We start from the raw sequence: 144179 nt of genomic DNA, 5'->3' as shown, positions 1-144179 counted from the left end.
CCTGGGAAGATGTGATGCTATGGGAATTTCTGTTAGTCCCTCAGGCCCCACAAGTGTATCTCTCTGACTTGCACCCAGACCAGTCAGTCACATGGAAAAGTCTCCCTGTGTTGTGCCCAGGATATTCAGGTTATGCTGGCAAGCCACCTAGTTTTCAGCTAGGGACATTAGACTGCTTCATCAAGGAGGAATAGAGGCACTGTGCCTACCACCACCTGGACCCATCCTTTGCTTGCCCCCTCCACTCTCAGTACAGTACTGGCTTTATTGTTTTGCAATAAAAATGCCTTTTGCAATAACACTGCCTTTTGGGCAGTGGGCAGGAAAGAACAGTGTAAGAAGTCTGGCAAGGAAAGAGGGCAATGAGGCTCGTGAATAAAATTTAGGCAAACCTCATGTCCATATAATCATGTGAGGGGAGAAAGCTGGAAGGGAGTTAGAAGGATTAAGCAAAGGGGAGCTGAACTGAATCTAAAGCCTCATCACTTTTCTCCTAAAAGCAGAGAACAGCACCCAGCAGCATTTTCCCTCACTAGGCTCAGGATGCAGCACTTCATCTTCTCCTTTGGGCATAGCCATGACAACTCCCAGCCCAGTTCCCTGCTCCCAGAGCAGGAGCACGATGACGCACAGAGCACAAAGTCCCTATTAGCGCCATCTTCTTTTTACCTGTCCAGATAACTGGGAAACACAGGGAAGTTAGAGTTTTGCAGACTCATGTTTTCATTTCAATATGAGAATAATCACTTCTTTCCTCAAATCTCTACCTTCTGGGTCATAATATCCAGCCCGGTTTCACTCCTGGCTTCATAGAAAAGTTCAAATATATGGTCAAAAGGCTTGGGAAACAGAAGGCAAGTAAAATTACCAAATTCATTCTTTTACTAAGCCATTTTGAAATAGTCAAGCTACACATCAAGAGTGTTGCTGTTTGAGAATTGTACTTTTCTGCCTCTCTTTCTTATTACGGGATTTTCTGGTTTCTCCTGAAATAGGTTGCAGGAAGAAACAGCAGTGTTAAGATAACACACCTTTCTGAGGTATAAGGCTGCCACGTACTGCATGAAATATAATGGAAAATGTAATGGACTGAAATTATAGAAAAGAAAATATATACTGGGTCTGGAATCATAGATCAAATGCATGGTCTGTTGATATATGAAAATTTTTCTCAAAGAAAATCCCAGAGGAAATCCCAGTTCTTGAACCATTTTGAGTGCAGTGGCACTTTGAAAAGTAGCCTGGTACCACTGATATGTTGAAGGTTGCTGTGACTCTATTAATAATTTCCACATCACAGTCCTAAATTCTCAAGTAAGATGTTCTCCATAGCTGTCACCCTGAACACTCAACCTGAGAGCTAAGGTTCAGGCTAGATTATTTCCACTTCACACATTGTTACCAGCAATAATGATTATCCCATGGGAATTATGCCCACAGAGATACCTATGTCCCCTATGTGGCTTTGCACATGTGCAGTTGATGGAGGCTTTGAAAATATTTCTTGTGCTCATCCATGAGGATTAGTGAATCCTGCAGCTCAACCTCCCTGCATTCAGACACTCAGGACTACGAGAAGTTAAAAGCAGGAAACACGGGGTTGATTTTTGGTTTGGGTTTTTTTAATTATTTTTTGTTTATTTCAGTTAGCCACGTAAGCACTTATCTTTTCATTAAAATCAGTCAAGGGTATGAACTGCAGTTCTGTGTGGTAAAATGAAGCTATTTTTAAAGAGCCACCAAAAATTACTCTAAATTAAATATCCTGAAGTACAGCACAGGAAACAGTCATCTGTTCACAGAGGACTGACAAAAAGACTGAATACACATTTCCAGATCTAATTACTACTGTTCTGTGAAGTTCTCTACCTGTTTAGGTTGCATTTCAGATGATGTTTTTAAAGAAATTGCCCATTTGGGTCACTATGTGAAATAAAAATGTCGTTACTGTGGAAATGCCTTTGTCCAAATGCAGAAATATGCTTCAGCCTGGAGCCAGCTTTCTGTAGGTCAAGACATCAGCTGATGTTAGTTTGAAGCAAGTTATTTTATTTTGCAGTAAAATGGACAGAGGAGATGTCAGTCCTCTTAACAGACTGAATCTCTTCTTGCTTGAGTAAAGGCCTCGCTACTGGCAATGCATTTCACTAGTAATATTTAGCATTTTCTTCAGTTTTGTTTAGCACCGTGATACCAAGTGGTTTCAAAAACTGCCCTCAATAAATCACAGGATTAACTTCAATGGAAGAAGTTAATCTATAGTTTTGATTCTCAATACATATTTAGACTACTTTCAGGTTAACAGCAAGAAGATAAAGACAGATTTAGATGCATCTCTGTGCAAGATTATAGAACAATTCAGAAGAGAAATCTCTTGTTTAGTATTGACCAAGATCAATCCTAGAAATATCTGCAGTAGCTTGTGTGTATATATTTTGGACTAGCTATTAACCAGACCTACGTATGAGTGCTCTATTAAATCTCGCATTCCAACCCAGTAGAGGGCAATAGAAGTATATGATCAAAAGCCAATATATTATCTAAAGCCAGACTTTTCCTACAGCATCATTTGAGTTGCTAATTACGTAGAAAGAACAAGTAATGTTCTCCCTTCCATGTGAAAACAGGTGGGCTACAGAGAGGAAGGGAATGCACTGTTCTCCCTGTGCACTTGAGTTAGAACAATAAGCAACGGGTGGGAATCAGAGCAAAGGAAATCATTCTTAAGCATAAGAGAAAGTCTTCTAATTGCAAGGACAGTTCAGCATCAGAGTAGATTTCCTGGTTGTGAGATCTCTGTCACTGAAGGTCTCTAAGAACAGGCTAGGCAGATGTCTGTAAGGAATAAGTTAGGGATCCCCCTTCGGGACAGTGTGGAATAAGCAAGCTCTTGAGATCCCTCCCAGCCATGTTTCCTGTGACTGATTCCAGGACTAAGTGGTTTCTCAGACATACCATAAACAGTGCTTAAATAAAAAATAAGTTCTCAAAATTGAGGTACAAAAAGCCCTTTTTAAAATAACCTCTACCCCTGGTTTTGGAAGATGAATGCTGTTACTTGATAGCTGTATGAATACTACATTTACAGAGACATCCCTATACAGGTGAAGAATAGTACCAGTATCGGGAATGGCTGTTTATCTAGGTTTTGACTTAGGTCAACAGGGTTAGATGTAAGTTTACGGTTACTTGTGGCATTTAAGCAACGATCTCTAATGAAACAGAAAAGTACAGTACTAGAAGATATATTAAAATTACTTTGATTAAAGGTCATCTTCTTGTCCAATCCTTTTTCTGTAAAGTTAAAATTACAGCTGATTGCTTGATAAAAATTTTCAAAAGAAGGAGAGAAGAAAGATAATCTCTTATTATTACTCTTTCTTTCAATAAAGCCATTGTGAATATGGCATCCAGAATAATGTGTGGGCTATTGCTGATCTCATAAAAGTTTTTAAGTTGGCTAATATACATCTAGAATAAAACTCTACTTTCAGAACTGTAGCGCATCAGTTATTACTGCATATTACAATCCCCTCCACAGTCACAAAGTTATAAGTCAGAGTCCTTCCTCAACAGGCTCCAAATCTCACTAAATCTCTGGAGAAATGAGAATGTACATATTTTAAGAAATAATAAACTAGGGGGGAAAAAAGGAAATAATATAATGCCGCCATTCACAATAACATCAAGTAGCAGATTAATCTGAAAAAAGCTATACCATGCAGACAGGATGGATCTTAAAGATCTTCTGGAAGCCTCACCATCTAACATCCAAAGCCAAAACCTAGCGAGGTGGAATGGTAATACAAATATAAATATCAAATACATATAAAACTGTATATGCTGTACTTTAATCATAAAGCAAGTCTACACTCTTACAGAAGAATTAGAAGGAAGAGATGTAAAATATATTTTGCATTTACACTTGGGTAAAGTCCGTTCTTTTATTTTGTGTTCTTTTTGATTGTTGTTCATATTCAGAGGCCACAAATACAGGCACAGTGGCAAAAAGGGTGAAGAAGACCTGAGCTCCACAGAAAGAGAAGCTGAACAAGTGAATAGGATAAAGCAAAGGGAAAACAAAGAAAGAGAAAAAAGCAGGACATTGAGAGAGCAGGAAAGTATTTGGTCTCCCTTTAATTCACACCATTCTAGAAGGTGTTCAAGCCCCTGAGGAACAGTAAAAGGGATTCATTATAACAGGTATAGCTTGTTAATCTACCCTTGGAAGAAAAATTGATTTTTCTTAAAGAGGAAGGAAAAAGTGGTTTACAGAAACATATCTCCATGGAATACAATTTACTCATGGAAATTACTGCTGCAGGCTATTCTGTCGGAAAATTGTGCATGATAGAAAACAATGTTCTGTAAAAAAATGTTAGCTCTGCAGCTTATTCTGACATACACAACACTGCAATGGTTACCTGTGTCAGTCTTCATAATGCGAAGTATATAATAATCATCAGCTACATTTTTGAAGACAATTCTTCTGTGACATCATGCAACACAATTGTACGCAAAATATATGCTTTGCACTTGTCTGAAGCATTCCTCCACCAAGGGAACAGAATACCAGGCTTAGAGGAACCTAGGACAGGAATAATAGTGTCTTTGGATTTTTTTTCTTTGTTTATGGGGATGTATGTTGCAGAAAGTGGTGGTGTTCACATATGAAAGGCTTAATTATTTGGGTGATGAGCCTCCACTGTTCAGGTCATTCAGGGGAGTTCATCTCCCCTGATTTTAGACACATATATATAGACATCTAGTGTGAATTAGTTCTGACTCTCACACTAGTCAATAGAAAGAGATAGGCCGAGATGCTCATTTGGTCCTAAAATTGGTGGCTAAAACACAAGCAATGCCTTTCAGGAGATGCCCTAGTTTCTGCACTGATTATAGGGAGAGTTATAAGTATTTTAGATCAGATAATGAACTTTTAGGCAATTAAACGGAGATTAATCATACCCATAAGCTCACATTCTTCTCAGTCACTAAATTCACTTCAAGGCATTACACAATGCCAGAATGTTTTGTTGTAAAAGAGCTCCAACAATTTTCCCCAATATCTGATCAGAAAACTTCTTTTGAAGTTTGAATGAGACTCATTTTAAAATTGGAAGCCTTTTGATTTCCAGCTTAAATATATTTGAGGCCAGTTGATATCCATGTTTTCCTATACTGAAAGTTACATTCCCAAAGTTATTTGGATGCAAAAAGAATCAGCTAAACATCCGGTTGGATTTTCTAGGCATACGTGACTTATCCACTGAGGATAATATGAGTTATACCAACTGTTTCGCAGACACCACTTGGAAAACCTTTTTTTTTTTTTTAAATTCAGGAACATGCTAGACTTTAAGTAATAACGTGGTTATGGTAATACGGAAGCATATTACTGTTTGTACACTGAGTCCAAATTACCATTGATGCCATTGTGCTGATTATTGTCGAAACACATAACAGTAAACAGATCTGCCAAAAGAAAACTCCTCAGTCTGGATAAACAAGTCAAAGAAAAGGCAAGATAAGAAACAGGCATTAGGGCTCAGGTGGGAGGTGGTTTGTATGGGGTCGTGCAGTAGCCTTTCTTGAGAGCCAGATTTACATGCTAGATCTTGTGAGTCACAGGCCGACTATAGACACCTATGACTATGCCTGCATTCATGTACTCTAGACACTTGTTTTGTTTTCTTTACTTTCTATATTTCTGTTCATCTTCATATTCGTGTATGTTGTTTACTTTAGGAGGTTAGGCATGCCTCCTTGTAAAACAGGCAGTACTTTTTGTGACAAAGTGTGCGCGTTGTACATCAAACAGCTCCTCTGAGAGACAGCTCCAGTGCTAGCGCAGTGACATTTCACTTAGTGTATAAAATTCAGCACAGGGAGATTCAGGAATATGAGATTGGAGAAGCTGCTCGAGGCATGTGCGCACACACATGCATGTGTACCAACACCGGCTCAAGTTGTATGCAGAAAACAAAGTAAGAATCATTTATAGCTGTGTTCTGATCACTCTGGTTGCCAATGGGAACTTGAATTTACTGTTTTCCTTGCAAGGATACTTAGTCTTAGATGGCTGTTCCTTGATTTTCACCTTGACTCTAACGGCATGGTAATCCCAATTAGTATGGGGAAAGGAATATTGTGACAGCTGCAATTCATACATTCTCTTAGTTTCCCAAAGCACCACTCTAAGTATAGTATTTACTCAATAAACATGTATTAAAGAAATATTTATGTACGTGCAATATTCTCCTGACATTTATTCAACAGAAAAAGTTTTAAAATATAAGCTATAGGGAAAACAGACATGGAAATGAAGAGGAATATACAACTACCTGTAACCAGGCAATGGTCACTAAGGATAGTCCCTCTCTCAACAACAATAATTTTCTGCCTATGACAATAAGGACTCAACATCTGTCATTAAAAGTGAAAGAAAAGAAATGCACAACCCCAAAGTTGCAGTCTGTGTGCAAAAAGATCTCTTACAGTAGAGCTTCTAAAGACTAACTAGCTATTGATATTTTCCGTTATTATTTAAGTAAGTACAGTAAACCTGACTTTACTCGTCTATCTGACATAACTGGCGTTCATGTTAGTTCTCATGCTGCTTACATGTGTAAACCTTATGATCTAATCTAGGCTCTTGTACTTGGACTTTAGTTAGATCATTTTTTTGACAGCTTTGTCATTTTCCCAGTTAACACTAGCCAAACGCCCTAACTCATGTTGTCACGGTCTCATTTTTTGTTTTTGTGTGAGGCCTAACATTCCTATTTCCTCTGATACAAGGCAGTATAAACAATGGATCCTGCCCCTATTCCCAGGATCTTCTGGATCCCCCCAGGCAGTGAAGGCAGCTGCCTACAGCAGCAACATTCAAGGAGTAGCAGGACAACAGAGTAATAACGACGGTGGTTAAAGGACAGCACGATCCAAGCAATGGCAACTGTCGAAGAGGGCAGAAATACATAAGCTGTTGTGGAGAGGCAGGAAAAATCCACCTGTGCACACAGGACTTGTTTTTTTCTTGTACTAGTTTTCCTAGCTCTGTTATTGCCTTGCTTCCCTAGTCACTCTGTCAGAGGGAGGGAAGGGGAGGGATTCACAAGAAGCAAGTGACAACATCTCATTCTTCCCCATATTTGATGCCTTTTCATTTAACAAACTCCTTTTTAATAACACACTCTATTAATTAGACCTGTAAAAAGTGTCCATGAAATGGGTTTCTATAGCTACCTATTTTTAACACTTTAATTTGGCTGCCATCAGCACATACGTGGCTCAGAAAAAATGAAGATCAAACTGTTCATCATCATCTGAACAGAGCTCGACTGGGACAAAAGTCATGTTTTGAAACAGTTAAAGCAATGTGCGCTCTGGTCCAAACCTTCAATTGAAAACCTGAACCAGCTGCTGAAGCCAGTTCTTTAAAGGTCAAAATAATTGTGAAAGGGACATGCAATAGTGAACTTTTCAGATAATGTCTCTCCAAACGGATAGTGAGGAATGACAGACAAATGGATGGCTTGTCCATGATGCTATGCCCTAATGCAGGTAGCAGCTGAGGCATTCCGTAGCTGTGGTACTTTCAGGAGTTGACCCCCCTTCTGCCTAATCCTGAGTGCCTAAATGGGATCATGGCAACATTTTGTTGCATCTGTGTGCACAACTATCTAAAGATAACAGTAATCAAGCCTACTGCCCATTCCACAGATCCAAATCCTGCTTGTCAAAGCACTTATCTAGTCCACCAAAGATAAAGTCGATTAATGCTTCTGAAAAGCGGATCCCTGATATTCTAGGCCCTTTAGATGACCCTTATTCCATCCACCTTTGAACACAATGTTCAATGTGATTAATTAATCAGAAAAGGGAGTGAGAAGTAGAAAAGGGATAGAGGAAAAATTTCTAATTTCTGTTCCTTCACAATTTGTATGTAGATCTACCCATAGGTCAAAACTAGTCATTTCTTAAAAAAAAAATATAAAAATAATCGAAAACTTTATTGAGCAGGATAACCATTGTAACCATTCCTCTCAGGAGAACCAGAAATGCTGTATTGACTCAAATATTTCACTCTTTCTCAAGGATATCATGGACAGGAACCTTCCCTGCTTTTTAGTTAAGTAACCAAAGCCCATCAAGGACCACAACCCAAAAAAATGTCCTTTGAAATCTTTTAGGAATTCAGTCTTGCTGTATGAAAGACAACAAAGCATGATGAGAACAGCAGCACCTGAGTACATTGCACCATCAGGAAAGGGGTTAATGCATGTGCAGAACGAGATCTAAAGTGTCTTCAGCTGAGTCTACTTACCACTCCACTCAAAGGATTGGTTTTTAATGCTTTTTGAAGATAACTCTTGCTCAGCTTTAGTTATAGCATTGCTCAGCTTTGCAAGACACTTAAGCAATTAGAGATAAATTTTACAAGAAATGTGCTTGCCTTCTTTGGAAATATGCTGCTGTTGGTATTTGCAAGAGTCTCTATGCACTTAACTCCTATTCTCTTGAAAATCCCAGTGGGTACATATCTGCATATTTTCATGCTTAAATAATTGTGTGAACCTGCATCATAACTGAATTCTCCTAAGCTGAAGGAACTGCCTTAAACGGGCAGAATATGAGTATCGAGTGCTCAGTTTGAATCATTAATTATTTTTATTAGTTATCCAGACAGGATTCTCCTATTCTTTTCTGTCTTCTAACTTAAGATTTAAAAATTCCTAAGCGAGTATTACTGATTTAGAGGAAATCAGACTAGTATGTTACTCATGATCCTTAGGAAGATTTCATTGTGGATTACCAGGAAAGCTTTGCTGCTGCATGTATATGTTTATACAAGCAACGGTTACACAGAGGTAAATTGTAAGTCCCTACAATAGTTTTTCGTCTGACTGAAAAGACCTTTGCAAGTTCTGGTCATTACAGGGTCAGGAGCCAAGTAAGCATCTAGTACTTGTTGAATTAAGCTATTTTTCATGGTCTAGCATCTAAGAGTCTCTTCTGTGTGACTCAGCAAAAAACTTTTCCAATATTTAAGAGTAACAGCAGACCGCGTAAAGAGCAGTTAATGATCTTGATGCACCACTGCAGGGTAACCCAGGCTGGATTTCAAGAGCATCTTCATTGTGTTTATAGCTAAATGACTTGCTGAGATCTTCAGAGCATTATAAATGATAAACACTCTATGAAATAGTTTTAATTGACGTATTCTGTTACTTAAACACACTCAGAAGTGAACAGGACATCGTTTCTAAGGAATATTTTCTAACTGGACCGCTCTTTTCAGTGTTGTTAAAATGTGATGTACAGTTGATTCTGTCTCTCTCAACTTTGGCTAAGAAACTGTAGCTTTAGCCTTAAATATTTTGGTTTTAGGTGATGACAAACTAGGCAGCCTTATCTTTTGTGGCAATTGTTAATGCCTGTGAACATGTTGTGTTACACATTTTAGTGTTAACTCTGCATGAGTTCTGTTAAATACTCGAGTTAATGTCTTAGTTTTGATTTTCTTTTCCAAATAAAATCCAGTGTCTTTGCTTTTAACAGATAAATTTCCATTAATTTCTGTGACTAAATGTTTCAGTTATAGAAATATGCTATTATTTTCATATTTCTTTAACATCCTTTCTTGTGAGAATTAATTTCAGAAAGCAAATTCAAAGAGATGACTTTTCTCTAAACAATTATTTTTCCAGAATTTATTTATTCCATTTATTTGTGAAATAAACTTATTGCAGGAATTTCTTCAGTTGCAATTAAGTCAATCTGAGTCACATGAGGAAAAAAAAATAGTTTCTCATTCTCTGTGGCCTGAATGGCCTGAAATTCTGGAAAGAGGTTTTTTCCCACTTAGTATGTAGCTATATTTATAACAGTTTTGGATCAGTAGGCTTAAAAAGTTTTTAAAGAGCTGGCCCGAACCCTGATAATTATACATGCTGATTTTTCAGTAAGTCTTAGAAGAAAAGCAAATTCTAAAGATTTGGAAGAAAAAAAATGCTGTGCCAATACTTAGAAAGTGTAAGTAGAAATTATCCACCAAAAGATAGGTCTGTAAGTCTGATTTTGTTCCCAAAAATGTAACGGAACCATTCAAGCCGGACTCAGTTGGTGAAGAAGGTCAGCGATGTGGTTCATCAAAAAAAAAAAAAAAGTTTTGATCATGGCAATGTAATATGTTTCATTTTCTGGAAGACATTCTATTAAACTAAATTAGACTACAAAATAGACAATGCAAAATTAAATTAATTAAACTTGATGGACTTACTGTTATATCTTGAGATATATCAATAGGTATATTGATATATCTTCCACACCTCTGGAAGGGTGTGTTTCTAAAAATCTTCTGCAGGGACTGGATCTTTGTCTTAATGAAATTAACACTTTTATCTGTGAATTGGTAGGAAACATATAACCATTACTAATAAATTATGCAAGTGAACTCTATGGTGTAGTGAATCGCTAACAAAGAGTGAGCTAGACTGTCTCCAAAAGCAAGCTAAAAATATGCATTTAATGTGGCTAAATCAGAATTCATCTATCTGACAATGAAGCAAATACTTGCAGATGTGGCAATTCTAAGAAATGATCTGGGGTTTATGAAGGATAATCAAATATACATGACCTTTCAGGACAGCAATGTCACCAGCAGGGCTAACATGCTGTGTTAGAGTAATTGGGGTCTATAAGCTTACCCTTACTGTCAGCACAGCTGTGAGAAACAGCTCAGTTGATACTAAGATAACCTATAACAATAAATAATGAGAAAAGGAGTGTGGAAAGGAGATGGATGAATTGCATCTGAAAAAAAGTCCAAACTGAATCATGGGTGATATGCTGGTACGCTAAAACCCACTGCTCACGGACCAGCGAGGACTCCAACATCGAAGTCTGTGTAACTTCTCAGCCACCTCCTGTCCCCTCCCCAGTATTGGAGATGCCCTTCCTGGCCCTGCCAGGAGGGGGTGGTCTCCCTGGAGGGCTCTGCCACCCAATGTGTCAGCCTGGAGGGTGAGCCAGTACCAGGGGAACAGCTGGCACAGCTGGCTGGCTGGCCTCTGGCATTGCATGGACAAAAGCTGCACTGCTTTCTCCTTGCTAAACTTTCTCCTTCTTCTTCTGTGCATTTGTTCATTTCCAAGAAAAGTCAAGGGCACTTTCTGAAGCTGTGCTTTACAGAAGTCATGTCTGAAACTATTTCAGTTGTACTTTTCATACCTTAAGGATACCACTTTTTGTTTAATTTTCAAGAAAAGGGGATAGAACTAGAAATGTTATAATACTCTGTATTTAGCAGTGATGTGGTTGCAATACGGTTGCTGCGCTCAGTTCCTGGCAGTTGCAGTGCAAGGAGAGAACATTGCTACATTAGTGAAAACTTACGGAAGACCCACAAGGATGATTAAAGGACTGGGAAACGAGCCTTTCCTATGAAGGATTAAGAAGAAATGGAGTTAGGACATGTCATATCATCACAGAGTAAAATTACCTGTAGTCATTTGGTAATAATGTCTTATACATATTTTTGGCAATAAGCATTTGTAACAGCAGAATGAGGTATAGCAAAGCTTGGTGACTGGGTGAAGAAGAAGCTAGAGAAATTCACAAATGTGCAAAAAAGAAAGAATCAAAAATCTCTGAGCAGTAGTAGTCTATTACTCATCACTGAAAATGTTCAAATGGAGATCATTTTTCCATACAAGATACGTGTTCTGGTTCAAACTATCTTAGTTACAGTATATACATTGAATTTCATCTTATGGAAGGTAACATTACACTGTGGTTTTCTCAACTAATTCAACATGACTTTCAAAGTATCCTAACTAGAATTTGTTAGGGTCTATTTAGAAAATAGACTGTGTTACATAAGGAAGGATGGAACCAAAAAAAAATGTGTTTCATCTTCTAATTTATGTACTACACATTTGTAGCCTGGCTTCTGTCTTCATATCTGCATCTGCATGGTAGCACCTTGTGCTTGCAACAGAATTCAACATTGGAAGCACTGATATTTGCCCCGTTTAGACCCACTAAACACTCCTCTGAAGGTAGCAGGTGACTCAGTCTAATCTATTGAACGATTCATTTGGCACAATAGATTAGTATAAACCGCATCGATAAACCATCCACTTACACAACAGTCATCATTATTCTGAAGTCATACAAGCCAATTCGCTAATTTATATCTTATAAATGTATAATAAATATATATTTTTTTTAAATATACTTGAGCGTTATTCTTATCATTGCAGGTCACACGAATTTAGAAGGCTAAATCCTATTTTCAATAGTTCTTTACACTCTAATCCTCAAAGGAATTTATGTCTCTAATAGTGATTAATATGACAGGGATGTAATGGCGTAATTATCACTAGTTAGTAAATGAATTACCATACATCACTGTTGAAAACAGGACTTGGCCATCTGAATCACTCAGGCAACACCGAGTATATAGCACTTAGTATATAGAAACTGTGATATTAAACTCTGTTCTGTAGTAGTTCGAATCCAGTGAATTGTACCAGGTGCCGAACTGTACAGGGTTGGATTCCTTTGTGAAGATGAGTGGACTGAGGGTTCTTTGCTTAATCACCTGTACCACACCCACCTCTTTCCATTCCACCTTAGGAGGATGCCAGCCTTCTCAGACCAAGCCAGTCTTCACTTTCTTATTTGTGTGTGACACTACAAAATCCTCCATAAAATTGTTATTTCTGCTAAGCTTTATTTTTGTTTCAAAGACAAGCATACAAATTCTCTTTGTAAAGGCATCAGTATTTCCCGATCAAACCCTCTTTAGCCCAAACACTGATAAATATAAATGGAAGATTAACCTGAATAAAATGGTCAGGTGAGTTATTTAGTATCAATAACTCGTGTTTTATCTTTAATCCTTAGGTTAGATCATGAGTGATTTATTTTGCTGAAATCATGGTAAAACGCACAATCATACTATAAGGAAAATATAATCAATCACAGCAGAAAATACCATGTCACTTAGGAATTAATATCCAACCCTACATTCTAAGATTGATGCAAAAAGCAATGCCAAATGGCGTGTAAGGAAAAAAGAAACTATTTTTGCTAGTATTTTCTGTCAAGAATGTTCAGCTAAGCAGAAAAGTCTTGTAGGGGTGCGTGTCAGGAAAAATCTATAATGCAGATAACTGGATAATCTTGGTTTGAATTTCCTTTGCTTTGAGAATTCTATGCCAGAAATACTCGGCAAAGTGAGTGAAATTTTTCTACAATATTTTTTCAACAGAAAATTCAGATTGAAGACAGTTACAGAATTTTTGTGCATTAGTGTTAGTTTCAGTAAGTTTATTTCTAGGGTAAAAAAGTAGCTGAAAATTTAGTAATCTTGATGCCGTGGTTCTTTTCTAAGCAAACAATTTAAAACATATTACATAAAGGATATTTTATTTATAATTTATTTTCGTTGTTAATAAATGTTTACTAAAGCTTGAGATGTTAGTAATGAAACTTTTTGTACTGTGTTTTTTAGCTGTCTATAAAATAAATCATTTTATATTGATATGAAGTTCTTTTTTTTTCACTGTTCAGATCTAAACTAGAGTCAGAAATATTTTCTATTCTTCTTTTTTTTTACCTTTTAAATTCCTCTAGTTTGAAGACTTATTTTTAAGAAAGAAGATAAAAAGCTTTTTGTCTAAAAAAAGACAGGGAATTTGCCTATTCTCTCTTCCAGAAGCTAACTTCTTTCTTTTTCATTAACTATAAATATGAAATTCATTCCTCTGTGTTTACCCAGGTAGATGATTCAATTAAGAATCCAGTTACCTGTAGTTATTCCTGTACCTTTAACTAGTATTTCCTGATTATATTAATTTTAATATTTTTCACCATGAATCCAATAGTAGGGTTTTCAGCATAATAACAACTGTTTACATATGCATTGTTTAATTCTTCAGTAACAGTAGCTTGTCATTAATCTATTTCTCAAACTGTAGAAAAGTTTAGGACTCTATAGAGCTTGTGAACTTTATTTAATAAAACTTTATGGTATGGGTCAGGTCAACATTGCAAAGAAATGTCTGTCTGATGTGATGCAGAACCATATTTTTTACTTATCTGTAAGAAACCAGTGTTCATAACTATCAAAGCTCCTATTGGACAGATGTACACTGCAATTTTCCTATTTCTTCCATCTGGAAATTAAAACCACTTCTAAATAACTTGTCGGTCTTCTCAGTCTGGCTTCTGAATAGCAAAACAACAAAGGCCGCACTCTGAAGTCCTTCTTCGCTAGATTTGCATTTTGAGTATACTTGATAGCATTGCAGAAAAAAGTGACAGAAGATCATAGAAGAGTCCATGGCATTGATATCCTCATTACATCTAGCATTAAAAGACATATTAATTAACTGTTAGGAAAATAAAGAAAGGGAACTAATAAAAAAGTGTTATTACCATCAATTGGATTACTATAGTTATTAGAAATACTTTCAGAGAGAGAATAACATTGCCAAAAGAGAAATAGCTTCACTGGTGATTTTAAAACTTGTGGGTTTAAGCTGTTACCATCAACTTACAGAGGGTATTGTGGGTCTATATCACCCATATCCCTTCACCAGAGGACTCTCTGGTAAAGCAGCTATCCAGAGAAAGGAGACCGTTATTCATGTGAGGTTGTGCATGGCTCATCATGCTCAGGTAACCTGATAGTGTTTCTGTCTTTGATTCCACAAACATCCATACAGGTCTTTGGAGTCAGAATCCGTCAGGAGGCCATTCAGTCGGATAACGCTGTGTTGACAGGATGGGGTTAGTGATTAATGGTGTCCTGAGACTGACAGCTCCCTCACTGCAAAATTTTTGACATTTCTAAAGCTTTGTGCATTCTACATTGCCATGAAAGTAAAGCCTTCAGAAGATTTACAAGATTTACAAAAAAGGAATCATAGTGGTGACTCCATTTATGATCAAAAAGCTCTTCTTTTTCATGCAAGTTTTATTCTTTCCCCTGGGAACGGACTAGAGACTGTATGCTGAACTGCAAAGAAGTTTTCCATTGAATGTGTTGCCAAAACTAGTTATCTCTAAAGACATTTTGATTTCAATAGAACAGTATTTTATGATAAAAATAAAAAATTCTGAAAGTATTTTGCCTGTCCAATTGATGAATCAGGCAATAGTCCAAGGTGCTTTGACAGCACAGAGCCCTAGATATGGCGTGAGTGTAATTAGCTAAAACATAGTAACATTTGTGAAGTTTGGCTCCAAGATTATGTTTGTAATGACTTCATAGGTAAAACTGCATCAAATACGTCTCTCTTTTTGGACTACCAGCAGTATTCAGGCCTGACTGTTATACAGTTCATTTTCAAAATGCTCAGAGGTAACAACCTCAAATGGGATCCCCCAAACTCTCAGTTTGGAGATAACTCTTATTCTCCTGAAAAGACTTTATTACAGTCATTAGATTTGCCATGTGTTTCTTCTTCCTCATCTCCTTCCTCACCATGAATAGCCTGCTTTGGTTGGAAGTGACTGACAAATATGCGTGAACTGGGTTTGTAGTTAGGCAGAGAGCCAGGTTATTCTCCCATTGCTCCTAGGAGAGCACCTATGAACAAAGCAGCCTTTGCAAGAAGTCCTATAAATTTACTGTTTCGGATTATACTGCTGTACTTCATACTCCAAGTTGAATTCCTATCAAGATAAAAGGTGGTGAAGACTTCAGCAGACACGTTTTCAACTGCGTGACATTTTATAAGCACGTTAACCCAGGCTTCAAGGTCTCCGCTCTTTGCTTTTTGTTTTGCACATTGATATTTTGTATGTGCATTTAACAAATAAAGCACAGGGTTTGCTTGTGTAAAGTGTATCTCTCTGGCACTAGTTTATCTTTGATACTGCCACAACTGAGATCGCTTCTATCTCTTTCAGATTAGGAAGGGCTCCTGGGAGTTGATCTCTGCCGGGATCCTGTTTTTGGAAGATGCTTTCCAGTTAGGTGCCTAAACTACTTGATGTATTAAGTCTCAAGATACAGTGCTGGGTCTAACTTTTCTCCGGTGCCAAAAGGACACTAGTGTGAAACGCTAAAGTTACCAACATGGAGGGGATTTACTGTTACATTTTTGGTTTACTGCTGGGGTCTGCTGAGTTTATGTTATACAAGTTGCAAGACTTGGTCAGAGGTGTCCAAACTCTGGAACACAGTGTTTTATCTGGTGGTTTTGGTGGTGGTCGGGTTTTTTTTGTTTTGTTTTTTTTTTAGGACTTAATAAATAAATTCAAAATCATGTTTTACAAATGCATTTTACAAATAAAACCTGTTCACGCTGTTGGGTCATTTTTTTTTTTTTGGTTTGTTTTAGCTAGTGAATGCCCATTGAGTTTAGTGGGACTATGAAAGAACAGAACAAGATTATCACCCAAATAGAGATATTAGGATTTGGCCCTTTATAGTCCCTATCATTCCACTACCATCCACATATTGTTTTGAAAATATTTTAAAAATGAAATGGTGAACTGGGAATGGAAGTTTAATACCCAATAAGAAACCTGACTCTGTGATGAAACAGAGAAAGCTAACAGTGAAGAGGATGTAAGTATGACTTAAAGTCTTTTCCAATGCAAAAAATAGCAGCCAGATCCAGATAAGCTGTACCTCATTTATCCCCATCACTGATTTTTTAAGTAATGTGAGTGGGTAATCAACCTTAGAGCATATACGCACTCAAAATTAATAGATATATTCTTAGATTGTTGAATATATCTGGCAATAAAGGCTGGTAAATGTCTAACTGGTAAAATTACATTTAAAAGAAAGAAATTTGCAAATGTCTTTAGATTGCTTTTGTCAGAAAAAGTGAACCTTCAGAGAAGCTCGATCTTTCAACAAGTGAAAAGTAAATTTGTTCTGAAGTTTCTGCTTTCACAGAAAAAAAATTAATGCCTGCTGACCAAAATTTTTTGTTTCAGATAAATTTCATTTCTTTTTCCCATCCTATGTAATGTCATTACCACAATCTTTTCTATTGAATTGGTAAAATCTTAATAATAAATTGATAATTTTCCATGCTATTCTGAACAACTATAAAAGAATGTGTGATCAACCTTTGTACTGAATTGATCAAAAATTCATAATGTAAATAATTAGATTTTAATTAGTTCTTTCAATAGCCTGTTTCTGAAATTTGTTACAGATAATCAGTCGCTATACTAATGTAGCCCAGCAATAATTAACATTCAGCTTTCTGGCACTAATCAGCGGAACCATGGCTCGCTTCCTAGCATTTAGGGCAACCCTTGGAAATAATGTGATAAAGCACTCAAGAGCGTTCAGCCAATTAGCACGCTTGGATGAGTGAGCTTTCCAAGCCATCTGATTTTAAAAGTGGGTGCCTCACGCTGTGGAATATTGTCTCTGCTGAATTTCCGAAAGGCTGTTCCATTAAATGTTGGGGATGCAGAAGAAAACCGTAATCAGAATGTATTAACCTGAAATGAAATTATGCTGGTCAGTCAAAGAAAACAGATGCTAGTTAAAAAAAAAGAAAAAGTCTGGGAGAAAAGGGTCTAGTTGTAGTTGCGAATATTTTTCTTTCCATTCTGAATGCCAGATTTACGTTATGTTAACAAGCATATAATGGGTAGGTTAACTATGATTATGTTAAAATCAGTATTAACCTTTCAGAATGTTTTGTGGAATTAAGGTTTAGAGGGTTTTTTGGTTATTAATTTCTACAGTAACACAGCATTACCTTTGAGCAGTGGATAGAATGAGGGTTATACTTTCTATCTTGTTTTGCTTACGATTTAAGAGGTTCAGAAGTCTCTGGATTTCATGTTCTTATGAAAACATGTTATTAAAGATTCACTTTTAATTGAAAAAAACATCCTATAAGTTTTAGGAAAAACTTTCAACACGTTCACAAGATCTAAACACAGCTGAAGATTCCTATTGGTTAATACATGTTATTAAATAACTAAATAAAACTGCATTTTCAGTGTGAGTTAAATTTGCATACAGCACTTTTCAAAAAATATCTATTATTCAAAGTCTTGCTGTTAAGCAGAACTTGCAAATGATGACCTGTTTATTCTTAGGCAGTTTTTATCTAATGTGACTAAGTAAGTGTTTCATTTATACATTTGCTTATTTTTAAACAGTGACGGTGTTGGCACAAAATTGATACAGTAAGATACTTCACTATTGCACCAGTTTATTATTAGATTTAGTAATAACGTAGTACTTACAGTAAGTTTAGATTTTTTTCTAAAGTACTTGAAAATCATTAATCTATGCTCTAACAGAGGACAGTTAGGTCTATACTATATTATTAGAAACAGTTGGGTAATTTTAATCTAGATGATGAAACAAATTTATTTGTCTATTATTTCTATTTTACATCTTAGTAAGATGTATGCAACTGTGAACAGCTTGGGTTTGTTTTTTTCATCAATAAAATGAAACTACGAAAATGCCTTGTGAAATACCTTATGCAATGAAACGTTTTATGTGTGTAAAAAACGTTGACTTCCTAATTTGTTCTAATAGTTCCCAATCTTTCCTGCTAATTTATAAGATTTATGAGACTCTTCCACACTTCCTTTAAGAATGATTAAAGAATGTTAGTTTATATGACTTTGCTTTACATTTACATGGCTCTGTGCTTCTAAACTGCAACTCAGTGTCCTGGTTTGAGGTAAAAGAGAGCATATGTCGTTCATTTTAGTGGCCAGACCGGCCCAAACCACAACACCCAGGTAGATATCATAAATTTCTAGATCTCTATGGCTACTTTCACCTTCCTGCATACAGAATTGCCTCCTATTTCCCAGATCCAGATATATTTCTTGGCTTCATCCTGTACTGGAGGCAGATCTGGGCATCATTCAGGCCCACCCATACTCACACACCTTCATTTTTCATGCAAAGACAATGTGAGTACACATTGGGGACAGGAGTCACTGCAGAACATCTTGAAAATCACATCCAATTGTCATTGGATGCACTCCAGAGGTCATTGTGCGCTCTCAGCACAAGCTGAGTGAAAAGTGTCATGTTCTCTCTAATACTACTGTGGCTAAAAAGCCGCAGTATCATAGAATCATAGAATGTGTTGGGTTGGAAGGGACCTCTAAAGGTCATCTAGTCTAACCCCGCTGCAGTAAGGAGGGACATCTTAACTAGATCAGGTTGCTCAGAGCCTCATAAAGCCTGGCTTTGAACGTCTCCAGGGATGGGGACTCCACCACTTCTCTGGGCAACCTGTTCCAGTGCCTCACCACCCTCATTTTAAAGAACTTCTTCCCAATGTCTAATCTAAACCTACCCTGCTCTAGTTTAAAACCATTGCCCCTCGTCCTATCGATACATGCCCTTGCAAACAGCCCCTCCCCAGCTTTCTTATAGGCCCCCTTCAGGTACTGGAAGGCTGCTATAAGGTCTCCCCAGAGCTTTCTCTTTTCCAGGCTGAACAACCCCAGCTCTCTCAGCCTGTTTCCATAGGAGAGGTGCTCCAGCCCTCTCATCATCTTCGTGGCCCTCCTCTGGACCCGCTCCAACAGGTCCATGTCCTTCTTGTGCTGAGGGCTCCAGAGCTGGACACAGTACTCCAGGTGGGGTCTCACGAGAGCAGATTAGAGGGGGAGAATCACCTCTCTTGATCTGCTGGCCACAATTCTTCTGATGCAGCCCAAGATGTAATTGGCCTTCTGGGCTGCGAACCCACATTGTTGGCTCACGTTCAGTTTTTCATCCATCCAGTATGCTTGCCCCATTTTCAATCAACGAGTATAGTGTTAGCTGCTCTGTCCAGCAGTGTTTCTTTCAGTCTTTCTGCCTCTGAGACAACATCTGAATTTCAGGACCATCTATAATTTGCACAAATGTCTACCAATCTGCCCACATCTTACGTAAATCACACCGTACATAAGAATGCCTCATTGTACTCTCCAATTGCAGGCACAAAGACACAAACCTGAATACTGGTAGCTCTCACTATGACCGTTGTGCCCACAACTGAATTGAATTAGCTTCACATTCTCCTTTAAAAAAAAAATAAAAAATGGTAAAGTAGATTTGGAAGAAATTATTGTAAGGAGCTGGGATGTGAGATGCCTACATACAGCTGTTTCAATAGATATTGCGCTTTCAGAGCTAAGCTTAGTGATGGGGAAGGTCACTTTCAGCTCCAAAAAACTTCACTAGCTGCTGTGAAACACAGAAGAGATTAAAATGTCAAGGAGCTCCCTGAGATGTAGGAGATCAAGGAACATTTGCAGAATATTTCTTCTGTCCTGATATCAAATCTCTCAAGAAAGTATACAGCAAAATGTAGGCAGCCTCGTGGAGAAACATATTAAAAAAAAAAAATAAAGCCTCCTTCCAAGAATTATAGAACAGATACATTAGGAGATGCATAAAGCTGAAGTTTTTGTCAGTAATTCGAGCTTCCTGAAAGATCCTGCAATTGATAACACACCTCTTCATCAAAGGAATCAAAAATGGGATTCCTACCTGGCGGTACTGGCCCAGTCCCCATGCTTCTATTATGATCCACGTGGCAAGTCTTTTTCTGCATGTGGTAAGAGAATTGAATGGTTTAAGGCATATATTCTCTTTTCCTGAGCCTTTTCTGCGCTCACAGTCAGTCCTGCAGACCAAAGCGGGTAGGTGATACAAGGCTTCCTCAGCTCCTAACATTGTTTTGATTAATTTTTGTCCCTCGTGTGCACTTTTGCAAAAGAGAAACACATGGGTCTACTTTCCTACTTTAATCATCCCAATCAAGGCATCTCTTTGATCAACGTCACAAATCACAGTACATTGCATATTCTACAGCAAATAAGTGCAGGGTGTGCTGTAGATTGATATCCAAATGGCACATAAAAGATCCGGAGTGCAGATCAAAAAGGAGTGCTGTTTTTTGGCTGGTCAGTAGTCTTGTGTTGTACTGTATTACTCCTTTATGTCTTTGGCTAACAAGGCTTCTGAAAACAGGCTCAATGAGCTCCTGTGGGAAAACTCACTTTTTGTTCCTTATCAGTTTTATCTGCTGGCTATTCAGAAAGCTATCATGAAAACCTTTTATTGCCTCTCTTTTCTAATTCTATCACAAAATAGCTGAAGGGGCATGAAAACATGTATCCACACAAAGAATATCTGAAACAGTCATCGTGCTTTGGGTCACAGAACCTCATTTTTCAGCCCATTAAGTGTTTATATATGGCTTCCATTATCATGCTCCCTCTGGTGAGGCAGGGAAGTTCTGCCATCCCCTTCACAGATGGGTAACTTGATTATATAAAGCTTATGCTCAACACTGAGCTGCTTTTTGGCCTTTCCTCTCTGCAAGTTATGCTGTGCTATGCAAGGATCCCACATCAGCTCCCATTCGGCACTCTAAGCACTCACATATCAGTGAGTCTGTTCCTACCACATGGTTGTTAATTAGCAATTAGTCCTTTTGTGGCTCTTCTGAAAATTAAAGGCACGGCCCTCCTGTTCATTTCAGTTCCTTCCAAAGTATTTGAAGCTTCCTTTTATGCTGCTAAGTACTGAGGTGTTTTGGGTTTTGGTTATTATTATTATTATTATTATTATTATTATTATTATTATTATTATTATTATTATTATTATTGAGGGTGTGGCTTTAGTTTGCTTGTTTGTTTGTTTTTCCTTAATATTCCTGTGCTTTCTTTCTCTTTCGCACATCGTAAACTTTACAGACACAGATGGTCCCCCTCATATATGTAAAATTAAACATATGAAACAGACTACTTGTATAAAATAAATTATATGCAAAACTGTTCGCAGAATCATGGCTTCAGTCCACATGTCATAAATCCAGAGACGGCTTGCCCATGGGTCCTGCTGGGCAGCCATGCAAGTTGGCACATACGGAGCCATCAGACACTTCTTTCTTGCTCTTTAGGAGCGTTCCTCCTCCCAGGGCACACATCTATTTGGTAAAAGCGAAAAGCAGGCACTTCTTCCTGTGCTTCTGTTTCTCAGATTGAGACTGGGGAATGCATACAGTGGGACAAGTAACTTATGCCAAGTCACAGTGGTTATTTGCATTGCGATCATCAGGGTGCAAGGCAGGACTGGATGGTGACTCTCAGAATTAAACACTCTTCTTTTCTTGGTGTACTCAGCAGAGAATGAATAGCTAATTAGTAACTTGCCTTGGTGTTGTACGGTCAATGTGACTACCCTTGGATTTGTCGTTTCCTTCAGTTGGGAGGAATTAAGCTAAAATAAAGTGCAAAAAGGCCGACGCATTTTTTTTTTCCTAATCCATTTCAAACCCTTGGGCTCTTACCAAGGGCCTGTTGGCACATCTGAATGCCTTTGTCTGCTTAGCTCTCAGAGCATGGGGGCACCCTTTTACTGGGGTTCACAGAGACCTCATATGCTGGCAGCAGGATGTGTCCGTATTGGGTTTTGTATTTGTTGATGATTGAGGAGTAAATGCCTGTGAAGATGAAATACCAGCATGTTCACCACCTTTTACCGAGCATATTTCCGTGTTTCACCAAGCCTCCACAAGTGCTTGGTACAGAAACAGCTCTGTTTATTGGAGGTGCTTGTTCCCCAAGCTCCTGGGACTGTGCCCAGTTGCAATCACAGCAGTGTTACTGCAGTTCCTTCCTGTCCCTTTGATGTAGCATTTGCTTTTTAAATTCCTGCTGCTTTCACTCATTTTTCTCAGTCTGCTTTTTGGCTTGATTTCTGAAGGTACTGGGGCTCTTTCAGGGACAAGGCTTTAATAGCGAGCGCATGTTTCTCTCACCTCACCGTTTTGCTAATTTGTAGTATTAAAGCCTGATCAATTTACTAGCACCGACAACCCCTAGAAGTACAGCAAGGACTACATCAAATACAGCATCCACTATATAATGCTTAGAAGAAGTCAGCTTTAATAACCAAGAAACTGAAATCTGTTTATTTCCCAGCTTCTCTCCTTACCCCTCAAATTACTGCAGGAGTTCAAGGATTTCAGGGGCCTGGAGGAGGCACTTGGTGCCTAGCAGGATGAAGCTATTAAATGTCGAATGCCTCACAGCAAAGAGGCTAGGAACACAACTACTAGCAAAACTGAAGGGACTCCCATGTATTATTCCCTTTCATGATCCAAAAAGATCAAAATGCAGATAGCAAATCTGACATCAACACTGAACCTAAACGGGTTATAAAACATTTTGAGTTAGGTTGTCCAAGATGCTCTATGTAATCACAAAGACTTGGTTTTTACAATTTTTTATTATAAAGTTGGCAGAGGCCCTATAGCTCCACACAGGATTTTTAAGGGCATTACCATGTCAGAGAGCAATTTGCATTTCTCTCTCTATATATATAAGGAGGATGAGGGTATAAAACTCAAACTGAAACAAGTAGGCATTGAATCTACGATTTTTTTCCTAAAGTTAGTGTGACTAAAATCTAGCAAAAGATGTACTCTGGGTACGCCTGGAGGGATTTATTTTGTCTTACACTACTCTTTTAAACCACCGTGAACATTTATTTTTTTTACAAACACAACACATTTCACAAGCAAATTTAGATCTATTGCAAAATAATAGCAGGATTAAAGGAAAACTGGAAATGTTGTGGTTTAATGGACTGAGCACACCTATTGATCTTGAGGTTAGTAGTGTTATCTCCACATTCTTGGGTAAGCAACTTACCTTAACGTTTGTAAAATGGAAACAGTACTAATTTCCTCACAACACATCCCATGAAGAATTAAGGTCACAGTCCTACTCCAATGAAGGCTAGCAGGCGGAAGACCAAGCTCAGTTCAGGAAATGTCGGATGAATTTTGCCCTCAGTTAGACCCTATGGACTTCTGTGGGAGTGAGAGGGTGGCACAAGAAGCAGAATTACTCTGTTGTCCTTTCCCATTCATGCTGTGCCAATCATCACAGCATCTGAGCACTTTCCCAAATTAAGACTAAACAAAGAAGACTAATGTCTGTCATGTGAAATTTCATCTCTGTTCCTCCCCCACAGAGAAAAGTTATGTGAATGCTGTGTAGGAGGGATGTTGCGATATTCACATAAACAAAAAAGGTAAATGCATATTAAAAGAAAAAAAAAAAAGCAGACATGCTTATTTACTTCCTGTTGGGAAAGAAAATGTTGAATAAATGAGCTTTATAATTGAACTGGAAAGGCTTCTAGTTTGTTGACATACTGTTCTTTGAAACAGATTTTCAAACCCCAGACCCAGTTTTCATTCACTGTAAACTTTCAGTAATGAACACTGGGGTCAAGAAGAGGGAAGGCTAACAACATGGATTTATCGGTGGAAGGCATCACTGTTACACGGTGAAAAGAAACAAATGAATGTGAAGGACATATTCTAATAATTTGAATTATTTACTAAAATTTGCAGTGTTATTGGTTTTTGTTTTTTTTTTTTTTTGTAAAGGACAAACAATAATCAGTAATCCATAGGATGGGGAAACTCTGGAGCATCAGTTCATTTTGGGGTAGTCAACAACAATGTGGATACATTTCTAGTCACCCATCCCAATACTTATATTTACACATCCTCAGTTCTAAACCTTCTGCTGAAGTTAATTACTACGCATCTGATTTCAGTGTTCCAGTGAGTCCATTAGTTGACATGGTGCTTGCATAGACATTTTGGTTTGGACTGGCAGAAATTCTGTGGGTGCAGGGGCTAACATCACACAATAAGGAACAGACAATGCACAGACCAGAAGAACGTACTTCTGGCTAACCACATCAGACACACATAATCTCACTGCTGCACTAAATAACAAATGTCTATCACGAATGCTGGAATTTTTAAATAGGACCTAGGCTAACATCTAATTATACTGAAATGGCATTGTCTTTGCTAGTCAGAAAGCAGGGATGCTACACAGTTCCTAAAGTGAAATAGGACAGCCCTTCCCCTAGTTATACACTCAGTGCTCCAGCTGATTTCAGTAACCACTGGACTCTTAAGTGCTGGGTATCCCAACTTCAGTAATTACATCTCTTTCTCCATAAGACAAGCATGGACGTGCACAGTTGTCTGTCCCGATGGTCTGCGCTGGTATCTCCTTTACACAGAACTGTTAAGCTCTCTGCCAGCAGCAAAGCTGGGTTCTCAGCTTCATGTTCTTTTCTTTGGAGGGAGGGAGAAAAAGTACAATGTCAGAATGTTCAAGGAACAGAATGTATTTATTTGGAAATGTGGTTAAGAAATTGCTCAAGTTGATAAAGTTTAAGGCCTTTTGCACATTTTCCTCTGATTTTTTCCTCTCCTTTTTTCCTTCTCATCAGCAAAATTCTCCCACTCCTACAATTGCATTTGTTATGTGTTGGTCATGTTGTTATTCTCTTAAATTGGATGATCTGAAACCTTCCCTTTTTATTTACTTTGAAACACAAACTCCATTTCCAATTCCAACACAATTATTCTACAGCAAAGCCCAGGGGAGCTTTGAGTGGGTAAGGAATGAAATACTGTATTCACTTAATAGTAAAATTTGCTGGAGCCACCATTTTACTTTCCATACATATTTTATAAAGGAATCACATCCAATAGCCTTTGGTTTCGCTGACAGTATTTTCTGATATTCTCCTACATTTGGACTTACCTTTGGCTCACAGCAAATTGATAGATGGGGTCAGGGCTTAAGAGCTTTGGCAATTAAAAACTTCCCTGCCATTTTCTGTAGGCACAAGCAGATTATCCGGTGTTGCAGAGATTCTTACAAACGGTACTCTAGCTGCCAGCATCACCAGAAAAGTCAGACACATTTCCTTGTACTATGTTCCAAAATAGCATATGGTCTAACAGCCTCTGAAAGATGCTGTCGAAGAAGACAGTTGCTGACAAGGTCAAGCCTCGTCGTAGCTGGGGAGATGGGGCTTTTCCATAAGCAGAAGGGGTCTGGAGGGCAGCTCGGCTTCTAGTGTGGGCAGATTTCAGGCACAAAAGCAGACTGATGAAGCGGTTTTCCCAATGCGAAGGTACTGAACCGCATCTTCATCTACCCTGTTGTGAAGCAGATCTGAATTTGGCGTGTGACTTACGGACTGAGTTGTATAACTGAAAGCACGTCTTTATCTAGGATCTTAATTTATAAAGGGCTATTAAAAGATTGGCCTGGCCAGTTGCGTGAGTCTTTCTTTTTTTCATCAAAATGTTTTCTCAGAAAGCCCTCGGAACCAAACGTATTGTGTATCTGTGCATGCATGTACAATACCATTTGTATTATATTCTCCTACGGCCAGTGACTATGTATGCCTCTTACAGGATGCTTCAGCATGTAACGCTGTGACAAACAGAGCAGAAATTATTTTTAAAATACGCAGGCAATGCTTACAGTCCTCTTCTCCTACTATTGGCAATATCACAAAATTTCTAAGAGAGAAAAGATTTTACTATTTGTTGGTTTGGTTTTTGTTGTTGTTTGTTTGTGTTTTTTTTTTTTTAAAAAAGGCTTGTATACCAAAGGTCCCTTTCTTGGACTATGTCCTCATCCACTGAGGGATTTATATGAAAAATAAATGTTTTCATATTTCTGCCTATGGGATCTGAAATGTCATGGGAATCCTATCCAGACCTAAATTAACGTTGCACTACTGCTCAATCAATTCCATTGAATTTGGTGGAGTTTTTTTAATTTATATCATAATAATGGAGGTCAAACTGTGACCATGATTTTTATAAAATAGTGAGTTAAAGCAACCAACTTGAGACGTTTTTAAAAGGCCAGCCTTTCAAAAACTCATGATCATTCCTCTTCCCTGCCTTCTCTCTAAAAATGAGAGGCTTCGGGGTGTCGCAGGTTGTTGAGCCAAAATCATGAGTAATTTCTGAAAAGCGATTCTTTTTAATGTTGGCAACCTTATCTACCTGTCTCTGACAACACACCGGCCAGGAGAATGCCTGGATCTTGTAAATAACAGTTGGTGAGTGTAAAAGAGGCCCTACAGTTTAAGGTGCTTTGATGTTATTTCATTTTACACCCTTTGATTTGATTCATAAAGTGGTGCTTTGGAATTCTTTGTAGTGTTCCTTAGCACGATTAAATTTCCAGATGCTTCCTCTCCACTATAGCTCTGATTGTATCTTGGGAACAGGCTTTTTTGGTTAGAGGGTGCCATTTTTAAACATTCACTTTTCAGGCTAAGGTTGCTGTTCAAGTTCTGGTCTGTTGCCTTCTGAATTGTGACAGGCATTGAAATGCTCTTAAAAACAACGGTATCATTCTTCTCAAATAGACTCTGTTTCCTTTTGTTTGTTGTGTCTGAAGTATTTTACTGGGCAATAGCAGCTCCATGCCACCTATTGAGTTAGGCTTCAGACAGGTTCAGCAAACAAGCGATTGATCTTAAAAAGCTGGATTTTTACATATGCAAACAGTGATGTTGGCCACAGCGTGTTTATAGTGCTGTCTGTCTTACTTTTGAGACAAACTAGAGCTGAAAGATGTTCGTTTCATGGAGGGGAAGAAGAAACTTGGTGGGCAGATTTTGACTTCATACAGATACAAATTTCCTAGTGATTATCAATTATCTTTTATTATGGAGGATACATTCACACATATTTTACCACACTGTCATTCTGGATTGTATTAAATTAAATAGAGTTTCTCAGGATTTACAGTAATATGCCCTAGATTAGATTCTAGCCAACAATTTCAAAAGGGAGAGACGGTTTTGGCTGATTTCATTTTAGGAGCTCACAGTGATTCTTCCTGAACAAAGAGTGTGAGTTCACATTTCTCTCTACAATATTATTGTAGTCATGTTTATGGATTAGATCCATCAGACGGTACAATATTAAACCACTGACATGATGGCAAGCTCTTTCCTTTTTATTCATAGTGCTGTAGGCATATGCATTAGAAAATAAAGATGGAGTCTTGCTTAAGAGAAATGACATGTTAATTCAACACAAGAGCAACAGAAGAAGATAATAAATACAGGAAATTTTTTGAGGGAAGGAGGCTAAAAATGAAATAATGAAGTTATGTGGCTGTCTGGGTACAACTTTGGAATTGCTTTATCATGTTTAAATAAATATAGACTAGTCTAAAAGTCTTTAAATAAATAAAGACTAGTCCAGGAGTCTACTTAGGGAAGTGAGTTTTGACAGGTACATAATAACCATATATGAATAGTAATCACATGCAGCCTGTTAGCTTCCAGTCATGTGCTCAGCTCATTAAATCACGGTGCCTAGTTGAGTGACAAACTTACAGGTTGTCTTATAATTTGGATTGATGTCATAATTATGACATATTCAAATGTAAATGCTTTCAGTTGTACAAGTAAGGCACAACCTCTTTTACCCTCTCTTTTACCCTCTAAATGAGCTATAAGTTCAGGACATGAAATAGTCCTAAAATATGAAGAATGAAGACTAAAAGCATAGGAGCCAAATGCCACGCGGCTTCCCTCAGCCTTGTTACCGTTGTCACCGCTTGGCAGAAGTCCCTGAATATGGCTGCTGTTACACCTTTGCTTCAGGACTTTGGTTACATTTAAAATGATACGCAGCTGAAATAAAGGACTACCACCTCTCCTGTTAGTCAGAGTGCAGTTTCCAGTCTTCCAAAAGGAGTCATAAAGTCAGAGGTCAGTAAGACTGCAAGAGCAATAACAGAAACAAAAAGCTAAACAAGTCCAAATGGAGCCATAAAAAAGCCATTTTGCACAAACCAGCATGTTTTCAAATTAGTGTTTTGCAAATTGCTGGACCTTCACCCATTGCCCGATTTTTCACCTGCTGCAAATCTCTCAAAGCATCAGTGATGTGGCTGGACCGGACTTGATGCAGCCTACTGCTGTGATGCCGGGAGAGGAGAGCGTGCATATGCCACTGCTGCTCAGCTTGGGGTTGCCTTGCAAAATGACTATGGGGAAAAAGGAAACGGAACACATCCTACATACCCGGACACCTGCAATTGAGAAAAGAACCTAAATTGGGAAAAAGCAAGTTGTACGAGAGCATTCAGAATTTATGTTAATTTTGAGCTGAGTGTAGAAACACTACATAGGCACTGGGATGTTTTCAAAAGAATTTAGACTGTCTCTAATAAGAGAGGTTGAGAAGCACCATCCTCGGACCAGCTGCATGTAACCCTCGCAGGTCAACGTCATTCTGTTGTTCTGTGGGAAGGACGTGGAGGTGACAGACCTCCTGATCTCTCAGTGTTTGGATCAAGCCGTTTGTTTGCAGATTAAAGACTAAATTAATCGTGCAGGAAAACCCGACAGGGAAACTCTCTTTTGATTTTCAGGAGACTCTTTCAGAAGTCAGGAAATTGCCTCTAAGTTTCCATTTTGCTGCAGAAAACTTAAATTGAAGCAAAATGGTAATTTTAGTGGAGCTTTGACAAAAGCTTGCTTTGCATTGGCTTTGCCGGTAGCTATTCTCAGCCAAAGCAAAAAGAAGGAAAATAAAATAGTGGGTGAGGAGGAATGACAACCAAAAAAATAGAGGCCCGAGGTTTTTGGAGGACAACTGCAATGAAAGCCACGGCACTTGCACATGGCACATCTCTTCTGTGGGGGGGTCTAATTTAACAAATTTCTGTTCTACCTGTGAGCCTCTCACAAGGCCAAATCCGTGCCCATCTACAAAGTCTGTTGTTTGGTATCTCACCTGGGAGTTGTACCTTAAGATCATGAAGTCATTGATCTCTAAGGACTGATGGATTTTGCTTTCATAACTTTTATTAGAAGGCTATTTTCAAATAGAAATTATTTCATCTGTATTATGGAAATTTAAGGCTTTCTGACCAGAGCAGTGACCAGTTCGTTATTCTTACATCATATACAAATGCTGCTGTGATCCCTTTTTCCAAATACTCAGACAAGCGATAAGATACAGCCAAAAGCAATTAGTTAATAAAATGATCCAAGAAGGGCCTGAAATTTCCTTGTGGGCAACAGACTAAATAATACCTTGCAATCCGTTTCAAAGCCATTTTTTCTGATTTTGCAGAAATCTCCAATTACTTTTGTCAGACTTTATTGACAAGTACAAGCACATTAATATACACATACACACATTAAATTATCTGACAGTATTTGTAGAAGAGCTTACCAGACAAAGAGTGAAGTTCGTATTTCCATTTATTATTGGTTTGAAGAGGGATACCACAAAAGCATGTGTAATAGAATACTTGAGGCATCATTCACAAGGACAATTTAGTGACATTTGCCTATTTGCTTTGTTACATCTGCTAGAGATTACTTACCAAAATCACCTTGTGTGGACTGTCTGTGACTTCTACTTCAAAAAGTTTCAGCTTATAGATCACAAAGAGAAAATAGCAAGTACCAGCCAGAGAACAGTGTTATTTATGTGCAAATACAAAAAACGGTAGAAAGACCAGACACCATCTAAAAAGGAGCATGTGTGTGAATGCTGAGTAATCTGCTGTGTTGACTCATATCATTAGATTATTTCCCCCCATCTGAAGGGCTCTAAGTGGCACAGGTAGAGCGCAGTGGCCTGGCACCAGAGAGGGAGTGCTCTGCTTCCATCTCTCGGCGAACAAGAGGAAGGACAGCCAGATGAGACTTTTTCATCTGGATTCTTCATTGATCCAAAAGCCAGATGAACAGATGCTTCAAAGGGGGAGGACAGCTGTGCTATGACAGACAGGGCAGCACGGATTCTCATAAGCTTTTCTCCCAGGGTGTTCCCACCACTGCTCTGGGGCTCGCCATCACCACAGCTACATGTGAAGTGCACAGGTTGTGGAGCCGATCCAAGAAGAAGGGGAAAACGTGTCTAGTTTGTGGTAAGGAATCTTTTCACATTACGGTCAGGTGCTGATTCCTAGCCATTAAAATCCATATGACTTTGCGAGGATTCTTCTTCAAAGAGGGAAACAAGATCAGAGAAGTGCTTTCACCAGGGGATATGGCATTGACTGTTGAAGCCAACAAGGCTGGCAGCAGAAGAAGGACCAAAGCTGGATCCCTGTTGGTGGGCTCAGGGGTGCAGCCGCAGGCAGCAAGCACAGGGCGCATCCTGGTTGTATGGAACCAAGGACACTGCATGTGTCTGGGGTCTGTGGGAACACACAAACCTCTGGCACCAGCCTGTGACTGACGCCAGAGCCGGGCAGGAAAGTTGGTTCTCAGGTGCTCAAATTGGTAGGCTTTGGGCTGAGTTAATAAACTCCTGCCGCACGTAGTGGGGATGGATGAGAGGGTCCATAGCCCAGGAAGCTGCTCACGCTGCTCCTTCAGCTGCATAATAAATTCTGGGTAGCTGAGGGCTGCAAAACCTGCCTCACAGGGCACTGAGGAAAGGGAGGGTCTCAGCTTCCCTTTTTTTTCCCCTTGAAAAAAAAATCTTGTTGGTTGTCTCAGAAGCTCCAAGTGGACGCTCATGTGTGCTTCTGATCCCAGCTCTGGTTGCTGCTAACAACTCTGACAGGTCAATCGCATATATTTCAAAAATAACAATGAAAAGAAATTGGCTAATTTAATTACTGGACACAAAATTAATTTCTTCACATTATACCGAACACATTGCCCATGCTTATAATAGATAACAGATACCACCCGAACTCTTCCAGTTTTAGTCCAGTACATCTACCTTGTTCTAGATCAGGTACAAATCTCCACCTAAAAAATTTGCCTGCTTTGAGAGGTGAGCTTGTATTCACCTATATTCTTTGGTTTCAAATGCTTGGAGGTTTTAAGTCTCACCATAACTGAATTTTTCTTTAAGTTCCACAATGTAAATTCTTATAATCACTGTTGTGTCACGAGGTGGAGGGGCTTTTTCCTGTTATTATTTGCACTCTGGCCTTTAGTTTCAGCTTAATTGTGATTTTCATGGAAACACGAAGTAGACAAACTAGGTAAAAAAAGAACACATAAACCACAAGTCTTTGTGCTTTCATTTTACCCTCACCAAAATATATAAGATTACAAACTGTGTAAAAAAACAACAGAAAATATAAACTCCCTTTTGAGAAAACAATCAAGTACGTGTTACCTTTATGCAACTTCTTAAGTATAGAATTACCTTTACATCTATATTTAAGTTCCATTTACTGAGAGTAAATATGTGTTTAAAGGCTTTCTTGATTCAGGATCATATTTTAAAACTTTTACTCATCTTTTTAGTGAGACAAAACAAAGTTTTAAGGAAATGGCATTATGTATGTCCTATGACCTTTAAGAGTAACCAGGTCATTATTAAAGAGAAATATTAAAGAGTTTGTGGATCGGCAAGCTAAGTAAAAACTAGCATTTCATTGTTGAACTTTAATCTTGATAATTTATTGTTAATTTAGGAACACTCATAACCTTGGGATTATCATTTGCTAGAAGCCGACATGTTCAAAGTACGGTGTACTTCTTGCCATCCAAGCGTCATTTCTTGGGAGATATAAGTGGGTTTTATGACTACTAGCCTTAAAAAATTACTTATCATCTACTGGTCCTTTCTGTTCACTTCCACTTAAAGACCAGAAGTGTTTCACTGCAGAGTGCTCGGATCACCTGGTTACTGAAGTGAATCTCCATCTCCCACTTCTGTGCAATGAAACCTTTCAAAACCTATTCACTCTACAGATGGGGGATAAAATATATTTAGCTCTAGGAACAGTGCTAGGAATCTTTGTCTAGCTTGGGATGGAAGAATATATTTGGTGAAAAGGTAAAATGATAATGGCAGTTTATTACTAAGCTAGGATCAAGAGACCACCAGGGTAGCTCAAGCCCATAGGAAGCTCTCTCAAGAACCCGTGCTGTGGTTCAGTCTGATTTCTTCAGTTTAGTGCCAGTGACATTTTTCTTCTCATTTGAGCCAACAGACTTTTGGGTTTTGGTGGCTGTTGGCACATAACACCAGCCTTTGAAATACTGATTGCTCAGCCAAAGTTAACAGAAACAGCTGCAAAACAAGATGTCATTATCTCTGGGTCTTGCTCCGAGTGAGCTACAAGTGCACTGCCATCTGCAAAGAGCAGTTCTTTAATAAGGGGACTTCTGAAGCCTTTGTTTCTGCATATAAACAAGGCAAATTATAAATGTCGCTTGAGGAAATCTGAAAGTGGACTCTCAGAGACAGACTCTGGGTTTGTTAGATTTGTTGCTACTGCTAGAATAAATCCCTGTAACACTGAGATGCTGTAGCTCTAATTACGTTTTGTGAGCCAGCTTTCCACCCAAATAGCCAACTGAAGATGATCACTTTTTCAACTCATTTGCTTTGTGTCAAAGAGGAAGAGTTATATTGGGGTTTTGGTGGGGTTTTTTGTTGATTTTTTTCATGTTTTTTTTGCATAGCAGCATGGAAAGATCTATTTAATTCCTTAAACTCTTCCTAATATTGTTAAAGGGCATTGGACAGCCTGATAGTTATAAACAGCCATGGCTGTAAAAGAGCCATGGTATTGCATGGACATAGCTAAGAAAGATTCAAAGCAGTATTTTCCATAAAGCAGACCAGAAATATATATCATCTCTATATACTTATTATACTTAATTATACTATTATACTTATTTATATATATTCATCTATAAAATACAGCACATTTTCCTAACCCATTGCCTAGTTGATGCTACAAACATAAGCGTCTTGAAGCTGTTGCAATACTGCTGCTTACAGAGAAAAAAATACATGTGGCTCAGGCATACTCTAAATAATTCATTTTGTATCACATTGAGGCAATGGTGGGGACATGAAAGAAGATCATAACTTTCTGATCATTTTGAAGTCTTTGACTGTTGATTTGTTTTAATGATAGCCTTAGTTTATTTTTTTTTAAGTTGAAGATAGGTAGACTGCTGTTACCTGAATGTTATCTTAAAGAGTTCATGACCATGACAAATTTTAAACATCTTGTATTCTACAGGTAAAATATAAAGTAAACTGAAATTATACAGTCAATAAATAATTATGTAGACTTAATACTAGAAAATAAGGAACCTAACTTCATGTCCATTAAAGTCAACAGGAATCCAGATATTAAAGATTACAAAGTTGAAATAAAATGATTTTATTAAATTTGTGTGTAATCTTTGTACAGAAAGCCTTCCCACGTACACAATGTGCTAGATTCTTACAAGTCCTTTTACAATGCATTACTCCATCCATGCCTCTTTTCTCAAAAGTCAGTGACAATTCATTAGAAAAACAATGACAACAGGTTTTACTAAAAAAAACCACAACAAACCACAACAATGAATGCATGGTAATAATCAAATTGTTTGGGTTAAGAAATGAAAGAAGCAAGCAACAAGACACACGAACCAGGGAGAGAGGATAGAAATGTCTGGAAGAAAAAGTCATTGCAGGCAATTGCAGGGCTCTGAAATAGGCAGAAGGATTAGGCAGCGGTCAGAACAGAGTGGCTGAACAGCTATTGAAAAGAAGTGGATTTACAAAGAGGAGTTCAAGCAACGTCAAGGAATGGCTTCGATGCAGGAAACTATGGTAAATAGGAATAGCTGGGCTTGTTGAGAGCTGTGGGAAACATTAAAAGACTCATAAAAAGCTGAAGTCTTTTATTCATCTAAACATTTTAAGCATAGCATTTTCAAACTTATAAAATTTTAATTTTTTTTTCTGTTATGTAGATAAAATCATTTCCTTTCTTTCCTACCGATTACTCAGTCTCCCTTTTACGTTGAGCATCTGCATATACCTTCTATCTACCTACTAAATCTTCCGGAGAAGACACTTGCTTTGATCGGTTTCATAGCTTCGGTCAGAATAGAACCATCTTCCTAATATTAAGCAGCCACTGAAGGCTTACTGTCATCAGTTTGAGGTCAATAAGATCCACCATATGAGCTTACCGTTAAACGAAGCTTAAGACTATTTCCTAAACATCGAGGCTTTTCTGAATTGAGGCCTTAGAATAGAACTGGTGCTCTTTAAATCTGTAGGAAGATACCCAAGCAGTAGTTTAATCATTGCAATTAACAAATACAAACACTGTTAACTCTTCATGAATATGTTTTATCCTTTTTAATACTCTTCTGAGCACTATTTCTGAAGAAAGGAATGTAAGCTAAATTTCCATAAAGATTTCCATACTGCCATGCACTCAGATGTTTAACTTGGAGTTACACCTACATCTTTATTTAGGTATGTAACTAAAAATGGCCTGATTTTCTGAGGGCAAGACTCTATGTGTAGGTAGCATTTTTATTAGGACACTTGGGATAGTTGGAAAAAACAATTTTTCAGGCCCTCAAGCTCTTCTTCAAGTCTTAAAGAAAAGCTTAAACATCAAGCTAAATATCAGTTGCTCTTAGTTTAATTATTTTAAATTGGCTGAACAATTGGAGAGAAGTCTGTTGATACACAAGGAGCAGAGGGGGATGTTTGCCAGGGAAAAGGTGAAAAGATATGAGCAACTATAAGACAAAGAGGACACAGACTGCAAAAATTTTGCATATATATTTGCATATATATTTTGCATATAATTTTGATATAGAATCAGTGAAACAAGTGTCTTCGGTTAGCCAACAACCTTTGGTATCAAGCAGAGTTATGACCTTCAGTTCTCAAACTTCTCCACAAGGATCAAGATCAGAAGAAAATAGAAGTGACGGTTTCATGAGGAGTGACGTTCAGGGAGGTTAACACTGACTTTTGTCCTTATGATTCAGAATTTGAAACTTCTATCCCAGAAGTCAAAAAGTAAGCCACAGAGCCACGAGTGCTACTGCCACATTGTTAAATTAGTTATGTTTTGAATACAGATTCCTGGGAGCTGAGATGGTTTTGCTGTGCCCGTGATCTTATGGCTCTCATGCAAGTTAGCTCTTCTGGACTGTGTCCAATCCTTTTAATTTCAGCCCTACTAACATACATGCAGTTTTGGCTTCAGTTTTTGTAGCACTCTACTTTGGGATCTAGATGGAATACACAAGCGTCTAGACCAGCTTTGTGAAGAGAATTAATACAGGTTGTTGGCAAGGCACAGTACCACCTTAATCCAGCCTTGTGCCTTTTTGTACCATCTTGCCTGTTGTTTTGGCAAAGTGGTAAATGCAGCAAAGTTTTCTCTCTTCAGATATTCACATTTCTGGATTCGTGGCATGATTTGACAGGATCCAGATGCCAAATACGTATTTTTCCAGAGCTGTTGTCTTAAGGCGTATCAGTCGCCAGATTTTTAAGGTGCAGTGGGAAAGCTAAATAATGTTTTCTGTTGAGCCAAAATTTGGAAACTGGAGTTTGGAAAACTGGGACAAACTAACTGGCAAGAAAGACCTGGCAGGATTCAGGATTCAGAGCCAGATTTTCAGAGCATCCTGGTCTTGATTCTCATGGTGTCAACCTACACATCCACGGTTGCTCTTGATTTAGGCATCGGGCTTCAGGTGCCCGACATCCAAAAGTTACTTGGCCACTAAATCCCTGCCTCCCTCTCGGCTGCAGAAGGAGAACGAAGAGTTGGATAGCAGTTTATTCACCTACTTTTTTTTTTCTTTTTTCTTCTATTTGGACATGCCAACGTGGGAACAGGAATAAAAACAAGCAGGAGCCCAGCACCGCTAGCGTTTCACTTTTTACCACCGGGGTGTATTGCTCCTGCCGTTAACACCGTTCCAGGCCAGAGGCTGGGATGCTGCCTCCCGGTGCGGGGGGGACCCGCTGCCCCGGCCCCCGCCGCGCTGACGGCCCCCGGGGATCCGCCGCCCCGGCCCCCGCCGCGCTGACGGCCCCCGGGGACCCGCCGCCCGCCCCGCAGAGAGCCGTGGCTGCCCGGGGAGCCTCCCCGGGACCTGCGGCGGAGCCCGGCCGAACACCGACATGGTCGAGCGAGAGCCGGTGCCGGACCGGGGCGGGTCGTGACTCACCCGCCGGGGCCAAGCGGGGAAACTCCCGCCGCCGCCGCCGCCGGGCTCCGCCGCCGGTGGGAAGGGCGCATGTGCGGAGGCTGCCTGCCTCCGCGCCGCTCCTCGCACCCTCCCTCCATCCCTCCCTCCCTCCCTCTCCGCCGCCCTCCCTCCTTCCCTCCCTCCCTCCCTCCCTCCCGCTGCCTGCCTGCCGTCCGCCCGCCGCCGCCCGCCTCTCCCCGCCGGCTGGGTGCTGAAGTTGGGCGGATGGCAGCAGCCCCGCTCCTCCTCCGCTAGGGACGAGCCGCACCGAACCCTTCCCGGGATCGCTCAGCGCCAGCCGCACGCAGCCGGGCGGGGGTGGGTAAGGCGCTCCGCTTTTATTTTAGCCTGAACCGTGTCAAACGGCATCAAAATGTCTGCTTTATACTGATGCACTGAGTTGAGGGGAGAAGGTGGCGGTGGTGGGGGGAACGTCGACCAAACGGGGGGAGGAAGAGGAAGAGGAGGGAGGGAGGCGAGCGGGAGGATGGATGGAGGGCGGTGGAGTGCAACAGAAAATGTATTCACCGGGGGGACCGGCTGTGTGTCAGTGTGTGCGCGCGCGCGTGTGTGTGTGTGTGTGTACGTGTGTAACAACGGGCGGCTACGGCGCCGAGGCTGCAAGGTGGGGTGCGTGTGTGTGTGTGTCTGTCTGTCTGTCTGTCTGTGCGCCTGTGTGTCTCCCTGCCCGCGGTGCACAAAGGGGTGGGGAGAGGTGCCGCCGGGCTCTGCCCGCGCCCTCCCCCGCCGAACCCTCCCCCCCATCCCCCGGGGTTTGCGTCTGGGGGTGCCGCGGCTCCGCCGGGCGATGCCGCGGGGCATCCGCCGCGCCGGGCGATGCTGCCCAGCCCGGGGAGGGGGAGGGACCGGGCCGCCCCCGGGGAAGCCGGGGGCACGGGCTGGCGGTGTGACAGCCGCCGGCTCGTAGATGAGGCAGCGCTCCTCCTGCCTTTCCTCTTGACCTTCCCCTCCCTGTAACGCGGGTCTGTTTGGCCGGGGGGGAGGTGTTGTAATTATTATTATTATTGTTATTATTATTTTAATCCGAGGAACCGGCGGAAGCTGAGGGTGAGCAAACGAGCCGTTGCTCTAAGATCAAGAGTTGCTTTCCCATCCCTCCCCCCGGCCCCCTTTCTCCGTTGCCCCCACCGGGCCGGGCCGGGGCCGGGGAGCCCCCCGGCCGTGCCGGCGAGGGGAGGTGGCGGGGGCCGCCCCCAGCCCGGGACCGCGGTCCCCGGCCGCACCGCCCTCCGCGGTCCCCGGGCGGCACCCAGCCTCCCCCGCCCGCCGTACCCTGCGGCACCGCCATCCCTCTGCCCCGGCCTCCTTCCCGCCGCCCCTCCCCGGGAAATGTCGGCGGGATGCGGGCGGGGGCGGCGAGAGGAGCAGGTGGCCGGGCGCGGCCGGCGGGGCAGGGGATGCTCCCGGTCCGGCGCCGGTCCCGGCTCCGGTGCCGGTGCCGGTGCCGAGCAGAGCGGGACGTGGCAGGGCCAGCACGGGGCTTCCCTGCGCCCGGGGAAACACCAGCAGCCGCCGCCGCCGCCGCTTCCCGGTGCGGCGGGGGATGCTGTAACGCTGCCCCAGCGCCCGAACCCCGCCGTGTGCGGCTCCTGCGGTTCTTCACCTCTCCTTGGGATGAAACCGCCCGCAATTAAGAAAGCTGAGGTTGCCTAGCTTGCTCAGCTCTCAGCCCGATATTGCAGAATTTATAGCCACCTCTTGTTGATTTACAAGGAAACCTTACCCGCACTGTCAGGCTTAGAACTGGTAGGAGTAAAATTTAGGATTTTCGGTATTTGATTTCTTCATTTACGTATCTGGATTTTCACCAACGTGTGTCATAGGTTTGCAGCCAGATGCTTTTGCAAAATGGATGAAATCTCAAATACCCTGCTAGGTAAATGTAAGTAAGTTACATATCGTCTGGCGATAGTATTATGGGTAACAGGTGATAAATAGCTTTCTACAAATGTAATATTCATGCATTGCAAATGTGGGGAGTTCTATAAAGGAAATTAATTCTTTTTCACATCAGTGGATGCTAGTGTCATCATCCTTACGTAAATCACTAGGGAATTTTCCTGTGGCACAAGCCATTTAGGCAAACAAATTATTTAACCTTTATAAAGAAACACTGTTACACACCGTTATCACTGTTATCAAATATATATTTTTTTATTTGAGTTCATGCTCAGAATAAGCAAAATCCTAATAAAAGATACATGTGCCCCACCCCAATAAGTTTACGGCCTAAGACACGAAGGCTGTGACATACACAAGTACCTACCTCCCTAAAGTACGTAAGCGTTAGACGTTTAAATGCCTTTCTTCGTCAGGGCCTTAGATCCTTTTAAGTAGCCAAAATAAGGACATAATTTGATTAAAAGCATATGATCAAAAAAATTGCTATAGTGAGTTGGACATCTAGTCCAATATCCTGGCTCTGACTATAGTCATTATCAGATGCTGAAGGGAGAAAAATGTAAGAAACAGGATTGGTATACAGAGATCTTTTCCTGATGTATCCTTTTAAGTTCCAGCAAATGGTAGTGCAGGGATTTCTTAAACTGGGGTTTGCTCACAGACCATCATATTTAATAAGCCCTTGAATTTCTCTACTCCCTTTTTTAATCCATTTATACTTTGGTCTCAACCACATTCTGTGGCAATGAGCGCCACAATTTAATTATGCTTTGTGTAAAAAAGTACTTCTGTTTGCTATGAACCTGCTGCCTGATAATTTCCTTCAGTCCTCTGTAGCTTTCGTATGTGACAAGGAGCACACACTGTGGCTGTACAAGGTGCTAGCGGTGTCCTCTCACACCAGAGCAGGTACAGCGCTGGCAGATCAAGTCCCTTCATTTTATCTATCGCTGAGTTGAGAGGTCTGCTTAGGGGTGTAAAGCCATAGTCAGCCCTCAGTCTTCTTCATGTTGAAATCTACAGATAAGAATAGTCATTCTTTTTCTTGTTATGCAACATGGACACTTGTGCACAAAGAATTGCCCTGAACCCATGAACTCATTTCAAGAAGGCTACTGAAACGCTGTCTGTTGAAAATTAACTCCCTGCTCTATTGATTTGAATTGAAATCTGACTGACAGCTTGGTGAAAAATTGCCCATCCTAATCCAGTTCTCTACCTACCCTGAAAATAAATGTTTTATTCTCAAACTGCAATTTATAATTTTTAGGAAGTATATTACATACAAAGCACAAGATACACGTCAAGGGACATATCTCCATAAACTCTGTACATTTGAATGAGCATCACTTCTAATTGTTCTGTGTAATGTTCATTATAAGATGTGCATATTGAACAATAAGCATAGTTTCAAAGGTAAAGTTTAAATGTCCCATAAAATCTAACTGATTTGGAAGGAGTCGTGACACAAGTTTGTCTCCCCAAGAGTACTACTGAGTTTGAATCATGCTTGAGGAGCACTAGTATTGATCAGACCAACGTCGCAGAAAGCTTCCCTGATCTCACTGGTAGCCCTGCTTTGATTTCCTCATAATAATAATAAAGGAATAAGAGACCAGAGAACTACAAAAGCACAGCCCAGGCCCAAAGACCCAGAAGTTGTCACAGTTTGAAATCAGCAGCAGACCCAACCTGGAGCAACACAATCCACAGCAGAATGTGGACAAGTGGAGAACAGTAGAAACCCACGTGAGTTGAGGAATCCTTCACAAAAACTAAAATACTGGCAACCTCAGATGCTGTAATCGTCATCTCCCAAAAAACTAAAAGAAGAAGAGACTGAGTGGTATCATTATGAAGACAGGACAGGAGGGATGTCAGCCAGTCTCAGACTGAAACCAGTTTCAAACTAAATATGGGAATGAATTTCCACTTATAAATGGCATATCTGTGTATATGTGTGTGTGTGTGTGTGTATGTGGCAAACCATATATATATATATACATAAGTATATAAACTTTCCTTCACAGAAAATACATTAGCTTGAATAAATTTTACAATCCTGTATCTTTTAAATACCACTTTCTTGAATGCTTCACAGGCATGCCTTTAAGTATGAAACATATGGAGATTCTTAGGAATACTCTAGAAGTGTACTAAGTAAAACAGTATTCACTCTTACAGAGATGTTCATCACAGTTCCATTAGCTTCCTCCTGATCATGTCTCTGTGATGGCAGGCAGGGATTTATTTTGCACTTGTACAAAGGTCTCAACTTCAGCTTTTTAAATGAAAAATATAATCTCACCACACTTGTAGTGCTTGCTCTGTGACTACAGAAGGAGTTTTCTAAGAACAAAAAATTCATGTGCTAATTAGCTTGAGTTAAAATTAGTTAAAAACTACATCCTTCAAGGAATTTTGCATTTCTGTTGACCTCTTCTTTGTCCTAAGTTGTCTTACTAATGAAATAATGCAATCAAACTTTCCATACTGTTAATTAATTAAAAGCTTGTGCATAGGGTATAAAAACAAATGAATAGATGAAGTTGTAATTAAGTTTATCTATTCATGGTTGTAGCTAATGGCTATAACTATGCAGGCTGTAAGTAGGCTTGTGCGAGTAGTTTTGCTGCTGACTCCTGGGGGGCTACTGCACCATCCGAAGGAGCTCAGCCCTTCATCTCAGCGTCTCTGCGGATCTTGGCTACAGTGGGTCTGAGGCAGGGGGTACCTGTAAGTCTGGCTCCCATCCTCTGGCAAGTTAACCAATTCAGGGATCTCTTTTCTGCAAAGATTTTGTGTCTCGACCTGAAGTCGGGTATCTGCTCTCAAAAGGTTTCCCTTGGCACTGCTGCTGTCTCTAACGTGCACAAAGAAAGCAGCCAGGCAGTGTGACCGTGGCAGGAACCTGGGGGAAGGCTTAAAGCACACACAGAGATGAACTCAGGGTCTGCAGTGCTCCTCCTGCCCAGCCACCGTGTAACCTGGGCCTCAGCAGCTAAACGCTGGTCCGCCAAACCCTAGCATGCTTTATCTGCTTTGCACTGCTCTGGTGATGCAAAATAGATGTAAACTCAATTTAAATGACGGGTATGCTTTGAATAATTTGTGCTGTTCTGGAATATTAATGAATCTGGGCTTAAATTTAAAAAAAAAAAAAAAGAGTAAAAGTAATGCAATCAGTTTAAGATTGATTCTATCGTATCTTCATATAAGTTTTGAGTGATAGCTTTGTCTTTAAGTACCTTGTTTATAAAATATGAATGAAATGCTTCTTACCTTTCATACAATCAAAATTATTTACTCTGTAAGCAAATGACAGTAGGTTCTTACAAACCAGTACATTTCTAGACAGAATGTGTGTGGGGAATTACAGATAGGGAGGTGGAATAGAAATAAAAGGTTAATAAAATCTTAAATCCTAAACCCAAGCATTTATGTATTACTTAAAGACACTCAGACATCTTGAACACTACATCTGCATTGCGTGATCTTTCTCCATGCAAAAATACTATATATCTAGCCCAGTTTCTTCAGTGAGAAAGGGAGTAAATTAGTGAGTGATGCATTAAGACAGCTATGCAGCTTCTGCTACCAAAGCAGCTTCATTTAAAGCAGCTTGGCTGCTCTCTCCAGTGATACCAGCTCTGTGCTTGCTGAAATATGAGAGACATCACAAGCTGGACCACTCTATATAGCCCTAACTCTATACGTACAGACTAGAAGGGAGTGTACCGGATTAACACTGCCTTTAAAGGGAGACTGCCACTCTGTCATGGCTCCCTGCTGTAAAAGTCAATTGATTATGCCACCTTGCTCTGCAATTTTAGTTAAGCGCAAGTCCAGGCAAGACTTGGTCTTACTCAGTTTTAGGAAGGCTGAATACGGTTTGGGCTGTTTTGCTGTGTTGTGTTTTGCTGTGCTGTGGTATGCTGTGACAATGTCTTCATTTATCAGCAACTCATGTCAGTTACAGTAAAATAATCCTATGAGATAAGGCAATTAAACCACAGGAATTGTGGATGAAGGCTGTCACGGTATCCTTAGCACAGTACTTTTCTGCCTACTGTAGTTCAGGCAGCTTTCAAATGAGAGAGCTCAGAACACTGGGCACCCCAAGAGGCAATTATGTGTCCCAGGCAGCGCCCCAAGGAGCTTCAGGAGGTCCTTACATTTATCACAGTGCCACTGGCCGGCTCCTATCATCATATACACACTGATCTCCTAAAAACCTAAATTAGAGGGATGTATATAGTATATTTTTAATACCATGGCTACTGTCTATCATTTCTGTAATGCGAGCAACCTTCTGAAGTAAGGAATTTCTTATCCAATCCACCTTCTTATGACCGCACTGCAGGCAGCACACGCTCTCCGATATTCACATTGCACCAGAGCTTTGGGCGGTGTAGATGCTGCTTTCTCAATGATGTGCATCATAGGAAAATCAAGAACAGTGAGTAATAACTTCCTGTACAAGGGCTTCACAAGTATCCCTGTTTTAATGAATGTAGGTGGGAAGTGTGGTCCTAATTACTCAGTGTCCAAAAGGTACTTTTATTTCCGAGTCTTGTTGTCTTCAGAAATTACAAAGGCCTAAAATATTAATCAGATACTTCATAGCTTTCAAGATGGGTTTGGGAAGAGAGGAGTGAGATGCGTAAGTTATTTTTTATCATTCAGATAGAATGGTTTAAAAATATATCCACAAATTATTTTGATGCTTAAGTCTAAACTCGTTTTTTGGAATGCAGATGTCCTATAATGATCTGATAATCTAACTGATACAGTTTGAGATATCTCATAATCTGGTAACTAGAGTTTAATTTATTTGTAGCATTTTTTCACTGTCACATGTATTATATGTTCAAGGATTTTTATAAACACTTATTGACCCTCACAATGTAAAAAACCAAACCACTGGTAATAATAATAATAATCAGAGTCTCATCATGCTGACCAGAATAGACAAGGATCTTTACAAATTCTATGTCTGATTATTTGATATGTAAAATCAAGACATAGAGCAACTACAAAAAAATCAAGTTAAGTACTCACGTAGCGAGGATCTTGAAAAGGACAGAAGGAATACCTCTACCCAGTGAATGCAGCGACTTCATAAATTATGAAGTGATGAAAGTGGCAGCTTTGAGCTGACAGCTCACCTAGGACTGGGCATTGGTTAGTGATTCGGTGTACAATGATTCACTGTACAGAAATCTGACTGTTTATTGGATTTGTCCTCAACTCTCTCTGCAGAAGAACCATCCCCTATCAAGTATCTGCCTCAAAGCCTACGTCTGCACTGCAAATTGCAATGTAGGGTAGAGATAGCTGACAAAGGTTGGACACTTGAAAAATCTAGTTAAAGCAACACTGAGTCCTGTGCAAGAAAAATGACCTTATTTTACCTCTACTATCTGTATGTCATCTTGCATCCTGCAGTAGAGACTACTCAGAAACTGAGAAATCCGCCCCTGAATTTTTTTTCTATTTTTAAGCTAAATGTCTCCTGAGGGCATTTACCATGCAGTATGTTCCATGCTCCTTCAACCGTTGTCTTAGCTCTTCTTAAACCCGCTTCAATTGATCAATAGCCCTCTTCATCCAAAGACATCGCAACTGTTGGTTCAATAGCAGTCAGTGAAAAATACAGAAGTAATGTGGCTTTCACATGGTTGTCTTAAGATTTCAGCTTTACGTAGCCAAGGTAGCACAGCTCTTTTGGGTGCAGGACTGCACTGTGCACTTCATTTACTTCCTGTGACTTTCAGTTCTTGTTTGAGTCGTAGGTTATGTCTCCATAAAGTAACAAAAGCCCAAGCTTGTGCACTAGAACTTGATTGTCTATGCACTAAATCATTAGAATGGTCCCAGACCTGTCTGGAAAGTTACCACAGTCCAGGGACCATTCCCAATAAAATGTTTGTATGAGGCTGTCTTGTTACCCAGAGCAGGTCAGTCTAATTATATGAATATAACTAAATTGGCCATTTGGCCTCAGAGCCAGAGAACAAGCCCTGGAATCGCTTAGCTTCCCAGTACAGACACATCACATCTCTTCAGGATATAGCCTCCAGCCTCTGGCTTCGCCCTGCATCCTTTCTTCTTAGGCATGTGATATTTACTTACCGATGGATCCAGATCACCTTAAGTCAGTGATTTGTCCTCATTACCTTATATTGTTCCCTTGATATGTGCCTACTACAAACAATAGCATTAGCGATTTTTATGGTTCCTTCTGTTTTGTTCACAAGAGAGGGGAAGGTTGTCAAGTTGTATAAAAGAACATATTCCTGAAGGATCCAATTAGAAACACACCTGCTTAATAATTATTTCCCATTTGTAACTCCAGACCAATATTTATCAGTTTTTAGTAATTTAACGTTTAATTTATCATGTTGATTTTTTATCATGTTTATTTTACAGTGACAATGTTGTGTGTACTAATTGAAGTGGACATATTTATATTGACAATATAGCCATCAACTTTAGCCATCAGAGTGGAAATCTTATGTAAAATATTAATACAACTGCATCTCTTATCAATCTCAAATATATATAGGTTTAAAATTTGTATTTGGCATAACTCATACTGAATGGCTTTAATTATATTGGGTTCATTCAAGTCCTTGAGTTTATTACTGTTAATATTCTATCAAATCTGTGGGATGAGGTAGGTATGGTTTATGTTCAATATTCATGTCTTTCATACATAAGAGGAGAGAGAATTGTTCAAGCATATTCATAAAGAAAGTGTAAAGTTTAGGAAAGGGGAGTGGCTCATATCTGTATGTTCATGATATAACAGGGAAATTTATACCTTGTGTGACTTTTACTGAGCATTTTTCTTGGTCAGGCATATAATGCTGTGACAAGTACTGTGACCTGGTTTCATACAATGTGTAAAAGCAGGTGATATTTCAGGAACTTTAAAGAAAATATAGAATCCAGAAAGCTCAAAACAGTTCATATTTTTATTACCTTGTGAATTTAGGCAATTTAGTAAGCACCGAGAACAAATACAGAACACATTATGAAAAGGCTACTACCATCTTTCCAGATTTCTGGGTTTTAGACTTAGTAAGTCTTTTAAGATAATTATTCCATCATGCCATCTTTTCTACAAGCTCACTTTTCAAACAACCACATCACCTCTGCATGCTGGGACATAGTAAAGAGCACTGCTATTTCACAGAAAAGAGATCTAGATACATATTAATTAAGCAATTACAGGATCACACGGTAAAATAGTGGCAGCTGCAGAAATTAAATATAAGGGGCAAAATTAAAAATTCTTGTTGATTTCAAGGGTCACCATTTAACATTAAGAATCTCGTCTCCCACTCCACTTCTCAGCTTCCCTTTTGCCAAAGTAACGCTCATACATAAAACATCTGAGAGAGCTTAAGATCCAGAAAATATCCAGATCCAGAAAATCTCCAGGACAAAAATGGGCATTTGCAGTTGAATCAGAAGGCAATCTTTCTGATCTTTCTGATCTTTCTAATCTTTCTAATCAAATATTCTTAGACATTTTGAAAATGACCAGAGCAAACCCCATCCAATACAATTACACCGTTCCCTTGAATATGTAACCTGAATATCAGTATGAAAACTGTTAGTTATGGCCATGTTAGAAAAAAAAAAATTCTCAATAAGCAAAAGACTTCAAAAACATGAAGACTTGGGATGATTGAGCAACGTGGCTTTACATTTCAAAAATCAGAAAGAGAAAATGGAAACATATAGCAGGTAGCATGATATCTTCTGCATATATCTCCCAATATTCATTTCATCAGTCCTTTAAAACAACCTGAGATTTTTGTGATCCATTAAACTATTCCTGTAGATCTGTTGTCCTCATAAAATGAGTTAACTCCAATACAGTGAAGTCAGTCAAATAACACCTCCTGTCTTAGCTTTACCACATTAAATCTAAAAAAATTCTATGCACATTTCTTCTGGCTTGATTGTTAGTTTTTACGATAAAAGATCCTGCAAGATCACAGTTATAATACATACAAAAAAATGTTTTTACAGGTGATAACAGAGAGTGGACTAACTAGTCAACTCACACGTAATGCTAGTAACGAATGCAACATATCTTCTACCCCAGAGAACTCTCAATTTTAATAACACTGCATTCTTGGGTTTGATCAGAGCTTGGTCTAGGGGATATGCTTTAATCAGTCTATATCAGCATATACTTTATATACGCTTATATGTATTTCTCTGTAATTTAGCCTAAGATACTTTGAATTAATTGTCTTCTACTTACCACGATGACGGAATACATCCATGGGCTGTGGCTTAAGTTCCTTCCAATCAACTCCCCCAGTAACTTTACCCTGAAGTATGCTGATGGCCCAAGTAAATGCAAGGTATTTTATTTTTCCATGAAAAGTAAGTTACTGCATGTCCCTTTAAAGAGGGGGGGGGAAAGGCCTCTTTGAATTCAAGTAAATATGGTCTAAAAGAACTTTAATGTAAGAAGACTAAATTTGTCTGTAATTTATTGCAGACGCAGCTGTAGCTGGGATTCAGTTGGTTTAAGGTTCACAGGGGTTTTTAAGACTCCAAATAATTGAATTGCTATTGAAGTATAAGGCATTTTTCCATTAACTTGAATGGACTTCTATGGCAGAAACTATTCCTACATGCAATGCCAGCCATCAGTCACATTTAAAACACGTGATTGCAAGGCTCTGTTTCGGCTTTGTTAAGTAGAAACTGTTCTGCTGGACAGTGAGATCATACGTAACAAAGGGACCGAAGCCAGAGACACCTTGACTTTGACTGCACCCTATGCTCTGAGGTACTAGCTGGAATCACCCAAAGACAGTATTTTATGTTTTAAAACCAAGTTGGGTACTATTCATAGAGCAGACTTTTTTTCCCCCCCTATGTTAAACCCTGAGCTATGTAGGTGAGACACTGTTTTAAATTGTGCTACAGTGCTATCCTCTAAGGTACAGAGCGTATCCAGCAAAGTGCCAAGCAAATCAACTGCTATCGAACCAGGCTGGCAGCATGTGCTCCGCAGCTCTCTGGATTAGACTGCTTTTCATTAGTATGGCCAATTCCAGCAGGTGGCTTAGTAGTAGTTTTAGAAACATTGGAAAATAAGAACAGAGACTGGAGGGAACACCCTGGCTAATTGCATCCCTATCTCCGGCTGTTTCCAGCAACCAGTTCTTACCTTTCCTTCCATTTCTGGATCAAGTTAACATTAAAGCAGGAAGGGTTTTCTTACATCTATTCTTACACACAGGCTGTTCCAGAGCTCCTGTTGAAAACCTTTTTCTCATTTCCAGCCACGTTTATTCAAAGGCAGCTTATTCCCCATTTGTTCTTGTGCAATTGTCCATATTAAATTGGTCTCCCTCCCCTCCATTTGTCCACCTGACATGCTCATCTCCCTCACCTTTAAATATTTGTCCCAGTAATATGCTCTTTAGATCAAACAGACATCAGTAGATGGATGGAACCCTCAGAATGCAAAATCCTTGTATCTTGTGAAGAAAGAGGGCTCAAATGCCATGGCAGCAGCACTCCTCCCAATCAACGAACCCCTCCTCCAGCCCTTTCCCTTCATAACTTCGTCTGTGGAGCTCCCTGGAGTAGGAATGCAGTAGGCTGCGTGACTACTCCATGAGCATCCTCTCTCTCCCATTTATGTAAAGGAGATCCCTTGCTAAGGAGTATTCAAGGTGCAGCTAACACCTAAAAAAATCTTAGAAGTGTCCTGCTTGAGATGCGGTGCTGTGACACAGTGCAATCCTTGCTGTGAATAGTGGCAGCAAAACACGTGAGATCATGTGTGTAAGAAAAGACTCACCTACATAAACCTTGCGGTGGACTAAAAGTGGCCCTTTTTTTTTTTTTTCTATCACCAAAAGATATTTCCATGTTGATCGGGACACAAGAAAGCTTCGGTATCAGTATAATTTCTCAGACAAACTGACTTTTTCAGGAAAGTCTTCTGTAAGTTACTTATAAGTGGTTCTCAATCTTGACATCTTGTAGGACTAGATAAATAAACAAAATATTAATGTAGACACTTAGATATTAGTCTAGAAGAGCAGAGTTCCAGCAGTAACAACTGTGTGATGCAAGTGCTTTGGTTCACCTAGATGAGATTGCACAGGACAAACAAAAATGTCATTGCTTTGATTTGTTGCTGCATGAGTCACTTTCAAAAGAAAAGTCAAATCACAAGAGAAAATTAAACATTTGTCAAGGAATGAAGAATCTGGGCCACTAGGATGAATCGGCTGATGATTATTCTTAGAGTTCAGTTCTGTTATGAACTAGGTGTTGTTGACCCGCTTGCAGACTCGAACAGAATGAGATCATGCGGGTATGAGGGTTATACAGATATGAGGGTTTCACATTCACATCTCAAAAGTTGTCTTTACACCCAAGAAGAGGTTTGAACTGACAATAAGCATGACATATCCTTTATTCTGCTTGCTATCATCCTACCTGTTACTATGCATTGAGAAAAATACTCAGGACAGGGACTTCTCTCGGAGATAAAATTTGTCTGCGCCCAAACTTACAGTGGCTGAACAATGACCAAACGCCAGCTATGCCCCCCTTTCCCCAAATGCAACTGTAACATGACCTCATTTTATTTTTTATATTTAAAAAAATAATTGTTCGAACAAATATAAAAGCCATTCAGAAACCATCTAAATTTGGCTTCCTGACTGTTTTAGATTTTGAATGCCTTGTCACTGCTTCTGAGTGATGTATAATGGAAATATAAAGGTCAGTGCTATTAGCACATTGAAAACATTTCCATCCACATCTCCTTCCTAAGATGATGCATGGGTGACATACCGATGGGCAACATGTGTCAAGAGTATTCTCTATGTGTGTCAGAAAACAGTCCCCTGATCAGAAAAAGCAGCTACCCCGAGGTTGTAGCTACACACGCAGTATTTGTTAAAGGCTAGTCTAGGGCTCAGACACTACGACAAACATGTGGGTACAAGACTGAAATGGTCTGGATGCCCAAGTGATAAGCACTTATCCTTTGAGCGTTCAGTGGATGGTTACTCCATCAGGCACCTGACATGTCACCCAGGCCTGAGTGCCTGAGCCTCCCTGGCCCTGCTGCTATTGTGATGCCACGCACAGGCACAAGAAATCTTGCCAGCTTGTTCGTAAGACAGTGATGTGGATGGACCATGGGAACTTGCCACGCATACAGCTGGCGGGGACCTGCGATTTTGGTCCCCTAGTAAGCAAAGCTTCTCAAAGGAAGACAGAAAGTTTCCACAGCAAATATTTATTCTTGCTAGGACTCTTAAACTAATCTGCAACTCCCCAAAATCAAAATTTCAGGTGTGGATTTAGACAGAATATTGTTGACAAGAGTATCTAAACTTTGTCATTCTTTCTCCAGAAGTAATCTGTCATCACACAATTATAGCAATAAGGCTGTATGTTAGGGTGAAGCCAGAGAAAAAAAAATCCAGGAGTTTTGACACATTTAGCTTGTCTTTGAAAAGTATCTATAACTTCTTCCAGAATAAAAAGAAGAATGGGAAGGTTAGAAGTAGATCTGCAGTGGTATACAGAGTCAGTGCCCGGGAATGGTTTCTGATGGTAAGAGCAGACATATACTTTCTTAAGGTACTTGATGCTACTGCATCCTGAAAGATGGAATAAAAAATATTCTCCACAAAAGTATCATAGCACTTGCCCACAGGCCTGTCCCGGTGAGGAAACTTGTTAGTCCAAATCAATAATTGCAAGGCAAAACTCCTTCCTACGTTTCCACACAATGGAACGATGAACATGAATGCAGGCCCCCGCCCTAGCAGAAAAATCTGCAAAATCTTACTTTGTGAACAAATATGCAGGCGGTTCAATTTAATTCTGACTAGTTCTTTCCACAAAACTACAAAACATTTCCCTGCAGGAGGAAGTGCTTGAGTCAGCTCCACAGAGAACAGAAGTTTATCCTATTCACTAAGCGGGATGAATATTCTATTGAGATGCTAAATATTGTTTCATTGCCTTCCATACAGCCCTTCCATAAGATCTAAAGAACTTTTTATACCACATTTATATTCATTGTGAGCCTTTTGCCCTTGGCTCTCCAGCTGTTTCCCTGCTTACATCCCAAGGCAAGAACTGCTGAACTTGGGGAGCAGGAAAACTGAATTATGGACAGAGATGGTCTACAGAAAATTTTAGAGAGTGTGTACATCTCAGAACTGGCTATCCAGATCTTCCAGGAAAAGGAACAAATCTGCAACAGCAGAAGTAATAACCAGCGCAGACTGAGAGAACACTGAGATGTTAAAAGGACATTTAAAGCGTGAAAGGGCAAGAAACAGGCATAATACGACATTGAGATTGTAATGGTAGATAGCAATGAAAGGTACTGAAGTGCGAACATGAGTCTGGATGCTAGTTAAGTGAAGAAAAAAGGAAATTAGTGAAGAAAAGGTGAATGAAATGGCTACAGTGATGCAATCTTGGAAGTACGGAATAGCACAGTAGGATGCTGTAAAGTAAAGGTCAGGGGCAGAAGGATGCTTTTTGCTATGGAAATGGGAAGGAGAGGGATTTTAGAGCTTGGAAAAATGAACAACCGTATTCTGCAACAGATGAGATGACAAATGGAGAGAGGAGTCAATGGTGACTGAAGTTTAAAAGGTTCGAAAGAAAGTGATTTGAAAGTTTACGGTACATAACAGATAGGAAAATTTGGAGAGGAGATAAAAACATTTTCTCTCTATTCAATGAATTGTGATAGAGAATGGAAGAAATTTATTATAGTCACTTTTTAAAATAAAAGCTGATTTCTAATAGCTTTTGATTATTAGAAGATGTTTGTAGCATCTGAGGAGTTCAGTCTTTATAAGGAGATGTTTGTTCAGCCTGAATATTAAGAAAGATATTACTTGTGTCCTGCTTTAAAAAAAATATTAAAAATTGAAATAATTCTTTTATGTGCAATAAATAATGGCACACTGACAACACCAGAACAACAAAAAAACTAGACAAAAAACAGGTTCAGTTTTCCTTTGCTATCTGCAACTAGAATTTACTCCTGTGGCACTCGAAACTATGTGTGATTTGACCAAATTTGTTTGATCTGGAGATAACAGGAGATCAGAACTAACAATTAGATAACACCTCTGTTCCCTCTTCCTTCCTGATCCTACCTCACACTCAAAATAAGTAAAACACCTCTGACTAAGTACAAACAGACAACCTTCTTGAATAGAAAGGAGGTCAACTTTTCCAAAGCTGTAGTTTCTTTGGATCAGGAGATCTGCACATGAAGCGAAAGAAGGCAGACAACTTTTCATAGCATTAAAATCTCATGGAATCATAGAATCATAGAGTAGTTTGGGTTCAAAGGGACCTTTAAAGGTCATCTAGTCCAAGCTCCCTGCAATGAGCAGGGACATCTTCAACTAGATCAGGTTGCTCAGAGACCCGTCCAACCTCACCTTGAATGTCTCCAGGGATGGGGCATCTACCACCTCTCTGCGCAACCTGTGCCAGTGCGTCACCACCCTCATTGTAAAAAATTTGTTCCTTAAATCTAGTCTAAATCTACCCTCTTTCAGTTAAAAACCATTACCCCTTGTCCTGTTGCAAGATGCCCCGCTTAAAGTAAAATACTCATGCCATTCCTGGATTTGCTTTACATGGCAAATCTACCAGAGGCCTTTCTTATCCACAGCATGCTTTCTATTACAGGACTAAGGTACTAAGGAAAAAGGTACTGTTGAGCCAACTGCAAGTCTCCCAAATATTTTATTGCTGTTAGAGATAATTCAAAATTTCATTGTATCCTGATGAATACCTTTAACATTTAAAAACTGCTTTTGTTCATTGTTTTTTAAAAAAGCCATTTTCCACCATCCAAAATTTACCTAATATTATTTTTCGTCAATTCTGTTTATGGAAGATGCATAAATATCACAGTAGCATAGTTACTGGCAACACTGGTGTCCTGATTACCAACTGCCTGGTAAACAGAAAGTGGCCATTTCAATAATGCCTGAATATGCATTCTGGGATCATATCTAAGATCTCCATATTTTTAGGGATAGAGGCATTACTAATTGCCATCATTTTTGAGAAAAAAATAGTTTTCAGATGGAAGAGAAAAAAAAATGTAATTAGAATATTTAACTTAATTTCCTACAGCTCCATTTTACGTGCAGCTTTCCAGAATAAGGTATTTGTGCATAGGTTGAATTGGCATAGCATAGAGACAGGCAAGGAAGAGTTTATCTTCTTTACTCAAGCTGGGATGACAATAGCTGCTGTATGCACCTTGGCACCAATCTGCTGCAGAGATTAGGCATCCAAACTAGGACTTATTTGGCTTCCAGTCCTCTGTATCTAAGAACCCACAATATCCCATTCCCCTCACACCCTTAGGTAACCAAATTTCCCCAGTCAAGTGCCTTGAGTGCCTATTACTCATGCTTGGAACTGCTTCCAGCTAAGTCACAACCAGCTCTCATCAGGACATGTTTTCTGCCTGAGATCCCAGAGGAGCTCGGTCCAGGAGACATGCTGAGAGTGTGCTTCTCATTTCCTACAAGAGCTGAACTCATCACAAAACACAAGACACAAACGAACTATTATTCCAAAACACAGCCAGAGAAGGAGGCTGGTCAGGAGTAAGTTTTGTGATTGTTTCATCCCTCCTGCCCTCACCAAAACTGTTGCCATTTCCTCCATTTTTCTTTCATAAAATAAAGTAGGAGGGATAACTCTGGCCAAGACGTGAGTGAGACACATGGATTCACCCCATGTGAATCTGAGGGAGTTCAGACCTTCCCTTCCCCATCACAAGAAGCCTGCCCTAATCACCAGTTTTGTGTCCTGAAGATACTCAAAGTGAGAAACAATCTCCACTATTCCCGTTGACAGTATGCCGCTTTGCAGAAAAACCCACCCCAAACCCCATCAAACAATTAAAGAGTAATTAGCCAGAGAGGCAGCAAAGTGCCCACCATTACAATGTCCACCTGGGAGCAGGAACACCTTGATTTCTGCCCTGTTCTAAGCACTAAAGAGTGTGGGAGCCACATTATTTAATCTTTGCAATATTGAATAAAAGCAAGAAAGCACATCCACTATCTCCCTTTTCAAAGCATATCCTTGTCCTTAATGTGTTTTTAAAAGGGATGACTCAGAATCCTAAATCTCGGAGAGGGCCATGGCTGCAAATCTCAGTCAGTCTGCAATTCAGATTGGGTTTCTCAGTCCTGGGAAGGGACAGGGTAAAGCACTCTCTTGGTCACCAGTCCTCCACTCATGGTTGTGCAGCAGCTTAAGCCAGTCTAAGCCAGAACTGCTGCTCCTCTCTCCCTGCCAGCTGTGAGTGGCCACAGTGAATCAGTTCAGAGAGTTAATCCATGTGACAACTAATCATTTGTTTCTAGAGAGTTAGTTTTCTGCCACAATAGCTACTTGATTTGGGTTACCACACAGTAGAAACACATCGCTAGAAAGCAGGAGTCAAAGGACCGATGGCTTGGACTTAAGTTGACCAAAACTGCCAAGAAGCCTCATCCCTGAGGTGCTGCCTTTGGGAATTCATTCTGAGGTGTCTCATCCTGTACAGGTATTACAGATGCCCAGGTACACAAGAATGTTCCTACGGGGCAAAAAAAAAAAACCTGAACATAAACCCTCTAAAAGGCTCATTGCCTCTTTGCATCCAGAGTTGTCTGGTCTGGTACCCGGAAGCCAGTTGAGCGGGGCCAGCTCTGGGGAACCCAGAGCTCCCCACAATTCACTAGAAGCAGAAGAGCATCAGGCTGGCTTTCTCATTTCCTCATCTTGGTAATAGTGCCCATATGAACTGTGCGATTTTTTCTTTTGGTATTATATTTGTATTGGGGTCTAGTTTTAACTTGGGATTAGGCTTTTTTGTTATCTTACAAAAATATGAACCTATGCAATAGGACTAACATGTAACAAAAACTGAATCAAAGGCAAAAAAAGGTGGTTCAACTTGTGAACTCTTGTTCTAACAAATGGAAAAATGTCATAAGGGAGCACATTAAAACCAACAAAGTCTGGGTGCCTGCCTGGGACAAAGACTGAACCTACAGTAAATGTTACATGCAGCAAATAGCCCGACAAGTTCTCTTCAAAGATCTGCAATTATTATTAAGTGAATGTTCAACCTGACCGGACATCCTAAAAGGTATTTATCCTTGCATAGAAGTTCTGCAGCTATGTGGTTATCCTAACCCCATTTCTCCTCTACCCCACAGTTTCTCCCTCTCCTCTTTTATTCTATTTATACTGTAATCAAGTCTCCTGAAACTTCGTCTGGGTGGAGAGTGCACTGAAGGCAGACCATTTCTAAGCATTTCTTCTGATACAGCATTTGGTCTGGGCACAGATGAGCTCTTCTGGGAGCTGTATCAGACAACCTTGAAATTGCTGCTTTCTGAAAAGAAACCATTTGTTTTTAGTCTTTCATATGCCATGAGGACATCAAACAAGACTGTATGGAAATTACTTCCTGGGGTCAGGACCCATGCTGATGGATGCAAAATGTAGATGGATTTAGGAAACCCCACTTAACATTTGTGAATTATCTGTCGGTCCCTGCTCCAGAGACCTGCGGAAGTGACAAGAGGCTGTCTGTTCCCCTAGTCTGTGAAATTATTAGTATGACAGGAGTCATACATAGGAGATAAAAGTTGTTGCTTTAAAGTGATCGTAGGACTGAAACAAATAATGTACAACACCTTTGGTAATCCCAGACAGGGCTCCCTTAATGCAGGCAGGTCCACTATTGTGGCCCCACACAGTAGCTTAGAGAAACGCAAATAGAAAATTTTTACAAGTTAGTTTTTCTCTGATTATCTAAATGTCCTAGGTATCTCTCATTATCATCTTGTCCAAATGCGTCAGAATCTTAAAAATCCAAGCTCGACTTTTTGACTATCTAGTCAAAAAGCAAAGACTCCTTGCTGCTTATCCAATAGTTAATCACTTGGTCTTCCACCTGGACTTAGAAAGCAAGGTTTAAGTTCACGATGAGCAGAAAAGGGACTTACATCAGCCTCTCTTGCATCCCCTACCTTTGTATCTGATAACAGTTACATCTGCTTTGATGCGACCTGTGCACACGGGAGAAGTCTGAAGTCACTCGATGCAAAACTGGAAAGATTTTTAAATCATAGATATCTTTCATGAAATGGAAAAATTATTTTGTACACGAAAAACTGAAATGCATCACTTCGCAACCTGTAGTCTCCAACTCCTAATGAAAGAAGTAACTGACTAAAAGACAATAAGCAACAATTTAGTCAGGCTTCTTAAATTTTAGGATAGCCCTCAGCTACTGGATCATCTTTCCTCTCCAGTTTGTTGACTACCTCTGATCAATTGGGTACGGGGCCTGTCTTGGGCACAAGTAGAATTTCCTTTATTAACTATATTTTAAAGTTGTGGTGAACGGCTGTTGCAGAAAGTTTAAAGCTTACGTTCTTTAGTGGAATCTGAGCACTTACTCTTAAAATGCCTCTGCCTCATCCACTGACACTCTGCCAGATGTGAATCATAGCAGAATCGCCTGCTGCCTTCATGTGGAACTGGACACACTTGAGAAAGCGTCCTCATCTCCATCACCAGATTTTCTAATTAGTTAATGTAAACATTACCTCTGCGCTGCTGTTTTTTTCCTGAAAGGAATGTCTTGCTTATACACTGTCAAATTTTAGGATAAGAGAGAGCAGTAAAGATGAACACTGAAAGAGAAATCATATAAAGAATCAATGTGGTCTGTTAGGGGAATACAATGACTTACTGTAAGGGAACACTGTTAAAACCAAAGTGCAGTAAGAGAGAGGTTTTTATGCAAAATTAAACTTTAATTATCAGGATTGCACATGGAGCATGGAACTCATTTCTTCAGTTAAAAAACATGCAAGTATCTTTCGGTGAGACTAACGGACTGACCAACTTTTTTAAGCCTCCCATGAAAGTGACACAAATGCACAGTAACAGGAATAAATGAATAAATGGGGAAGCAACATTTCTATCCATTGCTGCACTAACTTAGATGGAAGAGGCCACACCATTAAAAGAGAAAGGGTGATAAAAGCATAACACTAGACGGCTAAGTTTGCCTTGTACTTTGGCATAAAAGCTCGGGATCATCAGGCTGAGTGTTCTGAAAGCTTCTCCATTCAGCAGGACTGAAAAAAACAATTCCTACACTTTGTTATGAGTCAAGCCAGCAAGATGTTTTTAATGGGCTTTCAGGCTTGATTTTGGAAATATCATAGTGTCACTTATGGTAAAACTAGAACAAATAATAGCATCTGTCTTGAATATAGCCATCTCAGCCCCATTACACCATAGCAATGCCATTAGAAGCAAACCAGTTTTCCTGTCCTGTGTGTCTATTAAGTTATCTTCCAAAGTGATAGCATTCTTACCAGAAAAATTTGCCGGGCATGTCTAAAGACTGATTAACTGTTTATATATTACTTCCATTTCTCCTTCTATTGCAGTTTCTGATTTCCTTTGGTTGATGTCTTGAGTATCACGTCAAAAAAGTAATTTATTGCCCCCAGTTGATAAAAATAGCCTCTGTATCTGAAGGAGGCTCACGTTTAGTTTGCATCTCTATCTATAGATAGATAGATAGATAGATAGATAGATAGATAGATAGATAGATTTAGTATAACGGTAGGTGTGAGCTTATGGATTAGTTACTCCAGATTTAGAGAAACTCAGCTTTTCAACTATGGTATGTGGATTTGGGGTTTGGGTTTTGGTGTTAGTTTTTTTTTTAAAACATTGTCCTGCTACCTTTCCCAAAGCAAGCATACCAAAGTAACCCATGTAAACTGCAAGGGTGCTCACAGGGTGATTAATTTCAGCTGTCACTGAAGAAAATGTTTGAACAAGCAATGGTGAACACAATTTAGCATGGGATGGAAAGCTTTGAATCTCTTTCATTTAATTTTGGTGACAGAATCTGACTTGGTGCTGAAGACGAAAGTATTGTTCTCTTGCCTGCAGCTTAGCCTCCATAAACTCACTTGAGCTAATGGACTTTCAGAGCTAAGCTACTAGCAAGGCATCGCTACAGCAGGAAACCAGACTGAGATTATTCCTGAAATCTGAGGTCAGTCTGTTAAAACTACATGGCTTCTGAACCTCACTGCCTCAAATCGCACTTTCCTGACATGATGATAGAGCATAAACCATCCTTCTTTTTGCCAAGCGTCTACGAACAGCCACTAGAGCCCTACAGTAGATATCTCATCTGCGGCTGAAGCGTAAGCACTCACTGAATAACAATGAAGCAGTGTAAGGGAGGGTGGAGCACAGAGAAAGGGAACAGAAAAAGCTGAGACAGCTGACAGAACTGCTTTTGTAAAGGAAACCAAGGTGAGCACCTGCAAACTCCTATATTATAGAACATGTTCTGTATCATCGGATATGTCCTGTATCATGGCATATGTCATTCTCTTGAGCAAGGAGTGGAGAGTAAACCATCCTCTACATTTGCCCAGGAGTAATCCTGACTCATTTAGGAAACACAGTGTATCCAAGCTATTGTTTGGCTTTTGATAAAAATAGTTTGCTTCTTTTTCACTTTGCTTCTGCTTGTTCTATAGCAACTTGACATCTCAGTTCTCAGTATCAAGCTTCTTGACTATCAAGCAAACGAGGCAAAAATCTGAGTCCTATACCATTCCCTCATTCTTCATAGGAGTAAAAAATGCAAGGGCTATCCATTCTGTGTTAAGAACTTTTTTCCCCCCGTTTCTCCCATCATAAAAGAAAAGAGGAAAAAAAAACCCAAAGAAAAAAACCCTGGCCCTTTATCTGTATCTAATATGAAGTGTATGCAATTCTAACTGGGGACATCTGGGGGATTCAGGAAGACTTTGTGCTCTAAATCCTCTCTTGGTGGTTTCCTGTGTAATTCTGCAAAAAAACCCACCAGACCCTTATGCACTTGATTTTATGTTGATATGACCAGTTATAGGAAACCAAAATTCATCTTCCTTTCAAGGTTATTTGGGAACCTGATTCGTATCTCAGGCGCTGGGAAGGTGATGGAAATTCTATGCAAGTGCATAAAGCTGCTTTCTTACCAAACAAACTGTTCCTTTACAATAGCTAAGATGGAGTTAAACCAGAAATACACCTAGGCAGCTTTATTGGGTCACTGGTTAAAATGATTACTCTTTGATGTGCACTACAGCTTCTCTTTAAATTACCCCTCTTCTCCATCAGCTCATGTAAAGCTCGCTGCTCACTATTCACCTTCTCATTTTAAAATACAAGTTTATATAGCTTTTCCAGTATAAGAGTAAAGGCATGGTAAATGGTGACTAATAATTCCTAGATGTATTTATGATTCAACACCCCTAGAAAGCAGCTATGCAAATAATAGATACCTGTCTTGTGAAAGACATCTTTGAAGCAGAACTTTTGAGGCAGCAGTCACTGTGTACCACTCAGTTTTGCATCCGTGCCCCATGTGGTTGTCCAGACAGGAAACCTTCCAGACAGTTCGTGTGCTGAGGTACAATCAGGAGTAAATGCCTTATTATAATATTCAGTAAATTTGATTGTGGTCACTCAATCTGTGTAGGCATGGGCAGAAGTAATTATGTGACAACTTACTGTTCTCACGTATAAGATTTCTTTTTGCACAGGTTTACCTTAAGCCTCAGATATTATAATTATTATAATACAATATCAGATATTATAATATTATAATTCTTTGCGTACTCTTTGACTATTTGACACTACTTGACTGAACAAATCTCTAGCTTTTCTTTCCCATTATCCCCAGAGGATCCCATACCTTCAGTCAATCATCTGCTTGTCTACTGATGTACTCAAAAGGGGATGAGCTAATTAGGAGAGGTAGCCTAGATGGTTGCAACAGAAGAGATTAAATTGTCAAAATTGCTAAATATTCTTTTTTTCTTCTCATTGTCAGTTACTTAGAATAACCAAGTTGCTTCTAGCTACTATGCATTTACTTTAGAGAAAAGAGCACAACCCAGTGCCTTTGTGTGTACTCTTTGCCATTCAAGTATAATTGCTTTATTAAGTGGAAAAGCTTTGGTAACCTAAAAAGCTTTTGTTAGTATTTACTTTAAGATAAATACATAACTTGCTATGAGGGAAAAATAACCAGGTGTACCCTACTGAATCAGTAGCAATCAGTTAATTAGAGCAAAATTTAAGGTACTTGTTCACATCATAAAAAGCAATACAAACATGATTTGGGTGCAAGAAGAACTCTCAATGTATTCTCTAAATATTGGTTTGGTTTTTTCCCAACCAACTATTTACAAATTCTATAACTTGAGCTCTCATTTCTCCTCTGAATTGTTTTCCCATTTTTAGTCATACCACAGCAGTTTTCCCTATTCATGTGGAAGCACTCAGGGTTTTTTCAGCACAACTGCTTGAAAACAAGATAAATTGGATTCCAAAGGAGAATACAACTTTTAAATCTAGAAAATTAGTGGTTTATAGGCAAGCAGAAATTGATATTATCACAAAAGGATTGTATTCTACTTCCAACTTGCTGGGGTCTCTAGGAATGAGTTGACACAGAATCCTGAGCAGTTCCAGTCTGGAGGCAGAAAGAGAAAGATTTGTCCTGTCCCATGAGCATCCTTTGAATTTTCAAAAATGTTTCTGCCCTGAATAGTGAAAAAAAAATAATAACCCTTCCTCAATAGAAAATGTGGAAATTTGGTTGGATTCATTAAAACATTGGGGTTTTGGAATTCCTTTATTTCAGTTGCCAATATAAATTGATTAATTTCAAACCAAAGGTTTCTTTAAATGAAAAACTGGCCTCCATTAATACAAAGCAAAACAAAACAAAGCAAAACAAAACAAAACAAAACAAAACAAAACAAAACCACTTCAGTGAGATACTTTGACAACTTCCAAACTTTCTTTAAAAGATTTTTTTTTTTTTTAAGAGGACATCTGTCAAAAACAATTGCTTCAGCAGTCAGTTTTGGGTTTGACCAACATAGACTTTTCTAATTAATGTTTAATTGAAAAATTCCTGACCGGGCCTGTTCTAGACTGACATGGGAATTGGCTAGCAGTTGGACACTGTGCAAAAGAAATATGATATTTGCACAGCCCAAGGAAGAAAGGCAAGCTGCGGAGTGAGGGCATAAAATTAAGGTGATGTTATATAAGGCAGTTTCTTTCCCAGAAAAATCTCATAGTGAGCAGAAAGCGTTACTGATTTTGTTTGCTGTGACAGCAAGGGGAACTAGCGTGGCCAAACGGGGATTGCTTTATGCCCTGGCTGTGGAAAGCATCTGCGCTTACTAATATGTCCTCTGCAGGACATAGCAGTAGTGTATCAACGTGCACAGTGCCAGTGGTTAAAAAGTTGACATTTCCCAGGAAATGGGAGTCATCGTTATCTCATTTTGATTAAAATCTAGATTTCCCTTTACTCTGTAGAATAGTTTTTGTGACGGTGGTGCCCACTAAACAGCTTATGTTCTGCTAATTGCAGGGCTACAGAAAACTACGTACATGCACACATGCGGAGCTTCATGTTCCTGTTGAAATACCTTAACAGAATAATTACTTTGCCAATTACAAATTAGCCCTGCTTATAAAGCATCTCCACATTTTTAGGCCAAATTTTCAAGGGGGAAAAAAAAAAAAAGGAGTGTTGTTTGCTGCTGCTGCACCTCCCACCACTGTTGTTACTGCTGCTACTGCCACAACTGCCTCGCTAGCAGAGGAGGGGGTAAGGTGCACTGAGACAGCAGTGGTACTTGCAGTGCTCATGGAGGTGGAAAATGTGCAACGATAAGAGCAGTATCAAAAGTGTCGGGTACACGTAGGATGAGTGGGAATTTCTGCACCCCTAGGGAGAGGAAATGAGATGCTGGAGAGATTTCAAAACCTTTTTATTCCTCCAAATCAAGTCTTCTTCTTTTTTTTGTTTTTTTGTTTCGTTTTGTTTTGTTTTCTGCTAGAGCGCAACAGGACAATAGTGATTACAGTCTCCCTGTGCAATTCCAGCTTTCTAGCCACAGCCGTTTTGGGGGCAGATATAATTAATCTTTTCCTCGTGTGCTTGAGAATGCTTTGGGATACTCTCCAAGTCTCATCTTCAGCAGACACCTATGTTCCCCAGGGCGGATTTATTCACTGATAAAAATCACTCACTTTGAACATCCTAATCAATACGTTTCAAGAGAGTTTGAATAAATGATGTTTGGAAGCTGTGGTGAATAATTCTTCATTTAGAAGAAAACAAACTCTCCTTGAGAGGGAATGTGCTATGTGTAATTCTGGAGAAGAACTGAGAAAATGGACAGAGACCCCCTAGATACCCAATTCAGTGAAGCAGCCAGTCTTCAGTGGGAATCTTAGGGAACAATAAAAGAAAAAGATAGAAGATACTAAGGTATTCTTCTTTCAACCGTAACAATAAAAATAGTCTCCTTTGCATATGCCTCACTGACATTAAAGCCCTGGATGTACCAAGAGGACGACAGGTCACTGTCTTAACCTCAACAGGCTGGGTGTTACTACCCTCCTTTCCTGAGGACTTGAGGACAGAAAGAATGAATGCCACTGTTACAGGAATCCCTTGTAATGCCCATACATTGATTAAAATTCTTCTTTACTTCATCTTGTGTGTACGGGTGCCAGTAGGAATGGGGAGGGGAAGGAAGAAAACTGGGAGTGTAGTGGCTATAAATTACTTGACCCAGATCCAGCTTGATTTACTTCGGCCTACCAAAAGGCCGACTGAAAGGGAGTCTTGAACTGCTGAATGAGAAGTGGGCAGGCACAGAGATGGAGTTTTTAGAAGTGCCAGAGTGGCTGGCATTTCTGATTTGTGCAAGAAAACCCAGGCTCACCGACATCTCTGCAAAGGAAGAACACCTGCAATAGAGTCAACAGAGTAGTATCATTTACCACTAAAGAGGGAGATCAGAATTTGGCCCTTTGTCACCAAAGTGGCAAAATTCATGAATCCTAAAATAAAGTTTCAATATAGGCAATTAAAATAATAAGTGAGTAGGAAAGGACACACTCCAGCAAAATTGTTCTTCTGGATTAATTTGAATTTGAAAAGACCACAAAGCTGATAGAAGTGCCAATGGAATTTTTCAGCCCCTCTTATGGCTCTAAAACAGAAATTAACTCGGGCAAAAAAGAGAATACCAATTCAATGGAACTCTGTCTTACTTAAATATTTGTGTTCATTTCAAATGATTGAAATAACTCTGCAAAACTTCTGAACTTTGATTTAGAAATACGAAATTGTCATTTGAACAACTCCCATCAAAATATTTGAGGCATTAATTGCAGAATAGAATTGTGTCAAGATCTTCTCTACCCACCGTTTCCCATAATGCACATCCAATAACGGGACTTCAGTGACACATTATGGGATTTAGGCAGCAAGGGGAAAACAGTGCATCATAGGAGAGACATCTAGCAAATGCTCCCAGCATTTGGGAAATTAGTGAATCACGGCATCAGTAGCAGAAACAACCCAATGTTGAACAGAACAAATCTGAAATGGGGAGGGGGGGGATTCCCCCAACCAGAAACTTAGAACATAACCAGCAAAGTCTTTCCACCACTACCACACCCCTGGAAACCTGCAATGTTGCAAAAATGCTGTTTTCCAGCAATCATGGAGAAACTCTGATTAGACCTTGGCAGAACCAGATTGTTGTTCAGTAATTTGCAGGAAGACACAACTGTTTGTTTCTGCAGAATCTTTTGCATTTTTTAAACTATATAACTTGAAAATATCTCTGGAAAGTTTTTTCTGATATCTGCTCTCATCAGCAGCATTTAATTTGAGTCTTTTTCTCTGAAAAAAAAGTGCAATCATAGTTGTGAATATTATTGAGTAATTGACAAGTGTTTTAGGATAGAGATTTGGAAGTTTTGTTTATGGATAAATAAATCACAAGTAGGATACCTGGCGACTTCACAAGAACAAGAGTGGCCAGGTACATCACCTGCATAATTTTTCTTAAGCCATTTTTTGCTTCAGCTGAATTAGCTTTCGTGTCAGAGCACATGCAACTTCTGGGTTCTCATCACTTTCATTAACTATATTCAGATTATCTGTAATGATTAATCAACTTGAAAAAAATAGCCTGGCAACATGCCTTTAGCCACTTCCTGCTTCTGTGCCATTAAAAGCACTGCCTTTACATGGGAGGGAAGGGTGGCAGATGTATTTACATACAAATAGAAAACCCAAATCTCCCTCACGTTGCCATGTTCCTCTTGCAGTAAGCATTGGTTATAGAGATACCTCAGCCCATACTGGGGGACCTTGATGCGGTCCCCTCTGCAGAACGGCTTCCTTAGGAGGGCTGAGGCCAGGGATGGACGTTCGGCCTGGGGGAGGGAGGTCACACAACGGCCTTGCAAGGGACGCTGACCGCAGCCAGGCACCAGTTCAGAGCAGACAAAGTAGGAATGGAAACTGTTACCCCTGCTGTAAGGGAAAAAAGGAGTAGATCATCCTCCACTGAGAGCTGAAATTCTGGAAACGGAGAAGGCTAATGGAGAAGCTTCAGACATTCCTTCATTTTGACAGGAGTCAGTGCTATCCGGAAAAGAAGACGGGCAGAAGCATTCATGTTTCTGAAAAGTAGATGGTACGGAAGAATCTGTTGTTTTTCATTATTTTTGCTAAGTCAAGTAGAGGTGGTTAACCACCAGGCTATGTTCAAAATATGAGCAATGCACAAAAATGAGCCCCAAAAACAACGTGGTATTTAACAAGATATTACACACAAGTAAAAATGGAGTTAATGACTGGTTTAACTTTCAAAGATAATTTTGGGAAGGTGTGTTCAGATACAAAATGAGACTCGAGCTGCAGTTTGAGACAAAGCCCTCAGCCTACAGAAAGATTCAGAATTAACTCTTAGCAATGTGCTTATTGCTGGGCAAAGGAAATGCCCCTGCCTGAAGTTTTGAATAGTAAACAGAACTTCGATACTGTGGAAAATGAGGACTAACATAAAATGCATTTAAAATTAGCCCTGAGGTAGAACGGCATTCAGAACTCACGGTCCACCATAGGCAGCACCCTGGAAACAACACAAGTATGGCTGCCCAGCGTGGAAAAAATGAAGGAACTGTGTTGGAATATGCCTTTAAGAAGACTGCAAACTTCAGGAAAGTCGCTGAACAGAAGAATGCTTCCTAACAGTCTGAGACAGCCCTGAAATAAAAGATGACCGGATTATTAACAGCAAATATATGGAATGCTCAGTTATCCAATGTTGAATGCTGATGCACAAGTTAGTATAGTGCTGGAAGTGCTGACAGTATCGCAGCAAGAAAAGCAACAGATAGTAACAGGTAACCAGGAATAGGGTTTTCAAGGTGACACTTCACCCACGAGAGAACAGATAAATAACAAATGGAAAAGATAACGCCTGCAGTGCTGCCGGAGAAAAGTATTTCTGTTAGGGCTAATATCTGTTCTATGTTTTCTTCTTTGTAAGCTGTCTTCCCTTCAGACAGAGACTTCAGGTTGTCTCCAGTGGAATGGTAATCCAGAGACCTCTGCCCCGACGTGCTCTGCAGGTGCCACAGGTGCCTGCCACATCAGCCTCATTTGTTCCACATCTGTGAGCTCCTTTGTGCAGCACAGGGCAATTCTTCTCCATCAGTTGTCGCCAAGCATAACTGAGTAACTCTACTGGGATTTTTTTATTCTTCTTGTCTATAGTATGGAATGAAGCCCCTTGAAGAGATGTTTATTGGAACTAGCAAGGACTGACAGACTGGCATTAGCCATGCTGACTTGTGTCAAGTGTGCTGAGGAGAAATGCTGAGTTTTGCATTTTCAGTTGTGCGTTCCCTGAATGTGCCAGAACTTTGCAAGAGACAGAGTCAAATATAAAACTTAACATGAAAACAGCATTTAGTTTGAGAGGTCTTGAAACAAAGCAGTGGTCTCTCTTATTGAGAAATATTGTGTCTAATGTCCCTCTGTGAAGCCTCTGTTCTTATTTATCATTGCACTTAGTTGCACACCATACAGGTATCAACAAGGAAACACATATAGTAGATCTCTGAGGCTGCACAGTTGTGTTAAATATTCATCTTTTGTCTCAAAGGATAAGGATTTATTTATCTGTAGCAAGTGTAATGTTTTTTGCTTCGTGAAAGAGATAGAAAGTCAGAGGAATCTCTGATCCATATTGTGCAACCTTAGAAACCACACATATGAAGCAACCTTATGTCTAATACTTAAAACACAGATAGGTTTGCAGTAAATAAAATTAATTCCATGCAGTTTTCTGTGATTTATGCATATTTTTAAAGAGTCTGTCCCCAAAATCTTTTCTACCTAAGAAGGTTTTAAGAGTAAAAATATTTCAGAGATGTTCACCTTCTTCAGGGTGAGAGCTGCATCTTCACTTTGCTTCAAACTAGAGAAGTTTTTAAGAGTTGGTTCAGTGGACGAAGCATATTACAACCACCAGATGTTTTTGAAAGTCCTATCATACAGAACATGTTGTGTTTTTCAGAAGAGGAAAGATATATCTTGGTCCATAACAAGCTCTGCTTGCTACTAGCATTATCCCCTAATTTCCAGTTTACTCACTCAAAAAGACTTCATTATTCTTTTATTGTAAAGGGTTTTGGAAGAAAAGATACTCTAAATAACTAGTGTAGAGATTTTAAAGCAACTTATTCAATATTTATTTCTTATAACATGTATATATTATAGGATGAGATACACTATCCTCTCCCTCAGTAGAACCAACTGAGGCAAATAAAAACAGGACATAAAAATTTTGACCTGAAATGAGAGCTAGATAAGGCCCCTCAGCTGGAATATTTTTAATTTTTATGTCTTATGGGACTAAAAGAAAAAAGTCTAAAGAAACCTTCTTTTTAATTGTTGCCTTTTTAAGAAAAAGAGACTGAAGTAGTTTCTGATATTAAACCTCCTCCTTAGCCTGCTGCAAAGCTTGGTAGCTTCAATCATATTTTCTAGTTTTATTGCATAACTTTTTTCTCCTCCCCAAAGCATGTGATGAAGCTGCACAATTGGTGGGACTGGATCTACCCTAAATACTCCCGATCGATAGAATAAAACCACGGTGGGGTCTGGCTCTGCTTTACTCAATATACCTGGGCTAGACAGTGAGCACTGTTCTCCTTCCACACCATTCCCCAACAACACCCTTTACCCTTTGCCTCTTATCGTTGAAGGTAGCTCCTGGATCACAGCTGTGGATGGATGAATGGGAATTTATTACTCACTGGTGGGCTATTCCAGGTCATACTGCTCAACGCTCTTCACACTCATTTGATTTCTGACTTTTTGTTTTGGTTTCCTAAGCTGATGATGCTTGTAAGACCTTGCTGCATCTGCCTGTCTGTCCCTCTCCGCTAACTTCATGTATGTCATCCAGTTTCAACCAGATGACAGATTGAACTTTCAAAGACAATCTCAAAGACAGAAAATTAACCCAAATGCATGAAAAAAAACCCCAGCAGCCAAGTGAAGGAGAGAGGTCCTACTAAAGCTCTCGTGGAGAGAAGATTTCGTCTCCAAGCTTAACCTTCACTGGCCAACACAGACTTTGTATAAACCCCTGCTGCTGGAAGAGTTGCTGTGACAGCTCACTGAGGTCCTCAGAGACAATCAGTGTGTGAGGTCTCAGTACAATTTGGCCTTGTACCCAAGCTTGTTCTGAAGCTTCCCTCGTTCCCCATCCTCTTACAAGTCTCACAGCAAGGTCCTGCTTTCAAAGAGAATTTGGGACAGAAGTCAATGCCCAAGTCACAATACAGTTGAATGGCTGGGAGAGGGCAAATTGTGGGGAAGATGGAGCTGTGGGTAGCTGGCTGGGACAGATGTGCCATACCCATAATTCTTTTCAATCCACCTAATGCTGTCCTTCGACATACAGTCAACAGGGTGCCCAGAGCTCTTGTACAGTTCTTTTAAATTAAAACATAACCTTGTCCTCTTATCATTGTAGACATAATTTTTCTAAAATTCAGGAAGAAAACTACCTGAGTATATTTCACTGGCTGGAGGAAATACAGCTTTTTATGCAAAGTGCTCTTATTTTTTTTTAACATGAAATACTGGATAAAAGGATGCTGAGGGATTTCCCTCATGGACCCTATAGTCTCTGTGGCAGTAAACAAGGACATCAGACAGGTCGCACTGCCAGTGAGGAGAGCTTTTATAGGAAGAAGAATGATAGACCAGACATTCACATCAAGCTTCACTCAGTAATCTGGGAAGACAGTGTTCCAAGAGGTCTCGTCTGCTGATCTTCAGGGATCTATTATCTAAATTAAATTGGTTCACTCCATCCCATTGCATACTCAAGTGGAAGAGCTACTTTAATGCCTTGCTATACAGTAACATAGCTGGTGATTGTAAATCTGTGCTAATGCTCAGCATAACAGTAGAGAGCTTGTAAATGTACAGATCTGACTAGACACGACACTTGCCATCGGGAAATTTATACTATGGGAGAGCAGTTCCATCCTTTAAACTTTATAAAAAAGGTCTTCAAAATAGAACTTTTATGTTAAGACTTTTTTTCTGTGCAGATTTGTATTTAGCATTTGTAGAAATGTTAAAAGAGTTAACTCACATGCTTGATAGGGTTTAAAAGAAAAAAAAAAGGAAGAAAATCTTCTGTATTGTTTTTTAATATGTAAGTTTTCCATAGTGCCATAGCTGTCGGATTCTGCAGGAAGACATAATTTATTCTTTTCTGTTGCTGAATATGAAAGAATACATGCACAGCTTGCTATAAAGATTCGTTTACTGTGATGGTTGGAAATCTGTATTTTTAAAACTGACACATTAAAAAATGACCACAGGAGGAGAAAGGAGAGGAGAAGGAATCATAATTCGTTTTGTTTTCTTTCTCTGAACCTCCATACATTCCTTCCAACACACAAGATGCTAACTAGCTTTTGGGACTCCTCACGCTAGTTTCAAAACATCTGAAGCCCTCTGCCTCAGTGTGGTATTTTGACAATCTCTATGAACTTAAGAGATACCAATTTGACTGTTAGGTGTTTTCTGTATAATTTAGACACTTATAGCTTTCTTTTGCTGCACACCTGCATCATACCTCTATGTTTTGGGGAGAGAGACTGTGCTACAAGTGTCTACTACCTGGTGTTATAAAGTACCAACAGCCACATAAATTTGTGGTTGACAGAAAGTGACCTGTGGGTAGGTCTGGAGAAACCTGTTCTTCCAGGCAAGCTAACAAACAAGATGCTACTGAGGATTCCGGCAGCCGAGGTAGATACTCAAGTGATGAGGTACACAAAGGAGGCTGCAGCATTCTACATGGGAATCCTTCCAGCAGTGGAAGAGATAAAACAAGGACAAGGGAAAGGAAAGAAAACCTGCTTTCTCTCACTGAAAAGTAAGTTCTAGAAAGCTCTTGTAATGGCAAGGGGATTTAACCTGGAAGTCTGATTTTTCTTTTTCTCCACAAATCTCTCTTTATTTCCTGTGCTGCCTAGTGCCTTTGACAGAGGAGTCGCGGCGAGGCTTGCTGCAGCAGCATTAGACACATATCTGCCTGCCGTATTGCTCTGCAGGCTATTGGTTTCACAGCTGAGCTGACAGACATCTTGTCCAGGAAACGCCAGTGACCTCGGGAGTGGGAAGGAAAAGAGACCATGGAAAGGGAGATGAGCTAAGACGCTGGTGCAAATTAGGAGGAGGCAGACAGTCCTATGAAAGTCTGTCACTCTGCTGTCAGCTGAGTGAATCCTCTACCACTGTACCGGGTTGTTGCAGGTGAATGCAAATCAAAGCTTGAAGAGCACAGTGTCATCATTTTTAACAACTCTGTGACGCTTTTTTCTGCTGTCAGGGATCTTAGAAGAAAACAGCTTCAGGGTCTAGACTGATGGCTTCCACGGCCCAGAGATGTGTTAGTCATGGGGCGTGCCTCAACTTTTCCATGAGATCTAGGTAGAATTTTTATATTTTTGACCAAAATGAATGTTGTTGTTGAACTGTTTACTTTGTTAACATATATATGTATATATTTCAAGGCACCCAGAAATTGAAAGCTGAGTGTCTATTCCTCTATATCTCAAAGAAGCCTCCCACTAAAATTTTGAAGCTTTTCAAGCCACATAGCCTGTCACGTCTCTGACACCCACTCTGATTTCTTGCTCCAAAATGGTTCTAACCCAAGATTTAGTCAGGTAAACCATGTCTTCTGTCTTTCATATTTGTTTGTTGTCTTCCCATTTTCCCACTGTTGTCAGCTGCCCTTTTAATTTCATGCCTGTTTTTCCTGGTAACATGCTGAATAGCAGAAAGGGATAGTTCCTCTCAATGACTGTCCTGTGCTTGTGGCTGTGATCGGTGGCTCCCACCTCTCTCCACACTGGTAAAGCCCCAGCCAGCTCTCAAAACCAGCAGCGAGGGACACGGAGCCTAGGGAGGGAAGAGCAGCAATTACAGGGATGTGACGAAGCCTTGAGGAAGCATGTGGCCACAGTGCTCGCTACAGCACCTCCATAAACCATTCTGCTACTAAAGAAAAGGGCCATGTTCATTTTATAAGTGGTGAACCCTCTCATGTGACACAGCGTGAAGGACTTGAAGCTTGGTAGCAGCCAAGGGAAAAGTGAGAGTCGCTGCAGGGGATGTATGACTAACAGGTAGACAAAGTAGCATCCAACAGTAGCAGGTTTCGTCCTAAAGCTACAGTCTAAAATGTTCATGGCAGCAGAACCACCCAGGGAATAATTACTATATCTGCCTAAAGTGAAAACTGATGATCTGTATAGCCCTGATAAAAACATAGCAATTAAATAGAAAGACATACTAAGGAAATTGTAGACAAACCTGGAAGAAGTCAAGAACAAGCCTGTTTGCTTGAATGACTGTTAGATCACTTCCCAAAACTGAGTTGGCAATCTAGAAGACGCTTGGGCAAAACTATGATTACAAGTTTGTTCTCTTACCATGTGGAACAATATTAGAGCATCCATGGCATAGCACCAGTCCTGGTACCTGTGAGCGCATCTTTACCAATAGTCATGAAACAATGGAAAGATCTTGTAAAAGATCTGTAAAAGATTTCTGTAAAAGATTACAGAAACTGTAAAGATAACCAAGAAATTGACAGAGAATAAAGAAGGATGGAAAGGGATCCCTCCTATGTCATGATGAATCTTCCCCTTGTACCTTAGCAGGTGCTAATTATAACCCTGCACAAACTGATAGGTAAAGATCTGCCTATTAGAATCAAACACATAGACAAATGCTTGACCTGACATAGATATCATTATAGGAATGCTAAGGAATAAAACCACCACAAATCTGCACTTGTTTTGCAGGTGAGCAGATGACCACCCACAGCATAGGCAAGAAACCAAAACCCCAAGCTGCCATGGACTGCAGGTCACTTAAAGCAGCTACAGACTTGGGGAGAGAGCAGAGGAGGGGAAACCAAAGCAACTGTGGAGCAGTAGTAGAAAGTGTCATACACTGACATACAAATCCTGGGGAAACTCTTGAAAACCCTCAGTTAACAGCTAAAGAAGAGCTCAGAAGTGATAAGACAAATGTGTTGTCTGGAGATAGCAGCAAGGTAAACAGTAGAGAAATAGCAAGGTGGAAGCAAGAACCTTGCCGACAGCACAGTGCACCAGAGAGTCAAGGCTTTTAACTAACTGCTGTTGATCCAAATGCCAGCGTGGTGAGAAAGAGCATGTCCTTTGCGTGGAGTAGACACTGGTCTCCTCTCCCTTCCTCTGATTAGGAGGCAAGCATTAGTGCTAACTAGAGGAGCAGAAATATCAGGAGCTTGCCTACGAGTTTAACAGAATTAGCGTAGCTTGTGGGAGGGAAGTGGAGATCCATTAACGATGAGTATGCACCCAGTCTGACCACTATCTGTCAAGGGTAAATATTCCTTTAGTTCTACGGTCATGAAGTTCATAGATACTGTAATTGGAGCAGAGCACGGTATACCTCAACAATCCCTCCCCCTGCTTTTTGGATTAAGCTTCTCCCACTACTTCAAGCCATCCAGAAAGACCCTAAACCTGTTTCTACCTCATGCCACCTTCCACTCCTCTCCCTCGCGGTTTTACCATGTCAACCAAATACCTTCTCCCTGCCACACAAATCTCTTGACTTTGTTTATTATACTTTTTTTTTTTTTTTTAATCTTGAGGGTGGCTACTTCTGTCCAAATTTTTGACTTCTATTTGCAGAAGGAATTTGAAAAATAAAGTGCCTTGGAAGTAGAGGATACAAGTCTTCATTTTACAGTGAAAAATGTGGATTCTGTCACTTCAAAGACTAGAGCCACGTCCAAAGTGGTTTCCGAAAAACTGTTCTCACACTAAAAAATTTTCCTAATTCCTTCCTTTGTTCTTCAGCCTGTAGTAGCACGTGCACCATAAACAAAAGTCGTGTGCATTTATTTGATTAAATGCTGTCATTTCTGCAGGTGAAAATTTGCCAGACTGGTCTTATGTGCAGAAAAAAGCAGTTCACCAACATTAAAACTTGTTTGGTACTTGAATTGCACTTGCAAATCTTTTTACCTGGCGTTAGCTACAAATTCTTGTGCTGGCCCTGTGATTTTTTCTTGAATTTCTGCTGAAATTTGTACAGAATCTGTGCAGTACACATAACCCCCAAATGTCATCTGCCTCTTTACATAGAGAAATGGCTTTAAGGACAGGAAAGTTTATTTAGAAATTACAATGCTAATGCATGCAGTAAAGCTCTCTGTGTTCTCCAGAGTCTTCTTAGTGTCCTCTTTATGGAGAATGTCATGGACTTTAACAAACACTTCTTTAATTTTCCAGCAATATGTCAAGATCTGTATTTCCCCCCTGTGAGGAAAGTGTCTTTTCAGCTTTCTAAAGTGTAGTGGCTTCATGTGTCTCAGTCAGCTGCAGCCATACTAGCCACAACAAACAGGTAGATAGGTGTAGTGTAAAATGGGATTCTCAGATGTTTCTCAAACACATACAAACAAAAACAATACGCTTAAAAAAGATAAAAGGTTTCCTGATGAGTTTTACATTTTGCTCTTTATAAAATGTTCCTGAAGACTGTAGAGTGCTCTTAATCATAATTTTAGTACAGCTCCTTAAAAACCACATGCAGGCATCTCAAACTTTTCAATAATGCATTACTGTCAGGCTTAATGTTTTGTTACCGAGCAGTAATGTCTGATTCAGAAGTACAAATGCATATCTACTTGATGATGCAGAGATTTAAGCAGGGCTTCCTCAGGATACTAAGTTCACCATAAAATAATAAAAAGAAATCTCAGACATCCTTTATGAGCACAGAAGCTGTCTGGCAAAGTCATAAAAAGAATATTACTGTACACAAGGCAAGGATTTTATAATGTTCAGCTGAATTGCATAGTTTCAATTGAAATGAATATTCACACAGCAGTGTTCTATCCTAATAAAATGTTTAATGTCTGAAAACTTTCTGCCAAGTGTCCACACAGTTTCTTTTTCTTCCTATTCCATCAATGGACAGAATGTTCACTATACGACCCTCTCAGGGCTTGCTCTGATGATAGACTTTAGAAAGAGTCAAGTATCTCCAGAGCAGAAGACATGACAGGAGAAAGATGTCTGTATGGTAGAGTTGTACATGTCTTGAAACTCTTTGATGAGTTGCAGTAACTAATAGAAGAGCAAGATGTTTTGCTGTAGGCACTCAAGTCCAATTCCCCAAAACAAAAATTCAGTAGGTGCAATAACCTGTTCTCTGAGCGAAAAAGCATTCAATACCTACAATTTCAAAAGTGTTTTAACAAAATGTGGTCTGCCACTTATAGAAGAAGAATGACAGAATGGAGGCCATGGGGTGTCTTGGGCACTTCAAGCTACTTCAGAGAAATAAATTCCCTCCGTGGTTCTGCCACCTTGGTAATCAGTATGGGACTATCGAAGTTAAAAGCAATGGTTCATACAGCTTGATGCTGGCAGCCAAGCTTTTAAAATTAAAAGCTATATTGTATCCATGTCCTTTATTGGCTGAACTTAGCACGTAGAACCCAGAATCTGTGCGCTGGCCTGTATGGCACATCAACATGGGGTATGCATGCCATATGAAGGTCTAGTTACAAATACATGGGTCAAGTGCTGTTTTGACTCAGATCTTCTTACTCTTCACAAGTTTTTAGAACTTTGAGATGGTGCAAAATATACTTTTGAAGAACACAGAAAAGCAAATCTGTTAAAATTTGGAGTTATAATTCAAATTCTGACGTGAGTATTGTTAATCAGAATAGTTCTTAGAAATTGACTTTTGCATTGATCTTTCCTTCCAAAACACAAATTCTTTCAAATCCAAAAATTTCAAACTTTTCATATTGCTGCAATTAATTGAAATTTTCCATGTAGGCTATATTTAAATCAATTAAGGTGCAATTAAGGTTCCATTGTTGCCAATAACTTCTAATTGTTCTGTAATAGACCACAGATACATACATTGAAATAAGTAAATGGAGCCCAAGGTAATTCAGTTATACTTCTTCTTCTGGTAGACTTATTCTTCTCTGTTACTTTACATTAATTTATTTGTGAAATACTGAATGGCTTTCAGGACTCAGTGGCAAAAGAGAGAATGTACCGGTGTCAAGGTTTCTCTTGGGCAGAGTGACTAGTATGAATGCCATTGCTCTAGGAAGACTGTATAAGCAGCACTTAAAGGGTGCTTATGGCTCTGCTGTCTTGATTTCTCCTCTCACTTGGCATTGCAAGGAGCGCATGGAAATCTTTATAGCTCACAGACATCTGATAAAATCCCTTGGTCTGTCTTCATTTAGCTCATGGTACCTGTAAGACAGTCCTCTAGATGAATGAAGACAGCACAAGTAAAAGAGCAGTGTTGTGTTAGGGCTGGCTTTGCTTTGCAAGAACAGCACATGCATCTGTGAGATTATTTAACTGGCAGGTGCATCCAAGCGGCATTGCATTGTGCTGGTATGCTAGTAAGACTGTCCTTAAAAAAACTACTTGTTTTAAAACAGATAGCATACCACAGAACATTAGAAGTACCATATTACAGCATTCTCTGAGGGTTTTTGCTTACTGCTTGGAGTTAAAAAGATGACTTATATATTACAAATTCAATAAGGCACCTAACTCCTCTGAAAAAAATAGAATTTCAGGGGTATATCTGTCACTTCTCCCACTGACTGTTTTAGGAAACTAAAAACCAAGCAGCCAGTCAAAATCCTATAAAGATCACTCTATCCCCAACCAACCAGTTAAAAAAATCAAAGAAGTGTTAATGTAACTCTATTCTAATAAATTTTGAGATTTTCCAAATATGTGTAAAATCTAAAATGATAGTTGGAAGTCTTGAATTCACAGTATACAAAACCTTCCTCAGTGCATGTTTATTTTTTACGATGAATCCTGAATGAGATTTTAAATGGGCACTGTCTACCTTAATGCTTAGGGTTTGAAGGCTTTCAACATCCCTAAACTTAAAAAATTCTTGTTAGGAATCCATGTGCCAACTGAACACCAGTTAAGATAGTGAAAACGTGACGTATGGTTAATAGATCAATAGAGTCACATCGGGGGCTGGTATAAACTGATATAAGGTCTGAATTCACGTAAGCTACACAGTTGAGGTTTTGGTTCTTTATTGGTGAAGTTAAAGGAAGTAAAGCAATGCAGAAGAGCTGATGCGATAGATCACCCTCCCCCCAAAAAAAAACCCCAAAAAACCCAAACCCAAAACAGTATTTTAAGGGCTGTTTCTTGCCTGCAGAGTAAATCACCCTATATATCCTTAAGTCGTTGACTGCACCTTTCTGATGCAAGGTGATCTTTCTTGCCTATTGCAGAAGTTTGAAAAAAGACAGATTGCTTTAGCTGATTCTGCTCCAATTCTGTCCTGAAAGCTAAGCCATTATGTGTCCTACCTGCAACAAAAGACATAATGCCACATGCCTGCCGTATAAAATGATGGGGTGTGTTTATCCGTACCCTTATATGATATCTCTCTTTCAAAACAGGCATTAGGGAATGGCTCCAGAAGATAAAAATTTCTCAATCCCTAATGGAGTTTCAGGATGTTTCTATGACTTCCTAGCGCATGAGCTTCTCCAGTGAATGCCCTCTCGATCCTGAGAGGGAAACAGAAATGGAGGGGGAACAGGAAGGTCATGTGCAGGCGGAAGCTCCAAAATGAGCAGAGGGGGTTGGATGGGACAGTGCCAGAAGTTCAGATAATTTGCGGGGCAGTAATCACAGGCTTTTGAGGCCAGCAAAAAAATTAAGAAAATAAAAAACAAACAAACAAACAAACAAACAAACAAAGGGTTGCTCTTGCTTCATCAGAGAATAGACATCAACAGAGCCACTGAAATAACTGAAATGATGCAGCCTGTGTTTTGTACCATGTCCAACACCTTGGGAATTTCTGGGGAAAACACTGTAAAAGCTTAGCATAAGTCCTGCAGGAGGTGGAGAGTCAGGGAAGTGCAACTGTTCATAAATTACATTATTTTCACCTTCTAGAGGCACTCTGTGGAATTTGAAATGACTGTAGTCAGTATTCAATAGGGCTGCCCCAGTACAAATGTAATAAACCAAATGATTCTTCCATCAGTTATTCCTTTTTGAGCTCTCTTCCCGAGATACTGCTCTGTGCACAAGGGGATTTCTGTAATAATTACCCCTGAGTACCCAGTGGAATAAGTGGTAATTACACTGTCTAAACACAGAAATAGATCTTTGTGCCATCGGTTCCACAGCTGACAGGAAGTCTTACTCCAAATTTCTGAAGGTTTTTAAGTTTTTATATTCCTCTAGCACTGCAAGATCGAAGACACACAGAGGGTGGTACAGACTTTCTTGCTCTGCAGTTTATATGAACTACCTGTCTCATTACTTGTATAATAAACAGTTGCTGTACCCTTGAGTTCCTTTCCTCAGCTGCAGGGTAGGGACAGCAGATGTTCTGCAAAATGAAATCCTTCATGATTATGGGATTGCTCAGAGGGCCATAATACCTACCCACTCCCAAGAGAATGAGTCAGTCAAGCAAAATAGAATACTATTCCCATTTCCTATCAGCACAAATGGAAATTATAACACTGTTAGTAAACCATGCCACCAAATGGAGGCAAAGAACCAGATGCAAAACTGGTAGAAGCAGCTTATACCTGTGTTGCAACAGTCTGAGAGATCATATATAAAGTACCAAGGAGAAATGTTATTTCAATTGGACAAAGGCCCAGCTTCACCACCTGGTATTTTTGCCAAGCTAGAGGGTCTCAGGAACAATGAAAATGTTGAAAAAGGCAAACTGAGATCTTGGAGACAGTATGTGCAATTCATACCACTATCCTAGGTCTGCTCAATATCAGTTCACAATATCACAATATTCTACTCCTTCACAGTTACGTACTAACTTTCACACTTAATTACAGAAAAATAATTTATCTCATCAGACTGACTTGCTGAATTAAAGATTCTAAATTTCTTTTTCATGCCTTGGACCAAGGCACCAAATATAAACCCTCTGTCTACAGTCAGTCTCTAAATATAGCCAAGAATTAAGATATTCCTGCTTCTGCATCCTAAATAATCTAATGGAATCAATTATGGTTTTGCATAGATAACATCTGGTATTTGCAAATACAACATGAAACACAAAATCCAACCAAAATAAGCATGAAACTAAAGTTTCCACCCAGTTTACTCCATCCTTAGTAAACATGCTATTGTTTTGCATCACGGGATGGATATTTCATATTTCTTATCGACTTCAGCTTAGAAGCTCTCCAAGAGAATGCAACACTTGCAAAAGAAAAGGGCTGATAACTTTGACTTCAGCAAGTGGTCAAGCCGGAGGAGTGAACATCGTTCATGTGTTCCCTGAGAACACTGTCTCATTGCTCGGATTTTCAGCCTTGCGCTTTTGTTGATCAGCATGCCAGTCACACCAAGCTAAGTAACAGCTTGCGTTGTCAGATACGGCAAGGCTCAAGGGGAACACCAACATCAGCTGTGGAAAGGGCAGAATCTGAAATGGATTAAATGCAACTCTGTCCCACTGTGCCAGTGAGATCTTTGCTCGTTGTAACTGGAAGCTAAGGATAGTCCCACTGCACAGTATCCATATTATCAACCCATTTCAAAATATAACCCCTTACAGCACTATCTTAGCATCATAATTAATGCCTTAGCCTCAAGTAACCAAATATATTGTATTAGGACCAGAATGCAAACTATCCCTGGATGTAAGTTCACAGGGTTTTGGGGTTGTTGGATTTTTGTGGTTATTTTTGTTGGGTTTTTTTTTCTTCTTTCAAATACAGCCTAAATAGATAAACGTAACTGTACCCGCAGTCAAGGACTGTCATCTTTCTCCTCCAAATACTGCATGGTCAGGAAAGGGATGGGTCCTGCCCTTCCCCGTATTCCAGCGCAGAGTCAGAGTGTAGCAAAGCAAGCAGCCCCACTCTGAAGACTGGCTAGCCCGCGGGGTCTGAGCAGCCTTGGAGGAAACCGTGCCTCCTGAAATGCTCTGCAATGAAGACCCATGTTTCCTCACAACTCCTGCTGCTACCATGTACTGCCAGACTTGCAAACCTCCAAAACAGTTGGTCGTGGCAGTCCAAACTGAAAGGTGGAGAATTTTCCGTGGTAGAAGTCGCTGGGCAGGGCTGAGGGTGCGGACCATTCCTGTGAAACCGCACTTCTGACTCTGCCTCCTGGGCATGCCGTGTGCAGTCTGTTGGGAATTCCAGTCGCAGATTTCACTTTTTTGCAGCTGAGCAGCTCCCATCCGTTTCACCACCAGCTCCTGCCAGCGCGAGCAGGGACTGAAGGAAGCGTCCCACTCTCCCCTCGCCTGCCTGATGTTCGTGCTACACTGCTCTGTTTCCTCCCTTGCCCTGGCCCAAGTGCTCACACCTTCCCAAAGTGAATGAGACTGGGACTCAAACCAGATTAAAACTAATTTCTTTTTTATCTTTCCCTTCTGCATTAATTTTAAATCACGCCTACTCTTTTACCCAATTCACCAAGTACCTGCACAAACGCCGCTGCCAGCACAGAGCAGGGGGCAGCTCAGGTGAGGGAACGGGTGACCGTGAGCTGTGCAGGAGAAAAGGCAGAGAGACATTTCAGTGGCACGGCAGCTTCTGCTGTGTTAAAATTATTGTGAAACTACAGCAAAGTCACCAACTGTCATCATCGTGTCTGAATGGATAACCTTCATCCTGCCCCCTTGTATTTATAGCGCGACAGATTCTAGCCATAGTGCATTTTTTATATATAGCTAAAATTGTGTATGAAATGTGTAATTTTAGGTACACAGGTGGAATGCATGGGATGTTTTCATTCCAAGATTACAGCCCTATAAATACCTAAGTATGGGTAATTTCACTGGTTTCTGAAATGAATAAATTTTGTGATTTTGTACAAATGTTTCTAGAATCTTTGCAAGAAACAAACATTTCCTTTGAAAATACGTGGCTTTAATTTCTTTAACCATGGGCATTGCACTTGCTGAAGCAAGTACCATCCACAGCATGACACAGCTATCTATGAAATAATTTAACTGCATCACGCGCAGTCAGCAGAAGTTCAGCACTGTAATTTGGAGAAAGTGACTCCATACTGTCACTCACTCTCTGAGCTACATATTATTCTACAACACTTTTCCTTTCCTTCCTATTTATCATAAAAATATGGGCGTTTTTTCAATTATGTCATAGTATCCCTTCTTAACAAAAGGTGCATTTTTAATATGTCATTTTAATCTTCAAGAGTTCAGTAACTATAAACCATAAATAATATCAACAGGATAAGCAGGTGCCCTCACCACAGGTAGTTAAATGTTTCTTCATTGTTTAACTTGACCAAACACCTCAGAAATGACTTGATTCTGTTCAGTGACAGCGTACGTGGAAAAGTTAGCTATGCAAGAAGCTGAAATAACCACCAACCTCGAGTTTTGCAGCATGAGTTTGAGTTCTGAAGCTACTTGTTGCGTAAACATCCTTGCTACTTGTTGTTGTGTAAACTGTCTGTAAGGACACTACTACAGGAGAAGGACTTCAGGAGTTTTAGCAACCATGTAAATGCAGGCTCTTACAGCTGCTGCTTGAATGCACGCAGACAGAGTAGCACATCTCTGGGTTGTTTGTGCGTGATGCATCCAGCTGGCAAATCGACCAGAGCCTGAGCCTGCCTTTTCCCCGTGTTCCTGACTGCAGGAGGATGCCCCGGGGGTGTGGGGCACAGCGCGTGCTGCTCACACCAGGCCGTCTTCTACCCGCTTCTGTTTTAAACTGGGCTCCTCCCCACAGTAATCTGTTTCTACTTTTTCAAAGGCAAAAGTACTAAATTTATTCTAATTTACATAGGCTTGTAATAGCCATGACTCTGGGAAACTTAACGGTTGTTGCACAAAGAAGATGCGAACCATTAGAAGGATCCTGACATCTAAACCTTCCTAAATAACATAACTTAGCAATAACTGTTTTAACTTCTTTTGAAAACTAAGTAACGCATGGAATATTACTTCCAGCTGCATATTGCAAGTCACTGGAAAGAAAAATATCTTGGCCTAATAAAACCTAGGAAAGACTGGCAATGAGCAAAAAAAAATCTTCTGTGACCAGAAGAGAGTCACAAAGTTGGAAAAGTGTTTTGGAAATACATATTTATTATTCCTTTTATTCACAGAAAATAACTTTCAAGTAGCAAACCTCCCAGCTACGACACTTACAATAATCTTGGCTATTAACATACAGCTATTAGTGCCTGTGATATAATATCATTATATCAATTTGATTGGTCCAGCATTGACCAGAGAAGTCAAAAAGTAAAAAAGATCAATTTCCAGCTCATATTCAAAGTGAATAACCATCCTGCTGTATTTTTAGTACAATGGAAAGAGCCGTGATAGTCATATGGTAAGGAAACGACTCAGTCTCTACCAAGTGCTACACAAGCTGTGTAGCTTGCTGTTCAGAAGGGTAATAAACAGCCCTTTTAGTCCAGCCCAAGTGATAAGAATAGACGTGATTCGAGCATGTCACGAAAATGCGGTCTTCTGGAAACTGCTTTTAACACAATAGAACTATTCCTTGGCCAGCGCAGTTGATGGCCACGTGCTTTTGTTGCCACGAGCCGCGAGAACCAGTAGAATCAAGAGATTATTGTGGAAATGTGAATGTGCTTTATGACGGCCTGTAGTAATTCTGTACATCTCTTATGTCTGTGTTCTTATAGCCACTTGGGCACTGAAGTAGCTGACATGAGAAAGAGGCAGCAGTCACAAAATGAAGGAACATCAGCTGTGTCTCAAGCACCTGGAAACCAAAGGCCCAACAACACATGTTGCTTTTGTTGGTGCTGTTGCTGCAGCTGTTCATGGTATGTCCTGTAGTATATTTGGTTTCATTTCCACCACAGGTAAATGATGAGAATGGAAAGTGCCGAGCACTGGGAACATGCAGACTTCTGGGAGAGGATTGCTGCCAAGAGGCACAATTTAACATTTCGCTTAAAAAATTTGATTAAACAATCCCCTGATTTGTTTGGACATCTTGTGAGGGGGAAGAGGAGAGAATAGTAAATTCAAGCTATATTTACCCTACTTAAACCAAAACTAAAAGAGGAAAATTCAGTTGTAAAACTAGTATGTGTGAATGAGAGACTTGATACTGAATATTTTATATTTTGAATTCAAAACATATTTTTTTTCTGCTTGCTTGTACTTTTGATGCTGCAATTCTCTGTATTCAGGTGGGAAAAAGGGAGATGGTCATAAATGTGAATATATGGTGGCCTGTTTTACTACTCAGTTATTTAATTATATATATTCTGTAAATCTGAAAACACAAGCCTTAAATTCCACGTTCTCTTTTAATTGGCATGGCACAATTTTAGTGGAAAAAAGGCTCGAAAATTGTGGCTGATTTCCTCTTCCTAAAAAAAGAGTTCACTTGGAAAGTTCACTTGGAAAGAATTAAGGCCACTTTCAAAAACAGCTTTAAATGTCTTGAGATGCATCAGTGTCTTGAGATGCATCAGGTCTGCCTTATTTTCATGAACACAGCATTGAAACATAAAGTAATTGATGTGCAGTACAGTTTGGAGCCTGTGCATCCTGTTACACACACAGTTCAGTCTTTTTGGAGTGACCGTTCCTCTGTGTACCTGTGTTATTTTCCCTTGAATCAGCCATCTGGCCCCAGTCTAAAATCTGAGGTTATTTGCCCCCAATATATTTAAAAATACATAACAGCAGGTATGCATCAGGCATCAAACGTGACAGCTTTTTCCAAGATGCCACATCCTGGAGGCAGTACCAGGGTGGACCTGCCTTGGCTGTTACTTTCAATTTCACCTGGAGGCAAAGGATATTTGGAGCAAGGATGAGCTTTTATAAAGATACTTTGCAATGTGTTCAATCCATACAGTAAAGAGCTGGAAGTGGAGGAAATGGGAAGAAAAGGGCGGATGTTTTGCCACTATTATCTCTGCTTTGTGACAAGGGCACAATGTAAGATTAGCTATACTGTTACAGACTGAAGGTTCATTTAGCTCAGCATCCTATTTCAGGAAGTGACCTGTAGTGGATGGCACAACGAAAGGAGAAAACAAGTGGACGTGCACTTTCTTAACCTACCCACAGCAAAACTTCTCACAACTTCTGACAATCTGCAACTTAGGGACTTTCTGGCCCAGAGGTTATTTCTGTGTGTTTTATAGCCCTTGATGGAACTTGCTTTCATTAGTCAAACCATTTCTGAAGCGACTTCCTGAACTCATCTAAGCTTTTGGCATCCAAAGTTTCCCATAGCAATAAATTCTACAAAGACTTGTGCACTTTATGAACTATTACTCCCTTTTATTTGTTTTAACCTACTAGATGTTAATTTCATTTGATGCCTCCTTGTTCTTATGATTGTGAAGAACAGTGAATAATTGTTCCCAGGTTGATCAAGTTTTTATAGAATTCTCTCATATCCTCCTTCAGATGTCTTTTCTTCCATAGTCTATTTTAATCTCTGTGATACAGAAACTGACCCAGACCATGGTTTATCCTTATCTCTCTTCTATCTACTCACCTACCTTGTGTCTCTTTATGTACCTCTCCTGTTCTACTGTCTCCTGTCTGAGATGTGTGGCTAGATCTGTTGCAGTAGTCAAGACATGGGTGTGTCATGTTTTATGTTTGCTCTTGATTTTTTATTATTAATTCCTAGCACTCTGCTTGCTTTTAAACAATCCCTGACGTGATGTTTTTTTTTAGAATTATCCACTGTGACTACAACATCTCTTTACTGAACGGAAATAAAGCCTATCATTGTGCACGTACAGCTAAGGTTGGCTTTTGCCTTGCATGCTGGAACATGAATGGCCGTAAAACTGCCAGTCTAATTTCTAAAACTTAAAGACAACTGATTTTATTTTTTAAGCATGCTGTAGCTCAAGAGGTCTTATTTGACAGCTATACTCTATTTCGAAGTTTTCATGAGCTTTGTGACCCTTGGAGTGCCTCCACTCCTTAGAATGCAATACCATTATATATTTGAACAGTTTATGCATATTAAATCTAAACTAGAGCAAATATTGCTTTAAAATGTAGGATGTCCCTTCAGCTGCATTAGTAATTGTTTTTGCTGTTAATATCCTGTCTTTCAGCTGTTGAGGGGTTTTTTTTGGTAAAGTAGATTAGACTGAGCCTGGAGAAACCCTGTCAATTTAAGCTAGCTTTCAGGATTAAATCAAAGAATGGGTCAAAGGGGATAGCAACATCACTTGTGTCTTCTGAAATCAAAAAGGTAGAACAGATGATGTAATAAGTCTTCTCCAGTGATTCCATACTGGAAACTCCATTAGAGGAGGGATGGGACAAAACTTTGAAAAAGGCAATATGAAATGTTTCAGAATCTCAGTTGAAATTAAGTAATTTGTTCTGGTGCAAAATTTGTTTGGTAAATTTGAACTGTCCAGGTAGAGTACAGATTACTGTTCTTGCCTCAGTTGTGTACCCTAAAAAACTACAAAAATAATTTAAAAGAACATAACAAATTTTACTAGTCACTCATTATATCAGGGATTCTAGGCAGGTAATTCTCTAGGGTAGGTCTCTGTAATAGGAAAGCCGCCCAATCGATAATTGTAACAGGTTCTCTGGACCTAATGAAATTGCATGCTTTCCCTAGTTCCACAGGTCTTTGCATTTGAGTAATGTGAATTTCTCAAATGATACCTGTCTGGAAATGTTGATTAACGATGTTGATTCATGATAATGTTCATTAATGATGATGACAATGCTTTAACTGTCAATATCAAGATTAGGAGACTTTCCTTCTGTTTTTCCACCAGCCTGCGTGACTGAGGACAGCTTCTATATCACTAACATCTTAGTGCCTCAACCTCCTCACCATTCACACAAAGGGGGGGCAAGAGTAGGTGCAGCTTTTAGTAAGAAGCTTTCACTTGTATCTGTTTGAAACGTTAGTTCAGTAGTTCATATATCCAAACAAATAATTAGAATTCTAAAAATATCTTTTGTGAATCATGTGATGTTTGTTTTCTTCTGTTCTACCCTGTGTTAAAATCAGAATAGGCATTAAGTCTTTTGCTTGCATAACAGCATAGGCAAATATTCACCTTTGTTGGCGGAAATAGTACCTTGCCTAATAGAGAGTTGCTAACAGCAAAAGTTAGATCCAAAAATTATTCAGTATATCTTATAACAATTTTTTTTTTCTCTAATAATTCCTTCTTAAAGGTAATAAATATTTGGAGCACTTTTCCATTGTTGTGGGTTTTCCCCAACAAGCAGCTCAGCCCCATGCAGCAGCTCGCTTACTCCTGCCCGGTGGGATGGGGAAAGAGAATCGGAAGGGTAAAAGTGAGAAAACTCGTGGGTTGAGATAAAGGCAGTTTAATAGATAAAGCAGAGCTGTGTGCACAAGCAAAGCAAAAGAAAGAATTAATTCACTGCTTCCCATCGGAAGGCAGGTGTTGAGTCATTTCCAGGAAAGCAGGGCTCCATCGTGTGTAACAGTTACTTGGAAAGAGAGACGGTACAACTCTGAAACTTCCCCCTTCTTTTATTGCTGATCCCCCAGCCTTTATTGCTGATCGTGATGTCATATGGTGTGGAATATCCCTTTGGTCAGTTGGGGTCAGCTGTCCCAGCTGTGTCCCCTCCCAACTTCTCGTGCACCCCCAGCCCGCTCACTGACAGGGTAGTATAGAAAACAGAGAAATCCTTGACACTGTGCAAGCACTGTTCAGCAACGGCTAAAACATTGATGTGTTATCAACACTGTTTTGGTCCCAAATCCAAAACACAGCACCATATGGGCTGCTACGAAGAAAATTAACTCCATCCCAGCCAGACATGGCACTGATAATTGTCAGGACAGTAAATTGTTCAGCTTACAAGGACAAAGCAGGACTGATTACCAAGGTTTGCTTAGATTGGAAAAGGTGGAGTTAAACAGACCATTTAATTGTAATAGGTATGGTCAGGAAGATGCCCAATTAGCTTAAGCCCTGAGCAGGTGCCCAGGCATCAGTAGTGAAGGAAGCAGTCCTCCCTAGTGGAGAAAATAAAGTGCTTCCGAAGTTCCCAACAGGAAAAGCTTGTCCACTCACTGCAGAGGCAGATGATAGAAGATCCATCCGGAGATCTTCTATAGGACCTTCCTCTCTCCGCTGACCAGATATAGACTTAAGGTGCTTACTTCAGGAAGACCACCTCACTAACGCATCTAACAGATAAGTACCAGTCAGGTACTGAAGGTGATGGACTGAATCTCACCCTGTGCCTTAAGCCTCCACAAAACACCATTCCCATAGAGGACAAAAGAAAAGGCTTCCTTTCTAGGTGTCATTTCAATGACTCGGGTGGCCTGAGAGTTTGCGGTAAGACTGCTAACATGACAGTCTATAATTTCCTCAATTACGCTTTCCCAGAGAGCTGCGCATTCAGTATTTAATGCTAAGGCTTTACAATTTTGAGCTCAGCCTGGCGAGGTAGGGGTAGAAGCCTCCTATTTCACCTCCCCAATCTTATTTAGCAATATGTTACTCCAGCTTCCTGAGCAGACATGAAGCCAGTCATTTTCTTGCAAACACTTGTAAATCACGTTCTTCAGAAAAAACCTCTCAAGACGCTAGTGCAGGGAGGCTGGCTATTCTGCCAATTTTATTGTGCTTCCTCTCTTGTCTCACACCCTGAGCAGGAGTCATATCTTTTTATCCTCTCTTCCTTTCATAAGGTGCTCAGTGAATTTTAAAACTCTGATATCTGATAGTCCCTCTCCTTTTACCACACACAGAAGGCTCAGAAGGCATCTAACATCTGCCCTGCAAGAGACCTTAGCAGTACAGGAGTCGGGGGGGACATGAAAAGGCTTCCTGTGGATAAGTGAGATGATCACACAACTTCACTTGGTTCTGTAGCTCGATTCAAATATGAGAGCTGGAAGGCCTTTACCTTAAAGGGAACCATTAAAACAACTGCTGAAGACTCTTGTGGAAGAGGGAAAGGGACTCACATGTCCAGCAGCTCCGAGCTGTGCCCTGTACAAAAGCTATGCCTACCATTTGATTTCTTGTGACCTTTCCATGACTGCTTTCCCACACACCCAAGAGATGCTGAGGAAGATAGGGTATTTGCCAGCTTGGCAGTAAACAAGAGTTGCTCTTGGCAAGAAACCCTTCTCCTCCAGCTCTTACAACTTGCCTATGACTGCTGTGAGTTACGTCTGAAACTTCTTCCTGATGACCTTGTTACACAAATATTTTTCTTTATTAAAGGGAACGTTTTCCTTGCATGGCTTTCGCAGTTGACTTGGGCCTACAAGAAGATATTTCTGTCACTTGTGCCATGAATATGAGATGACAGATACAGTTCTAAAGACAATTTTAAATTATATTAATATTTTTCCTCTGTGGGGTTCAACGTTTTCCTCCTCCTAGGAAGCACATAGTGTGCATGGTAGTCTAAATGAAAAAAACAAACCAAAACATTTTTTTTTGCATTTCCCACCTCTCTAGTACTTTCAGATGAACAATTTTATTTTTATTTTTCTGGCATATTCAGTGTTAGTTTGCCATCAAAAAATTGTGTTTAAGCTTTGCATGACTTCACACAAGATAACCCCTGGGAGTTATAGTCCTGGCTGCTTTACCTTATTTAACTATGGTAGAAAGTTTGGAGGAGAGGGAAGCAAAGAAAGGATGGAAACAAAAAAACAATTTAATGCAATAAATTTTAGTTACATGTTCTGAAATATATGGAAAATAAAATCCGTATTCTTCTTCCCGTGCCTGTCTGCAGCGGGATGTTTACAGTAGGAGTAGACTAGAGGTGGGCTGGTACAGAAAGAGTCACGCAGGCTCCAGGATTTTGTTAACGCTCTCAGCAAGAAAAGAAAATCTTTATGTTTGAAACAAAAGCACTCATTAGAGAAATATTTTTGGCTTTCAATTTTATTTTTTTTGCAAACCTAATTTTTTAATTCTTCTTTTTCTCCCTGAACACATAGGACAACACATCTGAAACAGATGTACTCAACTCTCTGCATTTTACCTTTTCAAAACATCACACCTGAGAAAAGCAAATATGGAAAACTGCATCGGGAATTATTGTACTCTAGTGCAGAATACAGAAAAGCAGGCTACTGTACTCCATTTTACTGAAATAGAAGGTGATATTTTTAAAAATATTTAATGGGAAAAGATGTTCCATTCTGAGCCTTTTTATACTTTAAAACATCACAGGACTTCCTTATGTTTTTAGCATTTGCTGTTGCAGAGGTCAAAGATGAAAACATTCCCTCTCTTTCCTGAAGAATAATTTATGCTGAGGGATAGTAGGCTTAGCCAGCATGGGAACTCGTGCTTTATGCATCTATGGGACAGTATCATCTGCTTTGCCCCGGGTCATCACAGCACTGGTGCTTTCTTAGGAAAGGAGCTTCTGACAGGTAGAATTTAAAGCTGGATAAAATCCATTATATGACCTGTCACACCCGCTACCGAATGTGGTATTCTAGAAAATCAGTCTTAAATCACCTTGTCTTTAAGGCCATGTATTCTCAGTGCTGAGGGCATGAGAGAAGGCTGCCCGGCTGACATTCCTCTTGTCACTGGAATGCACCATGGGGTGAGTGTGGGGTAAGGATTTAAATACTTAGTCCTTGGAAATGAGCCTCTCAAGGTTCCCTGAGCTACTTAAAATAAGAAATTTAAATTCTCAGCATTTGGAAAAACAAGCAGAAGACACTCTAAAAATAAATAGCTTGTCAAGTATTTTTTTTTCATACTTTCGTAAGTTATGTTAACAGTACTTATTAAATAATACCCAAGTAAAGCATTTCTTTTCCCTTTAAACCAAAAGAAAGGGATGATCTCTAAAGTTAAAAACTCAGAGGGGAGAAGCATGTCTTCCCAATAGGTGCAGCATTTCGTAGGCTCACTCTGCTTTATAATACAGCCAGGGCATGTGATTTTGCTGGAGTTTTATGGATGTTTAGGTCCTCAGGGCAGGCTGGGGACAGGTGGCTCTCTGCACGCTTGTTTACACAACTCTCCCAGGGCATCACAGCCTGACTTGCCAACCTCTGGGCTTGCGAACCCTGCTGTGACACTGGGCCAGACTGTCAGTGTTAGCCTAATAATTCCTGGAAGTCTGCTCTCTCCTTGAGCCGGAACACAAATATACCTCAGGTGTGATTCAATACGGGGCTTATCCCAGAGCTCCAGAGGTGGCGAGTGAAGGCAGCTTTGACCACTTCCTGCACCTCCCTGTCAAGCAGATGTGAACCGCTGCTGTTCAAAAGAGGGGAGCACATTTCTTCTACATAAATAATGCCACAAGGTGCAAAGGTATGATGGATGAGGTCTCAGGTATACTAACTGCAGCAAACTACTTCTCCGTAAGTTTTTCTGCATCTACGTCTAAAGAGTAAGATGCAAATGCAGGAAATCAAAATGTTACCAGCAAACCTAAGGGACTATAGAAATAAAGTTTACAAAAAGCAAGCTTTAATGTAAAATCAACTAAAGGAAGCTTAAAATTAACCTATTAAATCTCATGAGAGCCTGCCTTGGTCACTGTGGAGCCAAAATAATCAAGTACGTCTCATCTGCCCTCATCAAAAAGCAGCCCAGGAATCCTGATTTCCAAGCTCATCCACCACATTTTATCTTCCTCCTTTCTTCCTCTCAGCCCCCTGCCGCCTAGCTCCAAAGCTCTGTGGAAGCACAAGGTCCTGCACAGCCTTGGAGCAGGGGCAGGAACTGTGAGCCTCCAGCTCCCACAGCAGCAATGGGTTTCCACAGGTCATTTGCCATGCAGAATTGGTTTTGGTGCACGCTATTGCTTGGTGGGACATGCAAAATAAATCAAAATCATGTAGTTCTCAAGGAGAAAGCTGTAAGCTACACACCGCATCTATTTTGGCAAGTGTCTGCAAAGGAGTAGTCACTAAGGCAGTGCTGGCCTACCATGAGATCATGGTAGAAACACAAAGATACGCAAGACACTACACAGACGTTCAGCATATAAAAATAATTTTAAATTAATTTTCAGCCAAGAACTCTGGTTTGAAAAAAACTTTAACACTGTAAACTGAGTCAAACTCCATGTAAACCTGATAAATGTTTCTATTTTCAAAGGTATGAGATAAACTTGTTACTCCTCATAATAAAATAGAAGCCTAATGTGAAGAGTGAAGCAATAGCTTCTTATGCAGCTGGACTGTTAGCTTTGATCACAAGCCAGTGGTAGAATCCTCCTTAACATCAAAACCAGCCCAGGGGTCTCTGGGACAAGCTTTCCTAGTCAGGATTTTATCCTTAGTATTTTAAACTTCGAAAGTTCATTTCGTTTTGAGGAACAGATGGAGGCTCATGTATTTACTGACATTTTTACCCATCTGTGATAACACAAGCAGGTTAGAGAATGGTTAGAACATAAACATAATATATTAGCAAATTTTTAATAAATGTTACTGAAGCTTCACAAACCAAAGGTATAGATTTCTACGTGTATAATACTACTAAGATAGGAAGGCCTCATCAGTCTAACTGCAGAAAATAGTCCTATTTCAAGCAAACAATTCTGTAAAGAAAATTGGAATGCAGAAGAAAAAAAAAATCAGCACTGCAATCCTCCTAAACTGAAGAATAAATACATGCTCAGAGGGGATTTGGGATTACACAAGGCTCATTCTAATTCAGCCGCGCATAAGATGCTGACAGTAGCTCCTTAGAAGGAGAGAGCAGACTAAATCTAGTTAACTTTAGAAAATGATCTTGACTCTGCCCTGCTGCAGCACACAGAGTGTATTCAGGGACAGCTGCTCTTGAGGAGACTAGAGGGAGAGAAAGCAATGGCAGAATCACCTCCACTGGGGCAAAGCAGCTTGATGTCTCCTCAGAGGCTGTTGAAGAGATGGATTGCTTCAGAGCATCAGCATCTTGGCTCTCCCTCGCCACTCATGCCCGTTGCCCACCTGCCTGTGCCAAAATGCTATTCAGCTTGATGTCTGCGGAACAGTGGCTGAGGGAAGATTCATAATGTCATAACAGATTTCCTGTCACTGGCGCACAGCTTGACTGTTGCTGTCACAAAAAGACAAAACAAAAACCCAAAAGTGCTGAGGATGCCTGAGTCCAGTTTACGCTGTGATTTTCAGCTGTTAGGAGTTTGGAGCCTTTACTTCTCCCCCAGTAGAGTTTGGCCTGGTTTTTTGTTTCTTTATTGCAAATTTGACAATTATGTATTTACAGAAAGATGCATTAACTCAGGAGTCTGTGGAAAAACACAGAAATGGAGAAGTGTGTGAAAGGTCAAAATGGGTCTGAGATCAAAATATAAACTGAAGTAAGGCATGTTGATAGATGGTGTCATTTTAAAGGTTCCAATGTGGCCTTGCAGATCCTCTGAACGTTGTTCATCATAGAGTATAATAAAAACTTAAATATTTAACATGCAAAAACAACAACAAAAAATCTTATCGGAATTAAACACAGTGGCTGTCTCTATACTAGTAAACTAAGTAGGGCCAGGGTCTAATATGGGCTCAAGCAATCAGCCGTACAGTTAAACTGTTTGCAAGTGCTAACTCCCTGGCAGAGTTTTGGCCAGTGCCAAAGTGCACATTCTCAGGCTAAGACCTGTCGCAGGTCCAGAAACCTTGTTTTGGGTATGGGCTTTATGGACTGGGGCTACATGGTGCCAGTCAGCCTCAGGGCCAGAGAACTCTCCCAGCCCATTTTATCTGCAAGAATAAATGCAGTCTGTAGTTCCAAGCCAAAAGGGAAAAAAAATTAGGCTACTTAAATCTGTTAGCAGCAAAATTTCCATCTTACAAAGGTTTATTTTTTAACCATGTATCATTCCAAATCGGTTTAAAATGTCAGTTAAAACAGGGATAAATGCCTAGCGCTTTTAAGAGAAAAAAATGAGAGAATGTATCATGGAAATGAGTCTGCACCCCTAGTAGATAACACTTATAAGATGGAGATCCTCTCACTAGAAAAGTGGGTCAGACATTCATTATGTGAGGCAGAAAGGCAAAGGAGATGCGAATCTTGTCTAGTCACCCTTAATAATTCCATAGCACATATATTTGTCTCGATGATGGCAACTCTGGCTCTTCTGAAGTACCTGATTAAGGGCCTGATACCGGCAGACGCTGAGCAACTATTACAGAGCAATGGATATCTTCAGTTCCTGTTGACATCCATGTTGAAAGTACTTCCCGGCTCAGGGCCCTATCTAGCAGAAAATCTGGAAACCAGCAGTTAACACCCATCAAAACAGATGCCTGTAATACACACAGACGGGCATGGTGGTTCTCAATCCTGTTTGCTGGACAGATGTTAAGTGGAAGATTCCTCTTCTTATTTGACTGTAATGTTGATAAGCGTAAACTAGTCTGGTCCGTTCTAATATCATAAAATACGGTGCTCATAAACATGATGGTAGGAATTATATTTTACAAATACATAAAGCCCACTTTAATTGAAGAACTTTGCAACACTGTATGAAAAGAAAAATGTGAATTTAGTATGAATATTCCCAGGCATCTCTTCCCATTTGGAAACTGCAACTAAATCTATGGAATCAAAGGAGTGACCCTAATCAGGCTCAATTCTTTACTGTTCCTGCTATTTGCATCTCTGCAAATGAAAAATAATAAAAAAAAGCCACTGTGGAAACTGAGATTAGGCCAATTTCTCAGAATTAATTGAAACCATTAGTCTTGCTTGCTAGTGGATTGAAGGGCTTTTATTCATCCAGTTACCCTTTCAAGGAATACGATTTCTATTTCTTTGAACACTAGACAACTGCCACTTTTAATTGTGTCAAATATACGAAGGAATTGCTTGCAAAATAGCTGTAGCCAGGAGTAAGGACACTGCAGATTGTCTAGTGATTAGATGTATTCATTGTACAAGATGGAATATGGGTGGTAACATTATTCTGAAGGAAGGAATGAAGCTGACAGCCAGAGTAGTGATCTGTTGGGTGACCTGACAAGAGAAATACACCCTTGAGTTGAATCTTGCCTAAAGCAGAAACCAGCTCTACAGTAATGAAACAAAGCTAGACTAACTCCATTAGGAATCATTGGCAAGCAAACTGGCAAGCCATGGATTTCTTACCTATACAGAAATTACATTCCACATCTGAGCACAAAAATCTCAAAAATTTATCCTAGAAAGGACTACAAGTTTCCAAAAGTTGTAATAGCTTCTGGTGTGGCTATCATTATGTAAAAGTAATATAATCTCTTTAAAGTAGAATCCAGCAGAAAGCAATTTTCTTACAGATTTTCAGAAGCACAAAATACATCTGAGAAAAAGGAGAGTTTAGGGAAGTCAGATTGCTTTAAACCCCTAGTCCTTGCCTCTCTTGCACAGTTACAACTTTTGCTCAGCACTAGTCTAAGTTGGAGGTAGATACTGTCCTTTATTTCAGAAGTTCAAGTACAGTGCATGCTGGTAGTTTCCATCTGCCTTTGGATGCCTGCTGAGCTGCAATATCTGTAGCCGGTAGTTTAAATAAGTCACACGCGAACAGAGGAGGAAAGCAAGTTCAGCAAGGCTGTCCATTAAAAGGACCAGTCTCCTTTCACGTACCTTTTAGCCTGCATTGACCTTGAGAACATTTCCCTCCTTCAGCCTGAAGTCACCCTGAAGTGTAAATATCATTACATTTTTTTAATTAGCCCCCATAAATACTCTTCAATCACAATCTTTCTTTAAATGTGATTGTAGTATATGTGTTGGTTGTGGCACTGGTGGCCACACCTGAAATACTGTGTCCAGTTCTGGGCTCTTCATTGCAAGAGACCTGGACATACCGAGGAGAGTCCAGCAAAGGGCCACTAAAATGATTAGGGAACAGGAGCACCTCTCCTATGAGGTAAGGCTGAGGCAGCTGGGACTGTTCCGCCTGGAGAAGAGCAGGCTCAGGGGGATCTTATCAATGTGCATAAATACCTGAAGGGAGGATGCAAAGAGCACAGAGCCAGGCTCTTCAGTGGTGCCCAGTGACAGGAGAAGGGGCAATGGGCACAAACTGAAACACAAGAGTTTCTCTCTGAGCAACAGGAAACACTTTTACTGTGTGGGTGACTGAGCACTGGCACAGGTTGCCCAGAGAGGCTGTGGAGTCTCCATCCTTGGAGATATTCAAAACCCATCTGGACATGATCCTAGGCAGCCTGCTCTAGGTGTCCCTACTTGAGCATGGCGGGTGGACAAGATGACCTCCAGAGCTCTGTCCCTTCCAACCTCAACCATTCTGTGACTCTTTGTTTCTGTGATTCTGTGTTCAACTTAGCAAAGACTAAACTCAGATCTTAAATGTTTGCAAAACATTTCTGGATATATTTGTGGGTATCTTAGGAAAATGTCCCTTTTTTCAGAGGGTTTCCAGCAGGTTAGTTTTTCCACTTAGAATCCACTTCTGAACATTCTCTAAAAGAAGAAAGAATCAGTATAAAAATTACATCAAAGATCACATTGCAAATAGCAATTTATGATGGAAGATGTATTGACATGTGGATTTTTGATTCTACAAGGCTTTGCTTTCAAATTCTTCGTGGGGTCCAAAAGGAAAATGCAGAGTTTGGACAAATCTGAAAGCTTGTCTGCCAAAGGTATACTGAATTCAACTTCTATGGAAAATACAGCAGAAGAATGTAACTCGTGGCTTTAGAAAGAGACTGTTAGTTCGACTGTCCCTTATGAACAGAAAAGGTTAGCAGAATTTAGATCTATTCCATTTTAAATCGTTAAATATACAAGAAAGGGAATAGAGTGTAACACTGCAGATTTGCTAAAATCTTTTTAGGTACTTGCTTTACTGAGCACATCCTGCTATGACTTACTTTATCTTAGCATTCATATTTCTGTAAGGATGATCTACCTTCACAGTGGCATGTGGGATGCAATTTAATAACCTTATATAATGATCTTACATAAACTCCAACATCTTGGCCAAGACTTCCCATTAACAAAGAGATGATTATGCTCTTAAGCACTAGATCACTTGGGTTCAATTCTGCTTTTACTCAAGCTGAGGAGTAGCACAACATAAATAAGACTATCAGGACAGAGTTAAATGTCTTAACTGACTAGACCTTAATAGCCTGAGATGCTCCAGATATCTTAAACCTCAATTTCCACCAATCTCCTTTTTCTTTTATGGTTTATAGTTGAATCTGTAATGACTTTGTCCAATTACGCTGAATCCAGCACAGTATTAAGAAAGCACTGCAATTGAAAAACAGTTAAGAAATTCAGCCTGCTCTCCCCCACCTTGAAAGTATGGCAGAAATATACAATCTCAGATGAACTGAGAACTTTCTAATTTTTCACGGAGATGTTCACAACTCTGAACAATGATGAGCTGGCCTTATCATATGCCTTTAAATAAAAAAATTCACAGACCTTAGTCCAGGTTTTCACAAGGAAGAAAGGTAGGATCCCGTTCATAAGTAGTGTTTTCAAGTGTATTTCCTTCTAAACTCTCAAATATCTCACAGGGTTAAAAGCTATTCCTTCACACAGAAAAGTCTACATAACACTGCAAGAGCAGTGCTATGGAACAAAGACAGGAGAATTGTCAACGCTTCCTTCAGTCGCCCCTGGATTGCTGCTACAGCGCAGGTGTCAGAAATACGGCAGTAAACAGGCCAGGATACCTGCGTGTAGGCACAGGGGGTTTTGACCACATCTCTTTATTACTGTATTCACACACTCCACAGCCAAGTGAGGATACTTCGAAATAACCCAAAAAACAAACACAGGTTTTGCTGTGCTTTAGGATTTTGACACTGTAAGGCATTGCTCTTTAAGCTTCTCTCCACAGTTCTTAGTATAAACGTGATTATGAGTGAAAGGTGGGGCTGCCAACTGTTTGCAGGACTCCGAGAGACAAAGTTCTAATAAACTCCAGGTATCACGAAGTTAAGAGTTATAGCTGCTGTTTAGCTTATTAGTAGCTGTTTGCAAACAGCTTATAGTAGCTGTTTGCTTATTAGACAATCTCTTTTCTTGTAATCAGAAAGCTTATGAGGAAAAACACTGTAATGTTACATTGAATGTAATTTTCCTAAAGAGCTTTTTAAAGTTAAGCACAGTATTTCATTTAAATCTATTATTTGGTTACATTCACTAGAATTACTTGCAAAAGACTAGGGAGAATAACAGTTACTAACAATGAATGAAGCCAAGACAACCAATGATTTCATTTTACAATTTAATGATAATTATTTTTAAAACCATCAAAAAAAAAAATGACATTTCATTCATCTTAAACCTTTCCACCAACACTATTTTGTGGAAAATCCAGTTCAGGAGTAAATTATCTTTAACTGTCAAATCTGTGCGGAACACAAACTCAGGTCCAGTCAGCTGCATTCTCTGTAAAACCCCAGAGGAAGCGCCTGTGAAACAGCTTCCGCACCCATCCTGGGTAGCAGAAATCAGACCAGAAAAGTTCCACCTTGAGCTCCCCCTTGGCCCACAGGATTTATGGTATGCAGAACGGTGCATATGGGAGCCAGAAGTCCGCCTGCGTTTACTATTACTGGATCCTGAGCAGACACCGAGCTTTTCAGTTGAAAGCACATTCACAGCACACACAAGTGCCCAACCGTCTGTTACGGACTCTTTCTCAGCTGTACGGTCTTCAAACAAAGAGATGGAAAAAAGGGAAAAAATACGAAGTACACCACACTACAACATAGCAAAGTGAATCGAGGGGAAAAAATGCCACCAAGGAAAATTGGAAAGGAAGAAAATGAATGTTTTCTAGCCATTGGAAGAGATAAAACATCTGGGTTTATCATTTTTTTCATTTTTGTTTTAATTTTTGTGACCTATGACCAAAAAAAAAAACAAGCCCTGTTATCACTGCAGCTTTTATGGTTACAGGTCAAAATGATGAGACCACAGTGTAAGCTGAACAAAGAGCTGGGGGGTTTGTGACTCCACATTCCTTCCCTCATCTGAAGCTTTGAAATATTGGGGGTTTTTTAGCTGTAATATAAAATCTCCAGGATGCCAACCTTGCAAATAGTTGCATTATTAATAAACAAAACAAAAGAAAACAAATATTTCTTTGGGGTTTTTTTCCTACATGATGTCAGGCTTGCAGAATAAGATCTCAAGTTTATAAGTTCTCCCTGCAAACACATTTTTTTTTCACTCTAAACCAGCTGAGTTGAAGCTGAAGTCTATGCTTGTTTGGTTTTTTCTTTTAAAACAATTTGGATTATACATGTCTCTTGCACCATCTTTTCACCTAAGGCAAATGTAACTCTGGCACTCAGGAAACTTAGCACCACAGGTACCTGGACTTTTTGAAAGGAGTTTATAGTTTCAGTGGACACTGCCAAGTAGGCTGATTACAGCCTTATGGTAATTGTTGGCTTTTCCCCAACAGACTGCTTTCCTGTGTCAGTCTACCAAACACAATCTCCATCATTTAGATTTAAGCACAAGACAATTCATTTTTTTACTCAGAGCAGGATGCTATTTTTCACTAAAATTCCAACTTATTTGCAGTATAAAATTCTACATCCTATATTGCTTTACTGAATTCAGTGAAGATCTATAAATCTTACCTCATGAAAGAACCTGGATGGACACTAATTAAAGAAAAAAATCCTTCAAATTTTTTTGATCTGTTTCTTCTATGGAACAAAAATTTTCATGTTCTGATGACTGATTTAAGACCAGATTCTGATCAATTTAAGTAAATGTCTCCAAAGGCTCTTGACCACTCTTACCTTCCAAACTTTCTCACAGAAAACCAATGCTGACATATGGAGATACCAGATTTGCAATTTTTGCTGTTTCATGTCTTTCTCTGGATGAACTGCACATCACTTATGCTGGCCTTGCAGACCTCCAGGGGTCCACGCAAGCCTTTGCTCCAGAATTCATTTAGCGCCGCTAATTTGGCTGAAGTTTGCTCTGCACCTCTATGCTTTGCATATACAGGTATTATTACAACAGTCTAAGTGCTTTAGTCTGTCTAGCTATTCTTCCAAGAAGATAAAGTCTCAGAGGTGAGAGATAAGGCACCACAACGCATGGCTGATGGCTGATGCATCCCCTTTCTCATACAGCCAGGGGCATGAAGGATATAACTTTCTCTGATCCTATGAAAATATCTAGTGCAAGGCATCAATTCTTCATAAAAATCATAAGTCTAGCTCTAGTTTTTCTCAGAATAATTATTCTGGGTGATATTCATTTATTGCAACAAAAAGTGAACTCTTTTCCTAACTTTGATAGCAGCATTTGTTATCCTTTACTTGCCTGAAAAAAAAAAAAGAAAGATAATTCTGTTCATGTAATAATTTCTTTCTCTTGGATGCCTATTTTTGTGGCAATAAAAGGGAGATAGAATATAGCATTACTGACTAGACTCTGTCGAAGTGATTTTTGAGAGTAACATAGCTGTATTGTTCTTTATGAATGGATCATGATAATATTGCAGTTATCTTTCCTTATTATTGCTTCGTACAATATAGCAAAATCATCATGCTCCTCTGGTCATAAACAAACACAGCCCTGACTAGTTTTCACTGCTATCGGGCTTAAATCTTCCAGCTGTCAGAAAAACAAGGTGATGATAGAAAATAATTTTTTCTTTGTTTCATAAAAGAAATTAAAGAGTGCCAGCACAGCTGTCTATTTATTTCATGGCTGCAGACGGGGACCACATCCATCTCTGACTTCTACCAGAGCCTGCCTCAGCATGCAGGAGTCATTTGTGAACACAGCAGTGCAGACAGTTGATTTTTCAATGACTGGCTGTATTGAAGACAGTCTAATCAGACTGAGCCGCAATCAAAAATGAGAGAAGACACTGGCATGCCCTTCTTCTGCATCCAAATTAAAACCAGAAGAAATAAGTTTCTGCTCATACAGGATGTTTTATGCCAGGCACTTATAATAAAAGTAAAGGAATCAAAGGGCTGGGAGGCAGGCAGGGGCACAACCACTTTGTGTTGAAGAGTGAAGGTATTTATCCATCTGGTGAAAGATGTAGGGTTGGTGCCCATCTTTGTTTCAGAGTTTTCAAAAGCACCTTCCCCTCACTTCAGGAAAACGCACTAATCACACGTTCTTGTTTTCAGGCTCTCCCCTCAAAGTTGTATAATATTGTACTTTTTACATAAAATGCTTAAGTATTCACTACATGATGATTTGCCATTAAGTTCAGAGTCTTTTATTTCTGTCTTGTGTAATGCGTACTCTACTAATTTTACCGAGGTAGGACAGCTTCAGCAGAACAGCTTGAACGACATCTACCCTACCACAGTCCCACAGGGAGGGTGTTTCAAATCCTGAATGAGTGCACTAACCGGCTTGTTTAAAGGAGGGCTTTTCCTCCTCCAAACGACCCTAAAAAAATATTTCCTAACTGAATCTATTCGGTACATTCAACCTGTGTTTGTCAACATTTTAGGTGAATGACCATTTTACATCATCTAGCAGTGGAATTTTAAAATCATAATTAAATACTGATCTCTTGTGCTTTTTTGGGGGAGAGAGTTGTTTTTTTTAAGAAAGCCGCCACTTAATCCACACCTATTAAATCACCATTATGTAAGTTTTGTCAGTCCTGCCTGTAGCTCGCTTGCACTGGAAGCTGGACTCAAGCATCAAAAAAATCCTTCTTGTTTTTGGACCTATAACCTAAAAATATTTTGTGTCTTGATCTGGTGATAATAAAAATTCCTAGAAGTAGGATAGGGTGAAGAGCAGAGCCAGTGAGATACACTCTTTCAAAGGGCAGATCAGTGAAAGAAACGTATCAGAACACGTATTATCCGGAGGATCTTAACTGAATATTAACTTTCACCTAAAAACCAAATTCTGCCTTTAGATTATGTATGCGCAACTGGCCTTATGTGGCCTTTGGGGTGGAATAAGGAAGGTTTTTGTGTTACAGTGGTGGCTAGAGGGGTCGTGGCCCCACTGTGTGACATACACAGATTCAGCCTAAAATGTAATCGTTGCCTGGCAGGGCCTCACGTCCGCAAACTTCAGCCGAGAAGCAGGAATTGAGCCCAGACCTCCTGAATGGCAACCCAAGAGCCCACCAACTAGTTCACAGCATCCCAGTTTGATTTCTTCTCCTTACCTTCATGGCAGCCCAAAAAAACCCAAACGCTAAGGCAAGAGGCTTTAATCGTCACATGGCTTTCAATGCCAGACATAATTGCAAAATACTGTGATGATATACTGCATATGATGCATATAACTGAGAAAACACCTGAGTGAATAGTAACTGCTGTTAGCCATGCATGGGCAAAATCTTAGCACCTGTCACAATGGCATAGTTTTCTTGCCATAGTGGTAACAGTAATTTCACTGATTCACCAGATTTAGGCTACTGCTACATCAGAATCTGACGCTACGAAACAATTAAAGAGTATTTGTGTACTGGATAGACAGAGAACAAAAAATCAGGTCCAAGATCTAAATGATTTTCAGTTTCTTAATTGCAGTAGAAGCTAAGTGCAGCAGTAGGGATGCTAAGCAACTTTAAAAAAAAGGCTAAAACCAACAGCTGGAAACACCTGGAGGAAGAGCCAGTGAGATTTTTGCTCTTAAATTAGTCCAACTCTCTTGATGATTTTATCCAATTAGCTTGGCTTTTTTACCTTACCATGCACCAGTGGCCTGCAATACTGATGTAGCAAAGTAATTACTCAACAGAACAACTACTTAATTGCTGAACATGAATATTAACAGCTGAATAATAGTAGCTAAATAAATAAAGATTAGTCTTCTGAATCCCAGTAGTTCCTCCAAAAACACACCAGCTAGGAACTTGGATGAGTTTAACCTTATGTGTGGCAATTTGTTCATTTTGTATTGTATACTTCTTCAAATAGTCCCTGGTCATTAACATTTTTACTTATAAAGTTTGTAAAGTTGCAAAATAGATATGCACTCACTCCAAAGAGAAATTACTCTTAATAATACTACTGCAGTAGTTAAAGAAACTATTGTTTTTGTAGAAGTCAGGAACCCAAGATATATTTGAAAAGTACATCGAGGTCAGGCCACTTGGGCTTGCTGACGTACTTTTTACCATACTCGCCAGAGCAATAGAATCAGCATAAAAATGGGCAGAACAAACCTCCAACAAAACTTCCATAGGAAAACAAACCAGTGCTTGTGCTTTCCACTTAAGTTCTGCCTTTAGATACCCCACATTCTCTCTTTTTAAGGCATTAGTGGTTTTCTTGTCCTTTTGTCGTGGGTAATTTACATCTCCAAATTTTAAAGACATCTGCTGGATGTACTCCAACTAATAAATAATAATGGCACTATATATGTTAAGTTACATCAGATGTCTCTCTAGAACACTCCTTTTTATTTAACTATGTTTTGATAAGGCATATCAGCGATTTCCTCAAAGCCTTAACTAAGATCATTTTGTTAATCTTTATCCTGTTACTTTTACTCTGTTTAGTTTTACACTATACAGCATAATTCTTCTGACATAATCGGCTAGCTTCCGTGATGGAATAATGTATCAAGAACTCCAGCTCAGGGTATGCAGGCTGCCTTGTCTGCTGGGCACTGCTTGAACTCCACAGAGAAATGTGAAAGGATAGGGTGTTTTCAACCGAAGATAGCAACATAGCAAATAGCAATGCAGTGCTGTCATTTTGAGGCAAAAGGTAGCAATCTCTTACTGTGATCAGAGTTATTTAAAGGCTGCTTTCAAATTAGCTTAGCAGTCACAAATGTATAAATATTTAATTTTTTTTTCTAAGCAAACATGAACCAGTTCCTTGAGTGAAAACAGAACATGTCTGAATTGAATGTACTTCTGTATAAAAATGATGGTTTCTTTCACAGGAAAAACATATCAAAAGTAATGTATCCGATGGAACTCCAGCCTTGACAGATGTAGATAAATAAAAGTTGAAATGTAGTGTAGCGTTTGTCACTGGAAACATAACGCATAATTCAGGCCAAGATGTATTATAAATTTAGCACAGCTTTAAATACAATACCAAAACTTGAGAAAGTGTTCCAACCAAGTGTAACACTTCTTTCTTTAGAGTCTTCCCTATTTTGCAATGCTGACTAACTTCAGCCATTGAACTCCAGGTACGAATGGTGAGATGAAGGAATTAGGGCCAAGTGTGTACCTCGCATTGTCACTTTGGTATAGACACCGGAAAACCACGCGCTATGCTCTGGGCCCACCATCTGGACTCTTTACTGAGATGTAATCTCCTAGAAAATCAAAATGCATAGGGCCTATCCGTTAGTTCTTTGGTAAAAAAGTGCAATGAAGTCAACATGGCTTTCTTGTCTGTTTTCCTACTTTTCTTTCTTACTCCCCACTCACTACTTGTATTCCACCTTCTTCCGCCCATGTTGGTTTTCCTAAGTTTAGCAGAGATTGTGCATGAGCAAAACAATAGTATTTGATCCCAGACATCAAATTAAATTAGCAGTGTTGATTAACTGCTCTCAGATGAGTCACCTTCTACTTCCAGTAAAACTCTGCATCCAAACCTTGGAATAAGCCTACTTCCTGACAAGTAAATTATCTCAATACAGCTTAGCTGCTGCTCATGTGATGGAGGAAAGAAAATGGGCAGCTTAATTCCCTTTTGTATGGACTCAGGTGAACACCCTCTTACATTCCCAACATACAGAAGCTGTTTCCTCCTTCCACGGTGTTACTCTTCCATGGAACCAAAGGACACTCACTTCTCTGCACCTTGCAGAGAAGACAAATGCTGCTCTACCTATGGACTGCAAAGGAGGGAGGGAGGGAGGGAGGGAGGAAGAGTGAGAAGGTTTGTGCCTTCCCTGCTTCTCCCTCACCCCAACTTTGTGCTCCAGCCAGATGCAAGGTGACCCTAAGCAGTTACATGTGTGGACTTAAAGATTACAAGACAGAAAGTGGATGGATGGTCCCCTTTTTTTCTCCTCCTATATACGGAACTCCCATTGGCTTTCCTGGGTGCTCCCTCTATAGACTGACAAGCAACAGGTCAGAGGAGACGGAAAGGCTTTTTACCTGCCAACCCCAGAGTTCAGGATGTGTTGTTTCTCCTGCAGCAGTTGATGACACCCTAACACCTTAGCAGCACTGGAGCTGCATTCCTACGCTGTAACAGGGGAAGCAGGACCAAGGGCCTGAACTAAGGTCTTGGCAGGTAAGTGAAGGAGCAACCAGTATCAAACAGCTTTTTTTTGAAAGTGTATGTCTTTGTAATGTTTAAGTCTTAATATGTGCTCTGCTTTGCCTGGGAGCTTAAACTTCCACTTTTCAGATGAGCATTCGAGTTCACCTATAAACTTTGGCAAGCGCTTGAAAAAGTGTTGATGAAACTCATAAATGCAGAGGGGCTAGAAAGAAAGTTACTGGTGCTAAAAATGTCTCAAAGCTGGGATTTCTTCTTAGAGCTGAGCAGTTATTCAGATTAGTGGGGGAGGGAGAAGCTTTATGCTACCAACATATTTTTGTATATCGCCACTTAGGATGACTGAGAGCATTGTTGTATGGTGAATACTCAATATTCAAAATATGAGCTCTGTTAGGATTGGGAGGGGAGATTTTTTTGTTTAGTTGCTTGTTTTCTCTCAATTGGACATGCAAGGGACACCTGATGAGGGGAAATCTCCATCTCATTACTATGTTCCACTTCTTAAGCTTAATTATTGGAACTAGGTTTCCTTTATGAATACTTATGCCATTCAAAATGTGCTTTATTGCAGTAGTTATCAGGAATTGTGTTTTCAGTGGCAATACCATGTTCCAGAACATTCTTAGACAGCACGCACAGAGGAAGTTGCTACCGCTAAAGCAAATCCAATTTAAAAGATATTTACAGAAAAATACATGATGCCAGTTATCAGCTCAAAAGAGAAGAAAAAAAATTAATTTAAAAACATCCTCACCTAAAGGAAGTCTTTCTTTTCCTTTCTTCTGGTAATGTGAAGGTAATGGATGCCTTTCTATTAAGAGGCCAGTAAGTTTTACTTTTTGGACTGAAAAATGAATTTGGGTCAGAGAAGAAAATCATAAGGAGCTGCCACGACCTAAGTTCTGTACCCAAGCCATCTACTGCCACCGTATCCTGGAAAGAAAAAAGGGAACGTTCATAAAGAATGAACAACCATCCAGAACCGATGGGGCACCAAAGCCTTGTCAATACCCAATTCAGATATTCTTATCCCCCCCATCCTTATTGTTACTAATATTCTCAATATACTAAGTGAAATCACTCCAGAAGTGACCTCTAAGTTTACGTCCATCTTTCAGTGGGTTAACTGTGAGCTTGTAAAAAAATTACACATGCTAATAGCAACTGTTAATTAACATTAATCAGAATTAAGGGAAAAAGTCATTATCAAAAATTTCTCTCCAAACTGTGGTTGTAAAATTTAGGGGCAAGAGTGAAAAATTACACTTTACATAGGTTTGTATATTTTAAAAGTTTGCATTACTTTAGTCATTGTTTTAAATTAACTTTCTCTAGACAAAATAAAGTGTTGTACTACATTGCAGCCTCACTGTTAGGAATGAAGATAGAGGAGACAATGCAGGAAGGCCAGCACATACGACCAAAATGGAGAGTATCCAAGTCATAGAAGAATGGTGAGTTGGTCAAACTGTTGCCTAACAAATGTTTTTAATTTGCCTATAACTAATATCAAGAATTGCCTTGAGTTTTATGCTTTAAGAGTGTCCTTTTAATTACTTTTCCTTCAAAAAATTCTACACAAAAGGAAGCAAAATCTGTCCTGACGATGAAATGCCAGCAGAGACATTCGTAAGTCAGGCTTACTTACAGTTTCTTATTTGTGGGGAAGGTGGGGAGGAATGGGAGGTGCAAGGATGGTTCCATAGACCTGTGGGTCTCTGTAAGAAGCCTGTGCTACCTGTGGGATCATTTTCTTCTGTTTATCCAGACAAGAAGAAAATCTAACCAGCATAAGTGTACTTTACAGTCAGGTTTTTATCATGGCTACCTTTCATAAACAGCTTGGACCACGGTTTCATTGGAATTAACCAAAGAAACACATACCTTGAAAAACAGGCTAACATGCACTGAAAGCCTGAGCTTCTATTTCTGTCTAAAGCTTGGGCCCATGTTTATTGTGTTGAAAAAATGCTAACATATCAGTGGCCTTGAATTCTCTAATCCCATAAAAAGCAAATTAAAACTTAATTCTAGAGGATATGATTGATGGCAAGAGCAACCCAAACATCTTCTTGTTGCTACTTCATTCGTTGCTACTTCTTCATTGCTGCGCATGGTCATTTACAAGAAGACAACATCAGAAATTTCCACAAAATACTGTCATGAAGAGAGCTTCCCAATAGACAACGAGGGAGCACAGGATGCTTGTCAGCTCCATCCACTTCAGCAGGTTCTTTTCAGTCTCCTCAGACAGAGGACTTTTCACCTTCAAATCTGTATGTTTATACTTTTTGGTTCAGATTACAATTATTTTGCTGTATATTTTAAATGTTAAACACCTTCTCATTTATTACATCTTTTGGACTGCCGAAAAGCTATCACAAATAGCTTCCCATCATCCAGTCTGCCTTGCATGCAGAGTAGGAGTTGATAAATGGACTTGAAGAGAAATCATATAGACAAATGTCACTTACTGTGCAACATGATTACACAGAAGCTATTAACAACAGCTAGTAAAGCTCTTGTGTTGGATCCTATCAGGAAGAGGAGGGTGAATGCTCAGAATTAAGTTTGAAACCATATTTAATTGTTGTTAAGTAACTTGGAATATTACCTTCTCAAGCTATTCATTGGTACATTAATGGATTAGTGACGCAAGTTAGTCTTCTGATCACTTATCCAGCGCGTCCACTGTTACAAGCCACAAATAGTTTCCTTCAGAAAATGGGAATAAGGACTTTTCCCCTTTCTTCTCTCTCCAGTTTTGCCAGCAACATCCATCACATCTCGTGCCAATAGATCATCATTCAGGTCAATAGCACCAAACAGAGGGAAGCTTAGCAACCCTTAGGTACAAGCACAGAGAAATATGCTAATTTAAAAGCTCTCTGAATCACTATTTTGTTGGGCCTCATTAGTATGCTCTTGGCTGCCAAGAGCCTTTTGTTTTTCTTGTCCTTCCTGAACCAAATTGGGTGGCAGCCAGTGATTGGCCAAACACCATCAGAAGCAGGCAGGGACATCAGGTGTCATCTAAACCCCTCGTGAAAGAGAGTCTGTTGCCAGCTTCCTGAAATCACATCTCCTGTAACTGCAGAGGCAGGAATTCAGTGTTGTTGTGGGATTTTGTCTTTGAGTCTGATGGCTAACAACACTGGTAGAGAACTTGTAGAAAGCCAAGTGCATGTCGCGTAACATTAAACACATTTAGAGGGCTATTCAGATAATGAATGCACAAGTGAAGAGTGAACAAAATTTGCCTGTCACCGCTGAAGCCTTGTTGCTTCCAGTTTCCACTGTGGACTAAAGTGCAGTTGAAAGGAGAATTTTTGGACAAATGTATGAAAACAGTGTTACGAAAATAGAAGCATATTTGTAATGATACTTTGCTTTTGCAGCCAAAACCCTACTGCAGATGAAATTTTGTCTTGGGCTCAGAATTTTGACAAGATGATGAAAACACCAGCTGGGAGGAACCTTTTCAGAGAGTTTCTTCGAACGGAGTATAGTGAGGAGAACCTGCTTTTCTGGCTTGCATGTGAAGATCTAAAGCAGGAGCAGAACAAGAAAGTTATTGAAGAAAAAGCTAGACTTATATATGAAGATTACATTTCTATACTATCACCAAAAGAGGTAAAGCTGTAAATGTTACATATGCATCTTCTGTTATTCCAGAGCAGAAATGTTATACCCTGGATTTCCAGATGGGGGTCTGAAAGGCTGCCTGATCTGTCAGATGAACGTCTTAGTATGGACATTAAATCAGGAAAGGAAGGGACAGAAAAAGTAGAGACACAGGTGCTGGGCCATTTAGCATCACTGGCTACAACACCTCAAAGTTCACTGTAAGACTCGAGAAACTCCAGTAAGAGAAGGCTGACAAATAGGTATGCTTCTTTAGTAACGCTACATGCCTGCCAGAGAGAGGAAGTAAGTAATACAAATGGACTTCTGGAGAAAAGGCACCAAAATTAGGAAATTTAAATCAGAATCATTATAGATTTATCTGCTGCAACAGCTGTCTGGGAGAAAATCTAAATTTGCACCGGTAATTCCTATGTGAGAATCCAGGAATGGAGACCACATATTTTCCCTAATGAAAGGTATGATACTATCTAGGAAATTATATGAGATTTTTTTCAACCCTTATACTGAAATAGACAAATTCTGAAATGATCTTCACCTGGAGCAATGAAAAAGAATCCCCTATCAAACCATCTTTTGCAATATATAAATATATAAGCACTATAGAAGAGTCTTTCTTAGACCACGTCACGTACCTTCAGCTCCTTTGCCTTGTCTATGTGCATTGCATCTGACTTTCTACTCAATAGCATTATGCTAATTTATGCTCACTGTGGACCTTGCTTCCTACATTTTACTTCTGCGCTACATGCAGTAATAATTTGCAACTTCATTCATATGAATGAAGCCAACAGCAATTTATAGCTCCATTATCTTCTCTTGTGCCATAGTGTATACTTCTGCTTTGGAGTGAGATAACTGCCAGCGCAGCAAGCTAATAATGAGTTTTCCTTATAACATAATATAATATCTCTAATACATATATATGTGCTGAATGCTCAGCTGTCTTTTTAAGCTAAAATCAACCAGCAGTTGAAATTCAAATACTAACTAAATGTTGTTTGACTTAGGGTTTAACAAAACTAGTCACAAACTTGATGCACCGGACATGCGTGCAGGTCATCAATCCAGTTGCTCCTGCCCCTACTGGACATCTTATGAGACAAACAAGAACTGCCTGCAATGCTTTAGATCAGCATGGGAGCTGAAAAGTTCTTGTTCATCCAGGCATCCCATTCCAGATGTTATCTTTTGGCATAAGAGCCGAAATATTTAGCATCACTTGTTCAGTGATGAAGTTACTGAGGCAGAAAGTCTTAGTGTTCTGAACACATACCTTGTATTCATCTGTGTAGCAAGGAAATACCTTCTGTAATTCCAACTAGTTTTGCCACATGGCTTTAGCGAGTCACTGAAAAACTACAATGTAAATTAATAGTTCCATAATTACATTTTTTCATTCTATAAGTGCAATTAACTTTTAGTAGATTCAATGGCACAAAACCCCACCACCCTGCCAAATTTGAGCTTTTTATCCCAGCTATTATATTTGATAATGAAGAACCGATTAGCTACCTGCACAAACTGTTTTTGCTAAGATACGTGCATGTGCATATGTGTCAGGGGGAGAACTGCTTAAATCTTAGTGTGCCACTTCTGTGCTACAGAAATGCAATGGTCTAGGATTGAAATCTATTCCAATAAATTCCAAAGATACATGGCTGCAACACAGCTTCTTTAAACTACCATAAACGCTACACCCTTGCACACTGTTGTGTCTAAAAGCAGGTAGACACTGTTCGAGCAGCCCCACTGATCTGTTCGCTCCTGCTGAGCAGCCCGGTTTGCTTGCACAGCTACATTAGTTACACAATGAATTCGATCAGAAAAATGCCTGGGTTGAGAAACAGCCACTTTCAGATGGATCGATCCCTTAACTCAGCTAGCTGGGGGGCTGCCCAGGCAGCCCCGCCAGGATGGGAAAGGGGGGGAGGCTGTTGATGGCAGCCGATGCAGCACCCCTGCCCATCCGTATGGGAGGCGTACAGCTGGGACGCCTGCTGCGCCCTGGGGTGCTGAGCACTTGGATGGAGCGTGTAGATGGATTGCAGATGATGTGTAGATGAATGTAGATGGATGTAGAGAGAATCGGGCTAAGCAGGCGTAATGGATGTTCTGCAGAGGTAGCATACTTGAGTAATAGGTACGGTTTGCTAGCATGAACGGGCAACAATTTACTCATAGTTAGGCTGCATCGCAGTTGTGCCTTGTGACCAAGTAACAGCAAATCTTGGAGAAGAGCGAGCTTGCCTGCTGTAGCAGTAATATACTCCAATATGCCAACAAACCAACAATGACAGATTCTGTAGTTGGTACTGAAGATATCTCCTCACTACCACCCCACCCCACCCCACCTCATCCCATCCCACTGATTTCAAATACTTTGTTTCACCGCTCACACATCCACACACGTTCTGAGTTTTCATGTCTGTTAGCATCCTTCACATACCAAGCTATCTCAGTACGTGGAGCTTTCCAGGGTTCAACTCAATCCTTCAGACAATATGAATATCTATTTACATGGTTGCAGGCTGCAAACCGGTGTAAATCACAGTAGCTTAACTGATCTATACTTGGTATTTCTCTATTCAGTCTTTTAGCCTTTTTCTTCTTAGCTGAGTAAACCTTTGCTGGCCCCAGTGGCTTTCCCTGCTACTGCCATTTCGTTTAATCCAGAAGGCATTAATTTTACTGTTTTTTGAGTATTTTGTGGATAAGCTGTACATTCACTCAAACTTCTAAAGAATATTCTAATATCATCTGTGCTTTCATCCCAAGCATAATATGCCCTTTTCTGCCTAGGTGCAGGAGTTCATTACAAATGGAAAGTAAATGAGAAGCTAAAACTGAAACTTGCTAACAACTTCAATACAGACACATGATATCCTGAAAATCACCAGCTGTTAAAGGGCCTTGAAAAAAAGAACAAATCTGAAATAGTTAATATTAACAGGGAGATTAATATGATAAAAATGACAAAAAACCTCTGGGTAATTTGCGAGTAACAAGTGTAGTGTCTGAAAAAAATTGGGAAAAAATCTGCAGGGCAGCCAGAAGAGAATGCTGAACAAAAGTCTGCTAAAGGGTCAGAAAAAAAACATTTCAGCTCTCTGAATAAGAGTAATTCAACATTCATTGAAATAATTTTAAATAAGTAAAAAAAAAAAGTAAAATAGCATATTTTGGGAAATCCAGGTTGCTGCAGAGCTTTATTTAGTTGCATTGTATTTTTTCTGTTATACGGCTGCACTTCATCTTACAGATATTAAGATGGATGCAAAGACCAAGTCAAAACTGAAATAGAGCTGATGGTCTCAGTCTGTAACTGTGTGGTGGCCCTAAAAGAAGCACAGAGCCTTACTTGAATAAATTGACAAACTCTGGCATGTTCTGGGGACCCCCGTGAAATAAAAGTTACACATAACAGCCTTTCTGATATTACTGTTTAATATTAGTCTGTTCTTATCTTCTTCAGGTTAGTCTTGATTCCCGTGTGAGAGAAGTGATCAACAGAAATTTGTTGGATCCCAGCCCTCACATGTATGAAGATGCCCAACTCCAGATATACACCCTAATGCACAGAGACTCTTTTCCAAGGTTTTTGAACTCTCAGATTTATAAGTCTCTCGTTGAAAGTATTACAGGCTCTACTTCTGAAACTTAGTTCTAATTTTCAAACAAAATAACTTGATTTTTTTGGGGGGTGGGTGGGATGGAAGAAAAGTAGTTTAATAACATCTGGAGCTGGGTTCCTGGAGAACTACAGTTTAGCACTACTCAGGCTACTGTGAAGAAAACAAATACGTATTATGGTCTCTGTCTACATTTTTACCAAGGTCCTCCTTGCTCGAGATGGCACGGGAGGGGAACAATGGATTTGCCAAAATACATTTGTTTCACACTCCTTTCACCCTACTGCAGTCAAGATTGCAATGATGTATTTGTAGTTTTATGAACAGTCTCCTTGTGTATCCTCACACTGCATGTGCAAGGTAAAACTGCTTCACTTACCACTTAGTTGTTGCAATATTTAATCCAATAACATAAATTATATCTGTATTTAAGAACTTTTTTTGTGCAATACAGTCTTATGGTACATAGAAACAATTGCAGCAAACCAGAAAGAGGCTTGCATTTTTTAACATCACTAACTGAAAAAAGCCAATTTTTAAGGTGTAGCATTACTGAACATGCTCTACTGAGTACAATACACTGACTTTTTGAAGCCAATATTTCTGTACAGAAAAAAAAAGAGCTATTTATCACTGTTTATTTAAAATAAATCAAGCGGAGGATTCCTCTGGCTGTTCACTGCCAAAACTGTGGCATTTTCATTACAGAGTTTGCAATGTCAAAAAAAAAAAAAGAAGAAAAAAAAAAGCACAAACCACTTAAAGGGATCCGTATCTGGGTGACACAATCTATGCGCTGATATTGTTTAATTGTTAAAAGAACAAAGATTTTCAATGTACATTTCAGATGTCAGATACTGTAATTGATTTATTAAAGACTGGCTATCCAGTTCTAACACTGTTGTATAATGTTATGTACTTCAGCAAAAAAAGAAAAACAAAAACAAAAAAACAAAAAGCTTGATAATTTAGTTTTTTTAATAAAGAAATTTAATAAAAGATTGCCTACATGTAGCATTTTAGAGCATTTTAGAACATTTTGATGGATTGCATCTGTCCTGTAAGATTTTTTTTTTTGAAAGCTAAATCCAGTGAAAAAATGTTTTTAAACAAAGTAATGTTTTACGAGGTGGCAGGTTAAAGAAGTCTTATCTTAGCTTCTAACCTCATTGATTTCGAGTAACTCCTTGAAAACGAGGGGTTTGGAGAGTAATATTAAACCAAACTTCAAGGGCTCCTAAACCTGCAGTCCTTACCCAAGCAAAATGCCTACGGAAACACAACGCGTGTCTTTCCTGGGTAAAGAATCCTGTACTGAGCCCTTAATCAGAGCTAAGGCAGCACAGTACTCCCATCGCTGGGCTGCCATGGTGTTTTTAATAGGTGTTTGCTTGGCCTTTTTATCAAAAAAAGTCCAATTTTAGGATGCATTTTGATGTTTAAAGAGACAGTGACTCGGAACTTAAAAAAAACCATCTTCATACCTACCATATACAAGCAAAATGAGCGTTAGCATCCCTCACAAACTGCTAAAGATATACCAAGAAATGGCTTTGAATACTTGTTAAATATATATATATGTATGGATGCATGCGTGTATATATATATATTTAACACTGACAACTCTGGTCTTATACTAAGACTTCAGAGGCAAGGTTCTTCTCACTCACACAGGACTAAACACGGCATCAGCCCCTTGCTTTCGATGGGACCGGAAGGTCTGGCAGTTGTGTCCTTGAGTGGAATCTAGCCCCAACACACGTGGCTCCAACCACCCGGTTACTCCTCGCAGGCAGCCTCCGGTGCCGGCTCTCGCTTGGAGACGCTGCCGCCCAGGCGGGTCTGCTGCTATACAGTAACGGGTGGGATGCAGGTCTTAGTTTATTTTCTGGGGCTTATTTTTTTTTTCCTTTGTTTTACTACCTCTCATTTTTTTAATTTATTGAACATGCTTCAAAAAGCAAGTCTGGGGAATTTTTTTAATCATTCTTTTTACTTGAAACCTGTGTGCTTTTTTTGGATATATATACGAACAATTTAATGAACTGTTTCTTAAACTCATTTGGTTTTGTAATTTAAATAGAATTCAGGAGATGATTAAAAGGGCTATTCTCTATTCCCTATGCAAATATTTTAACTGTTGTAGTGTTTGACAAAATGGGATCTAAAAAAAAAAAAATCTGCAAAGTGGAAAACAAATCTGTTTACAGTGGCGTTGCTGACTATCCTACCATATTCAGCACTTTTAAATATTGTTATTTATGAAAATGTAGTTTAAAATGCAAGACAAAATATTTATAAATGTTCCTTTTAATAAATACCTGTTTTGTCTGAAAGTGTTATCGTGTTATGACAACTTTATTCATGTTGGTTAGCTACTTACCATTATGAATAAAATATTCAATTATTATACTGATAGAATAATAGCTATGATGTTTACAAATCCTGAGGGGGGAAAATTCAGTGAAAAAAGGACTGCCTCCTCCTACTGTGAAATGCTGTTAGAAAAAATGAATTTTTCTGGCTTTTTTTTCTTAATTGGAATTTAACTATGGTCCTACATATGTCTAGTATCATTTGATTACAGTTATATTTACTGTGGTACTAAACATATACAGCATCATATATGTATATATTTACATAGTGTAATTTCAAGTTTGTTGGTGTTTGAGGCACAATACATTTAGTCCACGCATCTAAGCAATGTTTAAGAGACAAAACTGCATGCATTAAGTCTTTACAAATGTAGACTTGAATATCCTTAATGTTACTATTTGATGGTGACCTGCTAGTCATAAACTATCTTTATAAGATATTTCACACAGGTAGAAGTTCTTGTCAGCACAGACAAGTCATCCTTTCACAGACAGTTTTAAAGCTAAATGTGCACACCCTAAAATATTATCTTGATTTCTAGCGTAAGATTCAAAAAATCTGTATTTGGAAACTGTTACATCATTTTGAAAAATACTACACCAATCTTCAGTGTAATACTGCAATGAAATCACGTTCAAAACTTCTTGTCTTAAATCCTCTATTTGGAGGGATTTAAAAATTTAACATAACACGTGAAGTTTCCTTCTTGGAGCAAATGCTCATATTAAAATGTTTAATACACTCTTCATCCATCCGTTTGGGTTTCCCAAAATTTTTTTATGAAAAAAATGCACATGGTCTAGATGGACAACAAGTCATGCCGTAACATGATCTCATTGCCTATCATACAGTTCTTTGAACACAAATTGTAAAACAGTCAAGCTATTAAACTGATTTATTGTGCATGCAGTGTACAATACACTTTGAAAAACTGCCTAAATACACTTATTCTATAGCCTGGAATAAAATAAGTATGTATTTAACTTGTATTTCAGTTTTTCATGAGAATGTATATAACAAGTGCACTACAGAAAGTGAGTTATGTTTTCGTCACTTTTGCCCAGTGTGTAATCTTTTCTGTCAAGCAGAGCCTAATGCCAAATAGCCACAAATAAGCAGAGCACTTGTGTACGCTCCTGACCTTTACGTTTCAAAGAAACTGAATATTTATTGTATTATGAATGTGTTCAACTTAGGTGTTTATAGTCAACTTTCATATAACTGAGCTGAAAGTAGTTTGGGATACGCAGGTTAAAACAAAACCTGCAGATAGTATCAAGAGTATTTAAATTCGACTGAAGGCACATATGTTATGAAGGAAACTAAAGGTATGATGGAGAAAAGACAGGTCAGTGACACAGGTCGCTGGGCTGCATATTCACCAACTGAGTCCAGGTACCATGGAAACGTGGCCATAGCACTCCCAGCTCCACAGCCTGTCCACCACTTGCTTAAACACCTGTGGAGTCCACATAATCTATTCGCAGGACAACAGAGAGTGGACACAAACCAGACTTAAGGTAGTAATAGCTCTGTTTCAAATAAAAAGCATGCTAAAGTGTCTATTAGACTGTGGTGTGAACTAAGCAAATAGAGGAGACCTACATTCTACCTTAAACAGCTGGGGTTTCAGCTGTCACCTGATGCCAGACTTGCTCCCCTAGACAGCAAATTCCATCACAAGGAGAAGCTGCCTGTGGAACCAGTACCTAAAAAAGGTGGGGGGCTCTTTCGGTGGGAGCAGCTTGCTGGACTGACAACGCCATGAGCCTGCTCAGGAACCAGCAGCTTCTGTATGCAGTAAGTGCTTGTGAAAGCCATTTAGCATAAGTATTCCACATCACCAATTCAAAAGCAATCAAAGCTGCTACAAGACAGTCTCTTAATGTCAGTGACTCTCTACACCATGACAGTAAAGCTCATACCTCTACAATATCTGTGAGCCTGCTCCCGACAGCGTTAACCCAGCCAACGACAGCCTGAGTCCTTATCAAATCCAACACTGCAAAAAATTAAGGTTGCACATAGACAGACAAACAGCTGCAACACCTGCTCCAAGTTGATTTGAACCATGTCTAACTACCAACTTCAAAACGGAGTTTTTCTCACCCCATAATGCTGTTATTTTTTGAGAGAACCAAGAGTAGCACTGTAGCACATCCCGGGACATGGCTGCAGTGACAAAGGTCTAGTCCTGTTCACCTAAAGCCTCAGTACCTTTGCAGTGACAAAACATCAGCCCTATTTATATTGCTCCCGAATACTTCTGCCAGCAGTAGAAGTGACTGGTTTGTGGGATGAACGAATAAAGCAATAATGGTGCCAAAATCAGCTGGGAAAAAAGTCTGTGTATTACTTTAATGTTATACCAAAGGCCAGATTTTGCCCCTTCCTTTATCCATAAAGTCATCCTGTGGAAATCCATCCTTACGATTTAAAACAGAGATACAATTCAGGTGATTCAAAGGCTGACCAGCAGACATTGACTCACACTACCTTTCTCCTTCTCAAAAACTTTACATTAAATCATGCCTTACTCTAAATTTCCAGAGTTCTGTGCAGTTGTCTCACAAGCAGGGTTCACACAGCCATTAAGACTCTCACAGTTTCTTTTATTGTTAGAGACCACCAAAATTTGGTCTATTAAATGCATAAAGTTGATCATTTTTCCTCTACCCTTCTGAAAGAAAGCTTCAAGAAGCTCCATGAGCAGTCAGCAGTGAGTGCAAGGGAAGACTTTGGTGGGTGAGATTTCATAGGCAACGGCCTGGGCTGTCTATCAGTGCCAGACTAGCCTGCACAGACTGTACATTCTCCGCAAAGCTCTCCGAGTGTGATTTTACTTATAAATTATTGCTACAGTATATTTTGACAATAAACCTTATTCAAAGTGGTGCATTTGGAATCATAGAAAAAAGTTTTTACCCAACCATTCCTTTTAACGTTTAACATTCCAAATAATAAATTCTCATGTTGACCGTATTGCCTTTGGATTTCCACAATGGAACAAGACTTCTAAGTTTTCATTTCTGACTACCAAAACTACTTAGGCGTGCAAGCCTTCCTCTTGCTTTTGATATTACATTCATGAAAATAACAATTTACTAATGTATCACATGGAAGCTACTGTTATTCCACCAGTGGAATTTACTGTTATTTCATCAGTGGAATTTAGTTGTAAAGTATGCTTACGTAGTTCTGTTTAGACCTGAACAAGGACAGAAGAACAGCAAAGACCTGACTTTGACTCCTCCAATGATTGTAATACAAAATACTGCCTAATAAAGTTTCATGGATAGTTGCACATTTTTATAATAAAGTATATTCTTCAAACTGTTTTGAGTTCAGCCAAGAATCTCATTAATGATGTTATGTAAAACAAGGTTACTATGCCACCCCGTCTGCATACCAGAAGGGATTTGTCAGGATCGTCCCACAACACCCGTCACATCCCATTTACTAAACGACCGCATCTTCACTGCATTCCAGCTTAAAACTTTAACGTGAGACACTGTGCTCAGATGCTGCATTTTGTAAAAGGTACTCTCAGCCTCACCACTTATCCCTGACGTGAACGCTCTTTCAATTGCCCTTTTTTCTTCTTTTCCTCTAAACGCGTGATTTTGCACCTGCTTCTACTGCGGAGGTATCTTTCCACAAGTATTTGGGGCTTCCTCCTCCTCAGGGTGTTTAATTCTGAAAATTTCTTCTGGAGCGAGAGGAAAAAGGAGAGTAACCTCGATATCCAGCCCCCCGCCTCCCTGTCCCCACAAGCGGTTGGGGTTGGCCGCAGGGTGGGAGGACACGACACCGCCCCCACGCCCACCTCAGCGCCCCCGCGGGCCCTCACCCCGGGAGCCCTGCTTTGAACTTCTGGCACAGAGGATCTGGCGAGGTTTGGGGGGCTTTTTTTAGTCAGAATAAATAAAAACGCACCCAAATGCCCCTCACACGGCGACAGCCGCTCCACTGCGCCCTGCATACAGGCGTGGGGCCCCGGGGCACGCCCCCTGCCCCGCCCTGCCAGCGCTAGCCAATCACAGCGCGCCCGCCCAACGGGCACCGCCCCTCCTATCCGAAGGGAGACGAACCCCTTCGTCCCTTTCCGCCGCAGGAGGCACGACAGTTTCCGGCCTCTCCCGAGTCTCTTCGGCAGCTTCCGGAAACCCGGAAGGGAGGCGGCTGAGGGTGCTCAGGTGTTTCCGGCCGGCGCGGCCAGCGCTGGTGGAGGACAGGCGCCCCAGCCGGGCATGCGGCTGCTCTCGCGAGTTCTCCGCGCGGCGCAAGGCTGCCGGGCCGCCGCGCTGCCCCCGCCGCGGAGACCCCGCGCAGCGCCGGGCGGGGGCAGGGCGGCGGGGACGCAGCCGCGCCGCGGGCTGAGCGCCCGCCCCGGCTTAGACGAACTGTTCGCCGCCCCGTCCTTACACCGCCTGCTGGAGGCGCGGGCGCAGGGCGGGGCGAGGCCGGAGCTGGCAGCGCGGATCCAGCGGCTGCGCGACAAGGAGCGGGAGCTGTGCGACACGCGGGAGCTGGCGCGGCAAGGTGCGGGGGGGCGGAGCCTGGGACACGGGGAGGGGCGGGGCCTGGGCCGGGAGGGGCGGGGCGAAGGCGTTGCCCCGCGGCGCCTACTGGCAGGGTGTGTGTGGGTGGTGGGGTGATTTGCATACGCCGACGCGACTGGTGGAGCGCCGCAAGGGGGCGGGGCGCACCCGTGAGGGTGTCGGCGGCGCGTGCGGGGCGCGCGTGGCGGTGGCGGGAGGGCGGTGACACGCGTGGGAGGGTTAAAGGCCTGTCGGCCGCGGCAGTGCGGGAACGCGGGGGCGGGCGGGTGGTTCCTCAGGGTTCCGCGGCCGAAGGAGGCGAGCACACCTCCGCAGCAGAGGTCAGGGCACGAGTGGGTGTCGGCGCGGGCGGGAGAGAAGGAAGGAGGGAGGGAGTGGGAGTGGGAGAGGCGCGTCCAACGTGCGTGGGAGCCGCTGGTACCTGAAGGAAGAGCAGCGTAACAGCATCTACTTCATATAACATAAAGATAATTAATTAGGGATTAAAAACTTAATTTTAAAATTTTTTTATAATTTTTTTTTTCTTGCTGTGGTATGCCTGCTTGCACCCATTTTGGCAGCCGTGGGCCTCAGCGGCTCTTCGTGCTGCCTCCATGCTCTGATTTAACTGTGAGCTGTGTTGTCAGCTTTTAGTGTTGCCAAATACCAAATATTTATTTTTTTTTTCCCCAAATCAAACTTTGTTTTGGTAGCGGTCAGAAACCAAAATGCAGAAGAACAGTACTTTAAGATCAGTAAGCATTCACTAGATCGTGAAATGTTCCCCAGATCATTTAATACTTACTGCTTCTCTAAATACTGCTGAAATAAGAGTCTTAACTGTATTCAGTTATTTCAGCCGGTGGAGATGGCAAACACTGTCTGACAGGAAATGGCCTCTTTTTTTTCTGTTCATTCTCTCTCACCTCATACTGAAAAAGGAGAACTGATTCTTCTGAACAAACTAATCAATGACCCAAACTAACAGAATGAAAGGGAACGGAGGAATTTTTTTTCCTCGCCTTTCAGAACCTGTTGGAGAAGTAGGTGCCATCAAAACCAGGTTTAGAACTTCAGCAAAGTGAAGTGATTACAAGGGCTTAGTCAGTAACTTTGAGCACCTCTGTAGTTCCTACTTAAAAATATTTGTATATATTATTTTTAAATTATTTTAGAGCTTATATTACATTTGCACTTTAAAGTATTCAACTGCTTTTAAATAGATTATTTCTTAATTGTATAATTGTTGCATTATGAATAGCTGATTTGATTGTAATCAATTTGTAATTCCTTAATTCATATCCTTCCTTCTGTTAGCCTTAATGACTAGCCCTTGATCAGCAGTTATTGTAAAGAAATGTAGATAGTTGGAGATGATCAAGTTTACATGTTTAAAGAGTTACAGTTAGTCAGGTAGTCAACCGTGGGTGCTCTTATTCAGCTGTAGGTAAAGAGCACACTTGTTTAAAACAATTTTACACATGACTCGCTTTAGAATTTCCTTCTTACAGAAGTGATTCTGTGGGGGGGTAATTTACCAACGTTAAACCTAAATTGTAAAGCTTCATTTAAAATTGTGCTAGTGGCTAAATGCAGTTAAAGTGCTGAAAAGATGTGGCTTTACTGTAAGAGTACACCTTCTGTCTCAGCTGAGTGCATTCTTGAAGCTTGCTGTACACAGAAAAAAGAAGTTTAGCATCTTTTTTTTTCTTCTCTTGCTGCTGACCGTGCAGTTACATGTTCCTTTGCCTTCCCCAGTTCCCCCTTTTTTCATTGTGTATACCATTTTCTCATTTTTGGGGTAATATTTTTTTCTTCTGGGTGAGTGAGCTGAATCAGTGCGGATCACAGGCTACGTAGGATGCTGAATTTTTTTTTGGGGGGGGGGGGAAGTCTGATATTGACCAGAAGAAAAGGAACATTTTAACATATCGAAACTGTAGTACTGAAAAACAAGTCTTAATTGTAAAGCATTTGTGTTGATCAGTCAAGTAACACTTCAAAATTACAAGTTCCTCTTCTTATGCAAAAGTTCTCCTATACCTTTGTTTTTAGTGATGTGTTAGAAGTTTTGCAGCTGTTCTGGAATAAATTGACAGACATGAAATACATGAAATTACCACTGCTGTCTTCAAATTTTTGCATACAATGATCGGGGTAATAGTCCTTTTAAGGAAGTGTCGGTCGTGGGGCTGCTCCGTAAATCCTTTATGTTCCTGTCGCAGTCAAATACAGCGAGTAATTTCTTAGAATCACGGAATCGCTGAAGTGAGAAGGCACCTCTGGAGATTGTCCAGTCCAACCCCCTGCTCAAGCAGGGTCACCCACAGCAGGTCGTTCAGGGTTGTGTCCAGTTGGGTTCTGAATATCTCCAAGCATGGAGAATCTGCAACCTCTCTGGGCAACCTGTGCCACTGTTTGACCACCAGCACAGTGATTGTTGTTTTTTTTCATTGAGTTGGGTTGTTTTGTTGGGGTTTTTGTGTACTATTCATCTTTGTTACAGATCGTATTATTAATCTCATTTTCTGACAGGTTTAGTGTGTTCGGGGTTTTGTGTGGTGGGGTTTTGGTTTTTTTGGTTTTTTTGTAGAGTAAATTTTTCGTGTGGTTATTTTTCAGAAGGTTTTCTGAGAGTGGCACTGATAAAAGTCTGAGGATTAACCATACTCAAATATTCCAGATGAGAGTGAAGATTTCCAGAAGCTTGCAGAAACGGAAATCGCCTCCTGTGAAGAAGAGATAGCTGAACTGAAAAAGGAGGTTAGATCCCCTTTAAAAGCCTCTATTACCTTGCCATTCTTAAATGAACAAAGACAAATTGTCTTCATCAAAACATGATGTATACAATCAACTCTTCTCCCCTTCAAATTGTACTCCTCAACTAGTGTCTGTTATCTAAGGAAAATGAACAACGCAGCTGGTATAGAGACAGCCTCTAAATAAGCGCTTACTTGTATCTGAAATTCTTTGAATCAATACACCTTTGTAAGTAGGTGCTATAATTTGTCTTGTCTGGGTGTACCTTTATGGATGTCCAGCTTTTTATCCATTGGAAACATTCAGCTTGTATAGTATCAAATACACAGTGGTTTTGAAAAAAGTATTTTAGTAGTATGTAACTACTTTAGACTGCTACATTAAAAATAATGATCTTTATGTAAACAAACTGTTACATATTCTTAATTTACTGATGAAGTAAAAGCTGGTATTGTCACATTCTTTATTCCTTTGACAACAATGAAACAGTCACTTTATAAATATTTTTGTTAAATACTTATGGTTTTGCCAAAAGAAGGAGGAGAAGTCTGTGGAAAGAAACATCACCTAATGCTAGCAAAGGAAGATGATTGAAAAGCACTTGCAAATCATCCAGAGTTTTGATCCAGCCTGCAAAACTGTGATAGAGTTGGGTTTTTTTTTTGTTCTAGTGTATCTTTCTTCTACAGATGACTAGAAGGCTCTCTCTCCCTTTGTAAATAAATGAATAATAGAGCTGAGTTGTTGTTGAAGGACTGTCCTCCTGAACATCCATACCTTATTAGCTCTGCAGTTGGGACCAGGTTAAAAGGGAACCTGCTGGGAAGAGAGATGCTCAGTTGTCTTGCAAGAACGAGGGTGTATCCCGTGGTGCTCAAAAGTCACAGTGCTCCTGATGTGTGAAAACTTCTGTGAAGTTTCATATGTCTTTAGAGAGACCTACGTCGCTCCTGCAGCCAGACACAGGGAGCCTTCTTGCCATGCAGCATCCCTCCCTTCCCCATTTTCCCGACCACTGCTGCTTCCCTGCAAGAGGCAGGAGGAGTTTGTCCTCTGGGCATCCCAGGAGTTCGTGCAGGAGAAAACACAGCCTAGATCCATTACAGGCTTGTCTGGCATTTTATACTGTCCCAGTTGTGGATAGCAGCGTCAGAGGGGGAAGTCTTAGCTGGGTGTTTTTGTGTTCGCAGATAGTGTTGCTTTTGATTCCTTCAGAAGAAACAGACAAGAGTGATCTTGTCATGGAAGTAACTGCTGGAGTTGGAGGGCAGGAAGCCATGCTGTTCACCTCGGAGATATTTGATATGTATCAACGATATGCTGCCTATAAACAGTGGAAATTTGAAGTATTAGAATACTTTCCCAGTGAAATAGGTCAGTAATGGATATACTTAATCTTTGTAACTCTTTAATTTAAGTTGAAATGCTCATTCATATGACACTTGAATTTCCTGACTACAGGAAGCTAATTTGCACTAACTTAATTTTAGAAGCGGAAGATTGTTTGAATGTCTGAATATGATTTTCCTCAGCTCCGTATTTGAGAATGAAATTCCATTTCAGGAGTACTATTAAAATACTAAACTACTAAAATATAAAACTTGCCTTTCATTAGTTTCAAAAAAGTAGAAATGAAACCAAGTGCTTGGTGGAAGAAGATGCAGATATGTTGGTTTAGCTTTTTTTTTTTTTTTACAAATACAGATTACATATACTTTTTATTGGATACACTGTTCTACTTAGTTACTGAATGTTTCTAGTGTTTATAGATCGGTTTGGTGGCGGGTTGGAAGTCAGTGTATTATTATGAATACCTTGGCAGAGAGAGATGAGTATTATTAAAACTGTTCTTGAGTTTTAATCTAAAATGTCTTGAATTAATCTGAAATAATGTGATTTGAGGATTTACGTAGGCCATCTGTAACAGCTAACGGATGAGCAAAATGGGGGAATTGTTGAGACTTTCAGAGGAGAGATAAGAGACTTAATTATTTATGAAAGTTTTACAGGTAATCAGTTTAACAGCTTGTTGCCGGTAAAAGGAGATGTTTCTCCTTTCTCCCTTACTGCCTCACTGTCTCTCTGAGCAGTCCTACCTTTTTTGTGCGTGTCTGTTTTGATGTCCTTTCACTAAAACTGGCAAAGACTTTGCTTTTTACGACTGGTATTTTTTTTTTTTGCCTAGTTAATGTGTTAAATCAGTTCTCATGAGCCTTCAAGCTAGCAAAAGATAAGCAGCAACAGGGGGGTGAATGCAAGGAGGTGGAAAAACTGGATCTTTTGGTGATGAGCTGTGAAGTTGGTTCACCGCATCTCATGGAACAGTATCTTTGTAAAGATGGGGACTGGTAGCTTTACGCAACAAACTGAGGCCGTGGCACATGTTAGTTAATTTTAGCTTAATCCGGTTAGTGTGTAAAGTTGTTTCGCAAAGATCAGGCTGCTGTCTCTGTGTTGCTGCTGACTTCTTTGCGTTGGCACTTGGCGTTATGCATCTTCGCAGAGTCCCATCACCAAGTCGCTCCAACTGAAAAATAGCATTAAAAAAACCCACCCCCGATTAGTTTTCAGGTGATGCAGCACAACGGAAGAGAGAAATGCTCATGTGGGCGGTGGAGGCAGAAGTGTGTGGCTACTAGTGCTGACAGGGAGAAAACCAGGCCCTCCTTCCAGCAGCAAGAGGTTCAGTCACCTTAAGACAACTGTGAAACTGCAACCCAAAACATGCCCAACCAGTAGCAGGGATTTCGGGTTTTGATTGACAGATTGTTAGCCACGTTTCTTCAGCAGGCTGGATTTGCTGTGTCTGTCTGTGTTAACAGATCTGCAGGCTTACTGTTACCCATGCTGTTGTGAGTAGAGCCAGCACATTTTGCTTACTCACATATTGCTGTGGGGGTAACGGATGTATCATAGGGGGTATGGATCAGTAGATGGGTGCTTGTGCAGCTTACTGCCCATACCTCGGATCGCTTGTGAAACTTTACCTGTATTCATACTTTCATCAGCATTTTTTTTTTTTTAGTGAAACTTTGAAGAAGAAATGAGAAAAGCTAGGATGTTAGGATATGCAATCTGTCAGAAAAACTCATATTTTTTTTCAGTCAACACAATATAATTGCAGAGAGATTTTTAGCCAGCTTTGAGAGATGTTCTAACACTCCTTCTGGTTACTTACGCCGTATTTTGGACTCAGTGATATTTTCAAGTATCTTGAACCCTTTCTGTTACAACTGTGTAGAAATGAAAAAAAAAATACAGTCAATATCCACAACTCTCCTAGTTGAGCTTCTCATGTCAGTGAGCTACTTTCCCCTTCTAATGAGGGTCTTACTGTGCCCTAAGACCATCTTGCATAAGTACAGTTTTTTGATTCACTGTTATATATTGAGAGATTAAAAGAAGGTTCAAAAATCAGACCCCATGGAAGAAATGCAATTGGACATCACAAACTAGCTTGATTTGTTGTCTGTGTTCACACTTCACCTTTCAGATATGCAGATACAATTTAACTTACTATGGATTTCACTTACACTTCCAGGTTTTTAAAATCTTTACTAGAATTTGATTTTTAAAAGTGTTATATCTGTAAAATGTTTGAATAATGTTTGTTAGAGTTCTTAGCTGGCGACATTTCAAGTTGATGAACATGATCTCAGGTTTTTACAGTATCAGAATCTCCTTCCAGAGTGTCTGCTGTCGATTCAATTAATATACGTTTTTTTACTTTGGTGATACTTGAATTCATTATTGTCCATCTAGATTTGTTACTATTAATAAAACTTTTTTTTATGGTCAAGATGTCATTTGTCAAATAAACTGTTTTCACAGTTCAAGTGAAGGTAGGGACAAGAAGAAGCTTCACGTTACAGCGGAGTTCGTTGCTGAAAGAGGAAAGTCATCTTTATCCCCACTCACAACCAGGCAAACGCTTTGCCAGGAGCTGATCCAGTTCAGCCTTCAAAGCTGACAGAACTCTATTAACTTTTTTTTTCTTTTTTTTTTTTTGAAGTATATGGAATAAACATCATGCAGGTTAGCTGTGTTTAAACAGAATGGGGGAAGGGTCTGGGTCCTCCTTATTTCATATACTAGAGGGAGTTGCTCTTTCCATTGAAGCAAGAAGTAGGTGGGGTGAACCCCAGCAGTCGCACACAACTTCACCTTCAGAGCACAGTTTCACAGTCAGCTTGAACAAGGGCTGTCCCACCTTCCATCCAGCTGCCAGCTGCGTGTTCCTTCTCTCTCAGCTCCAGCAATTTTGAGGCCACAGTGCTAATTGGATCAATACGCTGATTTGGCTTAAAAACTCTCAGTGATTGGATAGTTTAAAGTCGGGTCTGACTCAACTTGTGGTCCTGTGATTGGAAGAGAAAGGGAGTTGTGCTTGACTACCCTTTTGGTGAAAGCTCAATCCTTGGACAAGGAGCCCACACCCTCAGAGGCATTCTCTTCAATGCCTTAAGTGAGAAATTGAAGTAATACGTTAGCCTGGTATATATCTAACTGTATTTTCTCTTTGAAACCGCTAGGTTTTTAATGGTTATATATTTGGTTTAAACTCTTTTGCACCTGTCTCTGCACCAAAATGAGTGTTTAGGAAGGTAGGATGTAAATTTGGAGAAAAATAAAGGCAGCCCTGGCCTTTGTCAGCCTCTTGCGGTGTATTTTCTGATCTTACTTGCATGACCGCATATTGTCAAAACTGAGGAGCGAGAAATCAGTTGGGAGGTAGGGGCACTATAGATGGCACTGCCACTGAAAGGCATGTTTGAACCCTCAGGTTCAAAGTGTCTGAGCTGTGCTGAGCAAGAATGGAGTTAAGGACGCTTGCTGGTGACACTAAGCTGTTGCATCCCAGCCATGCTTCATTTTTATGGACTGCATGAGCAAGAGCAAGGTCCTGCATTAACACATCAGCCTCCCTCATTTCAGAGAGCTCCAGAATTTGGCTGAAATCTGACTGTGAGCCTGTGTGAACAAGGCGAATGTTTGAGCTGCAAAGCTGCAATTAAGAATTGGTTTCAGACCACTCTTGACTAACTTTACTGACCTACCCCAAGGGATGCCATGGTGCAAAAATAGCGTGTTCAAGATTTAGTATGCGCATTACAGCACAAACCCACGTGTCATTATTTATCCACTGCCTCTTGCCCTGTAGTGGCAGGCAGAGACACAGATTTGGGACTTAGTCTCAATCTGGGTATAAGACGCCACATAAAAAACAAGCATAAACTCAGACCCTTGTTGTGTGAACATCAGCTTTCAGGATAGAGAGGGACATTTTAATTGAAAGGGGCAAGCATGTAGTTCGTAAGAGGTAACTATATTTGGCAGGCCAACAACATGTCTGCCAGGTTAAAGGGTTTGTTGAAATTTCATTCGATTTGGCTGCATTTCATATTAAACCTGTGTTGGTAATAGTTGATTTGAAGCAGTATGACCTAAAATACCCGTCTTTTGAAACAGTTTCTCGGTCATCTCATGTGAAGCACTATGGTGCCGCAGGCACACTGTTATTGCTACAAACTTAAACTCTCCTGAACATGTCACAGGTGTGGCTGCAGCTCAGACAGTCTGTACCCATGGTATATATATGTTAATGCTGGGAGAAGTGAGGGAGAAAAGACAGAACATTAGCTTTTGCAATGAACTGCTTATCACGTAATTAATACTTTTCAGTAGCACCATAGCCTTGTGGACATTCACATTATTTTTACTCCTGACATAGCCTGGCTCCTTCCTCATGTGCAGAGGTTGCTTATGATTTTTTTAGTACTTGCTTTTATATGTAAAGGAGTACATAAGTTTTATTACTCAACTACATTAATTATTTTAGGTTATGTAAGATTCTTTTAGAGTACAGAAGAAATCTTTTGTTCATTTGAGTAGCATTTGCATGGCAGTAGAAAGATTTCACAGTACCTGTTAGAATGAAACTTACTGATCTAAACTGAAGATTTTGACAGATACTCTTCTTTGTTAAACTACATGCTTTATGGTCATATTTATTCTAAACATAACTGATTTATCTCATAGAATTGATAGTAGATGATGGCTATAAATTAAATCGGTGAAGCACTAGGTATGTTGAATAGTGCATTTGAATCAAAGTGGTACAGATTTGTACAAGTAGAAGAAAACTTGTAGAAGTCAGAAGGACAAAAACGAGATGAAAGAGAAAGGAAGAGGCAGTTTAGGCTATTTTCCACAAATGTGACTGTAAAAAGAAATATGTTTTAGTAAAGTTATGAGGGAATGTTAAATTTCTGTAGAATGAAAACATTTGCAAACCTTCTCTGTGGAAGTGAAAAACTGGCCTATGTTCTGGCTAATGATTTTTTTATGCTCTGCAGGGCATTTTCATGTTCTATGTTGTCTTCATTTTCCTCTCTTAAAAAGCTGATATCTTGTCCCTATGGCCGATTTCCTTAGTCTAGAGACAGCCTAAAACAGTATTTCTGAGAAGTGTGTTCCTCTTGTTTTCCTCGTCTGTGGTTTCTTGTTGCAAGACTTCAACTGCAGTGCTCTTTGAAGGCCACCTATCTCCTCTTCAATTATTCCCTTGGCACACCATCCACAGTCCTGAGAACGGGATCTGGGAGCTGAGCAGGATTAAAAACCAAAACAGGTGAAAAATTACATTCACAGAATCACAGAATGGTAGGGTTGGAAGGGACCTCTGGAGATCATCTAGTCCAACCCCCCTGCCAGAGCAGGATCACCTAGAGCAGGTTGCACAGGAACGTGTCCAGGCGGGTTTTGAATGTCTCCAGAGTTGGAGACTCCACCACCTCTCTGGGCAGCCTGTTCCAGTGCTCTGCCACCCTCAAAGGAAAGAAGTTCCTCCTCAGGTTTAGGTGGAACTTCCTATGGTCAAGTTTGTGCCCGTTACCTCTTGTCCTGTCACTGGGCACCACTGAAAAGAGCCTGGCCCCATCCTCCTGACACCCACCCTTTAAGTATTTATGAGCATTGATAAGGTCCCCCCTCAGTCGTCTTTTTTCCAGACTGAAGAGACCCAAATCCCTCAGCCTTTCTTCATGAGAGGTGTTCAAGTCCCCTAATCATCTTGGTAGCCCTTTGCTGCACCCTCTCCAGCAGTTCCCTGTCCTTCTTGAGCCAGGGAGCCCAGAACTGGACACAGTACTCCAGGTGCGGCCTCACCAAGGCAGAGCAGAGGGGGAGGATGACCTCCCTCGACCTGCTGGCCACACTCTTCTTGATGCACCCCAGGATGCCCTTGGAATTCTTGGCCACAAGGGCACATTGCTGGCTCATGGTCATCCTGTTGTCCACCAGGACTCCCAGGTCTCTTTCAGCTGAGCTGCTCTCCAGCAGGTCAGCCCCCAACCTGTACTGGTGCATGGGGTTATTCCTCCCCAGGTGCAGCACCCTACACTTGCCCTTGTTGAATTTCGTAAGGTTCCTCTCTGCCCAACTCTCCAACCTGTCCAGATCTCTCTGTATGGCGGCACAGCCTTCCGGTGTGTCAGCCACCCCTCCCAGCTTTGTGTCATCGGCAAACTTGCTGAGGGTGCACTCTGTCCCCTCGTCCAGGTCATTGATGAATATATTGAAGAGGACTGGACCTAGTACTGACCCCTGGGGAACACAATCATTTATAGTGCCATCACTTCTCTGATCCTTCAAACAGTTATACCAGCGTGACTGAAGGCTTTGCACAGTAGCAAACAAGGAAGAGCAAGAATGCTAGAAACTAGTATTGCAACAAACTCTTTCTGTCGTGAAACCATAATTGTACTGAGTTTTACTTGCAAGTTCCAAGCTGTTCAATGCTAGGTTTTAGGATATTGCTGTCAAATGTTTTGCTGGATGTATTCGTAAGAGGGGCAGGAGTTGAAGTTCTGCTTACTCAAAGGGAGCAAAAGATTACAATGAAATGAAAGAGCAAAGATGAGACACGGGTAGGATGCCTAGAGGAGAATGGATAGGAAGAGGAGTATGAATAGTATTCATCCTTTAGTTAGAGTTAGTTTTTTTCCCATTGAATGATAAGGTTCTGAACTAACAATAAAAAAATTGATGTAGTTTCTTAAGGTGGCATAAACTTACTGGTGTTAGAGTTCTACTGTGGTTTATGATTGTATGTGTACATGTATGTACATGGTTTGTAGGCAATCTTTTTATGATTATAAAAAAATAAAATTGGACTCTATAAAAATTAGACAGTTCTTTACTTGAGGTATTGTGTGAGCATGTATGTCTGGCTTTGTTTTTAAGACTTTTCTTGCATTTTCGGTGCAATTCTGCCTAAATATTTAAATGGAAAAAATCATAATTTTAAGAAACAAATGACAATGATGCCTAAATACACTGAAATAGCATAGCGCCAGCAGTTTTTCTTACAGCTTTACAGATGTTTTTCTTCTATATTTAAGGTGGTCTAAGACACGCAGTTGCCAGTATAGCAGGTCTTGAGGCTTACAAGTACATGAAATTTGAAGGAGGAGTGCATCGTGTTCAGCGGGTGCCAAAGACAGAAAAACAAGGACGCATTCACACCAGCACAATGACTGTTGCAATATTACCCCAACCCACTGAGGTAATATTTATCTTGTAGTATAACAGACTTTACCATGAGCAATGTTTTTACATGCTGTATTGTTGATACCCAAGTGTTTTCTGTCTCTGTTGTTATTCTCTCTTAATGATTTTTTTTTAATCTTAGTTTTAACCTAAGTCATATTTATTGGTTTATTTTTATTTTTGTCTAGATGTGTGCAATAAAGGATTTCTGGATTTCCTCATAATCCTATTCTCAAGAAAGTCACTGGCAGTTTACTTCACTGTAACCTGAAAATTCACTGTGACTGTGTCTTGCATGTTTTGTGGAAAACTTTAGGTTTTTTACAAAGTAACAACAGGCTGAATTAGTTTACAGAGCCCATAGAGATTTCTTTTAGCACCTTCTACATTTTTGTAGTGTCCTCACTTTCCCCTTCCAAAGTGTATGGGTGATAATTCATTCTCGCCATATTTGCTTGGTTAAAAAAACTGACTAAGAATTAAAGCTTTGTTTTGATCTTTGTTTCACGTTGACCTCGCAAATTGTCAAAGATGTTATCCTTCCTATTCTCTCCCGAAGTTGTCTCTCTCCTTCCTCCCAGAGACTGTCGCCCCATTCCAGAGCCAATCAAGGGAATATGTTCCATTTTATCTAAAAACCCATCTGGTAAAGTCCAAATATTGGTTAGCTTTGCTGGAAGAAGGTGCAGAGCTTTCAGAAGAAGAAGATTAGTGTTAAGGGATGGTTATGCCTTAAGCTACTATTTGTCTGATTTCCTGGCTTCTATCATGTCGTGTTCCAATCTGGCTGCAAGGATTTGTTAATATGTTCATAAGAGGATGTGAGATACTGTTCATAAACTTTAAAAAGTTTGATCTTGCCTGAATGTGCCATATAAAATAAACCAACCAACCAATGCATATTTGACATCTGTCTAGAAAGAAACAACATGAATACATTCTTTTTTTTTTTTTTCTTCTGTCTCCCATGACAGATGAAGCTGCAAATTAATCCGAAAGATCTACGGATCGAAACAAAGCGAGCTAGTGGAGCTGGAGGCCAGCATGTCAATACCACAGACAGTGCTGTACGGATAGTTCATATTCCAACAGGTACTTCATTTATTCCTTAGTACAAGATCTATATTGCTGTCAGAATGTCGTTTGAAACAATGGTTTTATTTTCAACCCTGGGCAACAGTAGAGCAGTTTTCATATAGTTTTCATGTGTGTTCATGGTACTGTAAATGCACCATCTTATGCCCACTCCATTTTGTAATAACAACTACTACTGCCTTCAGTAGGTGAGCTATCCATTTTGCCATTAATCATGACACTCTAAAAGCATCCAGATCAGTTTCTATTAAAAAGTTATGTTTAAGCTTTCAAATAATGGAAAAGAAACTGAAAAACTGAGTAGGTTAAAATCTGATGATTTGCCTTTTCTTGACTAGTCTCTGAAAGAGAGATTGCTCTATTTCCGTATGAAAATGTTGCTTTTAATTGCAGAGTCTACTCATGATGCCAGCTTCTTTTTGTCTGCTGGCTCCTTTCCCGTAGATTACACATATAATTAGCAGGCCCAGCCCCAGGGCTCAGTTTAGGAAATGCAGGAGGGATGTGAGATATGCTTTCAAATGCTACCTGATTTTAGCTATCGTATCTTTTCTTTTTATTGCCATTCCTAAGCTTTTTACTTCCCTTTGAGCAATCCACAACAGCTGTCTTGACTTTCATTGCTTTTTAACTTTTCCTCTTCTCTACCACAAACATTAGTCAGGCTTTACGGCCTCAGGTAATCCCAAGTATCTTCACGTACGCAGATTTTTGCCACCCATTTCTTCATGTTTATTGAAGACATTAATCCATTCTGCACTTGTTGCATCACCTCAGTAAAGCAGAAGGTAAATAGTAGAGAGGATAGAATTCAGTTCAAGATATGGTGACAAAAAGGTACTCCAGATTCAAAAAGTTTTGGATTGCCTGCATGTTTGGGAAAAAAACCCCCACACAAACTAAAATCAGCAAATGATCTTAGGTTTTGCTGAAGGCAGTTATTAGTGTTAGTTATAGAAATCTTAAAATGTATTGCAAGTTTTTTTGTGGTTATGCACTGCAGATGATTCATAGGGTGTCTGTATTTCACCTTATCTCTTGACTTTTTCCTATCCCACCATTCCCTTCTTCATTCCTCTGGGTTCTCTTCCTTTACAATTGTCCTGTTACTTCTTCTGTTTCTCTCATCCTAACTCTTAGGTTTATAAACCTTTATTTCGACCCAAAAAGTTTGTAAACAAGTCTTTCATAAAGTAATACTATGTAATCTTATAAAAGCATAATGTCAAATTACCAGAGTTACTTAAAGTAAATCCAAGTAACAACTTAGCTTGTGCTGTCTTATTCCTGTATTTCTTCTCCTCTTTCTTAATCTGTTCACTTCTCATCTTAACTTGACTCGTATGTTTTGGGGGAAGAGACCACACCTTTTTTTTAAAAGAAAATAGTGCCCATTTTTTTATATTCTGATCATATTCTGTATACTCACTATCTTGTGTATTTTACTGCTCCTTAAATCCTAAATTTCCTGGAACTGTGGCCAAAAATTACAAGTATTAAAGTTGTATTCTGTAACTCAGATTACATCACGTATCTTCTATTTCCTTATCTGCCTGTTGTCCAACATATCGAATTAAATTTCTTGTTTTATGGCTTAAAGCACCTGTAAAACTCAGCCTGCACTTCTCTCCCAAACTGTATTGTTAGACATTAATAAGCCTAGACTTCTAGAAATTGCCAAAACCTTTTTAGTATGCCTTACCATTAAGTGTCAAATGTCATGATATTTTTGGCAGGGATCGTGTCTGAATGTCAGCAAGAAAGATCTCAAATTAGAAACAAAGAGAAGGCTATGCAAATGTTATCTGCTAAACTCTACAATGCCAAACTGGAAGAAGAAACCAAAAAGAGAAACAGTGTTCGAAAGATTCAAGTAAGTTTCAGTTAGTAAAGATATAATTCTGTAAAAGCGTGTGTTCTTAGGGTAACTCCTGTGTTGAACTGCAAATAGTAAATGGAAATATAGAGGAAAAGGAGCCCAGGAAGGACTTATATGAGGCAAAAAAATTACAGTCTACTTGAGCAATAAAGGTCATCTATAAGCCAGACTTAAAATTTCAGTAGTATGTAAATTCTAGAGATTTAGTGAAAGAAACTGGATCGGAACATGAAGAACCGGAACAGTTTTAGAAAAAGATACAGTAAAATAATTCTTCTACATGTTTGAGAACAATTACTGCAACTGCTGAACTGGTCTAAGCACTATACAACTTAACTATAAAACATTTTGGATAATCATGGGAGGAAGAGAAAGCTTTTGCTTCAGATGCTTAATCAATATTTCATGCTATTTATAAAAAATATGATGATGATAAACTGATTCTTCTTTTTTCATAGGTTGGCACAAAAGGAAGATCGGAGAAGATCCGAACATACAACTTTCCACAGGACCGGATTACTGACCACAGGATAAGCAGATCAGTGCATCATATTGAGTCTTTCATGCTAGGGGAAGAAATGCTAGATGAAATGATACAAACTCTGAGAGAATATGCTGATTATGAATCTTTAATGGAAATTATTTCAGAAAGTGAAAAAGAGAATCTATCCTGAACGTTGCCCTTTGTCAGCCCAATACAACAGATGCAGACATTTGTCTGCAAAGGAGCTTCTTGGAGCACCACCCAGAAAATGCAACTGCTTTTCAGATCATGAAAGACACCACAACTTGTTTCCTCATGACTGATAAACAGTTTTCTTACTTGCTGAGTAAAAGACTTTATTACCTTCATATGAGACATTATTGCTGCAGCAGTCCCTTTAAAAAATAAATTTGACTGGGCCAGAAGTAACTGCGATTTTTACCTTTCTCCACCGAGAAGATACCGACACACCACTCTCGAAAGGTACGCATCAAAAAATGAGGTATTTCTAATTCCAGTTTTCATTTAAACAATAGTTTAAACATCAGGACAGTGTCAAATAGCTTACCTGAGAGAACAAAAAAATCCTATTTTGTTTGAGTGATTGGAAGAAAGTGATAAATAAATGACCCCACTACTAATCTGTATATTTGTTAATCACTTATACATGGCATGGGAGAGGGAGTCGAAATATGTATCCTTCATATTATCATGGCCTTCCGGCCCTTATTAATAAACAAAAAAAATTGTTAAGGAATATCCCTCGTTCAAAAAAAAAAAAAAGTGGTGGAAGCCAACTGCCAAGTTATATGAATTGGTTTTGAAAAGGATGTTTCTGTTCTTGAGTCAAAAGTGAATAGAATCATTACAATATTGTTTGTCTGATATTTCAGTCTCCGTGTGGCTTCAGTCCAGTTTATCCTTTATTTTTTTAATTGACTCTCCAGTTTATTGATTTCCTAAACGTTATGTGGTATGAACGGCATCTTACTGGTTTTGTCTATTTATTTAACAGCATCTTAAAACATTTGATCTGTGAAATCAAATTAAAACGTTTGCCTTTCTTACCTACTGATACATGTGCCTGTGTTTATATCTGTGGGTAAAGAAGAATTTTAAGTTAAATTTATTTTAGACTACATTTACAATGCCAAATACATACAGCAATACAAAACCTGCACCTTCCATGCCACAGTATCACATCATGCATTGTATCTATGCATGTGTGTATACACACACAGAATGTATTTGAAATGTAAATACCAGTAAATAAGAAATTGGAACCTAAGGAAAATGTTATCAGGAATATACTTGCAGACTTGTAATTAAAATTAGTGTAAGAAATGAGAAATGGAACAAAGTTTGCTAGAGATAGCTTATAGAAATGCATTATTTAAACATTCTGTATAAAAAATCAACTGATTGTTATATGTTTATTACCGTCTTGTGTTACATTTGAGACTGCAGTTTGAACCAATGCATGTCAGAAAAACTCATAGAATCATTTATTACCTTTATCAGCTTTATTTTCTAGGAAATACTGCGTGGTAACTATGATTAAGTTCCAAATCTTTTCATTAAAGATGCGTACATTAACTGGAGATGCAGGAATACCTGTATGCATAAGGTGAGGCACACATATTTCCTGTTAGTGAGACCTAGGTCTCATGCCTGGCTTGCAGCCTCCCTCTTCTTGCCTGGCTCCTGAACAGACACTAGATGTGTTGTTGCCTCTGATCGGTGTGAGAAATCCCAGGTATCACGTGGTTCTGGCAGGAGGTTGACAGAGGTATCCCAAAACTGGCATCTGACAGCATCGTACAAGGTGGACTTTGCTACCCTGAGTTGTGCCTTCTTGGCCTGTCGTGGCAAGCATTACTGTGTGGAGACTTGAAGTCCCTTTCTTGCTCCATATTCATTTTAACGCAAGTTAAATATAGATGCACCATATTAATGATGACACAGCATCTGTTTGAGTTGATGCATAGACTTCAACTGATTCCCTCCAACGGTGTTGTTGGCTTTAAAACATTAATGAGATACCGATACATGGCTTCACGTAGAAGTCAGTATCTGTAAAGCATGGGCATGAGTAGTGAGTGATTCTAACAAAAAGTATACAAAAAACCCCAAAACAATCAAAACCAAACCTACTGGGAGGTCACTCCTGTTTGATTCCAACCACGTGAAGCTGGAATGCACTACTTACAATATTCAGAAACGGTGTCACTGAAGTAGGAATCTGAACTGTCACTGTATGACTAAATACAGCAGCTATGACTGGTGTAACAGCAACGAGGAATATTAATTGTCGCGCTACAAACGCGATCTTCCTGGGCTGTGAGGATTGTCTTCTCACTGGTGTCCACGCCGCGTAGCTCCCAGTGCCACTCCTCCCCCAGCACCTCATCTCCCCGCCCGGACAGCTGCGAATAACGCTGGTTATGCTGCCAAACAAATACAATTCTTCCACAGGGGAAGAACCCAGGTGTAAGATCCCAAATCTTTCCCCGGGGCAGGAGCTTTGCGCGCTGTGGTCAATGTCACCGCCCCGGGCGCATCCGTCCTCGGTGGGCGCTTACACGTCTGTGTCACCCCCCGCCCCGCCTCCCCCGGGGCGCAGAAGTCGCCCGTGGGTGCGGGAGAGCGCCGCGAGCCCGTCCGGCTGCCGGAGGAGGAGAGGGAAAGAGGGAAAGAGGGAAGGAGGGAGGAAGAGGAGGAAGAGGCGGGAGGCGCCCCGCGCCCGGGTCTCCCGCGCTCCGCCCCCCAGCCCGGCCCCACCCCGCGCCGAGCGCGCGCGCGCCACCTCCCCGCCACTCGCCTCCCTCCTTTTGCCGGCCGAGGAGGGAAAATGCTGAGCCGGGCCGGCGCCGCCCACCACCCTCAGGATTGGTCCCCCGCCTTCCGCCCGCCTCCCATTGGCCGCATCCCCTTAGCCCGGCGGCGCCCCATTGGCCGGCGCGGTTTTGGATACCAAATTCAAAGTTTTAATTTAAAAGTAGCCGGCGCGGGCGGCAGCGCACTCACGGTCTGCGGGACGCGGCCCTGCAGGTAAGCGCGGGCGGGCGCCGGGGACGGGGCTCCGCGGCAGGGCTCGTTCGGGGCGGCGGGGCTCCGCGGCGAGGGCTCTGTGGCTGGGGGACCGTTCGGGGCTCCGCGGCGAGGTCTCCGTGCCTGGGGACGGTGGGACGCCGTGGCGAGGGCTCTGTGACCGGGGCTATGGTGAGGGCTCTGGGGGCTACCGGCGTACGTGGTGGTGGTGCTGCGGGCGCTGGCAGTGCTGCGAGGGGTGGCGGGCAGACCGGGGACGGGGATGCCCGGCGGCCTCGCCGCCCTCCCCAGCCTCGTCCCGCAGCCGTCCCGCAGCCATCCCGCCGGCGGGATGGGATGGGACCGGACGGGACGGCGGCGCATGGCCGGCCGCGGAGCGCCCCGGTCCCGCCACCGAGCCGCGTGTGGGGCCCATCCCGTACTAGCGGGACCGGGTCCGGGTCCGAGGCCGGGTGGGGAGCCCAGCTCCCGCCGGCGGGCAGCGGCGGGCGGGGAGGCGCCGCGCCGCGCTGTCTCCCGCCCGCCGGGCCACGCCGCCGGAGGGGGGCATCCCCCCACCGCGCTCCTGCCCGCCCCGCCGCCACCATTTTAGGGGAGAATCCCACAAAACGGGGGGAAAGCGGAGACCCATCCCCACGAAAGCGCGCGGTCTAGGGCCGCGGGGTACGGTGGGTCCGGCGGCCGGTCTACCTGCCGCCCGCCCGGGCCATCTTTGGGCGCCGGGCGGGAGCAGCCTGACAGCGCCCGGGGGGCCCGCGGCTGAGCCTGCTCCGGTGGGGGGTCGGGGCCGGCCTGGGCGCCCCAAAGAACGAGGAGGAGGGGGGAACACACACATGTTACCCAGTTCTGCAAGGTTTCAGCCCAAAAGCTCCCCTGCTCGCTCGCGCCGCGCAAGCGAGGGGGGAAGAGGGGAAGGAGGCTTAGGGAGGGCTCGCCTTTCCCCCCCGGTTCGCTCACACTGTACAAAGCCATAAGCCTATTTGCTCCTTTCTTCCACCAAACGTAGGGACGAAGAAGGGACTCTTTTTTTTTTTTTTTTTTTATTGAATCGTTCAAGAAACACGTTTTCCTAATGTGTTTTTTCTAAAACGGCTGGAAGTGCTTAAATCCTTTAAAATGCCTGCTCAAATGGGGGAACTTACTTTTCATATGGATTACAAAGCATGTTGAAAATTATTTTCCCTCTAGATTTAACACTTCCACAGAGATGGCTTCCTTCTTCCCTTCAGCCCTCGCCCATCCCCCCGCAATTGTTAATATAGATAGCACCACACTTCGGGGGGAGGGGAAGGAAACAGGGCAAAAAGCACCCGGTTTCCCTATAATATCTATTGACCTCCACCCTCTTAAAAATCATGCTTGTAAGTACGCTGTATTTCACTTTGACGATTGTTTAAGGGTCGCTGCTTTCCATTGTAATTTATACATGCATTGTAATTTACACATGCATGTGAGCACTCATGTTTTTCCTGTGCCACTTGGCCCCCTCCCTCTCTAAAAATGCCAGATATCTGGCTGCATCAGCAGCATTGCCTCTGTCCTTGGATGCAAACTTCAGGCTGCTCCGACCTGGCTATAGCCCTGCACGGGCCTGCTGTCACGCATGGACCCTCTGCCACTGGTGTCCCTAGAAGGGACCGCAAGTGTCCTGAGTATTAGGGTAGGAAGTGGAGACATCGGTGTCTCTAAAAGTAATCTGTACTGGTGGAACAGTAACGAAGTAAATCATCTAGTCGGTTCTCTAGCCCCAGTTATATGCAGCAGAAAGCTCAAATTTTGAGAAGATCTCATATAGATTTAATGTGTGGCTGATCAGATTCTCAGTTCTGCCAGTTGTCCGTGTTTTAGACCCTGGAGGGTGAGTTAGATAAAAGCTTAAAATGTGTAATGCAGAAGAAAGGTGTGGTTGGTTCTTTATAAGAAAAAGAATCTGTGATGCAGTTTATGCTGTGTTGTAATACTGTCCTTGTTGTTTCTTGCAGGATACAAACAAAATAATTGAATCAAACCTTAACCACTCTTTCAAAATGAAACGCGATTTTGATTGTACGTCTCTTCCTGCTGGGTTTGCACCATTGAAGACTGCTGTGGAGAAAACAAGACTGGAAGAATCCTGCTCCTTGAATTATGAGGAAGGCTTTTGTAAAAGCTGTGCTGAAGACCATCAGAAAATACTTCTTAGTGACTCAAACCATGCGGCCACCAGAAATCTAGAACTTGAAGATGAAGGAAGACCTGTACATAATAAAGAAAATAAACAAGTAACCCAGACGCTTGATGAAGGTATCTATGAAATGGAGGCACTGGAAAACAGCAAATTTAATGAGGACAGTGGTTATTCCTCTATGTTAAGTAGCCAATACGCTGATGCAATAGAACATGATGATAGTATACCTTTGGCTGGGAATCTCTGTGGCACACCAAAGCATTGTCTCAAGAACCAAAACCAAGCACAGTTTTCAAAGAAGACTTTGTTGCCAGTAATCCATTACGAAGAAATGATTTGCTCGACTTTGAAAAAAAGTGGTAAAAGAAATCTCAAATCTTGGGCTGTAGTGGACAAAATTGTTCTCAGGGGAAAGGTTGAACTTTGTAACCTAATTGGAAAGAAAATGGGATTAGACAAAATAGACATTCTTGCCGAACTCTTCCAAAAGAACCTGAAGCATATATTAGCAAATATCTTAAGGCATCTCAGTGAGATGGATTTAGTAAAGTAAGTATATCAATCTTGTTGTATTTCATTGGGAAAGTAAACAACCTAATCAGATGGTTTAAGAATGTTTTAGATATGGGGCTTGTGACATTGACAAAGACAATGGTTAGTATTATATATTAATATATTGAAACATGAACTGTTGATGTAAGCCATGGATAAGCCAAATATGGACAATGTGTCTTTTCCCTAGAAGGCAAATTAAAGACTACTACTGTGAATATATTCCATCTTCTCCATGAAAGAAAAAGATTACATAGTTATTCCTACTCTTAAAAAATAGTTTTTTCCTTTCCTAGGAGGTAACTGATATGTTTGTATTGTCATTACAGTTTTGCCAAAGTCAGCACAACATGGCAGAAGATTCTACAAGAAGACAAATGGATTTTCCAAATGTATAATAAAGCTGTGAAAAACCTTTCTGTAAGTTTCCACACTTGTAGGATATGTCAAGCCTAAACCAGCAGTGTCTTTCTGCTATTTCAGGACTCCTTCCAGCCTTAAGAGATAACAGAAGAGTTTGTTAGATAGAAGACTTTGTCTCTGAAGTGTCTCAGTGTGTCCTGTTAAGATGCCTGGTCTCGGGTGTTGCTAGTCACTCCACTGGTAGTGCATAGACTCTGGAGCCCAAGGAAGGTTGACTGAGCAGGGTACCCAAGAAGAGATGTAGATGTTCTTAGGAGCTTCCGCATGTCTGTGCACAGAGGAAGGCACTCAGAGAAACCACTCAGCTGCCTGTGCCATGCAGGTTCTCTGCTTATACTTTCTAGCAACAGTCTCTGAAGTGCAACATGTTGGCCTCAGAAAACTGAAAGGCTTTTTGCATTATCAGCTACTCCTAGTGCCTATTTGTCCCACGAAAAAAAAAATACAAGATCCAACCACGCTAGCATTGCACTTTACCAAGGAAGGACTCTTTTAAAATGTTCAGGGTGTTTTTATTCCTTGAGAGACAATTAAACAAGGCTTAGAGTCTGCCACAGAATAAGGTGGTCAACTAGCTTGAATTTTGCGTAGTATTTTATGGTGCTAGCCTGTTGGGATGAAGTAGTTGGACACCAGTGAACATTCATCCCATAAAGTTTGATTTCCTCCCTGGCATTGTATGCTTTTTCTTAACCTGAACTGCAAACTTAAAAAATTAGTGTGGGAGGGGTTTGCTTGAAGTTTTCTCTCTGAAAAAGTATCCCTGTTCACTGTAAAGAATTACAAGTATTACTTTGTTCTTTAAAACATTGCTGTGACTAGGTTACATGCTCTACCTAAATAATTATGTTAATATGAAAGTCAATTGCATTATGTAATAGAAGATGGTTGGTTTTGATGGTCTGAACTAGTGGACTATTCTACACATTTATAACAGTAGCAACCAAGAAAGCTAAGGTAAAATTAACATACTACTTGGTATGACACTTTATTATAGGAAACCTTCTAGCCAGGAGGACAGATCAAAAATAAGTTGTAGACTTCTATTAAACCAAAAGTCAGTATCCGATAAGTCTCTTCTCAAACTTTATTCTTGTTTTTCTTTCATTAGAATGGCGCTAAGGCACCAGAACATGCAGCAACAAGGGACTTTGTTGTCTACCGAGCAGCTTTAGCTTCCATTCAGAAAGCAACCCCACCAAAAAACTTGAGTAAAAAAGGCACCAGATCCAAAGCATCTAAGAATCACAGCAGGCTCATGGAGTTTTCTGAGGTAACTGGTGATTTCCATTCATCTTTAATTTCTCATATGTTGTCTGGCCCACGATCAGCTTGTGAAGAGTATTTCTAAAAGTAGTGTCTCCAATTTGAAGTGCTTGTAACTCCTACTCGTATGGCTACCAGACTTTGCTTGTTGAGCATATTTTAAGATGACATCAGAAACGAAGTGGAGAATATTGGTACATACACTGAGATGTCCTACATCTTTTTTTCCGCCCCTCCCAGGTGCCTAGGTATCCTCAAAATGGCTTAGTGGGGTTCATTTGGCTTAAATTTTGGCTTGGATAAGACATGAAAATGTTTAGTAATTTCCTCTTAGTTTCCATGGGTTTATAATGAATCATGTTTTCCACCTAGCATTCGCACAAAAACTATCAATTTTGCTTCAACACTGATGGGCAATTAATTTTTTTTTTTATTAAAGGTAAAGACTAAGTAGTTCTTTTTTTTTTTTCTTTAAATGGGATGAATGAATAATTCTGCCCATTCTATGCTTATTTTTCAACTAATTATCTGACACTGAAATGTCTTTTTCTAACTTCATATTTATTAAGTGCCACACATTTGGAGTTGTTAACAACTGCTGACAGTGTAAGCTTCCCTTTACCTTGTTGTTTTTCTGAAGCTTTTGTTTTTCCACGTGTAAGTGCAGGTCTGCGTTGCAAAGGTCTTATAAGACTTTTTAAAATGTTTAGTGAAGGTCATTGTTTGTTAATGAGCAATGTATTTTCTTAACTAGAAAAAGTTTTTACACTCAAGCTCCAAAGTCTGCAAATTGGTGCAATGAGAGAAGAAGATATAATCACACTGGAAAGTATGATCAAGCTGCTCTCATACTACTATATAGCACTTTGTACCATTAGGAATCTGAAAGTTCAGCTGTACATTTAGTCTGTCTGTCCTTTAAATTTAAAATTTAAAGAATTTTAAATTGGCTACCTCTGTTCCAGTCCAAAGTACTCACAGTTATAGACCAATTATTCCTGTTCAATCTCCATCAGAATTTGGTACAACCAGAATTAGGCTTAAGTAGGAGTAGGAGAAGTTAAATGTTTTGTGGCACTTGGATAACATCAGGGAATATTTGGGGTGTGTTTACCCTCCACTCATGATTTTCTTTATATGCTTTTTCCAACAGGCTGCCAAGACCTTGAAAAACACTGAAAGCCTTAAAGTCTGCCATCGCTGTGGCTCACCTGCAAAGTATGACTCCTATCTACAAAGAGCGACGTGTAATCGTGAAAGCTGTAGCTTTGACTTTTGCACAAAGTGCATGTGCAGCTACCACAGCTCCAGTGACTGTATGAGTGGCAAACCAGTGAAACCCAGCTCTAAGCTAGGGCCACTTCCTGGGACTAAGAAAAGCAAACAGAATCTACGGCGATTGTGATCCATCCATCCCAGTACAGATACTCAGGTGTCCCATAAAAGTCTTTTTAGGGTATGAACTTTTCCACAAAGAAAATCAAGGAAAAACATGCTTTCTACTATTCTATATTTTTAAAAAAGGTTTAATTTTATTATTCCTCTGTACTATTTAGTCATGGTCAAATTCCTAGGAATCATCATAAATATCCATTTAAAAAAGCCTTACTAATATCTAAATTTAAAATAAAATTCTGGGTATGGATTCTAATAACATTTTAAATATTGTCCTGACAATTTGTCTATTGTGTTCCAGTCTTCAAAACACCCCACAGTAATATTGAACAACAAAAAAAAAAAATTTTAGCAAGTAACCTTCCAGGTGTAACCCTAGCAATTCTTGAATGCCAGAAGTGTAAACTGTGTTTTATTTAAATGTTTACTCTTGTTCAAAAGTCTTTTAAAAACATTTCTAGTGAGAATGTCAATTGAAGTGAGTGAATTCTATGATTTTTCTTTTTCAAGGCTTTGCCTTAATTTTAAAATGTGAAAGTTCATAGTACCATTTTCTCTGATGGTTTACCTTATGGGAACCTTAAATTGTTGCTCTTCATTTCTTCATTCAGAAACTGCAGGTTTTCCTTGAACTGAGGTGACACCTTTTCCAACTTAAAGAAAAAGTACTGTATCTTGACTAGAAAAATACTTTGCCAGTTATTTCCAAATGATAAGATTTTTAATATTTGTATATATTTGTAAATGTACTTTAAATATTATTCATGTTTGTCTTTTAAATGTGAAAATAAATTACTGTTTTCAGCAACTTGGTTGGCAAACCTGTACTTGTTTATTTATCATCTTAAAAGGTTACTTTTCATGCTTGTTTCTCATGTCTTCTAGTACATGCTTCTTAAAAACGTTGATTTAACAAAGAGCAAATCTCCTGATTTTGTGTAAAAATGTACTGAATACATTCTCATGCTGTGTTCCTGCAGCTTACCTAAAGGCTCTTAGCAGTAATTGCCGATAGTTTCTGAACCAACGCATTCAATGGAAAAATCTTCTGTTGGCTGAATTAATGCTGCTGTTGCAGAACCAGCTCACTGTCAGTAAGTCTTAGCAATTCCACAGCAAAGAAAGGCAAGCTTTCATGAAAATTTTCCAGAAATGTCTGAGGGTTGGGTGTTCTTTTCCTGTTAGTAAGTAGATAACAAACTGAGCAGCCAGCATTGTAGGTCCTGCTCCTTGAACTGGGATAGCAGTTTTCCTGCACTTGTTAGTTCTGCATTTGTGACAGTGGTAAAAGAATTGAGCAGCACCTCTAGCGTTCTATTTTTATGTGGTGAACTTAATCTCCTAACCTAAACCTGAGACTTAAAATAGGAGGCTGGATGAGTAATATCTTTTGATGAAGAACTTTAATCCATAAATCTTTTGTCTGTTTAAATCCAATTTATGGATATGCTCAAGATCTGAGAATGAAGTACAAGTCTTCCATCCTATTATACCTTATTCTCGTAACTAGACCATACCACCTTTGCCAGCCAGTCCTGCAGGCCCGAAGGTCCAGGGTTTTATAGGAAGTAACAGCCCTCAGCTACTGGATATTGGTGCCTCCAGTATTGTTTGTGAGACATGGAAAAGGCAATGGTCAAGGGGTTGATATGCATGCCACCATGAGCCTGTTTGTAGGTTGAGCACAGATAGATAAGAAATATAAGCAAAATTTGTTATGAAATTTTCATCTGTGTCTACTGAAATTCCCATGTCCTAAAGAGTAGAGATAGCTTAATGCGATCTGGACAGAACTGCCCCTTTTGTACATCAATTTTGAGAAATGCAGCACAGGCATCCACACTCAGGCTGGTGTTGCAGAGTACAATACATCTTGAATTAAAATCTATGTGTCTGTTTCGGAGGTGAATGTGGAAGTTGCAAACTTAACAGGTTTACTTTTTCAGGTTTTGAGTTTGCTAAGGGAAACTATCCACTCTCTAGTAGGCCTAAAAACTTGTACACAGAGAGTGAGGAACAGCTGTGCTTTTTCTTTTTTGCTTCTTTCTTGTAGAAATTTATCTGCTCATGTAGAATTTGAGGAAAGTTCCTTGTTACCCTCAGATAAGGGGGAAGAATTGGATTACAAGGCTTCAGTGGTCACAGCTGGAGGTGAACAATACGAAGAAGCAGACATTTTTCAATAACTTCTGAGTGATAAGAGGCAACTAACTTCTTCCCAAAACCTTGTTGCAATGGTCAGATTACTTGACTTCTAACAAAACTTTGGCCAAGCTGGAATGGGTCTGCTGCAAACTATTGTGGCTGTTTCTTTCCTCTTGCCCAACAATTTTTGCCTTATCCTGGTCCTCAGACCCTTGCCCTCTCAGCTTTAGTGTTAATAATCAGAATAGACATTCAAGATTGCAGCCTTCAACAGATGGGTGACAGCTCCTTAAGGACCTCGACCTATTTTCAATGCTTTCAATTTTCTTAAGCAAAATTTCTATTAGAGAAGCATGGGGATCTGTAGTAGCCACATGGCTATTTCTTCCTTTGTGGTAATCTTGCCCAACCATTGAAACCTTGCCCAACAATGCTGAGCACTGGAGCTGTATAAAAACTATGCATCTTACTGCGAATCGTCTCCACCAATAGCTTCAGTGAATGGTGTATGGCAGAAAAAACCAGGAAAATCGGTCTCCACCCTGGCATCTACTGCTGAGCAAGAAAGCAGATCCTTATGGAGAGTGGGGGCGTTGGAAGTTAGTACTAGAAGGTGCCCCAACCAGTGCTGAGGAGAGTGATTTATGTGCCAAAAGTGGGAACAAAGTAGTAGCTGCAGATTGTTGTTAATGGCTGTGCTGAGCCTATCTTGAACCTGCCTTTGATGTGTAATCAATGTGAGAGTCCTACCTAAGGCAAGAGCATAGCCCTTGCCATATGGAGATGAGTAGTCCCCAACTACAACAGCTGTGTTGTGAAAACCACTTTCAGACCCAACAATTGGCAGCCCCAGTGACATTGCAGGAACGTGATAAGCTTCTTACCCACATTACATACGCCTTTCAGATCTACAGAGGGTGATAAATACCTGCAGGCTGACAGAGTCCCCTCTCTGGCTAGTGCAACAGAGTACAGATTTCTCCCAGCTACTTGCTTATCTCCAGGCATGGCTCTGCATGGTGAGGAAAAGGGCGGGATGTTTCTCTGCACTGTAAATTGCTGTGGCTAGCAACTGGTCCCCCTGGCCTGAACAACTATGCAGCCAGAACATTCCTTAACTTCATCCTGACCCTAGCCAGGAGGCAAGCAGAAGAAGGGGTTTAGGACCTTCTGAAATTAATATTGAATACCCACATTTTGCAGGTCTTCTCTCTTGCACTTAGGATTCTGTCCTGAAAAACCCGAGGAGCTGCTCAAGATACTTATATCTTTCTGCAAAGGCAATTTCAGCTGTCCCACCACAGCAACCAGAGAGGCTGGAGGGAAGTGTCAGATAATGATGATTAATCCTATGATATACTCACTAGTAAAAACAAGGTTGAGTTTGTATGCACTTATCAGTGTAATTTATCCTCCAGCAGCAGCCTTTGAGGCTCCTTTGAGGACTGTGGGACATGGGAAAACCAAAACAGAAAAAAATCCTTTTACTTCAACTCCGCAACTGCTGGTGCCTTAGCACAGCACAGAGCCCAGCTGTTCACCTCGGAAGTTTCTAACGCGTGGCAAAACTGCAGCATGTGTCAGATACGCTGTCACTAGCCAAAGGCTCCACCACAAAAAAAGTGACATTTTAGCATGCAGAATGTTTTGTTTGGCA

At 40.2% G+C, this 144179-nt stretch overlaps 3 protein-coding genes across 9 annotated transcripts; all 3 read left to right on the top strand.

Moving 5' to 3' along the window:
* The first annotated feature begins 78396 nt into the window (after positions 1 to 78396).
* Positions 78397 to 109870, top strand: RGS17 (regulator of G protein signaling 17). 2 transcript variants are annotated; one of them, XM_054195990.1, is made up of 5 exons: positions 78397 to 78473; positions 81089 to 81232; positions 103926 to 104015; positions 105960 to 106194; positions 109682 to 109870. In XM_054195990.1, the coding sequence occupies exons 1-5, from the start codon at positions 78415 to 78417 to the stop codon at positions 109868 to 109870; spliced, it is 717 nt and encodes a 238-aa protein (XP_054051965.1). In that variant the 5' UTR covers positions 78397 to 78414. The 2 variants fall into 2 exon arrangements, with proteins under 2 accessions (XP_054051965.1, XP_054051964.1); XM_054195989.1 differs by lacking the exon at positions 78397 to 78473 and having other exon boundaries at positions 81114 to 81232; positions 103938 to 104015.
* Positions 109871 to 116329: 6459 nt separating this feature from the next.
* Positions 116330 to 133812, top strand: MTRF1L (mitochondrial translation release factor 1 like). Of its 4 annotated transcripts, none has more exons than XM_054195983.1 (7): positions 116330 to 116756; positions 119439 to 119518; positions 120706 to 120889; positions 127918 to 128081; positions 129040 to 129157; positions 130897 to 131033; positions 131498 to 133812. In XM_054195983.1, exons 1-7 carry the CDS (start codon positions 116465 to 116467, stop codon positions 131711 to 131713), a joined length of 1191 nt encoding a protein of 396 aa, XP_054051958.1. In that variant the 5' UTR covers positions 116330 to 116464; the 3' UTR covers positions 131714 to 133812. The 4 variants fall into 4 exon arrangements, with proteins under 4 accessions (XP_054051958.1, XP_054051955.1, XP_054051956.1 ...); XM_054195980.1 differs by having other exon boundaries at positions 116618 to 116756; positions 119378 to 119518; positions 131498 to 133744; XM_054195981.1 differs by having other exon boundaries at positions 116695 to 116756; positions 119381 to 119518; positions 131498 to 133744.
* Positions 131878 to 141185, top strand: FBXO5 (F-box protein 5). 3 transcript variants are annotated; one of them, XM_054195977.1, is made up of 6 exons: positions 131990 to 132006; positions 133045 to 133150; positions 136557 to 137290; positions 137623 to 137713; positions 138828 to 138989; positions 140136 to 141185. In XM_054195977.1, the coding sequence occupies exons 2-6, from the start codon at positions 133142 to 133144 to the stop codon at positions 140385 to 140387; spliced, it is 1248 nt and encodes a 415-aa protein (XP_054051952.1). In that variant the 5' UTR covers positions 131990 to 132006; positions 133045 to 133141; the 3' UTR covers positions 140388 to 141185. The 3 variants fall into 3 exon arrangements, with proteins under 3 accessions (XP_054051954.1, XP_054051952.1, XP_054051953.1); XM_054195979.1 differs by lacking the exon at positions 133045 to 133150 and having other exon boundaries at positions 131878 to 132006; XM_054195978.1 differs by lacking the exons at positions 131990 to 132006; positions 133045 to 133150 and adding an exon at positions 134504 to 134574.
* The last annotated feature ends 2994 nt before the right edge of the window (positions 141186 to 144179 follow it).

Source organism: Rissa tridactyla, chromosome 3, assembly GCF_028500815.1.
Source record: "Rissa tridactyla isolate bRisTri1 chromosome 3, bRisTri1.patW.cur.20221130, whole genome shotgun sequence".
NCBI classification, from domain to species: Eukaryota; Metazoa; Chordata; class Aves; order Charadriiformes; family Laridae; genus Rissa; species Rissa tridactyla.
The sequence above is the reverse complement of the archived record's forward strand: the minus strand, read 5'-3'. Positions and strand labels throughout refer to the sequence as shown.

Coding starts and splice junctions, on each gene's coding strand:
- RGS17 (XM_054195990.1), top strand. CDS start 78,415: ATGTACTGCCAGACTTGCAAACCTCCAAAACAGTTGGTCGTGGCAGTC. Junction 81,233..103,925: donor TGTTGCTGCAGCTGTTCATG/GTATGTCCTGTA, acceptor ACTACATTGCAG/CCTCACTGTTAGGAATGAAG. Junction 104,016..105,959: donor ATCCAAGTCATAGAAGAATG/GTGAGTTGGTCA, acceptor TTGCTTTTGCAG/CCAAAACCCTACTGCAGATG.
- MTRF1L (XM_054195983.1), top strand. CDS start 116,465: ATGCGGCTGCTCTCGCGAGTTCTCCGCGCGGCGCAAGGCTGCCGGGCC. Junction 128,082..129,039: donor TATTACCCCAACCCACTGAG/GTAATATTTATC, acceptor CTCCCATGACAG/ATGAAGCTGCAAATTAATCC. Junction 131,034..131,497: donor ACAGTGTTCGAAAGATTCAA/GTAAGTTTCAGT, acceptor CTTTTTTCATAG/GTTGGCACAAAAGGAAGATC.
- FBXO5 (XM_054195977.1), top strand. Junction 137,291..137,622: donor AGTGAGATGGATTTAGTAAA/GTAAGTATATCA, acceptor TTGTCATTACAG/TTTTGCCAAAGTCAGCACAA. Junction 138,990..140,135: donor GGCTCATGGAGTTTTCTGAG/GTAACTGGTGAT, acceptor TTTTTCCAACAG/GCTGCCAAGACCTTGAAAAA.